This window comes from Schistocerca americana, chromosome 1 (assembly GCF_021461395.2).
Source record: "Schistocerca americana isolate TAMUIC-IGC-003095 chromosome 1, iqSchAmer2.1, whole genome shotgun sequence".
Taxonomy (NCBI): domain Eukaryota; kingdom Metazoa; phylum Arthropoda; class Insecta; order Orthoptera; family Acrididae; genus Schistocerca; species Schistocerca americana.
In genome coordinates, this window is record NC_060119.1 from 686,526,959 (window position 1) to 686,648,854 (window position 121,896).

The window sequence follows — 121,896 nt, forward strand, 5'->3', positions numbered from 1 at the left end:
AGAGCAAGCTTCCTGAAACTAAATCTGTTTCAGTAGAATACATTGTTTCATTAAAGAATACATATTAATTCCTCGCGTTTTATTTGGTTTATCGGCAGTGTTTTCGGTTTTATGTGGTAGATGATTTATCAACTTATTACCTGGAATGAGTACATGTTTGCTACTGTCACCTTCATATTCGTGAAAATTAGAAGATACAGGCGCATGATATTGAAAATCGCACTGGCGACTTAGCCAGAAGCGCACATTCTCCTGCTTTTACCTGAAACGCCCAGTGACTTCTTTTCTGTTTCCTGGATAACTATATGGATATGCAGTATCATTCCGAAGTCGATCCTAATATAATAAACGCTAAATGAATCGATTTCCATGAAATTCGGTGTGGAGATATCTTGAACCCTGAGGAAGAATATAAGCTATTTTAGAAAGTAAATAACAATAAAATTAATTGCACTGATTGACTGTTCCGTCGATTCTTGATAAATTAGTTTATGCATTATCAATGAAACACACACAACACTGGTGTAATATTCTACAATGATTGTTATTTGTTACACGAGTCGGTTTTTGGCTGTTTCGCCATCATCTGGTACAAAAATACCTGATGAATGGCGTAACAGCCGAAAACATGAAACACACACAACACTAATATAATATTCTACAATATTTATTATTTGTTACGCGAACCGCTTTTCAGCTCTTCCGCTGTCATAAAGTACAAAGGTACCTGTCGATGGCGTAACAGCCGAAAACCGGTTCGTGCAACAAATAATAAATATTGCAGAATATTACACCAGCTAGTTTTAGATATGATGGTTGTGGAACTTTACGACTGTTTTGAAGGTGACAGATGGTGGGAAAAAAAAAAAAACCTGTGAGTTGATAAATTTTCGCCAAAGCAGCAACTTAATTTTTCGTTGGAAGTTTGGATTTGACCCTTTCTTGGGGGGAGGGGGAATACCTACGTCTCTAATGATATCGATAATAACGGAACGTTAAATTTTAAATCTGTTTCCTTACTTTTTTTGCAGCTTATGTCCCTCAAACAATCCAAATCATTTTTTGCCGTATCATCATTTTAATTAAGTCTATGCCTGTGTGTGAGATTCAATTCCCCTTCTTCCATAGCAGTGCAGTTAGCGTATCCGATTGCTCTGCTGAGGACCCGTGTCCGACCTCAAGTGCTGCCCGAGACTTTTCCTAGATGTGAGGACTGGAACGGAGTGCGATTAGACTCGTGAGGACAGTTGAGGAGCTGCCTTAGTGAGAAGTAGCGGTTCCGAGATTCGACCAGCTGGGAGAGCTCTGTACTTATCTCATGCGCCTCCACACCATAGACAGATGACACGGCAGCCGATTAGCAATGCATCGTCTTCAGGGCTTGATCATGGCGTTAGTTAGTGCGGTATATGGAAATGCCGTGTGACTAGGGCCTGCCGTCGGGTAGACCGTTCGCCTGGTTCAAGTCTTTCGAATTGACGCCACTTCGGCGGCTTGCGTGTTAATGGGGATGAAAAGAGGATGATAAGGACAACACAACACCCAGTCCCTGAGCGGAGAAAATCTCCGACCCAGCTGGGAATCGATCCCGGGCCGTTAGGTATGACATTCCGTCGCGCTGACCAGTCAGCTACCAGGGGCGGACAGTTAGTGTGGTATTAAATGCTCTCTATTTTTTGAATGGTAGAGATACGTTACGTGATCTGCACGATAAATAGACACTGTCGCCGAGATACAGTCTCGAAGTCGGAACTGTTAACGGAAAATTCTGACAAACTGTGATCAAATCTATGTCATTATCCTTCTGTCCCTTATTATACAAGGATTCTACACAGAAAAAAGACTGAGTTTTGGCATCAGTCGTATTCTTCCTTCATTACTGCAGCCTTAAATGCCTGCGGAAGGTCGTCATTGAAAGTTCAGTTTTTTTTCCTTTTATCAATGTCGCAAGTTCTCTTGCTTTTAGTGAGCTCCGGCCAGTTAATGAAAAAGTAATTACGCCGAATCTCTCACCGTATCTAGCTGTCTTCATCTTATATTTCGTTTCTTTCGCTCTCCAGAAATTGCGCGTGAGCAGTCGAACTGCGTCAGCACGTTTGCTAACTTAAATCACGAGATAGACATACAAATATACCACACCGGTTTTTCGCACATTGGATAGCGGCAACGCTGCTTGCTGTAAGTAACATAGCCAGATTATACGCAACTGCCGAATCACTCTTAAAAGGCTCCCTGTCCTGTAATTATCGACTCTCCAGAGTCGCTGCCTTGCAGTAAATCCTCGCAGCGCGCCGCGTCCCTTTTGGCAAGGGACAAATCTGGCAGACGGCTACGGCGCTGCCGGTTATTAGCACCTGGATGTCGTATTAAGATTAGCGCGAAATATGTGTCCGCTGCTACATATGAAACTCATTTATATACAAGGCCGAGTGGCCAGTATCGGAGGCTCACTGTGGGAGGCGATTTACCAGGTGGCTCGCTTAGGTTAGGCCAGTACATGTATCCCGCCAACTCTGTATGACCGTTGGTCGGTCACCATAATCGCATTACTCGACTGCTAGCATCGTTTCTTCAGATATGTTAAGGCCGATCCCTTGAACGTCCGTTTCAGTTAGTGTCCAGTCTAAAATATTGTCAGTTCTTTGTTTATTTTTAAAATTAATCTGACTACCACCAATCCTTGAGTCCAATCGTGAGTTTAAAGTGCCCGTCTTCTCACAAAACCACATAGGGAAAAGCGACTAGAATGTTAAATATTCACTGTCGTAAGTAATAATCTTCGGGCACAAAACCTCACAGCAGAATTGAATTTTTATTCATCTAAACCCCGTACGGATATAGCGCATCTACCGCTTGAAAATATCATCAAAGCTTTCCTTGAACATATACGTCATGAGAGGGCGGGGTGGCGTTTTTATGAAGAAGTAAAAATTTATTTCTGTCGATCGGACGAGGGCTAGATCGCAACATTTTATTCAACGTGCTTCAAAAAGTTTCATCCGATTTCACACGACTAGACCTTGTATAAATGGAGATATGAGTTTGGAGTAAATTCTAACTTACGTATCGAATCTAAAAAATTATCTGGGCGCGAAGTGTGAGTTGTCAGTTCACGAGGTTCCCGAAAGGGTTCTCCCTCGGTGCAACTACACTGTCCAGTCACATTAATGTGTCTACCGGCAATGTTCGTCGTCAGCATACAATAACCATTCACAGACGGCCGATGACAACACCAGAAGTGCAGAGTACATAAAACGTGTGTATATAAAGCGTGTGGAGAGAGTCACGGAAGGCAGTGCAGTCGTTTTCATAAGGAGAAAACGGATCGATTTTTCTGACATCCAAAAGTTCAGACCATTGGCTTTCGGTACAAGGGTGGAAGCAATTCCAGAATGGCTAAGTTTATAAACAGTTCGTGTGCCGCAGTGATTAAAATACAACAAGCATTACAAATCCAAAACAGGCGCACGAGGCAACTCTGGGGCACCACGGATCATAGATGGCAGGAGTGAATGATGGCTGCTGAAATGTGTACGGTCGAACAGACTTGCAGCTGTTGAGCAAGTGACCGTCCAGATAAACCAAGGGGCTACCAAACAGTGTCCCCTCAACCACCGCTCAGCGAACGTTCGCAGCAGGCGCCTGTTTCACGCACCCATGACCGAGCGAGGTGGCGCAGTGGTAGCACACTGGACTCCCATTCGGAAGGACGACGGTTCAATCCCGCGTCGGGCCATCCTGATTTAGGTTTTCCGTGATTTCCCTAAATCGCTCCAGGCAAATGCTGGGATGGTTCCTTTGAAAGGGCACGGCCGACTTCCTTCCCCATCCTTCCCTAATCCGATGAGACCGATGACCTCGCTGTTTGGTCTCTTCCCCCAAACAATCCAATCCAATCCACGCACCCATGCTGACTGCTGTTCATCGGCGACGAAGGCCTGAATTTCCACGCCAATACCGCAGCTGGACAACCCCGGGCAGTCACACGTAGCCTTTTCAGATGAATGATGTTCCATGTTCCATCGTACCGAAAGCAAACTCCCTGAAACAGTTGTCGGAAGGGTCCATGGTGCGGGGGGGGGGGGGGGGGATTATGTTCAGAGGAATACTTTCTTGGCGTCCCCAGGCGTAACTTGTCATTCTGAAAGGCATAACGGATCAACACGAGTATGAATCTATCCTTGGGGGCCATGTCCACCTCTATATGCAGTTTACTTCTCCTCGGCACGATGGCATCTATCAGCAGGACAATTCATCGTGCGACAGCTCGCAGTTTACGTGTGTGGTTAGAAGAGCACCAAGAGGAGTTTACTACACTCGCGTGGTCACCAGACTCATCGGATTTAAACCCAATCGCCGGCCTCTGTGGCCGAGCGGTTCTAGGCGCTTCAGTCTGGAACCTCGCGATTACTACGGTCACAAGTTCGAATCTTGCCTCGGGCATGGATGTGTGTGATCTCCATAGGTTAGTTAGGTTTAAGTAGTTCTAAGTTCTAGGGGACTGGTGACCTCAGATGTTAAGTCCCGTAGTGCTCAGAGCCATTTGAACCATTTTAAACCTAATAAATAATCTGTGGGACCACCTCGATCGAGTTATTCGCGCCGTGGATCCTCATCCGAGAAACCTAGCGCAACTGACCACGAAACAGGGGCCGGCGTGGCTCCAAATCCCTGTCGCTACTTCCAGAACCTCACTGACCCTCTTCCTGAACGTCTCGCAACCGCCCGCGCTGCAAAAGGTGACTATTACGGATTTTGTCAGTAGGTCACATTAATGCGACTGGAGAATGCAGCTCGTTTGCCCCTTCATTGCCCAACGTGCGCCGAGTTGAGATGGCGATTACACAGCAACAAAAGGCGTGTTCCGTTTCAAAAGGAGAAATTCAGTTACAACCGTGTGGCACGGTTTTCGCCGAAAGCGGGGTACAGCACCTTTTACAGCTCAAAGCGGCTTCAAGAGAATGGCTGTTTACGTAAGGGTAAAACTACAGGTCGCCACCCCTTGAACTCGTTCAAGAAGTAGAGCGCATTCGACAGACTTCTGCACATAGTAAACAGAAGTCTACACGCCGTGTCGCCCTAGAGTTCAGTAGCTTCTAATCTCCTCGAATGTGGGAAACAGCCTCGAAACGATACGACGACATCCGCGCTGGCCGTTGCGCCACCGGGCGGATTCTATACGGGGCCGACACACCTCCCCGTCCGTAAACAACGCTGTAATAGGACGCATAGCTATCGGAGCGCATTTGGCAGAAAATTTCATCGCCTTCATTACTCTGCTTTGGAATAGGAAAAATTGCCCCTCAGTTGATATTGTCTTCCTTGGGTTAAGAGGGAGCCTTAAGTTGTGTTTTCGTATTGCACCAGTAACTAGCTACCACGTAAAGCGTTGACTGTCATATATCTTTCGATATAAGCTTTCAGTTTGTAGACGCAAACAGACGGATGACACTCACCAGCGCTCGTAACAAGTGTCGGATAATGTGTAACTGCTATTGACCCTGTAGCTTCGCGCACTCTCTCTCTCTCTCTCTCTCTCTCTCTCTCTCTCTCTCTCCGCTAAGCAGACGCATGTCATCGTTACCGGTGGGTTCTAATGCATGCCCGCGAAGAGGACACGAATTTTTTAATATACAATTCCCATCGTTCTTTCATATGCTGTTTTAATAGTAAAGCTCAGATGACGTATTTTTATGAAGGATAGGGAAACGTATCTGTGTGCGGCATCAATGCGCCCTTATGACCTCACGGCGTGCTTAGAAAGGAGTCCTTGCTCACGTGCCTCACCAAAAGACTGTCCAGATTACATCATATGAGAATCAGGCATCTCCCAACGCACGTCTAGTTCGTGCTCCTAATTTAATTTCTCGTTTCACAACTGTTATCTTACCGTTACCGGACACAATATCTTCTTAGAAGTTTCATTCCCTTATAACACTGAGAGAAGTTGTTTATCTTTGTCATATTATTGGCAGGGAGCATCACTGAGATCTTTAGTTTTAACTAGAAAGTTTATTTCAGTCGATGTTCATATAAATTGTTTAATGACTTTGCCGCAACCACTGGTCAAGAAGTATTTATGAGGTGTTGGCAATGACTAAGTTAGTCGAAACTGTGTAAGCCATTACACAATTAGTGTGAGCATTGGCTGAAATACACTTTTTAGTGCAGAGAGAAGTATGTCCCATCAAGTCCGGCTGATTTCTTTTGGAAGATTTACATGCACTTGCAAATGTGACAACACAATGCTCTATGGCCCGACCATATGTTTCCTCCCTTTTTTTTGTTATATTTTAAGAACAGGCAAGTTTCTCACATCGGCGTGTCATACTGATCATTTGACCAGAAGCTCTTGAGCCACTGTACAACGTATTAGCTTCTCCTCTTCGAATTACGTATCAGCATATCCTCTGCAAAGTACATAAAGGCCGACGAAAGGATCCCATTCATAGACCTGAAGCAATTAACACACCTGAACTAAGCATATTACGTTCAAAAAGGTTTCGGGCTTGCAGCCGGTCGTCGTAAACTCCATTGCACGATATTTCGGCTGGACAACTGCCAGCCATCTTCAGGCGAGCCGAAAGAGGACTCGTTCGGCTCACCTGAAGATGGCTGGCAGTTGTCCAGCCGAAATATCGTGCAATGAAGTTTACGACGACAGACTGCAAGCCCGAAATCTTTTTGAACAGTTGATTAACCAGGAAAATTTCAAATTTTACATTAAGCATGTTATAGCTGACATATGTCATACGACATTAATTATTTGAAATTTTTCAAAGCGTTTGGGAATAAGAATATAATTGACTGACAGTAAACATTTTGATCACAACAAAGAAACCCTAAACATTTCAGCTGTGGATACTTCCCAAATAATGGTCATACTACATCTCCGATATTTCTGCCGAACATCGAGGTGTTTCTAGCCATTAAACCAAGTTTTACTTTTTAATTTTTTATCCTTATTTTTGTTTTTGGTAAGCATTCTCAAATGTTATGTACTCTTCATTTCCATCAAAGCAGATCAACTTTCACATGTGACTTTCAGCTACCGATGTACTCAAACTGTACTGAAGTACGCTTGGATCGCTCTCTCTCATTTACCTACAGCAGTGAGAGTAAAGATGGAACAAGCGAGGTGGCGACGCGATGCACTTGCTTTCCAAGAGAAATTACAGCCGTCAGCCACGTGCGCCCTGTTTTCTCAGGAAGCTTGATTGTAGTCAGGTTGTTCTCGCTAAACATTGTGTGGCGCGGAGCATGCTTACGCCCAGGTGGTGAGCATTCCCAGGCGTTCTCAAGTACAAAACACAAATTTTTTAAGCTTTCCACACTTCCCAGCTCAATACTTATTTGTTATCACTAGAGCAGCCGATTGGCTCACAACGACAACTAGTTTATGGCAGAATGTTGTACTGGCACTTGCAGCAGTGCGTTAGGAAAAATACTTACACAGGGTAGAGCAGGGAGTTAAGATGGAGTAATTGAAAGCAAAGGCTGTGTACTACGCTTGTATGAAAAACTTAAGGGCGAAAGTATCTTTCGCATGACGTTTCACTGCCAAGTAACATAGCTCAACGAAACTTGGATGATGCATATAAAGAAACTGCTACAGTATGGTACGTGAGGTAACTGAGAGAAATACGCAGCGAGACAAACACAAATGACAATTTTATTCAAAGACAATAATTTCACTGAACTCAACGCGATTTATGATGCTCCAATGGGCAATACAACGCACGGGACATGGTTCTTAATAGAGTATATGATCAGTGATCACCATGGACGGCAATGCACGTTCTGCAAGGTGTTCCTATCCTGGCCAGAAGACTGGTGAGCGGTTTTGTGGTAGGGCGTTCCTTCCTCCAGCAGGGCGGTTGAAAACTGGTGGATGATCGTTGGTGCTCGGTTGGTTGATTGGGAGAGAAGACCAAACGGCGAGATCGTCATTCCCAGTGGAAAGGGAAGGAAGTCGGCCGTGCACTTTCAAAAGAATCATCCTCGAAATTGCCTAATGACCCCAACAAATCAACACGAAAAAATTGCCCTGGATGCCGACGACACCGCCTATTGGTGCACGGGACTCAGAACTGACGTCATACAAAAAAGCGGCAATATACCTGACCAAACCAGACACCTGGATGACAAAATGGAGAATACGACCCAACTTGTCAAAAACACAAATAGTACTATTCCAACACCCCAACCTGACAAAAAAACGACAGCAGAAACAGGAAGACATAATACTCCGACTATGGAACGAGCCCCTACAACTGACTGACACCGCGAGATATCTCCATTTACCTCGACAAACACCTGAACTACCAAACCCAACCACAATACCTACTCAACAAAATAAGGAAAAGACAGCTGATAATTCGACAAGTGCAAGGAAGACTGTGTGGCTGCTCCACCAGCACAGCCATACACACATACAAGACGTACATACGACCAATCTACGAATGCGCCGCTGCGCCACTGGGCAGTATATACCAAAGACTCACAACGAGACGCCCGAAAACTAAATACATTTACTCAGCGCGTACAGTAGCGCAAAATACATCGAACGAGTTCCCCGGCTTCGCACCCACGATGACGCAACTGACAAAAGGAGAAACTACCCCACCCCACCTAGACGAAAGACGGTAATACGGAAACGAACGACCTAGTGCACCACGACAGCCCCAGCCAGCATCCAAAATGCAACATACTTCATAACACTGAACACAGTAGCTCTAAGGCAATCTTAGATAAGTTCAGGACCCACTGTAGAAACCAGCTCCAAATACTGCTATAACAGGAAAGGAGCATATGTAAAGCTAGATATAAGGTAACAAGGAACATTGTAGCAACCAGTTCCAAGTATTGCGAAACAGGAAAGGAAACCTGTAACACTAGTTGTAAGATAAGCTGTAAGTTAGAAGATACCACCCACAACACCATTTACCAGCACAATCAAACTTAAGCAACACACTCTTACCCATTCTTATGAACCTAACGCCTTCCTCCTTTCCTTTGTATTATCCTGGAGTAATAGCAAAGGAAAAATAAATGTATATACTGTAAGAATCTCGAATTACGTTAACTTGTCACTTCCATTTATCTTTATGTCATTCTCAATTATCTTGTTATGTCATTTTCACTTATCTTGTTATTTTCATTTCTCTTGTTAATTCATTTATCTTGTTAAATTCGCTAAACTGTAACGTAAAACTAAGAATATTCAATATAAAGTAATAGCATGTAATTAAATATATGAAAAATAGGAAATAAATAAAATAAAAATTGTAACCACTGGCTGATAAAGGGGAAATAGATAAGCCCTAGAACAACCCGCCTTCTCCCCTCTGGAGAGGGAATGAAAAGTGCTAAAAAAAATGGTGCTTGTGGACGTGCTGAATGAAGAAAGGGCCGAATATACCCGTAAAAGACACGAACCTGGGGAAGGAGCACAGTGTCACAATACACTGAAGGCGAGTGTACCGTGGTAAAGGATTGCGAGATAAACATTATGCCGCCCCACACCATTACATATAGACAATGCCGAACGTACCTCGTATGGCGAAAAGCAGGAACACTTAATGAGCTCAGGAACATTATCGAACATAGTCATTTTTGTGGTCCAGGTGTTACGGTGCCGGCAGGCATAATGTTGCATATGCGAACTCACCTCAAAATCTTTGAACATGGTACGCTGACTAGTCAATATTATTGTGACACTGTACTCCTTCCACTTATGCGTCTTTTCAGGGATGCTTTTGACCGTAACTTCATTTTTACAGATGACAATGCGCGATCGCACGAACAGCGCATGTGTAGGTGTTCTCGGAACGAGAGGATATTTGGTGAATGGAGTGGCCTGCTCATTCTCCCAGCTTAAATCCTACCGAACACGCTTGTACCAAGGACCATCCAGCAGCTGTCAACCGCGATGGAACTCCCTATCGCAAGAACTCCTTAACAAGCATGTGGGCAGAATGGGAGCACACTGCAGGGATTGCATTGCAATCCGTAGCGATCACACGCCCAATTAAGAACTATGTCCCGCCCTCTGTAATTCCAAGGGACCAATATAAATTGCGCTGACTTCAGTGTCATTATTGTCTTTGAATAAAAATGTAATTTCTGTCCGTCTCATTGTGTGGTTTCTTTGTTATCATATCGACTATTATTATACATTGATCATGTGATATGCATATTGTGATGCTGCAGCTAGGTGTAAGAATGGCATGGAGGTTGTTTCCCCGGCCATCCCCTCTCCAGCTATGGATAAAAGTTCTCGTCTGTATACGCTCGCCGCCAGCTGTCGCGTTAAAATGTACGCAATACAAAGGAAATCCTGCTCGTCCCACATTAATCTGCACTGGCCCTTCTAATTTTATGTGATTTCTACAACAGGGCAGCACGGTAATAAAGAGGTTCGTGAAGATCAATAATGTTGACCATACTCCCATAAGTTGGTGACTGGTTGTGATTGTTGTGTTGATAGAGCGCCAGATGGCAGTGGCCGCAGGCATGCCCTTGTTCCTGGGAGTGAGGAGGGGGGGGCGGCGTCCTGGCAGCTATCGAGTGCCGACGCCGAGGAAGTGAGGAGTCTGGAACGCGCGGGACAGTGTGGGGCGGAAGGGCACGGCGCTGGCGGCGAGACGCTCGGTGAGAGGTGGGGGGGGGGAGGGGGAGGGGGAGAAGGGAGCTCTCTCGCTGCACCGATTTAGACGGCTGTGGCGGTGCCGGCTGCGGCTGGTGACGCTCCACGTGGACGGCCGACGCTTCCGCAGCCGCAGCCGTCCTCCTTACAAAACCCACGGCCGTTGCCCCCTCCTGCACCGCGGCGTTCTTCAGCCAACCGACTGAGGAACGGTGCGGCTTAAAGCCGAGCTCTGCACCAGGATGACACCACGCCCGTGTTCACTTGCATCTGCACTGCTGGCCATTGCACCTACAACGCCAGGGTGTACACAGATTTACCATCTCCGGCAGTAACAATGGCTCTAACCCGGCTGGGCGTCGAGTGAAACTGAACCTATATGACAGATACGGGTCCGTTATTATAGGCTGTATCACACCTGTGTCAGATATCGTCAATCACAGTGGCTGGCAAGTAGTGGCGTGACAGCTTCTCCCAGTACCAGGTATTTTCAGTATTTGAGAGATCTGGACAACGCGCTGGCCAGGGCAACGGGGTAACTCCCTCTCTACCGGGGCACGGGCAACATGCCATCTTGCATTATCTTATTCAAAAATAACGTGACAGACACCTCGAAAGTAGCGTTCAGCCACCGCCGCGACAAAAATGTAATGGTTGCTGTGCAAATCATCAAAGGTGATCATGCTGTGTTCCCAGTAGCATACTATATCATCACGCCAGACCCGTATGATTGTGACAAGTTCCCACGAATACGTCTGTCTTAAAGCTGTACGCAGCACTGGAGCTCGTTTAAAAAGATGACATGGTGCCTCTGCCGTGTCAATAGTTGTTGAGGGCACCACGGTCGACCCGCGACTCCGCTGTCGCGTGAAAGGAATCACAAAAATTGTCACCACGGCGACAGTCCGTTGTGTTCCAGGTGTCGTCGCACTGTGTGAATATCTGTCTCGCTATAAATAAGGTTATTGACTCATGATGGCTGTACGATTCTGCAAGGACGATGGAACAACACGCCTTTCCTCTCCGGCACGAGTCGCGTGGTGCTGTTCAGATCCTTCATGACGTCGAGTAAAGCCCTCCTGAACCTCTCGATTCCACATTCGCATGATTGTCATGTGATATCGCAGAGCTATATCCGACAGTCTTGTTAGGTTACAATCGAGTCACGATCGAATTCCAACACGAACTGATGGACGTCTGTTCTTCTTAAATGAGGCATATTCCAATCTTCTCTCAAACGGTGACTCCGCTACCCAGCTCAGTCCAGCACTAGATAAAGATAGTGAATATTCTAAAGTCAGGTCAAAATCTTCGATAATAGGAGAACGACCAATTAGGCCTTTCATTATTATTATTATTATTATTACAAGGTGTACAACTTTGCTTCCGCCGTTTGCCGATAGTTGGCGACAACGGTATGTTGCGGTCGAAAGAAACAGATTGCAGACGTCAGGCAGTTAGCTTGGACGTCGGTCAACATAACCTCATTCAAACATTAGTCGATTTGTGTCTGCATCATAAAGTTGTTCTTGATTGAAAATGTCAGTTTACGACCCTAATTCACGTCATTTTCGGGAGGTGTTACTGTTCTGTTTCAATATGAAGACAACAGCGGCTGAGTTTCATCGAATGCTCTCAAGTACGTAAGGTAAGGACGCTATTAGTGAAAGAACGTGTAGTGAGTGGTTTCAACGCTTCAAGAATGGTGATTTTAACGTCGTAGACCGGCATAGTGGTGGAAGAGAGAATGTTTTCGAAGATGCACAATTGGAGACATTGCTGAGTGAAGACGCGCGTCAAACTCAAGAAGAATTGGGACGACTAGTGGGAGTGACACAGCAAGCCATTTCAAATCGTCTCAAGGCTATGGGCATGATTCAGAAAAGAGGAACTTGGGTCCCGTGTGAGCTAAAACCAAGAGACGTTGAACGGCGTTTGTGTGTTTGTGAACAGATGCTTCAGAGGCAAAAACAGAAGGGACTTCTGCACGCATTGTGACCGGGGAAGAAAAATAAGTTCATCACGATAACCCTAAACGCAAAAAATCATGGGGATATCCCGGCCATGCTTCCACGTCGACGGCCAAACCGAATATTCACGGCCCCAAGATCATGCTCTGTATTTGGTGGCACCAGCTCGGCGTCGTGTACTATGAAGTAAAACAATTACAGGTACTCGTTATCGAACGCAATTAATGCGTTTGAGCAGAGCATTAAAAGACAAACGGCTGCAATACAGCGAGAGGCACGATAAAGTGATTTTGCAGCACGACAACGCTCGACCCCACGTTGCAAAAGAGGTCAAAACGTACTTGGAAACGTTGAAATGGGAAGTCCTACCCCACCCGTCGTATCCTCCAGATATTGCTCCCTTTGACTATCATCTGTTTAGATCAATGGTGCATGGCCTGGCTGATCAACACTTCCGATCTCATGAAGAAGTCACAAATTGGATCGATTCGTGGATCGCTTCAAAAGATGAACAATTTTTTCGACGCGCTGTTCGTACACTACCCAAAACATGGGAGAAAGTAGTGGCCAGCGATGGAAAATACTTTGAATGATACATGTGTAACCAATTTGTTTCATTACACCCTCAAATGTTGGGGAAAAACGACGGAAGCGAAGTTGTACACCTTGTACAACTGGAATAAAGAATAATTTCTGCATCGATGCTATCCTTCATAGTGACGATGTCACATTATTATTATTATTATTATTATTATTATTATTATTATTATTACCATCGCTACATGCTGTTTGCCCTTAAGGTAGAGTTGAACTAGAGTGTTCATGATTATTCAGTTTGTTCTTGTTTTCTTCTTCTTTATCTCTTCGCAGAATCTGTTCATTCTTTGACTGTCTTCCTGTTTCCGTTGCTCCGTCCATTTTTTCCCTGTTTTCTTTCTTTCTTTTACTTCAGGTTTCATGTTCATAATTTTTTCCTGCATTTCTCTCTTTCATTTATCATTTTCCTTCTGGTGTTTTACGTCTTCTTCTGTTACTTGAAATCAAATGGTTTTTTTATTTCTTAACTGTGCTGCTTATGACGACATCGTCTTTGTGAGACTGTTGTTAATTCTATGAATGTGTTCATAGAATGATAGTTGGCGTTCTCTGATCGTGTCTGTGAGTCTGTCTGTGTGTTCGTATAGTTCTTTGGTTAGTCTATTCAGTCATACACTATCACTGTGTGCTGCTTCAAAATATTTTTGACGTTCTTTTTTTTCCCCTCTGTGGTGCCTGATGCTCTAATTATGGTCTTTTCTGACGTTCGGGGTACAACTATACTGTCTGAGTTTGGCCTGTCTTCAAGTATTTCTGTTCTTGTCGTACGTCCATCTTAGTTTGTACACTTTCTAAAGTTTTTCTGCTCGTCCTATGTTGGACAACTTTGTTTGCTCTGCTATCTACACTGCTACACAAGGTGGTCAGAAAACAGCCTGAAAAGCTTGTAAGTGTGTCGCAGTGTACGTTGTCCTGAGAAATAATTGTTCAGAAAAAATTCGATACATGGTGCTGTTTCAGAGTTAATTAGCCGATCATGCTGTTGCGCGAGAAAATGCAACTGGTCTAAAAGATACAATTAGTGTTAGTCGTTCTCACAATTTAGATGACAACGCGTGACTGCTCAGCCTTTGGCTCTAGACCTATCCTTACTACTGTCCCATTCCCAATTTTTGTATCGATCTCTTGTTCTGTTTTAGAAAACTAAACGAAGCACACGGTTGGGGGCGCCGCCTCTAGCGGGTCACTTGAATTTGCGCGTGCTATGGCCTATTGGCTAATTACAGTGCTAATTAACTCGGAAACCGAGCAACGTGTCCAAGTTTTTTCTTAACAATTATTTGTCACAACAACGTACACTCTAATACCCTTACAGACTTACCAGACCGTTTATGACCACACTGTGTAAAGACAAGTCGTTTACATGCAGGATGGACCATTTTCATCCATAATGGGCAAAACTCGCCATAGGAATGATACACAGTAAAATGTTTTAGATAAAAATTGTAGGTAGCAAAGAGGCTCACGGATTTCTACTGATGGTCGTGACCTGGAACGTGATTTCAACGTGATTTGATGATTAAAGTGATATTTTGAATGGGAACATTAACATTTGATTTAAGATTTTGATCTGAAAAGAGAGGCAAATTTTGCGTATAAAATGATACATTATTCGAGGTCATGGCAAAGTTCACTGAGGGTCAAAAAAGCAAATACGTTTCCAGTTCTAGTAGGGATTAAATAGGAACAGGAGATACAGAAAATTGCAATGTAAGATACAAACTGAAAAGGGCATCCCGAGGAATGAGAGGCGAGGGGCCTTACTCAACGACTTGTAAATCAATGGTCCATATTTTCTGTATGTTGGTTCAATCATGCAAATGTCAAAATAGCAATTATACATAGTGATGTATTTATTTTTCCCAATAAACACGATGATTAAAACTTAAATCTCAAATGTCTCTTTCCAAATCCGATGTCACAGATAGGAGTTCCGATGAAATACAACTCAACCTTCGAATGACGTTCGATAACTTACATTAGTATCATGGTTATCGGTAATGATACGTGATCCCTTATTCCCTTTCCAGTTTGTATTTAAAATTGTATTTCGTTGTGTCCCTCCTCCACTCCGAGCTAGTCCCTACTAGAATTATAAACACATTTGTTTGACCCTCACTGAACCTTTCCATGGCCTTGAATAATGCATGATTTTACACATAAAATTTGCCGCTCTTCCAAAATCTTACATGTTAGGGTCCCCATTAAAAAAAAAAAAATCACTTAAACCCCCAAATCACCTTGAAAATAATGTTCAAAGTCACGGCCACTAGTGACCTTCTTTGCCACCTACAACTTTTACCTAAACCGTATCTCTCCTAGAGATTTCAGTTTGTTATTTTTACCTTTCCGTATTTTGTGTTCGTGGCTCATATGTTGTTTTTTCTTTCCATTATTATTATTATTATTATTATTATTAATGTTATTATTAACAAATGACGAATCTATACTAATATTCACACACTTAATGAAAACTGAAGAGCTTTGCAGACCGAATATTTATCGCTTTTGCTACTATTTCCCAAATTTCTCCTAGAGCGTCGTTGTAGGTTCTGCAAGGGTAATCCTTTACTTGAGCCTACACTCACAGCTGCTTCAAATAAGAAAACAAATCTTAATTAATATAACGATGAATTTGAGTGCCAGTGCTTAAAGAGAGCGATACGAGAGAATATCAGAGTTTGCATAACTGAGACTAAAAAAGTCAACTGAAAGACTGTTTATCAGCACAGTCCTATATCTGCGAAAGTCTTGTTGGACAAAAACAGCTACATCTTTTGTGAGAAACGCTCGTATTATCTAACAAAGGCGAGCGGGTAGTCGTCAAAATATAGTGTCGTAAATGGATTCTTTTACTCGGCTGGATAGTCATAAATTTGTCTTCATGTCTCATTTGCACCATTACCACAGGTCGAATATTCCTTCACTTGAACATAGGTTACTAAAACATTCGACGATGTGGAGTAACGAAGAACCCTGTGCCACTAACTTTAGTAATATCGTTATTATTTTATTTCAACATTATTTAATGGCAGACAATGATAACTGGAGTTCCACAGTGTGCCCTCCCACCGCTTGCATTTAAAATACTCACTAACACAGTTTGCTGTCGTTTCCTTATGTGAAAGATACTAATGAGGAAATATTACACTGCATGCGGCAGACAAACTCAAAAATATTAACATTTCAGTTATTGTTCTTTACGCTGCACAGTGTGTAATAAGTGGACATTTGAAGATTTTTACGTTCAAGCGCCTTCGGAACTAGTAATTAAGTAGATGCGGATTGGCTGATTGAGGTTGAAGGGACCAAACAGCAAGGTCATCAGCCCCTTGTTTCAAAGGTGGTCCATTCTGACGGATGTATATCTCAGAAGAGTCATAACGATAAAAGAAAAAAAGGTTAAAAAACGTAAGAGGGCAGTCGTGTTGTCAATGGTAAAAACAAAAGAAGGGAAGTCAGTAAATGGGCAACCCCAAGGCAGGAAATATCCCACTTCTGATGCAGTACGGGCAAGACCACCTGCTATTCAAAAGCGTTCAACAACTAGAGTGTAAAAGGGCGTATTGTAAAAGGAGACTAACCAAATCTAAAAGTCCGCAGCTCGTGGTCGTGCGGTAGCGTTCTCGCTTCCCGCGCCCGGGTTCCCGGGTTCGATTCCCGGCGGGGTCAGGGATTTTCTCTGCCTCGTGATGACTGGGTGTTGTGTGCTGTCCTTAGGTTAGTTAGGTTTAAGTAGTTCTAAGTTCTAGGGGACTGATGACCATAGATGTTAAGTCCCATAGTGCTCATAGCCATTTGAACCATTTGAACCAAATCTAAAAAGCGATAAAAACAGAGAAAAAGGGAGAGAAAAGAGGATCTTGGCCAGGAAGAGGAGTCAGCAATCTCCAGACACAGCTTACAGTGTGAGACACCCCAACCCTCACCGCCCTGCCCCTACTCCAGAGGGAGATTAAAAACTTTACAACTGAAAATAAAAACCACTTTCATGGAAGAAACTGAGAAACAGTGCAACCATCCGGTAATCGTCCGCCAATATTAAAGGTAAAGTGCAGGGAAGTCTGTACTTAGTACGCAGAGCCAAAAGAAGGGAGCATTCCACCAAAATGTGGGCTACTGACTGGAAGGCTCCACAACCACAAAGTGGGGGTGGCTCATTGTGCAAAAGAAAACCATGGGTCAGCCTGGTATGGCCGATGCGGAGACAACACAGGGTGGTCGAGTCCTTTCGGGAGAGGCGGAAGGAAGAACGCCACTGGACGGGTGTCACCTTAATCGCACGAAGTTTATTAGACAGAGAGGTAGCCTCCCAACAGTTGGCCCATGATTGTGCATAGTGGGATTTGATATGAAGCCGTAAATTCGCCACAGGAGGGGTTACAGGGAAGGGGGGGGGGGAGGGTATGTGACTGCTCCCCCAGCCAAACGATCAGCAAACTCATTACCTGGGATATCCACATCGCCAGGGACCCAAAGGAAGTCAACGGAACAAGCAGCACTGTGAAGATCAGCGAGATGGTCATGGATGGCAGAGACCAAGGGATGGCAGGAGAAACACCGGTCAAGAGCCTGAAGGCCACTCATTGAGTCCGTACATAACAAAACGGGGTTGAGTTGAGACTGTTCAGTAAAGGTAAGGGCCTGGGAAATTGCCATCAATTCCGCAGTAAACACCCCACATGCAGTTGGCAGGAGATAATATTCCATGCCAACAGAGGATGTGAAGGCATATCCTACACGATCAGCAGATTTAGAGCCATCGGTGTAAAAAAACATTACAGTAGATGCGGAGGTTCTTGTAGTACGAATGACGAAATGTCATCACTAATTTATCAGACTAACAAATTACAAGTTCCTGTTCTTAGATACGCTCTGATTTGTTGCTTGCATTACAAATTCGGTCTTTTCCCATTATTTTAGAAGGAAAGGAACGTGACCGCTGTTGTGACGGACTCTTTACAGAGAGCTTCTCTAACAAACAAGTATTCAGTAATTGATATATTCCATTGGTGCAACTCCAGGAGCAACTATGCTTGTAAATAAAACCATTGCATGTCTAGACGCACCCTTAGCAGAGACCTCAGAGACACAGTTTTATGTTATTTATAAAAGCTGGACTTGCCTATGTGTTATCCACGGTGGGCCTAAGAAGCCATTTATGCCCTGTTCTCTTCAACATCGCCGAGTTCCGCGTTAGCTCTCCGAATGATATCCCGTTACTCTAGGCACTTAACAGCTTTTTAACGATTGTTGCCACTCGTTAAGGCGTTGTGATTAGAATCTCTGGCGGCAGTCAGATACATGAACATAACAGCATGATGCTGTCTGAGGAATATGGAAACATTTAAACGCCGCCGCACTGAGGGTAAACAGAGAACTTACTCGGCACTCTGGAGTCGTACCAACAAACATTAACAGTCACAACACTGGACATCTTACTTCCATAACAGCAACAACTATCAGGCACAAGAAGGCCATGGACGATAAGCCGAATTAAACATTGAACAACACTACGCACAGAACAATACTTTGCTTTTGCGGCTTACTGATACTTGTGTTTTTTAAGTTTTAGTTTTTATGCAAAAAGGCAACTGAAAAAAAAACGAAAAACACAGAAGCAGACGTTACAACATTTTTTTTTATGATTACTTGCTATGGAAACTATAAAAATATGTCCAGACATAAACGACTGTTAAAGTGTGCACACAAGGATAATCCTACTCGTAATGCCACTTTACTCTTTATATATCACGAGGTAGGGTTTGACATCATTGATATGGACTATTTTCGTTTTTGCCTGTGCAGTTCCCCGAATAATTTCTAAAATTGCGTAATGCAATCGTTTTAGACATTTTTTCCACAAAAAATTTACGGGAATAACATCCCCTCCGCTTTACATGAACACAATTTGAAATCCGGCGATACTGTATGCAAATCAACGTTCATTGTTGATCGTTACTGACCATGAATGTTCCATCTGAAAATTTTCATAACAAATGGAGGAAACTATAAGAGTGAGCTCTACAATAATTACTTAATTGCCCACCATTTTCAGGAAGATAATAACATTTCGGCAGACCATATCAAAATAAATTTAACACGCGTTCCAGCTGAAGTATTTCGTAAAGTATATACTAGACCATTCCGCAGCGCCGATTCTCAAACAGAAGGAAACGAAGTGGACGACAAAAAGTGAAATGGCAAGAGCCTAACAGACAACGTTAAAGATGCTGTTTCCGCTCTCCTATGGCTCCTACGAAAAATAGCAAAAGTAAAGTTTCACATGTCTCACAATTTTCCTCTTGCTTTTCTATCAAGGCTCACAAGTTTTATAGCGGAAGACATTACCCGATTTTTTTCTCATTGCCTAACTTTAACTGCAACTGCAGGAAACACATTACGAAATGCTCGAGAGTAATAGCGGATGTCGTGAGAATGGTATTACCTCTGCCGCCCGACATCGTTTCATTATTTGTGGTGGTGAGAAACAGATGAAACTTAATGACAGCCCTAATACGCACCCATCAGACTGACGCCACACAGAACCTCTGGCTCGGAAGAAACGGCACACCGACATCACAAAATCTATTGAAGCGAATGCTGTGATGGCTCCTACCGCAAAGCCATGACCGATGCCCTTCATCATCCTTATCCCAGAGACCTCGATGCCGAACGAGTGTCGGATCCTACCCTTCGTTCCGGAACCTGAGTGTGATTTGGATACAGACTGTTATGTAGTGTTGAATTAACGGAAAGCTTGAGTTTCGGAGTCTCTGCATCAACCGTCTAGTGCTGACAGATCACGTCATGGGAAACAGCTTTTGTTAGACAAAGACTGTTTGCTGGCGTTCCCTGGCGATGCTAGGCGTCCTTTGGTTATGTCTCTGAGAGGCGGCACGGCCTAGTCAGTTTGCGGCTTGCGTATGCCTTGCGAGTTCCCTAAAATCCACTCTTCTGCTCTGTATGAAGGGAGGGTATATCCAGCAAGATTAAAGTTCCTGATTCGCTTCTAAGATTCCTTTCCACACTTTGACTCACTCAATCTTAAAGTGTCCTTGTTGAAAATCACTCATCAATTTACTGCAGCCACCTGGTTACACCCTGCTAGTTTTTGTGAAATCTTAGGGTCCCACGTCTTGTGGAGCGTCAGTGAATGTTTTGTTTTTAACAAAAGTTGTTTCTCATGCCACCCTTAAGAGTGGGGAAAAGTAACAGCTTCGAGAAAAAACCAGGGTTCATCTGTCCCAGATGATAGAACTCTGTGAGGCTCCATTGCTAAGGTGACAATGAAGACTGCAGTGAAGACAGAGAGAACTGATTTCGGTATGGCAGAATTAACAGAAGATATTATTCATTTAACAAAATCCACTTCGCGTCTGACTTGGAAATTTGTGGTAAGGTCTTATGGGACCAAACTGCAGAGGTCATCAGTCCCTAAGCCTGCACACTACTTTATCTAACTTACGCTATGGACAACACACACACACACACACACACACACACACACACACACACACACACACACACACAATCCCGAGGGAGGACTCGAACCTTCGACGAGGGGAGCCGCACGGACCGCGGCAAGGCGCCACTGACCGCGTAGCTACCCCGCTCGGCTTGTCTAACTTGGATAGAATAGCAATTTGACCGGTGTCTGTGCACCAAAGGTACGACTGGAACTTGATCTTCTAGAACTAACTACTCCACTCTTAACCATCGATTCGTTTTACGTAATCAACCCTCCAATTTCAAGTACAACAATGAAGAGTATTACTAATCACGAAATCACCATGGGAGGTAACAAATCCTCCGCTATCTGGAGCAACTAGTCTATCGGATTCTGGTGAGACTAAGCTCAGACTTTGTCCCAGATCAGAGGAAATTGGAGTCCTGTGGCCATTTCAAGCCCAGTAACAAAACTTTCGTTGGCGCAATCAACATTAACTCACTCCTAAGATCAGTAAAGCTGTACAAACTGAAACACTTAAAGAACAAAAATTTAATTTTTATTTTTAGCCATTGGCTGATGAAAGAACCTTTAATTTTGGAAATTAGACTGTTCAGAAGTTAAACAGATATAAATGTCGTTAAAATATTTTCCATCTGCGGGATTGTATTCGCAATTTCACAAGGCATTTTTAGTTTCGTTGTCAAGTAAAGCCTGTGAACAACAGATTAATGACGAATTCCGTGAAATACGCAAAAATGAACACAGTAATTAATGCAGATATGTCGTCCATCCTAGAAAATAAAACAAACGCAATAAATGTAATTAAATCATGCCCAGTGGTAGAATACAATCTCTAAAATTCTACAAAATCGTGTGAAAGTTCTAATGCACGGTTAAGAAAGGGAGGAAAATTCAGGAAAAGATTGATAGGTTCCCTGCACACAAAGGACCAGTCTAAACGGAAAGAGACTCAGAGAAGTGTGTATAAATTTCAATCTCAAAATTATGTCAAACCATTTTAAGAAAACACTCTCAAAGCAAAAAGCGTGGCAATTATCTAACAAGAATATAGTTAAAATCCAGAACGCCCATACTGCAATCTCATATCCACACCACTAGAAGATTTTTAATGTTCAAGTACGCTAAACAGCAAATGTTGACTCAGACCACTGCTTAACCTGTCTAAAACTAAATTTAAAGACCCGAAACTGCAGCAAAAGGATGTCAGTAATTTCACATAGTAAAATTCACTCACTGATACTAGCAAAGAAATCGAAAACGCAAGAACAACATTGGGAACAACTCAAACACAAGTTCATCAGAGCTGTGCAAAGCCAAATTCCTTCAAAAAGCCGGAAAAAACATATCTAGTGGAATGAAGATTGTGAACTAACAGTAAAACGGCGATAAAAGGCATTCAAAACATGCATAGTAACAAGTCAGAAAATGTTCATGCCAAATAGAAAAGTCTCTTGAAAATTAATTGTCCTGATGCCACAAAAAAGTTTTCATCAGAAATAGCCCTAAAAACCATTCCAGATTCAGAAGCAGCACATGAAAAGAAAACAGTTGGACAGATTAAAAATAACGAAGCATCTGGTGAAGATGGTATGGTAAAACTCCTGAAATCTGCTACCCCAAAGCCTTTGAAAGAATCATATTGATCACGCAAAACAGTTGAGACATTGAGAAAATTTCGGATGTCACCATACAAAATTCTGTCCATTGTCTTCTGGACAACAAATTGAATGCAAAATTGGTGAGTATCAAGCAGGCTTCAGGCCAAGTGGATCTTGTCCAAAACACATTCTAGTTCTAAAACTAATTCTCAGTGATCAAAAAATTTAGTTTGTGTAGTCGTAGATTTTAAAAGGGCTATGACTCAGTCTCTCTTCCAAATTCTGAACCACTGTAATTATTAGTCAAACACTAAATGGTAGATCTAAGGTAAAATTACGGAGAGAAAGGGAAAGATGGGTTGGTGCTTACCGTAAAAATGACACGTTAAGTTGCAGACAGGCGCAACTAAAAGACACTTACACATTAGCTTTCGGACAGAACCATCGTCAGAAAAAGAAACACACACACACATTCATTTACACAAGGAAGCACACCTCACGCACACATGACCGTCATCTCAGGCAGCTCTCCGAGCTCTTTCATAGACAACTTGGCAATTCTGTGTCAAGGTCTTCAAACAGCACAAAACCCAAAGGAAATCCTTAAGGGAACAGCAGAAAGAGTAGAGTTAAAACTATCGTTTGAACAAGCACTATACGTCTCATGCAACTACCTAGCACCAAAAAATTTTAAAAACCGAATATGGGTACATCGAGAGAGTTTCTCAAATATTTAGGCGAAAAGTTTCAGGAAACTGGTCTGGAAAAGATTGGCTACGAAGTTCACTGTCACTAAATGGAAACAGCTTTCGGTGTGTCCTACACCTATGATGAAAAAAAATTTCAAAATACACCAGACTGAGACACTGTAACACACAATCAACCCGAAGCGTTTTTAGGGAGGTTATTTTAAACAGAAAGAACGACACTGAAGAAATGTGAAAGAGAGACCAAAAAGTGATCAGGAGAATTTCAGCACAAATTATGTCGAAGAAGACTGAGAGGAAATGGACAACTATACTAACATGTATTCTGATGTGAAAAAACGTTGGCTAAAATTCTAAGGACTTATTAATAGCATGTAGCCAACTGGACAGATTGTGGAATTCTAAGAAACTTGCAATAATGCAAAAATTGAAACGATGGTATAGCCTGCTGTAATAAAAGAAATGTGAAGGAAGCGGGAGTAACATAACTTTATATACCACACAGAAAAATATACACGAAGAATAATCTCAGAGCAGCTCGGGCCGGCCGATGTGGCCGAGCGGTTCTAGGCGCTTCAGTCTGGAACCGCACGACCGCTATGGTGGCAGGTTCGAGTCCTGCCTCGAGCATGGATGGGTGTAATGTCCTTAGGTTAGTTAGGTTTAAGTAGTTCTAAGTTCTAGGGGACTGATGACCTCAGATGTTAAGTCCCATAGTGCTCAGAGCCATTTGAGCCAAGCTCTGCTGCATGGCGGCAGGAGTCAGCGCCGGCAAGGGACGTCTTGTTGCTGCTAGAGTACTGGTTATTCATCGTATTTTACTACATCTGTTAAAACACTTCGATAAAAACGATTATCGCACTAGACTAATTTGATGTGCTCCATCGAATGGACACGTAAAACAATTTGTTCAAATGGCAACACTATAGGAAACGGTTTCTGCGTGGTAACGTACAGGGTGCCATGGTAACACACCGTAGTCAAGAGGAAAAGTCAACGAAAGTGGCAGCAGTAATACCTTACACAATTTTAAAAACTTCCAAATATCATGCAGAACATTCGTAGTATACGAAGATGGAGAAACTGAATACTGTGGTAATTCCTTTGCCGATGGTGGTATCGGTGTGTTTGTAGCTTCCTCCCGCATCTTACCGCTGGCACTTTACGCTGGAAAGTCGGCAGAGGGCTTCCGCTCGTTGGCAAGGCGACTTCTTCCGTCTCACGCGGGGCGCACGCTAGACGCATACTGATGGCGTCCAAATGGCCCGTCGTCGCGCCCTTCTCTGGCCGAGTCGTGAGCAGAGGTTGGCGGTTGTCGTCGCTTTTGGGCGGGCATGCAGTCGAGACCAATATGCACAGTAGTTCCCGCTGCACCTCTCCTGCAGTACTACGCTGTGCTGTTCTCTCCACTCGGTCCCAGACACGCAATGGGCAAAACGGAAGGGTAGAAACCCTAACATGAACCAGTCTTGTACCTATTTCGGCCAGCGGAATCTACAGTCAGTTGTTGCTGAAATCTCTCAGAATCGCCCGCGACTGTCAAAACGACAAGAGTGCAGTAACTAAACTATGTACAACGTGGGGAACCATTTCTACCTTAAAGTGCGGCAGTCTGACTCGAGAAGAAAAAATAACGAATGTTAATTGGGGCGGTATCGTATTTGATATCGTGGCTCTGTTTCTTAGCAACCTCCAACCATAGTTACACGGTATCGATTCAGACCTAAAATACGCCATCATTAGGTACAAGTTTTCCGGACGAGTCATGAGGCTAAATAATATTCAGTAATTATTTTTTCTTAGAGAACGCCAAAATATATTTTCTTAATTTTTTTTTCTTTTAACGAAAATGTTTTTTAATTTGAGTCTTTCGGATTTTCTTTTGTATTCCCAAGCTGTTCTGCCATTTCTTTCTTCTAGGTGCTCGCTCATAATGTGCGTTCACTTCCCTCTTATAGCGAAGTAGTCTGAAGTATTCAGGGATGGCTGTTATTGCATAGCTGGTGATTTGTGAGATCCGTTTTTGTTTGGAATTGTGGCCGGGAGCGTAGTCTACGTGTGTTGCTAAACGTTCAATGTTTCGGATGAGCACACAGTGTATGTAAGAAATGTGACCGCTGCAACTTAAGTGTGAATTCCATAATTGCAAAACAAGCTTACTAGCGAGAAGGAGGGGATACGTCGCTGGTCTAAGTGAGAAGCGTGCATACGAGTCTCGTGGGGTGCTGGGACTGCCTCTAGTGGGGTCACAGCCTGAGTGCTACTCACCGACAGTGGCGCAAAGGCGCTAAGAGTTTGCGTAGTGAATTCCAGTAAACAAGTGCCTTTTACACAGATTACAACACGCTGTAGAGGAACTGAGAACAGGGAGCAAAAATTATAAACACTTCTTCAGCAATGTTACTTTAAAAACAGTTACCCTTGGAGGCGATTGGTTACTTCATTTTAGGAGTCATTTGAAATGTTTAACTCCGAAACTTAATGCAGTGTCAAAAATACAGTTTCTGCGTCACGTGATACAGAAACACAAACATTCGGGGTGGGAAACTAGTTAGATAAAGACACGCCATTGCACAGATCTGCACTCTTTTGAAAATTTAGATACCAGGCGGTTGTTCCATGTTTTAGACTCCCTGTTTATGAAATTATTTTTCAAAATGTGGCGTTTTCTCACATTATAACCGAAAGCACATGTATCAGGAAAGCGAGTAAAGACAACAGTTATTTCTAGAAGCTATTTAAACATTTGTCTATGATTTACGCTGCTCTGAAAAGAACTTCCAAGTGAACAGATGTGAATGTTTGAAACAACTGGTATCCTGGAACGACGATTAGAAATATTAAATGAAATGGTTCTTAAAGGCGCCTCTTCATAGTTTGAGTAAATACAAGTTAATGTCACAGTTTATCTCGTTAGCAGTGAACTCATTATCAGACGAAAAGTTAGTGCATTTCTAGAAACTTGTCCCTTCCCGAGACGCGTGGAAACAGAGGTCACACACAGTATGGGACGCTCGCCGCTCAGGCTGAGCTGAGATAGGAAGGATCCGGGAGACGTACTGCGCCTGCTCTCCCATCAGACCTCACCATGCCAGCCGGGGCGAGGCGGCGGCTAATGGAGCTGTCCGAGATAGCAGAGCAACGACTGCAGGCACGTAGACAGCCTCCGCGGCTGCCCGGGACCGGCCTCACGCACTAATTCAACCCGCAGTGTCTGGGACTCTAAGTCTTGCCCTACTCGATGATAACGAAGGGGCTACACCCAAAGGAATTACTGCAGTGGTCAAATCTCCCTGGAAATCTCGTCACCAGACCGAGTCGGCTTTATTTAGGCTCCGTCGCGATGGAAGAGGACGCGGCAAGGGTTAAAATTAATTTGTTACAGGAACGATTTAATTTGTGTAAGTAATGTTCAGTACTAAAAGTGGTACGGACTCCTGAAGAGGATACTAAGGAAGCATTTCTAATTTCGTCTGAAAGAACCACGACTTTTCTACAAGACAGCATTGCGTTTAACGCTCTACTTTTCTAATTTCCTTCGCCCTCACACTTCACTCTTACATCAAACCGGTCATCCTTGGCGAATTAAAACTACAAGATGCATAGTACGTGACCTGTACATATCTCCATTCAGTAAAGTTAGTTTTATAAACGGTGTATTAAATTTTTCCACCATTAAGTTCCTTTCGAATGTGATTAATGACATACTGAGATAAATGCACGGCCGCGGCGCAGAATGATGGAGATCTGTAGAACTTGTTTGCTCAAGGAAAGATGGAGACATAATAGGGTACAGTTATTTCATGAAATGCAAGAGAAAACAGTTTTCTATTATTTCCCTGAATTACTTATAGTGACTGCTGTGATAATTGCTCCAATTCCTTATTCTCGTCGAAGTGACCCGTATTTCTTCGCTCTTCCTTTGTCTGTACAGCACATGCAACAAGTCAGTATTTTTAAAAAGTGGGATAATTCGATAAACGTAAGGCAGTTTGACACCGAAAGGGCATGACTCCCTGTAAGAGTATATACCACTGCACTATTCTTCCTCAAACAGACAAATTCTCTTAAATCTTTTCCTGCACACGGTGAACAAACGCGTTGTGCAATATCCGTCACCTGCGGGCCACTACCATCAGTTAGCAAGAAACGAAGAGAGCCTGAAGATCGATGTCTGTTGTAGTAAGATTAACTAGCACAGCGTGTTACGCACACCTGGCTCAGAAGAATTCGAACGAGGAGAGTTAATGTATCATCGACGTGAAGAACACTGGAGATAATTCATTAGTTATGCTCGAAGAGGTCAAAGAAAAGCCACATAGTAATGGCATTCTTGTCTGTGGATTACCCATAGTTTGCCTTTAGTGGCTCTGTTGATCAACGGGACACAATACTCAGAACTGATTATAGGAATTTTAATCCGTCTCTCGCCCGTTTGACTTCACGATCGTAACTAATGCGCTATCGCGCACTGTAAAATACTCCCTCAACTGCACGGCGTAGAGCTATATTATCGAACTGGATATAAGGAGTACAAGAGACTGTTGCCCCTTAGCCTCTGAAGACTGAAGCCGTTTCTACATTTCATTTTGTGAACTGTACAGATGAAGGTTGAATGACAAATGAAAGCAATTAACTAGAAATCTGTTAGCTGGAAGTCCTTGTCCTAAATAGATTAATTCCACATAAACATGATATTAACAAAAGATTGTGGACGATTTGTGTGTCTACTGGCTAGGGACCTTCAAATGGGTTCAAATAGCTCTGAGCACTATGGGACTTAACATCTATGGTCATCAGTCCCCTAGAACTTAGAACTACTTAAACCTAACTAACCGAAGGACATCACACACATCCATGCCCGAGGCAGGATTCGAACCTGCGACCATAGCGGTCACGCGGTTCCAAACTGAAGCGCCTAGAACACGGCCACACCGGCCGGCCTAGGGACCTTCTATGTGAACTTGACATACATGACAAATGATTGTATTGTGTGTGTGTGTGTGTGTGTGTGTGTGTGTGTGTGTGTGTGTGTGTGAGAGAGAGAGAGAGAGAGAGAGAGAGAGTGAGTGAGTGAGTGTGAGTGTGTTATGTGGAGAAAGGAGATAGTCACTTTCGTTAGTGTTAAGTATATGCTGATTTTGTGCCGTTTTAGAGCTTATGGTTTGAAGGTTTTTTTTGGTCGTTAGTCTTCTGACTAGTTTGATGCGGTCGGCAACGAATTCATCTTTTGTATTAACCTCTTCCTTAGAGTGTAGAACTTGGGCCTTACGTCCTCTATTATTTGTTATATGTATTCAAAACAGTGTTTTCTCCTTCAATTTTTAGTCTCTACAGATCCCTCTAATACGATGGAAGTTATTTCCTGATGTCTTAGCATATGTCTTATCATCCTGTCCCTTCTCCTTGGCAGCGTTCTCCATAATATGTTCCTTTCTTCGCCTGTTCTGCGCAGAATGTCATTTTTTATCAGTCCACATAATTTGTGACATCCTTCTACAAAACTACATCTCAGACGGCTCATTTCTTTGTTTGCCAGTTTTCCCATTAACCAAGATGCACTACCATATAATGCTGTGTATCAAACGTACGTTCTCAGAAACTACCTCCTGAAATGATGGCCAAAACATTTTGATAGTAGACTGCTTTCGGCCGGGAACGCCATCTTTGCCTGTGCTATTGTTTTTTAATGTCCTCTTTCCTTCGTCCGTCTCTGTTATTCGTTTCCAAAGTTAGAACAATGTCTTCCTCTACCTTTTAGCCCCAAATTATGATATTAAATTTATCGCTGCTCCCATTTCCGATTCTTATTATTTTCGTCTTTCTTCCGTTAATTTAACCTATTCCGCTGTTCATTCTACATAACAGGTTCCTCAATTATTCTTTACTTTCCAGTGACATCACCGAATCACGTCATCGATATTCTTTCATCTTGAATTTTCATCCCACTCTAGAGCATTTGTTTTATTTCCATCATCGATTCTTAGATAAATAGATCGAACAGTAGGAGCGAAAGATTGCATCCTTGTCTTACACCCTTTTTAATCCGAGTTCTGCTTTGTTGGTTTTCTATTCTAATTGTTCACTCTTGGTTTCTTGTATATATTGTATATTATGCATCTTTCACTATAGCTTGTTTCTAGGTATCTTCAGAATTTCGAGCTTTTGGTACCGTTTTACACTGCCGAGCGCATTTTGAAGATCGAGTAATCCTACGACCTGAAGTCTTGTTTTCATTGTCAAGCGCAACGTCCAAACTGCTTCTCTAAATCCTTTACTTTCCCGAAAGCCAAACGGATGGCCATCTAACAGATCCTCAGTTTTCTTCTGAAACATTTATTGGCGACGCCCGCCTTCATATCTGAGCAGTCAGCGTAGCAGAACAATATTCGATGGGATGGACCCGGGTTCGGTTCCTGTCCGGCTCGGAGATTTTCGCTGCTCGGGGACTGGGTTTTGTGTTTTCTTTATTATCATTTAACTCTCATCGACGCGGAAGTCGCCGACATGGCGTCATCTAAAAGGACATGCACCAGACTATAGGCCCTAGCCAAACGCACATTTCATCGGTGATGCATTAAGTAAAGCTTCTAGATATACTGCCGGTAGGTTTATACAACGCTGACAGGTCAAACAAGCTTTATGTAGGACGCATGAAGTAGCCAGCCTATGGTCGTCACCTGTTCCTTAACAGAAGCACAGTACAGCGGTAGCTACACTACTGACCATTAAATTTGCTACACCACGAAGATGACGTGCTACAGACGCGAAATTTAACCGACAAGAAGAAGATGCTGTGACACGCAAACGATTAGCTTTTCAGAGCATTCACACAAGGTTTGCACCGGTGGCGACACCTACAACCTGCTGACATGAGGAAAGTTTCCAACCGATTTCGCATTCACAAACAGCAGTTGACCGCCGTTGCTGGTGAAACGTTGTTGTGATGCCTCGTGTAAGGAGGAGAAATGCTTACCATCACGTTTCCGACTTTGATAAAGGTCGGATTGTAGCCTATCGCGATTGCGGTTCGTCGTGTTGCGACATTGCTGCTCGCGTTGGTCGAATACAATGACTGTTAGCAGAAAATGGAATCGGTGAGTTCAGGAGGGTAATACAGAACGCCGTACTGGACCCCAACGGCCTCGTATCACTACAGGTACCTTATCCGCATGGCTGTAACGGATCGTGCAGTCATGCCTCGATCCCTGAGTCAACAGGTGGAGACGTTTGCATGACAACAACCATCTGCAGCAGCATGGACTATCAGCTGGGAGACCATGGGTGCGGTTACCCTTGACGCTGCATCACAGACAGGAGCGCCTGCGATGATGTACTCAACGACGAACCTGGGTGCGCGAATGGCGAAACGTCATTGTTTCGGATGAATCCAGGTTCTCTTTACAGTTTCGTGATGGTCGCATCCGTCTTTGGCGTCATCGCTGTGAACGCACATTGGAAGCGTGTATTCGTCATCATACTGGCGTATCACCCGGCGTGATGGTATCGGGTGCCATTGGTTACACGTCTCGGTCACCTCTTGTTCACATTGACGGCTCTTTGAACAGTGGACGTTAGATTTCAGATGTGTTATGACCCGTGGCTCTCCCCTTCATTCGATCCCTGCGAAACCCTACATTTCAGCAGGATAATGCACGACCGCATGATGCAGGGTCTGTACGGGCCTTTCTGGATACAGAAAATCTTCGACTGCTGTTCTGGCCAGCACATTCTCCAGATCTCTCACCAACTGAAAACGTCTGGTCAATGGTGGCCGACCAACTGGCTCGTCGCAATACGCCAGTCACTACTCTCGATGAACTGTGGTATCGTGTTGAAGCTGCATGGGCAGCTGTACCTGTACACGTCATCCAAGCGCTGTTTGGCTCAATGCCCAGGCCTATCAAGGATGTTACTACGGCCAGAGGTGGTTGTTCTGGGTACTGATTTCTCAGGATCTATGCACCCAAATTGCGTGAAAATGTAACTACATGTCAGTTCTAGTATAACATATTTGTCCAATGAATACCCGTTTATCATCTGCATTTCTTCTTGGTGTAGCAATTTTAATGGCCCGGCCGGCCGCGGTGGCCGTGCGGTTCTGGCGCTGCAGTCCGGAACCGTGGGACCGCTACGGTCGCAGGTTCGAATCCTGCCTCGGGCATGGGTGTGTGTGATGTCCTTAAGTTAGTTACGTTTAAGTAGTTCTAAGTTCTAGGGGACTTATGACCTAAGATGTTGAGTCCCATAGCGCTCAGAGCCATTTGAACCATTTTTTTTGTATTTTTTTTTTTTTAATGGCCAGTAGTGTATATTAGACCCACAGAGCTCCCGGATACTTACTTGTATGTTACGTGCGCCTCGCCTTTGGGAAGGTCGGGCTGAACTGATGTGCTGACTGGTTTGTGTTGCAGCAGTAGCGGCGAGCACAGGCCGGCCGGCGAGCGCCGGCGCGCCGCGATGGGCAAGTGGAGAGGGCGGTACGGGCGCGGCGCCGCGGGCGCCGGCGGCGGCGACGGCCTGGGGGGCGGCGTGGGCGGCCTCGACGTGCTGACGCCGCTGGACGCGTCCGCCGCGCTCAAGGGCGCCATCGGCCGCACCGCGGACCTCTGGCAGGACGAGCCCGCCGCGGGCAAGGGCGGCGCCAACGGCAGCGCGCCCGACCTGCCGCCCCCGCCACACAACGGCGCCGCCAACGGGCACGCCCTCAAGCCCGCCGCCGAGCCTCTGGTGAGTCCTTCCGGCTCCTACAATACCCAGACAGTAAGTTCCACTAGGACGTAGAAGGTAAGAAGAGAATGGTGCCTGGAAACACTGAAAAGTTCCTTTCGTCTGTCCATGGAGCTTCGGTAGCATCGCGCGAAGTGCCACTTGTGGATGCGGCCAGCATTCCCACTATTAAGCATGTGCAAATAACGCGATGTTCTGCTGCATGCATTTCCTCCCGAAGTTTATCTGTGGATCACGGTCAAACCTCTACACTTCCACGCTATTAAAACTAGTGTAAAATGAGTGTCGCCAGCTTCATTTTTGACCCACGAAACATAATCTAACTTTTCACTACTCTGAAGTCAATAATAAATTCCCTGTACCTACCTAACTACCCTCAAGAAAATTTCTAGATCCTACCTCTTGACTGGACTACTCTGAAGTGCCAAAGCAAGGTGATACCTCCTAATATGGTGTCGGGTTTTCTTTTGCCCAGCATAGTGCAGCAACTCGACATGGTCTCTGAAAGAAATTTTGAGTCATGCTTCTAACAACCCTACCACAACAAAAGCCAAAAATTAATTATGGTTGTAGTGTTGCTCACGCTGCTAAATATTGCATTTTCTGGCAACAACAAAGTTCTATTATGTGGCAGGTGTGATTAGAGCACAGTTAATAAAGTCATTTCTTGAAATAATGGATAAACTAGGCACTCATCTTTTCGTATTTCCCACTCTGGTCTCGTTGTGAACTCATGCCTCAATCGTCGAAAATCTAGGTAGTGATGATTCCAAGCTCGGATGCAAAGAGGCCTAGGTGTTATTCTGCAATATTCAAAAGTTTTATAGATGTGTTTCATAAACCATTCTTGAAGATTAAACTTTTCCAAGTTAGGACAACAGTGATGTAAAAAAAAGTAATCAGCACTCCGAATTTAAGTTACACTTCTTTTTTATTACTTTTGTTGCAATATCACGTAACTCGTTCCAAAACATCACTTCACAATATAAAACGTACTTGAAAATATCTTCCTCACTGTTAAAGTTCACATTTCATGAACTGACTACAATTCCGTCTTTTTAACATGACGACCATAGCTTGACTCTCTAATAACCGCTTACGCGCCCAAAAATCAGAGTTACAAGTACGTCAATGATCACAGTGACAAAAGAAAGAATACACATAAGAATAATATCATTAAAATATATACATATCGATGTATCGAAGTACCTTTACATTAATGAAATCAAATCTGAATGTTATCACAGAAATATGTTAACTATTTTACAGAAACACAGTAGAATATTGCTGGTATCGAGAGGTTGAGGTGAGGTGCCGTAATGGTTACGTAATTCAAGTACCATTACATGCTGTCCCTATAGCCGTTGATCATTGCGAACGTGTTCCTGGTGCAGGAATTTGTGCACGAACTGACCTCTCGATTATATCCCATAAATGTTCGATGGTATTCGTGTCGGGCGATGTGGATGGCTAGATCATTCGCTCGAACTTTCTGGAATGGTCTTCAAATCAATTGCGAATAATTGTGGCACTGTGTGACACGGTACATTGTCACCCATAAAACTTTCATCGTTGTTTGGGAACATATGATCACCAAGTAGTCGAACAGAACTATCTCCAGTCAATGATCGGTTCAGTTGGGTCAAAAAGCCCAGTCCATCTCATGTAAACACAGCCCACACCACTATGGAGCCACCACCAGCTTGCAAGGTGCCTTGTTGACAACTTGCCTCCATGTCTTCATGTGGCATGCGTCACATTCGAACGCTGCCATCAGCTCTTACCAACTGAAATCGGGACTCATCTGACCAGGACAACATTTTCCAGTCATCTACGGTCCCATCGATATAGTCGCGAGCCTAGGAGAGGCGCTACAGATGATGCCGTGCTGTTAGCAAAGGCACTCGCGTCGGTCTCTGCTGCCGTAGTCCATTAATACCAAACTTCGCCACACTGTCCTACCGAACACGTTCGTCGTATGTACAGCTCATATTGATTTCTGTGGTTACTTCACGCATTGTTGCTTGTCTGTTAGCAGTGACAACTCTACGCAAACACCACTGCTCTCGGTCGTTATGCGAAGGCCGTTGGCCCCTGCCTTGTCCGTGGTGAGAGGCAGTGCTCTTGACAATGTGGATCTCGGAATACTGAATTCCCTAACGACTTACGAAATGGTATGTCCCATGCGTCTAGCTTCAGCTGCCATTCCGCATTCTAAGGCTGTTAAATCAGGTCCGAATTCTTTTCACAAAATCACCTGAGTACAAATGACAGCTCCCCCTAGTAGTGATTCTCCAACAGAAAGAGGTTCCTACTCAATGGTCTGAAGATGACCACAGTAGTGGTCGAAACCGGTCACCTTGTTAAATAAATCGTGACCAAGACTGTTTTTAATAGTAATGATTTATAAGACATTGATCACTGCTGTTCCCGTAATGCATTCGAAAGTGGGGATGTTGTGCATGTATTATTGTTCTACCTCAACACTCAATAGAACACTGAGTTCGATTACGATCATGTAGTAGCCACATTACCCTTCGTACAACCAACGGCACGTCTTCCAGTAGGAATGCAGGGTCTCCCGCGGCAAGTACAGATGTGACGCATATCTGCACTTCCTGCGGGAGTAGCACCGGTTCCTATCAGATCATCGAAGTTTAGAGCTGTCGAGCTTGCCTAGCACTTAGAAGGGGGACCGTCATGGTCTGCCGAGAGCTTTTGGCAAGTAGGGTGTACTCAACCCTTGTGAGACAGGTTGAGGAGCTACTTGACTGAGAAGTAGCGGCTCCGGTCACGAAAACTAACAACGGCCGGGAGAGTTGTGTGCTGACCACACGCTCCTCCATATCCGTATCCAGCGACGCTTATCGGCTGAGGGTGACACGGCGGTCGATTGGTACCGTTGGGGCTTCCGAGATCTGTTCAAACAGAGTTTAGTTTCTTAGTTTAGTTTTATCTTTCAATTACAGTTATACGGGAAATGATAACTACTGTAAATGATACTACTAACAGTCACCATTGGCAGGTTTGTGTTATAATGTTTATTTTTACTTTCTATCTGTGTATTTTATTTTAAAAAATCTCATTTGGATTATTTAGTTATGTACATTCTACAGTAGGCCCATTAATACTAGTATATAGAATAATAATCGATTGTACTGGAACTAGTGCCAACGTTACTCCAAAACACTTCCTCCCTCATTATTACCATATCACATTTTCTTCCGGTGTTACAGGTTTGTCCATGGCAAATATTTTCATGTACAACATAAAAAGCTGCTAAAAGCTTTATTATGCTGGAAATAGTTCAGGTCATCATTTAGCAGATTTTAAACTTTGGACGTGAATACCCCATGTCCATTATTGTAAAATATGTTACATAACGTGTGAAATATAGCATAAAGAAGGTTTTATGAACGTATTACCTGCACGAGAAGGATACGCTCTAGTCAGAATAGATCTGCTTGTCACAAATTTTTAACCAGATTTTCATGGCGTTTATAAAGACAGGTTTGCTGCGGTACTCCACCTTTCCCTGTCTCGTTCTGTTTACTCTCTTCGTCTGTACTACTCTAAACGTTGTCTACTACAGTTTCTCACTTCTAGTACACCTTCTGTTGCAAGTTTATTACTTATCAATACCTTAGCAAATCCCATTAACATATATCTTACTTTGTTGAATGTTCTGCATAAACTTGTTTGGACAGAGTAGGATATCAGAAGACTGGCTCCCGAGTCATCTGTATTATAAGCCTGCTAAGTTTTCGAGAATCACTGCTGCTGGCCCACTTGCGCGACGATGACAAAATCGCTGCGAGGTAGTGGCACTCGATTGTTCGAATCTTGGGTTTGGCAAAAATTTTAATTTCCAAGAACATGAGCGCCAAGGGGAGTAAACGTGATGTACACTTGCTGTCCACTACAGTATGCACTAATTATTTGGGGCAAAATTAATATTCGTCTCCTGCGTCTTGTAAAACAGAAATAGAAGCGCGTCGAAGGAGATCCTTCTGGCGGCTGTGATACTCTCTGGGAAAAGCAGGCTACGTGCTGGCACTGAGCCCTGCCGCCTGCCTGCCTGTCAGTTTGTCAGTTCCTTACTCACGCGTAGCAACACGCAACCCACACTCTCGTTGCACTCAACCACGCTGCTCACTTGCACATATAATGCAGCGCACGCATTTCAAACACAAAAACCGAACAAATGTCTCCCATTGTAAAGTGGTGCATCAGTTCACGAGCACACGAAGGTGTTAATAAATTCTCCACACAGATGCCAAAACAATTCTTAAAAAACTACTCTATTTACAAGGTATTGTGAAATGAAGGACAAATCGATGAAGTCATCGTCGCATCGAGAAGCTAGTTCCACTTATTGTAGCGCCGACTCTGTTGCTGCACGCGCTTCGTCGTTCGACATGCACCACGGTGCCGTTGAGGTCGTTCGGCGCACGCCGCGGCTACTCTTTCTGCATAAAAGGGAAAAGCGAGCCTGGCAGCGGGTGCGCCTCCTGCTGGCGGCGTGACAGAACAGTAGCCGTGGGCACTTTCTGCACGCTGAGATCATGAGCCGTACAGCACACTCAGCCAGTGTGTGCAGCGGCGGCACGGAACGCCGTCCGCCTCACGAATCAGGAACGCGCCTCAAACGCGAATGCTTCGCTTAGCGTTCCCTGCTTGACAAACAGCTCGAGCATTACGTTGCTGTTCGCAACAGTACACACAAGAACACAGAAAAATCTGAAGACCTGAATGCCAGAAACGGACAATTTCCATTTTCGTGAAACTAGGTTTCTGCACTGATTCGTGTACACGGGTACTGTCTATCGTCCAATGCATGAATTTTCAACAAATGTTACGTACATTGCCTGATAAAAAAAAAGTGAGCACCCAGAAGACAAGGTCAGACCTGAAAGGAACTTTCCACATGAACACACCATCGGCGGGTATGTACACTACTGGCCGTTACAATTGCTACACCACGAAGATGACGTGCTACAGATGCGAAATTTAACCGACAGGAAGAAGATGCTGTGATATGCAAATGATTAGCTTTTCAGAGCATTCACACAAGGTTGGCGCCGGTGGCGACACCTACAGCGTGCTGACATGAGGAAAGTTTCCAGCCGATTTCTCATACACAAACAGCAGTTGACCGGCGTTGCCTGGTGAAACGTTGTTGCGATGCCTCGTGTAAGGAGGAGAAATGCGTACCATCACGTTTCCGACTTTGATAAAGGTCGGATTGTAGCCTATCGCGATTGCCGTTTATCGTGTCGCGACATTGCTGCTCGCGTTGATCGAATCCAATGACTGTTAGCAGAAAATCGGTGGGTTCAGGAGGGTAATACAGAACGCCGTACTGGACCCCAACGGCCTCGTATCACTACAGGTATCTTATCCGCATGGCTGTAACGGATCGTACAGCCACGTCTCGATCCCTGAGTCAACAGATGGAGACGTTCGCAAGGCAACAACCATCTGCACGAACAGTTCGACGACGTTTGCAGCAGTATGGACTATCAGCTCGGAGACCGTGGCTGCGGTTACCCTTGACGCTGCATCACAGGAGCGCCTGCGATGGTGTACTCAACGACGAACCCGGGTACACGAATGGCAAAACGTCATTTTCTCGGATGAATCCAGGTTCTGTTTACAGCATCGTGATGGTCGCATCCGTTTGGCGTCATCGCGGTGAACACATATTGGAAGCGTGTATTCGTCATCGCCATTCTGGCGTATAACACGGCGTGATGGTATGGGGTGCCATTGGTTACACGTCTCGGTCACCTCTTGTTCGCATTGACGGAACTTTGAACAGTGGACGTTACATTTCAGATGTATTACGATCCGTGGCTCTACCCTTAATCGATCCCTACGAAACCCTACATTTCAGCAGGATACCAGCACATTCTCCAGATCTCTCACCAATTGAAAACATCTGTTCAATGGTGGCCGAGCAATACGCCAGTCACTACTCTTGATGAACTATGGTACCGTATTGAAGCTGCACGGGCAGCTGTACCTGTACACGCCATCCAACCTCTGTTTGACTCAATGCCCAGGCGTATCAAGGCCGTTATTACGGCCAGAGGTGGTTGTTCTGGGTAGCGATTTCTGAGGATCTATGCACCCTGACTGCGTGAAAATGTAATCACATGTCAGTTCTAGTATAATATATTTGTCCAATTAATAACCGTTTATCATCTACATTTCTTCTTGGTGTAGCAATTTTAATGGCCAGTAGTGTAAATGCTGCTGCAATTTCTTGCGACAGGCGTAACGACCACCAGAGAGCGTATGGTGATTCTTTGCTTTCAGAGTGCTTTGCAATGACAATATGTGGAAACTGCAATCGCGATAAATATTTTTAATTACCATGTGCTGAATGACTTCATTCGATAATTCTGTAAGATCTTTGTGTCGTAACTTCGCTTTTAGTTATTATCTGATTCTTGCGCTCAAGTCTTCCACTGAAATCTGTAACTTGCCGATCAGTTTGGTTGTAGAAATAGAAACTGTTGACAAGCACAGAAGATGATATACCTCCGGTTTTTACCGAGACCGGCACGGATCCAGCGTATGGTAGAGTTTATGTTAGAATTTTAAATATTCGTGAAGGTATCTACACATTATATTTGAAGTATAAATTGTAGATTTCTATCCTTTTTTTCATTGATCAACCTTTTTTGTTTATTATACGACACGTAAAATATCAAATTTCTAAACATAATACCATATACACTTATATAACACCATTACGTGTTTAGCCGGCCGCGGTGGTCTAGCGGTTCTAGGCGCGCAGTCCGGAACCGCGCGACTGCTACGGTCACAGGTTCGAATCCTGCCTCGGGCATGGATGTGAGTGATGTCCTTAGGTTAGTTAGGTTTAAGTAGTTCTCACTTCTAGGGGACTGATGACCACAGATGTTAAGTCCCATAGTGCTCAGAGCCATTTGAACCATTACGTGTTTATAAAACATTCAGCAGGAAACCTGGGAACAGGTCAAGTAAACTGATAGCTTCAATAAATTAAATGAATACGGGAAATGTGAACACACTATAGAGTTCTGACATAACGCTTGATTCTTCAGTCTGGAACCGTGCGACCACTACGGTCGCAGGTTCGAATCCTGCCTCGGGCATGGATGTATGTGATGTCCTTAGGTTAGTTAGGTTTAATTAGTTCTAAGTTCTAGGGGACTGATGACCGCAGATGTTAAGTCCTATAGTGCTCAGAGTCATTTGAACCATAACGCTTGATTATGGAAGCAAGGCTCAAGAAAAACAAAGACATTTTGTTGACCTCAAAACCGTGAATTGGTGCAAGATGTTTGATATCCGCGTAAAAAAATGCAACTTCAACGCTTTTACTGAAGGATGGGTAAATAGAAAAAAAAAAGTGGGAACAATAAGACTAGAGGCAGATATGCAACCTCTCTCATCCTCTGTTTAGCGTATATATCGAAGAATCAATGTCCGCAGCTCGTGGTCGTGCGTTAGCGTTCTCGCTTCCCACGCGCGGGTTCCCGGGTTCGATTCCCGGCGGGGTCAGGAATTTTCTCTGCCTCGTGATGACTGGGTGTTGTGTGATGTCCTTAGGTTAGTTAGGTTTAAGTAGTTCTAAGTTCTAGGGAACAATAATGCAAAGAAACACTCCCACCCTACCCTTTCATTTCACTTACATAATAAATAAATAGACACGAACATAATTAAAACTACATATTACACATATGACAAACCACAGAAGAAGAGAATATTTTTCGATAAAGTGAAAGTTTAAACTAGTTAATAAGTTGGCAACACTACACACACTCACATACCCACCCACACACACACACACACACACACACACACACACACACACACACAATACAAAGTGATACGTCTAGTCAGTAGTCTCTAAACAAACACTCGTGATGATTTATTGTGTGGTATTTCACTTCATAAGATGTGTAAAGTTGCAAATCAGCGTGAGATTAGGCAAAAACCATCGGTGTCAAACGACGGATTACCTTAAAATGGGCGAAGAGACGACACACTTCCTGATCTAGGACAAAATCAGAAAAAGAAAACAGCACGAAAAAAATCACACCTCAGCGTATTTTTTAACGAACTGTTTTTAGATCTGGAAAACAAATTAAAATTGTAAACACAGCAGTCCATGACTATGTTTTATATCAGTAAAACGAAGGTGTATAGTGATATAAATACGGATTTTGTAGTAGCTGCGCAGGTGGATCTAAATACCTTTCATAATTGTAAAGCAGCAACTTCTGACACATTGGCCACACAAAGGAAGAATGAAAGAAACAGAAGTTTCAGGAGAAAAGAAATTTGGGAGAATGTACAACTGGATCACACCATTGAATAGAAGTGAATCATAGGTAGCTGGAAAACTAAAAAATAAGAGACTCTAAGTTTTATCCATCTGGTTTTACGGACGAATGCTGAAAATTAAGTGAACTGGTAAAATTAGGGGTTCTCTACAGAATCGGCTAAGAAAGAAAAGTGAATAGAACACAAACTAGGAGAAGAGATGGAATGATAGTACGTGTGCTAAGACATCGGAAAAAACACCGAAGCGCCAAAGAAACTGGTATACGCATACGTATTCAAATACAGAGATATGTAAGCAGTCAGAGTACGGCTTTACGGTCGGCAACGTCCATATAAGTCAACAAGTGTCTAGCGCAGTTGTTAGATCAGTTACTGCTGCTACAATTGCAGGTTATCAAGATTTAAGTGAGTTTGAACGTGCTGTTGTAGTCAACGTACGAGCGATGGAGCACATCTCCGAGGTAGCGATGAAATGGGGATTTTTCCCGTATGGCCATTTCACAAATGGACCGTGAATATTAGGAATCCGGTAAAACATCAAATCTCCGACATCGCTGCTGCCGGATAAGGATCCTACAAGAACGGGACCAACGACGCTTGAAGAGAATCGTTCAACGTGACACCAGTGCAACCCTTCCGCAAATTGCTGCAGATTTCAATGGTGGGCCGTCAACAAGTGTTAGTGTCCAAACCATTCAACGAAACATCATCGATATCGGCTTTCGGATCCGAAGGCTCGCTCGAGTACCCTTGATTACTGCAAGACACAAAGCTTTACGCCTCGCCTGGGCCCGTCAACATCGACATTGGACTGTTGATGACTGGAAAAACGTTACCTGGTCCGATGAGTCTCGTTTCAAATTGTATCGAGCGGATGGACGTGTACAGGTATGGAGACAACCTCATGAATCCATGAACCCTGCATGCCAGCAGGGGACTGTTCAAGCTGGTGGAGGCTCTTTAACGGTGTAGGGCGTGTGCAGTTAGAGTTATATGGGACACCTGGTACGTCTAGCTATGACTGACAGGTGACACGTACCTAAGCTTCCTCTCTCATCACCTGCATCCATTCATGTCCATTGTGCATTCCGACACGTCCAGAATTGCTACGGGAACGCTTCTCTGAGTTTAAACACTTCCGCTGGCCACGAAACTCCGCAGACACGAACATTATTGAGCATATCTGGAATGTCTTGCAACGTGCTGTTCAGAAGAGATTTACACCCCACCCCCCTCCACCCCCGTACTCTTAACGGATTTATGTACAGCCCTGCTGGATTCATGGTGTCAGTTCCCTCCAGCACTACTTCGGACATAAGTCGTGTCCATGCCACGTCGTGCTGCGGCACTTTTGCATGCTCGCGGGGCCCTATTAGATAATAGGCAGGTATACCAGTTTCTTTGGTTCTTCAATGTAATTTCCGTGGTACTGCAGATGAGAAACTGTAGTGAAGAAACTGATTCAGACGATTCCTGTATCAATTGCCGCTAATAGACTATGGCTTACTAACATGGACCTCACCTCGGTCAATGCAAACAATCTCCATACGAGGATACCTCCTACTATCTTCTTGCATACGACCGGAGTGGCATGGCTGTTTACTGGTTGTTGTTGTTATCCAGTCTTGAATTCTGATGTGATTTTCTGCTCTGTGGTTCGCCTGTCCACTGTTAATATCTGCTATAATCACCAGTCAATCCCTGTCAACGTTGCTGCTCGTGGGAGTTGGGTCTGACGTGACAGTTTCCCCCTGATCTATGTACTCATGGTGCACCATAGGCACCTGAAAATCTCAGTTGCTGCTCTACTTCAGGAAGGGAATGTGTGATACGATGGATAGCTTACCTTCGGCCGCAATCAGATGCAGTCTCTCCCTTACATAATAGCTACCTCTGTGTCGACTGCTCGTGGTGGTTGCTCCGGTAAGTGACGTATTTATCAAAAAACACAGAGCGATATTTAGGACCTATAGATCGCTAGGCTGAACCTGTGGTGCGGGCCGTAACTGAGGAAATTTTTAATAAACCCACAAAAGCAGCGTTCTGGAGTTGTTTTCCAATTAAAAACGTATAAGTAGCATTTTAGCTTTCTTATTTAACTGTATAACCGAACTAACATGTTTGTTGGGCAAATGTAAGAAAATAAAAGGAATCTAACGCCAAACAAATTTTACTAGATACATTCAATTCAAATGTCCGAAGGAACTTTGTATCGTAATTCGGAATAACACTGGCACTGCAGTAATGTATTTATCCGCCGACACCGAGCAAGGGACTTACAAGTACGGGAATGTTCAGAATGGATGTACGAATACAGGTTGTAGACACGTGGCTGACGACGTATGGAAGTTTTGGTCTGGCCCTAACTCGTGTTCGGCAGCCAAAAGGGAAGGTGACCGCTCGTGACACTCGGGAAATCCGAGTCCGAGTCCCTGTTCTGCAAAATTTTCAGTATTGTTATTCCATTATGCAGCTGATGGTAATCCATATTCGCAACTGCGAATACATTTCATGTATATCGTAGTGGATTGTGGAAATGCATCCGTATATGTTACGAACTGTAGGTAAAATAGCTTCTCTGTAGTCCGTTGTCCAGCAGTGAGGTGTCATTTTGGTGTGGTGTTGTCGATGTGCGGCTTCCACATCCTCCTTTCGGTTTGCAACCAGCTGTGATTAGGAAAGTAACGCCTAACATCGATCACATGTGTTCTTAAGGTGCGTCTTAAGATGGGTTTGGAATTCTCAAAATAGACGATGTAATAAAGAAAAGTATTAAAACCACGCTCACAGCCAAAGGCTATTTTATTTTTAATTACAATTGCCAGTGTTGTTTCCCGGGGGTAGAAGGCGATGGGTCCACCACAATCCCCCCCTGTTAGAGCAGCGGCGACGAATGGCTGTGCTCCATCTGCAGTCATGCCAACAGCCAGGTCACGGGCTTGTGCACAGACCTTACTTTACGTTTAATCCAAATACAATGCTTTCTCAAACAGTCAGGCTTGAAACGAAAGTTTCAAATAGTCATAATGACTAATATTTCTGCGCATGCACTTTATACAACGAAGCTACTTATATCATCTACATTTCACGAAGTCATTTGTTTCCAATTATTACCGAGTGAGGTGGCGCAGTGGTTAGCATACTGGACTCGCATTCAAGAGGATGATGGTTCAAACCCGCGTCCGGCCATCCTGGTTTAGATTTTCCGTGATTTCCCCAAATCGCTTCAGGAAAATGTCGGGATGGTTCCTCTGAAAGGGCACGGCCGATTTTCTTCGCTAATCCGATGGGACTGATTACCTCGCTGTTTCGTCGCCTCCCCCAAACCAACCAACCAACCACCCAATTATTGTTTCCTGTTATACCTTAGGAAGTACACGACCATTGCTGCAATTTTTCGTACATCTGAACCATTTCATGTGGCTATGCGCCAAAAGCATGAAGCTTGTCACAACGTCTGATACACGTGAAGAGTTTATTGCTGCAGTGGGACGGAGCACAGTAGCCTTCTGTGACTCTAGATCCTTAAAGCCCACCGGAAGTGTTGTTTCTAGCATCACCACAAGCAATCTTTTCTTCTTTGATCGAAGCCGGAGGTGGAGGACGCGTGGGACTGGGGAGCGTGGGTGTGCGACAGACAACGGTACAAGTGTTGTGGGTAGCAGTGTGATGGCCTTCATGCCGTTATACTGCGAGCTCTGCGGATCTGCACACGTAGCGCAGCCTTTGTTTCCGTCGAACGTTAATGCGGGCGACATCATATAGTAGACAGGCAGATACATTCTTTCGTTAGAGATTCACTTTATATCGCCTAGTCACCAAGCTTTAGGCACCATAGTTTGTGATGAATCGTTCTTGGCCTTTTTAAAGCAACCATCCCTTTATTTTCCTGAAGGAGCTCGGTGACACTCCGTAACAGCAAATTTTTTGTACCCGTACAAGGATTTGAATGCGGTTCCTTTCGAATATATGTCCAGCGCATAAACCGAGACGTCATCTCAACCCATGTAGGTTTCTCCTGCTGCTCCGTGGACAGGCATCGACCATCTCGTAGATTGTTTCAGTGCTTATTATTCCCACATATATTTTGAGGAAATGATGTAAAACATACTACGTTACATTGTTGTGTTACTTAGAAACGGATTAGACATGAGAAGGGCTGGTTAATAAATGAGATACAATTTCATTACTCATGGTCTTTCAGTTCAGTGTTCACACGCGTTGGCGCTATCTACCATGGCCTCTCAAAGAGCAGGAGCGAGAGGTTGTCACGCATATGCACTTCGTTGCAAGGCGTTCTTCGAAACAGTAGTACACCCTTCCGAGATAGATAGTATCGTACATCTACATACACAAACAAGGTGTCCGAGGAGGAAGGGTAAATATTCATGGCTATGACAGGCACTATCATTTGAAGCCTTAAACGACATATGGACGTGTGCCCTATTCCATATGGTTTCCGAGATGGAACCCATTTAATGTACGTTGTTATTCATTTCTTGTATTATTCAATACATCGTCAGGTTTACACACGTACAACAGTTAGTAAACATTACAATATGCGTTTTACAAAACATCAGTTGAAAAATACGTACTTTTAAGTGGATTCACCTCTAAGACTTATCTCACATTTCACATTGCAGTTGTTATTCTGTTCACAGCAAATATTCGAATGTCCTCATCTTCAACTTCAGCGAATTTTTTCACTCGTAGGAGAACATGAGTAGCTTGTCTAAGTGCCTCTGCTTATTCCCTAAAAAATGTACACTTCAGACTTCATCCAACCCCATAAACAACAATCTAATGGTTAAGGTCTGGTGATCTTGGCAGCTAGTTAATTGTACTACCACGGACAATCCAGCTGTTAGCGGAAGTGCGCGCCCAAAAACAAATGTACATTAAACGTATTCTGCCGCGGCGACCATTCGGAATAGGGCATATATCAATGTATATATTTTGCTTCAAATGAGCGTTCCTGCCTTAGCCCTGAATATTGACCATCCCTCCTGGGACATCCTGTGTATACCCCGCAAGTCCGTCTAAAGAGCGTTGCAATAGGTACTTCATACTAATATTAGCCCAGTTCTGTCCCTTACCATCGCCTATATAGCAAGACGATAATGAGTGTCTATAATTCCTCTAGCCACTCAGATCACTTTTATTTTATTCTCGTTGTTCCTATGTGAGAGACTCGAATGCCACTACTCTAAATTTGCACGACACTTTTACCAGACCACCATTACCTTCCTTTTCAAAATTCCCTATAAAGTTCCCTGATAATCACCGTTACATTAATTTTTTCGTGCCTGAGTCCATAGCTTCGATGTTATTTCCGAATGCGAAAGCCATTTTAAATGTCCTCCATAGTCTGTCAAATAGATTATACAAGATTGTCTTTGTTATGAAAAGGTTTTCAAATGCCGCTATCAGCCACAAAATTTTAGCCTAAGTGTACAGAGATATTAAAGTTTCTTTACATGACTAATGTGATCTCCTATGGAGGGAGAGAGATGGATAACCTAGTAAGAAGCAATGTCACTTCGTATACTAGTCTGCTGTTCACATGAAAATTTTTATAAAACGATCACTCACTTTCTTCTTGTGGCGTGGTAGCCTTAAAGTAAGATGCCGAGGTATTGTTATTTCTATGGCTCTTGCTTCTTCACCATTGTTCACAAACTTTACAAGGGCGACTTTAAAACACAATAACACAAGATAAATCAGCAATGCAGAAAACAAGGTGGCCGTCAAAACATGGCTAGTTTAGATTTGACCGTCGATATGTCGGCCCTGGTGTTGTCAGTAGCAATGTCTTCTTTATGGAGGTGTAATAAGGGGAGAAGGCGCTACAGCCGTAGGTTGTACGTTACTTTGAAGCTGGCGCCGCCAAATTAGTTTGTCCAAAACATTAACAGACAGTTGCTTCTTGTTCTTAATTTTTGTCGCATGCACGCTACAGTTGTTTTAAATAGTAAATTATACAGTGCTTTTGTGAGTAATGCAACATCAGGAAGGCATTTTCAGACGATCCAGTAATACGGCGCGTTTCCCTCGTAGTGTAACTTTCTTTTTGTTACATTTTTCGAATAACCACGAAGAGAAGTACTTTATATGAAAATGCTGCTTTCGTAATCCAGAATTCAGCTTAATACGGAATGAGGAAACTGATGCTCGGTCTATATCCTCTTCGCGAAAATCCTGAGAACATATTTTGCTATGTTTAGTTTGTTTTCACCCTTTCCTTAACACAACGTTTGCAAGAGAGATTTGCGAGTTTGACTGATAGGAAATTTAAAGTTAAATGACAGGAATAAAACTACTACAGTAAAAGTAGCCAGTGCAACTACCGTTCATGTATATAAAAGAAAATATCGCTTGAATGAAATGTGATTCCTGTACACTTTAGTCTATAAACAGAACGACTAGTGCCCCCATAAAGGATGAAAGATAGCATTTTTTTATCCAGCACTTTCACCAGAAGCTAATGTTTGGCCGTAGTAACATGGCGGTCGTCGATTTGAAGTTTGTGAAGTCATGACAACTCCCCTTGTTATATCTCCAAGGTCTTCTTCATGTCTTGCTATCGTATTACTGGTGTTGGTTGGCGTAATATATTACAAAATCAGTGACTATGACAATTTTATAATACAATGACATTATAAAAACTTATTTTAAGAATTACAAACATTTTTTTGGGATCTACACTCACATGTAACCTTAATGCCAAGTACTTACTCTTTTAAGAGTATTGAAATTCGTAAATAAGTGTGAATTTTTGAACTCTGTCATTTCATTTAGGACGTCGTTTTCGAGTTAGGGCCGTGGATGAACGTTTCCATTTCTTTCAAGATGGCCATTCTCCAGCTTTTCTCCAAAGTATCTGTTTACACTTATGTTAAATGTTTATCTTTTTTTAATGCCACTGTAGCCTGATGATGAGGTATCACCTCGAAACATGTCGCCAAATAAATAAATTAGTAGTCAACAAATCTTGTGACTGGTATCGGTATTTCGGAACCTTTTCATATTTTTGAAACAGTCACTGTCCATTAATGGTCAATATGGCTTCAAATTATGGCCCTTATTGCTTCACGTACTGCATTGGACTAAAGATTTTGTGTGTTAAAATTAATTTCATATTCCTCCGCAGTAGTTATCAATATATATTTATGTGTTATCACAGTTTTAGAACTTTTCAGCTAATTTTTTCTAAAAGTATGTTGAACGTTTCCTTTCTGTTGTGGGCCTTATCTTACACATCATTTAAAGAGATATGCTATTCAATTCATAGAGCGGAAACACTGTCTACATCGTTCTGTATTTCCTTATAATATCAGACACCAATAATCTCATGAATATAATGTGAGACACCAATAATCCCCTGTAGCATAGAATGTCACAAGCGAACATTCTGAGAGCGCTACCTGACCTTATCCGTTAAAATTGTTGATACAAATTGAGAACAACTGCGATTCTATTACGCCCAATGTTACATTCGCCGTCCAGTAAACGTACTGTTCAGAGCTTTCTTCGACTGTCTACGTCTAACGCTAATTACGTGTGACAGATATTACCGCTACTGATAAAGTTCTTTTATTTTATTATTTGCTCGGGAATTGCTCAAACCGTGATGTGCAAATTTTAGATGTCAGTCATTTCATTATAGTTACCCAGAAATTGTATACTGCTATTCGTCACCGTACGTACCATGGATTTCAGCTGAGTCATACTCCGTCGATCCGTGCCCAGGACGACGAAAACACCTTATGTAAGCTGACCAAATCTACTACGTTTTTGATTTCATGCCGATTTCGCAAGAAGCTAGTTGAGTAATACATGCGAAGCCGCGCAGTTTTGTACTATCCCACTTCCGACACAATACGACCACAGATGCTTGATTAGTATCTTGGCAGACTCTGAAATACGGCCCCGGACTCGGAATTTCGATCTATACGTGGTATGGTTCAGGCAAGGTCATTTTTCTCTTCTCAGTTTCTGAGTAGAGACAGATCAGAGAGCTTCTTTTATTTCCGTATACCTGCGTCACAGGATAGGTGCTCTTGCTTGTCTTATTTCAGCTGTCCACGAAGTTCTTTGCTTGGTTTTGCCATCTTCTCTCGTGCACCATATGGTACAGAGGGTTTATCTTTAGATATTAAATATTCTTCTCCAGTTTCTTAGGGGCGCCATCAGAAAGTAATACAGATGGGAACCCTCAAGAGGGGTATACATATTAAAAGACATCCACATCCTCCGCGGGAACTGTGCCCTTGGCAGGTCTCTTTATATTCCACGTAGCTTTGGGACCACAGATTACTGAGCCCAGCAGTTACTAAGCGAAGAAAATAATTCCAATAGTAAAGAGTTTGTTATGCATGCAGGTTAGCAATAATGATTAACCTTTATAGGGTCACATTCAACCGGACATATCGATTCCGCACGAGAGGGATTTTCCCGGGTTTTTCACGCCAACAAATTCGCCCCTTGGTCGCAGTAGTAACGACACACGACATAAATGCAGGCAATTGATCCCCATGAGTGAAGTGCGTCGCCCGTCAGTTCGTGGGACGTTTCTCCTGTTCTGCTAAGGCTGCCAGACATATCAATTCGTATCCATCTGCATACCACTTATTCAGAGTCTGACTTGTGTCCGGCCTTTAAATCTAGCAAATCTGACGCTCATTGTCAGCTGTCACTGAGTTTTTGGGCGATCAAACAACGAATCGCTGACCGAATCCGTCATAAGCCGGCCGTTTCTACCAGCGTGCTGAAAAGTAATGCCTCCGAATTTTTAATTCTGTTCCAATATCAATTGAGGTATTACATATCATGCATATCACTCGTTGACTTTCTCGTTTCGTTGACGCAAGTTGCAACACTCCTGCCATTAGAGGACTCCGAATCGTGGCGTGTAACATGGCACTGTGTAGCCTAACATAACTATGCCGGTGCGAGAGAAACAGCGAGCTGCAATCGAGTTTCTAACCGCAGAACAGTTTGTCCACACGTGGAGCATCCGCTCCTTGAGCATAGCAATGCCAGACCACATAGGAGCGCTGCGACATCTACAATAATCCGACGCCTTGAGTTCACTGTCATCGATCATCCTACATACAGTCCCGACTTGGTCCCATCCGGTTTTCATCTGTTTCTAAAGCATAAAGAACACCTTCGAGGACTTCATTTTGATAGTGATGAAGTGGTGCAAGCAGAGGTGAGGTTTTGGCTCCGTCAACAATGTGAAACAATCAACAGTGACGCTATCAACAAATTGGTATGTCGTTGGAGAAATGTGTTCGTCACTAGGGTGACTATGTTGAGAAATTAATATGTAGACGTGAAAAATAAACATGTAGAAGTTAGTAAAATTTGATTTGTTTAAAAAGCTTTAAGTTTTTTTCACAGAGAAAATTCGGAGGTATTAGTTTTCGGCACGTCCTCGTATTCTGCTCAAACTTGTAACCAACTAACATCTTTCGTTGGCAGTTTTAATCTAAAGGGTTAGGGCGCACATTTTTCTTGCCAAAGAAACGACCTTTGTGTAACGCTTTGTCGAGATTCGTCAACGGAAGGTTGGAGGTGTGTCCCGTCGCCTGCTGCGACTCACGGGAGGGGAGGGGTCATGGTATGGTTGCCCTCGGTGGGTGGTGCGGCCTGGCTCGTGCCCTTCCCACCTTTTGACTCTTCTTACTCTTTCACATCTGTCGTTGGTTTCCTGTCTCGTCGCAGTTCTCTTAGTATGTGACATTGCAAGACAATTCCACTGTCATCATTGTCAACTTGGCGCAAATCAGAGTTGTCCAAGCTAGGGGCAGTGTGACTCAGTCACACCATGCTTCCGCACAGAGAGACTATGCACCACAAAGAGCCGATCGGTTGGAATGTGGTACGATTATTCACGAGCCGTCAGTTTGTTTCTCCTGCCTCAAGAATGCCCTGTAAGTGTGCACGTTGGGAATGGCTGCGGGTTACAACTGCAAGTGGAGGGTCGAGTCCCCAACTGCTATGCACCTCTACGTCCTCAGAATCTCGAACATATGCAGCTAAATGATTTAGATGGAAGAATGCCCTTCCATTCCTGCCTTTGCGGGTTTCTCAGAAACATTCAGCGTGAGGGCAGTTGTGGAAGGCTGTTACAGTTCACCGTAACACAGTAGCGAGGCTTTGCCGACGGCTAATGCAAAGATAATAGATCGCCCACTTTTTTTACTGTAGTTGGCCGTAGATCGTTAATATCCTCTACAGCAACAGCGGAACGGCAGAAACGGACATTGAATAACAAGAGATCGTGATGGCCCTGGTGACACAAACAGCAAAAACAGAAAAAAACTGTGGTAATAATCAAAAGAAGACAGCAGATTCTAGCGGCGGATGGCTGACTGCTGGAATAAATGAGCCAGCCACTCTGTAACACACTGATGTCTACCTTGGTGTCTCCTGGAGGTGACAATTTTTTTTCTAGCGCGCTTTCATAGAGACTGGTGAATCAAATCATTATGACCACCTCCTTGCTAGAGTGGTGGTCCATCTCTGGAACACAGCACAGCAGCAATTCTGCTTGGTATGGATTCAATAAGTCCTAGGTAGATTTCCGGAGGTATGTGGCATCAGAAGTCTACACGCGTTCACGTAGTCCCGTAAATTACGGGCCGATATTTTGTGGAGGCGGAGATGGTACTCGATATCGTTCCAGATCTGTTCTTTTGGGTTCGGATCAGGCAAAGTTGGTGGGTGATACATAAACGAGAGTTCACTATTATGCTCCTCAAACCACAATAGCACGATTCTGGCCTTATGGCATAGATAGTTATCCTGCTGGAACATGCCATCCCCGTCGGGGAGTACATTAAGCATGAAGGCATGCAGCAGGTCCTCAATAATGTTCACATAGTCTACAGCTATTATGGTTCTTTCGATTAATATCACAGGTCCAGTGGAGCCGAGATGATACGATCCCATGGGACAAAATTGCCCCTACCACCGGTAGCGTCTGTGGTGCGGTGCATGTTTCGAGCAGTCATGCTCCTGGATAACGGCGTATCTAGACACGATCATCGATCAGCTGTAAGAACAAACATGATCAGGTGACAGGTTTCCATTGATCCACTGCCCAGTGTCCATGATCCCGCGTCCAATGCATTCGCAACTGACGATATGCATGCTCCCGTCTGTAGCACGATAACAGCTGACCAGCTTGCCGTTTCGGAAGTGTTAGTTTTCAGGCACTGGACCATAACAATCTGCGCTTTGTAAAAGCAGTTTGTCTTTGGATTTCAACAATTGCGGCCCGCATCGTCACTATTCGTCTCTGCTCCGCTTTTATACCTTCCTTGCCATATCGAGTGCATGCGAGGCCATCAGGCGACATTCAATCTTCAGTATTTGAAATGTAAACTTTTTAAATATTTTCTCATCTAACTAAATTCAAATTTCACGCAAGGCCTGTGTTTGTTAGTACCGCCATTTACTTTAGTTTTCATCCTGTTGAGCAGCATATCCTGTTAATTCCGCGATGTTGTGCTCAGTAGCACCTTCCTTACGGGCATGCTCGCCTTCCTGTAGAATGCACATTGTCTTTGTGTGGAGTGTTCCTCCTGGACGGGCTCTGCTCTCGTGCGCAGATGAGCGACGACGACGAGACGGCGCTGGCGGCGGGCGCGGGCGACGGAGCGGCCGAGACGGCGGGCGACGACCTGCGCTGCGGCATCGGGCCGTGCGCGCCGCGCTGGATGCAGATCTTCGCCTCCAAGCAGGCCTTCCTCGTCACCTTCTGCATCACGTGGGTGCTGCAGGGCATGTACTACACCTACTTCGTGAGCGTCATCACCACCATCGAGAAACTCTTCCAGATACAGTCCAAGACGACGGGCATCATCATGAGCGCGACCGAGATCGGACAGATCGGCTCGTCGCTGCTGCTCACCTACTACGGCGGCCAGGGCCACCGCCCTAAGTGGATCGCCTGGGGGATGGTGCTCTTTGCCGTCTCCTCCTTTACCTGCTCGCTGCCGCACTTCCTCTTCGGCGACAAGCTCATAGAGGCCAACGACAGGTGGGTGCGCGTTTGGTTTTTAGCTGTAGTGTATTTGCATCTATTATAACATGCAATCCACCTGACGGTTTGTCGTTTGTGGTGGTGGTGGGTACGTCTGAAGAACTACTTCAGATAAGACTTCGTTTTCATCGGTCTTCCGACTGATTTGATGAAGTCCTCCACGATTTCTCCTTCCGTGCCAACCTCTTTCCCTCACCGTAGCACTTTCATCCAGCGTCACCGAGCGTAGAGGGGCAGTGCTTAGCGGACTAGATTTGGATTCGGGAGGGGGGAGGGTTCAAACCCCATCCGGCGATATAGATTTAGGGCAATTACCCTAAATAGCTTAAGGCAATGTCGGGATGGTTCCTTTGAAAGGGCATGGCCGATTTCCTTAGCTGTCTTCATGTTAAGTAACTATCGACCTCCCTGTCGATGAGACGCTGAACTCTAATCTTCCTTTTGCATCTAACGTCCTCAATTATTTGTTTGTGTTACTATCTCTGTTTCCCCCAACAGTTTCATCTTCTATAGCTCGCGCAAATACATCTACATTTACATCTACATCCATACCCCGCAAGCCACCTGACGGCGCGTGGTGGAGAGTACCTTGAGTACCTCTATCGGTTCTCCCTTCTATTCCAGTCTCGTATTGTTCGTGGAAAGAAAGATTGTCGGAATGCCTCTGTGTGGGCTCTAATCTCTCTGATTTTATCCTCATGGTCCCTTCGCGAGATATACGTAGGAGGGAGCAATATACAGCTTGACTCCCAGGTGAAGGTATGTTCTCGAAATTTCAACAAAAGCCCGTGCCGAGATACTGAGCGTCTCTCTTGCAAAGTCTTCCACTGGACATTATCTATCATCTCCGTAACGCTTTCGCGATTACTAAATGATCCTGAAACGAAGCGCGCTGTTCACCGTTGGATCTTCTCTATCTCTTCTATCAACCCTATCTGGTATGGATGCCACACCGGTGGGCACTATTCAAGCAATGTTACCATGGAAGTTATTCCTCGATGTCGTAACACACAGCCGCACGGGGTAGCCGCTTGGTCTCAGGCATCTTGCCACGGTTTCCACCGCTACCCCCATCGGAGGTTCGAGTCCTCCCTCGGGCATGAGTGTGTGTATTGTCTTTAGCGTAAGTTAGTTTAAGTAGTGTGTAAGTCTAGGAACGGATGACCTCAGCAGTTTGGCCCCTTAGGGACTTGCCACAAATTTCCAAAATTTCATAACACACGTCCTTTAACCATGCCAGTCCCACATCTTCCTCTCCACACCGATTCTGTGCAGAACCTACTCATTTCTCATCTTTCCAGTCCACCTAATATTTAACATCCCTCTATAGCACCACATCTCAAACGCTTCGATTTCTTCTTTTCCGATCTCTACATAGTCCATGGTTCACTTCCGTACAATGCTGTGCTCCAAACGTAGGTTCTCAAATATTTCTTCCTCAAATTAAAGCCGATGTTTGATGTCAATTTCTTTTGGCGAGGGATGAACTCTCTGCATGCACTGGCACGTTTTTAATGTCTTCCTTGCTTTGTCCGTCATGTGTTATTTTGCTTACATAGTAGCAGAATTTCTTCACTTTATCTAATTTGTGATCCCCAGTTTGAATGGCAAGTTTGTTGCTAATTTCATTCCACCTACTCCACTTTACTTTTATCTTTCTTCTGTTTATTCTCAATCCATAGTGTTTCCTCGTTAGACTGTTCTTTCAGTTTAACAGGTCCTGCAATTGTTCCTCACTTTCTCTGAAGATAACAATGTCATAGGCGAATATTATCATTGGTATCCTTTCACTTCACATTTTAATCCCGTTCTTCAACCTTTCTTTTATTTCCGTGATTGTTTGTTCGATGTACACTATGGAACACGAAGGAAGAGAGACTACATTCCTGTTTTATATTCTTTCTGATCCGAAACTTCGTTCTTGACCTTCCATCCTTGTTTTTCCTTCTTGATTTTTGTACATTTTATATATTATATATATTTCACTATAGCTCATACATATTTTCCTGAGAATTTCGAACGTCTTCCATGCCTTTACGTTGTTGACAAATTCTATGAGCGTTTGAGCTCTAATTTCTCTGATTTTCTCGCAGTGCTCATTTGTAACTGCAAGAAGGGTAGAACCTTCCTCCGCATAATATTGTAGAGCCCAAACGTATTTCATCCGGTCCAGTTGCGTTTCGAATGTTCAGCGGTTTTCGTTGATTTTCTACTCTGCGATCGCCTACTTCAAAAATGGTTCAAATGGCTCTGAGCACTATGGGACTTAACTTCTGAGGTCATCAGTCCCCTAGAACTACTTAAACCTAACTAGCCTAAGAACATCACACATATCCATGCCCGAGGCAGGATTCGAACCTGCGACCGTAGTGGCCGCGCGGCTCCAGACTGTAGCGCCTAGAACCGCTCGACCACCCCGGCCGGCTCGTCTACTTCAATACATGCTATTCCGGCGTTGGTGCGATGATTGGAAGCAACCATATTATGATCTTCCACGGTTAAACAGCTTCGGAAGGTCCGAATTCAGTATTTCGACCATCTCTTTGCCGTTATCCGTATCTGTGACACTATGGTCAATAAGTGGTTCAGAAGATGATTTCAGTCCGTTTACTGTCTTTACGTACGACCAATACTTCCTACGATATCCAGTCAGATCATTTGAGAAGATATTACTTTTGATTTCTCTGAACGCTTTTCTAAGTGTATTCGTTACACTCATTTCTTCTTCTTCCAGCTTTTGTCTATTGACTTAGCTTTGACTTCGCTTAAATCTGTGACTAAGCTCTATTTGCTTTCGTAGCTACTTCCAGACGCGGCTATTGAGCCACAGCGGTTTTCCCCATCCCTTACAACTTTGCCCTTTACTTACTGGTCCAAGGCTGATTTAGCGAAACACTGTCTGTCCAGCAGTGTTTCTTATTAGATTAGAGAAGTACGTGAGATCTGGAACCCACATGATTTTTGAGCAAAACTTCAGCCCACTGCATTCTACAGTTGTCAGTTCAACTAAAGGCCTACGTATTGCAACTACGAACAACTTAAACTGGAAGGATCGCATAGAAAATGTTGCGAGAAAATGAACCAAAGACTGCATTTTACTGGCAGAACACTTAGAAGATGCAACAGGTGTACTAAAGACACTACCTACACGACGTATGTCCGACCTTTTCTGGAATACTGCTGTGTGGTATGGGATCCGTACCAAATAGGATAGACGGAGGACATCAAAAAAATTCAAAGAAGGGCAAATCGTTTTGTATTATCGCGAAATAGGGGAGAGAGAGTCACAAATATGATACGCGAGTTGGGATGGCAATCGTTAAAACAAAGGCATTTTTCGTTGAGACGAGATCTTACCACGAAATCTGAATCACCAACTTTCTCCTCTGAATGCAAAAACATTTGTTGACGCCCACCCTACACGTGGTGAAATGGTCATCGTAATAAAATAACAGAAAGCGGAGCTCGGACAGAAAGATTTAAGTTTTTGTTTTTCCTATGCACTGTTCGAGAAGGGAAAAATAAAGAAATAGTCTGAAACTGGTTCGATAAACCCTCTGCCAGGCACTTAAGCGTGAATTTCAGACTGGCATGTAGGTGTAAATTCATTTCCTTTTGTGTTAGTTTTCTTTCATACAGCAGAAGAACAGGTACACGCGGGTTATGAATAAAACATACTGACGAACGTTGCAGGTTTGTAGAGTCTTGAGAAACAAACTGAGGATAGGAATCCATGTCCACAAACATAATTCGACGGCACTACAGGGAATGGAAGTTAAAGAGGGAAACGCCTGTCGCTGGCCACCCCTTGGGCAACAATGTGAGTTTGTAATGCCGTTGGAACGCAGGGCGAACACATAGCAATGGACCTGACAGTACTCAGGCCGTCAGACAGCAGCTAACTATATCCACACCTGTCTTGACAACGCTGTAAAGAACGCTACGAGCAGTGAGGGCGGAGGCGTCAGTGTTGCAACTCTACGTTTGCTGCTGATGGGATGGCCTAACGGCAGACGTTCCCTCCCGTAACTTCAGCGCTCTGTGGCGTCGTAGAATTATGTTTACGGACACTGATTCCTATCCTCAGTTCGTTCCTCAAGATTCGCTCTACAACACTTCGACGACTGTCCGTATATTTTTGTTACATTCTGTATAAAGCATAACATGCACAGTTACAATGGAGAGACTTCGGCAAGAAGTTTACACCTGAGTAGCTGCAGCGACTTGAGTGTGAAGATGTGGCATCTACAGAGTCTTTAGAGTACTTTCACAGAGATCATTCTTGGATGTGAATGTAGGACACGTACGAATAATAAGATGAGAAAGAACAGAGATGAGATTTCTAAAGATGGTAGCGGCCTAGAGATTATTGGATAAGAAGAGAAATGAAGGTGTTGGGATACGATTAAACACAGTTGACTTAAATAAGAAATAGTGAAGTAATGTGAATAAATCGAAAGAGCTTACAACAAGATTGCAAGAAACCAGAATACCAAAGTCGATGCTGGACTATAAGCCAAAACGAGCAAGAACAAATATTTGTCCACGAAACAGAAGATGTTCAGAGTAAAATACCTAAGAGCAGAATACATCAGTGGCTTAATGCTTGTTGTTGTTGTTGGTGATGGTGGTGGTGGTGGTGGTGGTGGTGTCGGCGGCATTGTTTGATTAAATGTTCCACAGCCTGTTCATGTTCTTCATAGCCACAGGCGAATGAGCTGTCGAGTCCTCTTTTATTCTTGAGGGCTTCCTGCACGCACAGCCCTCAGTCTATTCCACACCAAATTCAACAGCCCCTGTTCATCTGGGTGGCGTCATTTTTGCTACGTGTTTAAATTATGTTTTGTATCCTAAAATACTGAACTAGATTTCTGGACTTATGCCATTTCCTAGAAAGGTCGTTTAGAAATTCATGGGTTGGGAGACCCAGCAGATGGTTAATGAGTTGATGCTGTGGCATTTATGTCACGTAATAGCACAGTGAAACTTATTGGCAGATTAAAACTGTGTGCCGGACCGAGACTCGAACTCGGGACCTTTGCCTTTCGTGGGTAAGTGCTCTACCATCTTCGCTACCCGAGCACCACTCACGCCCCGTCTTCACAGCTTTGCTTCTGCCAGTATCTCGTCTCCTACCTTCCAAACTTTATAGAAAGTATTCTTTCTTTCGGAAAAATATCCTTTCTTTCGGGAGTGCTAGCCGGCAGGTGTGACCGAGCGGTTCTAGGCGCTTCACTGTGGAACCGCGCGACCGCTACGGTCGCAGGTTCGAATCCTGCCTCGGGCATGGATGTGTGTGATGTCCTTAGGTTAGTTAGGTTTAGCTAGTTCTACGTTCCAGGGGACTGATGACCTCACATGTTAAGTCCCATAGTGCTCTGAGCCATTTGAGCCATTTCGGGAGTGCTAGTTGTGCAAGGTTGGCAGGAGAGTTTCTGTAAAGTTTGGAAGGTAGGGGACGAGATACTGGCAGATGTAAAGCTGTGAGGACGGGGCGTGAGGAGTCGTGCTTGGATAACTCAGATGGTAGAGCACTTGCCCGCGAAAGGCAAAATGTCCCGAGTTCGAGTCTCGGTCCGGCACACAGTTTTAATATGCCAGGAAGTTTCATATCAGCGCACACTCCGCTGCAGAGTGAAAATCTCATTCTAATAGCACAGTGGTTAGTGAAAAATTCAGCTGACAAGAACGGCCATATCCATATACAGGAGAGCTTCTGTGCGATTTTAACATAGGAGAAGCTGGCAGAGTTGAATCTCTTGAGGGCGTGTCGTGGGTTGTGCCTCGAGAGCTTGGACGGTAACATCATCTCCCACGAATTCTAAAGTTCCGTATAACGTTCCGAACCAGTACAAAGTTTTACTCTACCAGGAACTTAAAACTTAATATTTCTTAAATAAGTTTAACACTCCGTGTTCTGTTGAGTAGTGAAAGAAGCCTCAGTTCCTTCGTGCCGTCTTACGCGAGATATGTCAGTGCCTTCTGCACACCACATTAGACACTGACACCACGCCACGTCTTGTTACGAGGCCAGCGTTAGCGATAACCAATTCATTACCTACCCTATGACGCATCCGCTTGGCGGACTATTGCAGTTTCATCTTCATGCAAGGCGTCATCGAACTGCGGTACAGTAATAGAATCCAGTACGTTGTCCTCGATGGTGAGTGTTCATCGGAGGGTGAGGGTATCATCTGGAGTACCCCAGGGAAGTGTGGTAGGTCCGCTGTTGTTTTCTATCTACATAAATGATCTTTTGGATAGGGTGGATAGCAATGTGCGGCTGTTTGCTGATGATGCTGTGGTGTTCGGGAAGATGTCGCCGTTGAGTGACTGTAGGAGGATACAAGATGACTTGGACAGGATTTGTGATTGGTGTAAAGAATGGCGGCAGCAAACTCTAAATATAGATAAACGTAAATTAATGCAGATGAATAGGAAAAAGAATCCCGTAATGTTTGAATACTCCATTAGTAATGTAGCGCTTGACACAGTCACGTCGATTAAATATATGGGCGTAACATTGCAGAGCGATATGAAATGGGACAAGCATGTAATGGCAGTTGTGGGGAAGGCGGATAGTCGTCTTCGGTTCATTGGTAGAATTTTGGGAAGATGTGGTTCATCTGTAAAGGAGACCGCTTATAAAACACTAATACGACCTGTTCTTGAGTACTGCTCGAGCGTTTGGGATCCCTATCAGGTCGGATTGAGGGAGGACATAGAAGCAATTCAGAGTCAGGCTGCTAGATTTGTTACTGGTAGGTTTGATCATCACGCGAGTGTTACGGAAATGCTTCAGGAATCCGGGTGAGAGTCTCTAGAGGAAAGGAGGCATTGTTTTCGTGAATCGCTACTGAGGAAATTTAGAGAACCAGCATTTGAGGCTGACTGCAGTACAATTTTACTGCCGTCAACTTATATTTCGCGGAAAGACCACAAAGATAAGAGAGATTAGGGCTCGTACAGAGGCATATATTCAGTCACTTTTCCCTCGTTCTGTTTGGGAGTGGAACAGGGAGAGAAGATGCTAGGTGTGGTACGGGGTACGCTCCGCCACGCACCGTATGGTGGATTGCGGAGTATGTATGTAGGTGTAGTTGTAGGAAGGACATGTAGTCCACATAGCAATTCACTGGTCGTGAGTCTCAGGTTTAAAAACTGAAGCTATTTTTAATTCTTCGAGTAATTCGACACTTGTTCTGCACAACTGACAGGGCCCCGTGACACTTTTTCCACGAGGGAAAATTGTTTACCGGCACCTAGGATCGCTCCCGGATCCTCCGACACCCAATCATTCGCGTCGATCGCTCGTCGACAGTGGCATATTAGATGAGGATCGATTCGAGCTTGCGACGCTTCGGTTCCGCAGGCTGTTCGCGGGCGTGGCGTCGACGAGCGTGGGCGACTTCGGGCGCAACAGCAGCGCGTCGGGCGCGCCGGTCGAGGTGTTCACGCCCAACGTGTGCCGCGCGCCCGACGCGGACGCCAACACGACGCTGCCGTTCGGCTACGACGCCGGCGGCCACAACGCGTGGACGGCGCTGCTCGCCTCCTCGCCCGCCAACGTCACGGCGTGCGAGCCCGAGGAGCGCATCCAGTCCAAGCACACCACCATCGTGCTCGCCATCTTCTTCGTCAGCCTGCTCGGCGTCGGCATGGGGCAGACGGCCGTCTACACGCTCGGCATCCCCTACATCGACGACAACGTCGCCAGCAGAGAGTCGCCGCTCTATTTCGGTGAGTAGCCGGCGATTCTGTCCCTGACCACTGCTACCTGTGCTGTAGTTGTCCTCTAGGGACAGACGTTTCTGAATCTACATATTAACTCTATAGTTCTCCGTGAAGTGCATGTCAGAGGACACTGCCCACTGTACCACTTGTTTGGACTTCTTCCTGTCGCATGGTTGCTTAAACGTTTCTCTGCTTACTGTAATTGGTGTAACCTTGTTTTCATGATGCTTACGGGAGCGATGCGTAGTGGTAGTGGTATATTCTTAAATTCCTTGCTTAAAGCTGGTTTTTGAAATTTTGTGCGAATACTTTCATGAGGTTTCCTCTATCGTCAAGTGTCTACCAGTCTTTTTCAGCTTCTCCGTGGCGCAGTCCAGTGGGTCAAACAAATCTTCGAACATTCATTCTAACCTTCTTTTTATACGTTCAGTGTCCATGTTGGTCTCACGCACTTCTTTGTATGCAAATACAAGGTCTAGTAAACAGGTCACAGTGGTCTCCCAAACAATCTGCTGACTAACTGCTAGTCGGAAGTCTACAGGAAAATCTTTCCACCTCGCAATTCGTGGGCAGAAAAAGAATACTGCTGTTGTGGAAATTATATCATATAAGTCCCTATAACTCTCCACTGTGGCACTCCCGAAATTACATTTACATCCAACTATTTGGACCTATTGACATCTGAGTTAAAAACATACTCATCTTTCGTGTCTACTGCCCCATTTTCCTGATTCATTGTGGTTTCTTTACCGAATTTAAAAAGTAAACAGTCTATTATGATTCACAAAATGAGAAAGATAAAAATGATATTCTGGAATAACGAGAGTCATTTCGTACCTAATGCCCTGCACTTATTGTCTTGGAAACTACAACAGATACAGAAAGTACAACAACACCGTTAAACAGAGAACATATCATGTACAAACCGTCAGCTTTCCACATATCACCACCATTAGTTATCCCGTGCTCACAAAAAAAAAAAAAGTGAAGCAGCTGAGGCCACACACTGTCTTATAGCTCTGACGATAGCATCTGAGTCTCGAAAATGTCGATCACGTAGTCCATCTCGTAGGCCAAAAGAGGTGGAAATCTGAAGGTACTGAATCATAAGTGATCTGGTAGGACAGTCTAATCAAATTTGTCCTTGAGTTCCGCGGTTACAAATCCGTTGGGGAGCCTAGCGTTACCGTGTTGCAGTCCTTGACGTCGATGGGACGTTAAACACTGAAGTCCCCTAAACTCCTTCGTGTTGCAAGCGCTAGTTCTTCTTCTTCTCTGGTTCGAATCCTGCCTCGGACATGGATGTGGGTGATGTCATTACGTTAGTTAGGTTTAAGTCCCATAGTGCTCAGCGCCGTTTGAACCATTTGAATCTTCTTATCTGACCTGACTCTCGAAATTCGTGCTTTCAACCCATTCCGTGGTGGCTTCTAGTATTCTCAATTTACAGTTTCCTTTTACTTTAAGATATTCAGTAGAACCACATCCTGTCAATCCGAGAAGACCGCGCACGTAACTTTGCTTGGAGGTCGCGGTCTCGAACTACTTAGTTGGAGAATTCCCAGATCTCCACTCCATAGTCTATGCTTTTGATTCAGACTCGTAGTGGTGACACCACGTCTCATCTCTAGTGATGCTGGTGTTGAGAAAATTGGCGCCTTCAGCTGGTCCTCACATATTTCCATTCGCTGAATTTTTTGGTCTTTCGTAAGCATCTGCGGGCCTGTAATCATGTCACACGTAAATTGTATATTTCGCATGTTACATAACCACACATCTGCATTTATTACCACACACAGACATTTCTGCCGTGAGAGTAGTAAAGTGCTGCAAGCTGTAGCTAATATACTTATCTCTTCTGCCATGTACTTGTTTCCTTAGACATTAGTTTCTAATCTTACACCTTCTGTGGCTGCGTAAATTACTAAATGTTCATTTTATTGTTCCCGACATCCATACGGTAGTGCGTTTCTCCGTTGCCATGACCGCAGCTGTGACTATTGCTTGTCGCGCTGCTGGGACGCATTGTAACTTAACTGTGTGGTTTTCTCTTGGCAGCTATAACGATCGGCGTGCGCATCCTGGGCCCGGCGCTGGGGTTCATTCTGGGGTCGCTGTGCACGCGGCTGTACGCCAACCTGAGCGTCACGCCGCACATCAAGCCCACCGACCCGCGCTGGGTCGGCGCCTGGTGGCTCGGTGAGTGCAGCGCCACAGCGGCTGCGTCAGCTCCTCTGCTATTGTCCCGTCCGACCCGCCAACGCTACGCACGCGCTATCTAACAGTTCCAAAACCCCGCGGATTAAAACGTGTTTCTTCAGAGATTCATATCCCGAGTTGTATTTGTGATAGAAAGGTAGGGTCAAGTATTTTGGATAACTCTTGTGCAAAGAGACCATTTGTACACCCGACAGAAGGATCATCTTACTCTAACTATCCTACAGTACAGGGTCAACATCTGAATGTTACACATTTCCCCCATCTTAAGCAAATGGAGCAAATGGGTTGGTTCTTTTCGCATTAGATGTAGTCTACCACGCGCCTTAAGGGGCTTATGGAGGCACCATTTAGTTCGAGGGTGGTTCCTAAGAAACCTTCAAAAACATGGTTTCGGGTACCGAAACAGCGCCGCGGATTTCACGACGACTATTCAAAGCAAATGGCTGTAATTTTTACGATATATTCCTAAGATCCGATCTCGAACAACCTAGAAAATTTTCTTCGTATTTTTGTCCGTATTCGAGACACAGAGTTTCAATGCTACCCTACTTGTACACGTAAAATATGCCCGTACAATCTGGTGTGTTGCGGAAATGTAGTTTATAAAGTGACATAGCACGGAGAAATATGCTGTAAAGCGTCTCCGTTATCATCAGAAGGGTTGATGGCGGCCCATATTGTTGTTGTTGTTCTACTGAATGCCAAATTTTTGTGCACATAAAATCCAAATAGTTGGGCGTTATTTCAGTTTCACATAAGTAAACGATCAGAATTTTCCTGCCCTATACAGTTCTTTTCATATGACTTACTTGTCCCACTGTAGCAGACACAAGAAGGGAACCAGCGGAAAAGTGCTCCTATTGGAGTACAAAAAAGGCGAATATGCTCTTGACTATTAAAGGCACTCCGTCTTCAGGCTGCAAGTGGCCCATCGGGACCATCCGACCGCCGTGTTATCCTCACTGAGGATGCGGATAGGAGGAGCGTGTGGTCAGAACACCGCTCTCCCGGTCGTTATGATGGTTTTCTGTGACCGGAGCCGCTACTATTCGGTCGAGTAGCTCCTCAATTGGCATCGCGAGGCTGAGTGCAACCTGAAAAATAGCAACAGCGCATGGCTGCCCGGATGGTCACCCATCCAAGTGACGGCCACGCCCGACAGTGCTTAACTTCGGTGATCTGACGGGAACCGGTGGGTCCACTGCGGCAAGGCCGTTGCCACTTGTCTATTAAAAGCCTGACTGAAAAGTGGGGTACCAGCTGCCTCTTTCTGCCTTCCTCAGCATCTTTAAAAATGTTCCCAAAAATTTTTGCATGCGAACGTATCCGCGCTTTTTTATGCTGACAGAGGAGACAGCGGTAGTGGAAAAGATATGAAAAAGTGATAAATACTGGAAGTTAGTAGGCAGTGGTTGTGGTGTAGAAAGAGCGAAGAAGACAACTGCCGCGTGAGAGAAAGAGAGGAACACAGTGGCAATAGAACATAGTTGAGAGCGAAAGAACAGTGCTAGGAAAAGAATGAAGGAGACAGTGCCAGTGAGAAAGGAGTAAAGTAGAGGAGAAGTCGTAAATGGGTGAGAGGCAGTGATAATAAGAGAGTCTTCGATAGTAATACCGAGGAAGGGACAGTTAACGATAGTGAAAAGAGATAGCAGCGGTGGGAAGGAATGAACGAGACAGAAGCACTAAGAGAGAAAGAGGGAGGCAGTGACGGCGAGAGGAGACAGTATTAATAGAACAGTATTAATGAGACGGTAGCTGTGAGACATTAGATAGTGGCAGTTAGAGAGAGACATAGATATAATGACAATGCGTTGCGTTGAATGAGTGAGTGAGAACGGGGAAGTGGAAGTGGATGGGTATGAACGATTTACAGTGATGGACTAGTGGGTGTAAGCGAGTTAGTTAGGGGAGATTATGGGAGAGGTAAGCTGCATGTTAAAAAGAGCGCGAATATGTTCGTATGCCGAAATTTTTGGGAAAATTTTAAAGGTGCTGATGAAGGTAGAGTGAGACAGCTGGTACCCCACTTTTCAGCCAGAATCTTTTATGAAAATGGCGTACATTCATCTTTTTTGTGCTCCGACAGGAGCATTTTTTCGGTGGTTCATATTACGGTGATAATGTTGCTGAGGCCAAAATAATATTGATAGAGAAGTGGACGGCAGGAGAGATAGTGGGCATTCCCTGTAATGGGAATGCTTCTAATTTAATTCTTGAGTCTTTCCTGAAGACAGCATGTCCACATAACGAAAGACTTTCGCCGATGTGCCAGTGTCTTGCGTGGAATAAACGCGTGCCGGCCGGAGTAGCAGACCGGTTCTAGGCGCTACAGTCTGGAACTGAGATACCGCTACAGTCGCAGGTTCGAATCCTGCCTCGGACATGCATGTCTACATCTACATCTACATTTACACTCCGCAAACCACCCAACGGTGTGTGGCGGAGGGCACTTTACGTGCCACTGTCATTACCTCCCTTTCCTGTTCCAGTCGCGTATGGTTCGCGGGAAGAACGACTGCCGGAAACCCTCCGTGCGCGCTCGAATCTCTCTAATTTTACATTCGTGATCTCAGGAGGTATAAGTAGGGGGAAGCAATATATTCGATACTTCATCCAGAAACGCACCATCTCGAAACCTGGACAGCAAGCTACACCGCGATGCAGAGCGTCTCTCTTGCAGAGTCTGCCACTTGAGTTTGCTAAACATCTACGTAGCCCTATCACGCTTACCAAATAACCCTGTGACGAAAGGCGCCGCTCTTCTTTGGATCTTCTCTATCTCCTCCGTCAACCCGACCTGGTACGGATCCCACACTGATGAGCAATACTCAAGTATATGTCGAACGAGTGTTTTGTAAGCCACCTCCTTAGTTGATGGACTATATTTTCTAAGGACTCTCCCAATGAATCTCAACCTGGTATCCGCCTTACCAACAATTCTAAGGGACTGATGACCTCAGAAGTTGAGTCCCATAGTGCTCAGAGCCAATACATGCCTACCGGAAGTACCTCGCTAGAACCCATAAAACGCTTTGTAGACCGTTAAGCAATGTCAGGTGACTCCTGCCATGCTGCACAGAGTGCGTTACTGTCGCCTCCATGGTTTGAAAACGTCGCCGTCGCTCGTAGCCACGATGTCGTCACTTCTTATAAGATTTGACTAGAAGATGCACATACCTCAGCAAAACTGATGGCGATCTGGCCATCGGAGCCACATGATGGAGCGCGCAAGCTTAACAGTAGCTCATACACTGATCTTCCCATAGGCCTAGCTGTCAAGTGTCCAGTATGAACTCATCCGTTCAGAAAACATTTTCTGCAAACATTGCTACACGGCATTAATGTATTTAAACCAAAAAGCTGCTGTTATGTATATTTATTCGCGGACAACCAGTTCTGGTCAATCCGACAGCCTTCAAGTCCCGGACGAACGCTACATCAAGTTAAAGGATGTTTCGTTGGTGTTACATTGCATACACATGCATTTAAGCTACAAGATGGTCGAGTCCTTGCTGATGAAGCCTGTTCCAGTCTTCGATGGCGTCCCTCTTGACGTCGTCCAGTATGTGAGGATCGTTCCTGCGACAATGTACTGAAAGTTTCAGTTGGTTCAAAGTATTCTTAACACATTCGAGGCTGACCCCAGTCACTCGGGATGGGAAAGTTGGACTGCTGCCATTATCACATTTTTTTCGAAAATCAAAGCGTTTTAACTCTGAACAAAATAAATGTGTATCGTGTTCCATTTAAAATGATGAAACTTCGTTTATGTAACCTTAAAGATCTCATTATGAAACATTAAAATTAGCAGACAAATAAAACATTTCTACACAAAGATCTTGAACGTTATTTGCCTATTGAGTATGGTATGTTTTGTAACATTCAGGCGCACAAAGGGCTGCTTCACAAATTGGAAACCACCAGGATTTTTCTCTTCGGCACTTTTTTCCGTTTTGGGTCTTATTGACATCAGAACACGCTTTGCAGGCACGTGTTGGGTGCGTCTCTTTTTACGCTTTACTGAGTTGTTTTACGAATGCTTATTTATGCGATACAATCGCTTAACCACATGTTTTTCTTTTACGTATTACATCTACATGGATACTCTGCAAATCACATTTAAATGCCTGGCAGACGGTTCATCGAACCACCTTCACATTTCTCTATTATTCCAATCTCGTATAGCGTGCGGAAAGAATGAACACCTATATCTTTCTGAACGAGCTCTGATTTCCCTTATTTTATCTTGGTGATCGTTTCTCCCTATGTAGGTCGGTGTCAACAAAATATTTTCGCATTCGGAGGAGAAAGTTGGTGATTGTAATTTCGTGAGAAGATTCCGTCCAACGAAAAACACCTCTCTCTGTGTCACTCTCTCACATATTTCGCGATAATACAAAACGTGCTGCCTTTCTTTGAACTTTTTCGATGTATTCCGTCAGTCCTATGTGGAAAGGATCCCACATCGCGCAACAGTATTCTAAAAGAGGACGGACAAGCGTAGTGTAGGCAGTCTCCTTAGTAGGTCTGTTACATTTTCTAGTGTCCTGCCAATAAAACGCAGTCTTTGGTTAGCCTTCCTCACAACATTTTCTATGTATTCTTTCCAGTTTAAGTTGTTCGTAATTGTAATACCTAGGTATTTAGTTGAATTTACGGTTTTTAGATTAGACTGATTTATCGTGTAACCGAAGTTTATCGAGTTCCTTTTAGCACTTACCTAAGCATTCAACCAGACAAAAATCTGGATCAATATAAGAATCATCAAATTCCCCTTCTGAAATGGAATCACCCATTTCTTCTTCCGGGACATTGAAAACATAGGAATCATCGAAACTTCCAATGGTGTAAATCTGTAGCGCATGAGCAGTGCGCCAACAAAGATACCGGTAGAAGACGAGAGAAGTATGGGAGTCAACACAGAGCAGAAACAGACAAAGCTCTTTTGTGGAGTACAGGTTTTCAGCATTCGAAAACTACGTGCTATGACAATGCAGAGACCCCGCGTTGTTCAATCTAGATGGCATCTTATTGAGTGCAGAAGGCACAATGTTAGCTACGAACTTTTGCGCACACCACGTGCAAGACACGGGCGCTGTCCGTCTGAATAACTGACGCTGCGAGAGTACTACTCGGGTTTCTTCCGCAATGTGTTAATCGGGTTCATGCCAACAGAAGCCTCAGGCCATTCCTGTGCTACTAATTCCTGCTTTCTGGAAGATGAGCACTAGCTAGGTGCGATCTTGTCAAACACATCGCCGAAATGTTGACTGTCAGGATGAACAGTAAGTTGAAGGATGCTGCTCCGATACTACAGAGCCCTCAAAATGCCCTTGGTAGCGATGAGACGCAGACGACACATGTCAAAAACACAACGGACCCACCTCCCAGTTGAAACAGTACGATTGCATAGCTGAGATGTGCACTGGTATCTAGTCGTCTTCAGACTCTTCTGCGAAGATCAGCAGGCGTTAGACAAATCCTACACTAGTCTGTGAGCAGAAACCGATGCCATTAGTTCCAGGAGTTCACTGGCCTACCTTCTTTGCACCCATGCCAAACTGATTGTGAGAAGATGCCAATGTACTGTATGAGTCGACACATCCCTCTGTTGCCTCTCTACGTTGCATTCTCCTCGGGCTACCTACGAGCCATTATTTTTTTGGTGTAGCCGTGCTGTGGTATATTTTCAGCAATTTTCCATGAGCTATTGACTGTAGCTGTGGCATGCAGAAAGTGATTACATTTACTTCTAGTTACGCACAAGTTCATTGCGAAATACTGTGATGAATCGCAGTAGGCTTATACCAACAACGCCGTTCAGGCTGCCCTTCGGCGCAAGTTTTGTTTACAGCGGGTGTTCGAGGTAGTTTATGCGGTCAGCCGACTCGCGGAGGGATCGCTCCCGAGTCAGGGGCGGTAGGCGGTGGTTTGCGAGAGACCCGAGGCCGGGCAGGCTGTGCGCGTCGATTTGTTTTCCGGCACGTAGGCGCCATTACGGCGGTAATGATACGGCGGCGACGCGACGCCCGGCGCCGTAATTTGCGTGTGCGAGGCGGGCGTCGCGGCGACGTGACCGCCGCGTGGCTCCGCGGCCTCGCCTGCCTTATAGGGACCCGGCTGCGATTCCACGGCCACGCCGCTTTTTTCTGATACACAGACGGCGCACCACGTCTGGCACGTAGCCTTGGTTACCAGCAGGTGAGACGCCGCAAAAGCTGCGGGAGGGTGCCCAAGGGCGCCACGCTCCAGCCACCTCACTGTAACCATCGGGTACAGCATTCGTATGCAGGATAAGGCACAGTAGCTTACACGAGGACCTTGCGTTGTCATAGAGAATTTCGTTTGCATTTTTGTGGCGACGCCGGCCGGAGTGGCTGAGCGGTTAAAGGAGCTACAGTCTGGAACCGCACGACCGCTACGGTCGCAGGTTCGAATCCGGCCTCGGGCATGGATGTGTGTGATGTCCTTAGGTTAGTTAAGTTTAAGTAGTTCTAAGTTCTAGGGGACTGATGACCACAGCAGTTGAGTCCCATAGTGCTCAGAGCCATTTGAACCATTTTTTTGTGGCGACGAACACGCTGAACTCGTTACTTCAGTTTCCTGAGGGTAGCATAATACGCTTCACAGTTAATCGTTACACCATGAGGGAACAGAATAAACGCTTCATAGTCCCAGAAGACTGCCGCCATAACTTTATTGGCTTAGGGTGCGACCACTCCATGGACTGCCGTTTTCTTTCCAGTTCTAAGTGATGAATCCATGGTTTATCGCCTGTGACGACGTTCGACAAAAGCTGTCATTATCAGCCTCGTAACGCAGTGTCGGAAGTTCCATGCAGCTTTTCGCGGATGATGCTGTAGTATACAGAGAAGTTGCAGCATTAGAAAATTTCAGCGAAATGCAGGAAGATCTGCAGCGGTTAGGTACTTGGTGCAGGGAGTGGCAACTGACCCTTAACATAGACAAATGTAATGTATTGCGAATACATAGAAAGAAGGATTCTTTACTGTATGATTATATGATAGCGGAACAAACACTGGTAGCAGTTACTTCTGTAAAATATCTGGGAGTATGCGTGCGGAACGATTTGAAGTGGAATGATCATATAAAATTAATTGTTGGTAAGGCGGGTGCCAGGTTGAGATTCATTGGGAGAGTCCTTAGAAAATGTAGTCCATCAACAAAGGAGGTGGCTTACAAAACACTCGTTCGACCTATACTTGAGTCTTCCTCATCAGTGTGGGATCCGTACCAGGTCGGGTTGACAGAGGAGATAGAGAAGATCCAAAGAAGAGCGGCGCCTTTCGTCACAGGGTTATTTGGTAAGCGTGATAGCGTTACGGAGATGTTTAATAAACTCAAGTGGCAGACTCTGCAAGAGAGGCGCTCTGCATCGCGGTGTAGCTTGCTGTCCAGGTTTCGAGAGGGTGCGTTTCTGGATGAGGTATCGAATATATTGCTTCCCCCTACTTATACCTCCTGAGGAGTTCACGAATGTAAAATTAGAGAGATTCGAGCGCGCACGGAGGCTTTCCAGCAGTCGTTCTTCCCGCGAACCATGCGCGACTGGAACAGGAAAGGGAGGTAATGGCAGTGGCACGTAAAGTGCCCTCCGCCACACACCGCTGGGTGGCTTGTGGAGTATAAATGCAGATGTAGATGTAGAAGCAACCGTGGACAGATGGTCCTTTGGTGCTCTTTATGATCTTCTCTTCGGCGGTGAGGAACCATGCGGGACACACCTTTTACTACTCCATCTGGTGGACGAGTGTGTCAGCACTACTAACAGAGACGTCCCAGCTGATCTGCGACCTCGAATGAGAGTGTCTGCACGTTCCAACACTGCAGGATTCATAGCTGTGTGCGGCCGGCCGGCATGTGAGAAACTGAATGTGATCCGTCGATCACCTCGAATGAGTGTGTCTGCACGTTCCAACATTATAGATGGCACAACCATGTGTGGCAAGCCGGCACGCGAGAGATCGAACAGGTTTGCGCGATCTTGCGGACGCCTCACTCAACGACTCAACGTGCTTTTATCGCTGCCAGGTCTCCGTAGACGTTCCGCAAGCGCCTATGAATATCTGTGATGCTCTCGTTTTCCGCTACAGGATAGTCGGTGACAGCTCTCTGCTTGGAATGCACCTCCGTTACAAAAGCCATTTTGAAGGCTACTTACAGCGCTGCCATCTATCTCAACTTCATGAAACTATACGGGCTGAAGCTGCAATATGCCACTACGCCCCACAACAAATTCCGCATTTTCAATCGAAATTGACCTAGAAGAAAACAGTGTTGCATTACTTATTGAACGCCTCTCGTACACTATCACAAATTGGAGGTGAATGTAGATAATATCAAGAACGATTACCAGAGTGAACTAGATGGCTTGACCGATCCATTAATTGTTTCGGCCAGCGTGCAAACTGTAAATACTAACGTATGATGACACAGCGTGGGCAGCTGCCACAGCACCGCTCCACGGAAGGAAAGCACTCTTACTCCTGGCCGATGTGCCGCTGTTTGATTATGCAGTCACGTGGTACAATTGTATCGAGGTCCCACCGCTTGGGCGTATTGTTTTCCCGTGATGCAGCCATTGTTCTGTCCCAGTGCCTCTTACTATCCCTCGATCTCATTTGCTCCGACACAGTTTGTGCTTCGGCCGCTGACAGAACACGTTCGTCGAATACTCAAGTGTACGGATTCCTGCATACGAAACCTTGAAAAATGAAATTTTCCCGCCCATATCGAGTGGACACTAACGTCATTCGAGACGGAGAAGCAACATATACTGTAACTTAAAGAGATTCTGAAGTGTGATCGAGGCGCTGAAGCAGCAGTCCATCTGTTCACTGTTAAAGTCCGACTTAGCCTATGGCTGCCGTCGTTTACTTGATAACAGGATACTTGAATCCAACCATCTTGTAGAGATCATGGCAAGGCGGATCCAAGCATGTTCCAGTGCACTGGACGGAGCAACATAGTACTGAATGTTACCTAGCATCAGACTTTGATTTCACCGATGTACAAAGATGTCAAACTGCCTTCACTTTTGTTGTTGTTTTTTATAGTAAAGTAATTATCTCAGTTTCATAAGTCTTGTTCTTTCAATCGCAGATGCCCTTGCATATAAACTCACACATGTTCACAGATACAAAAAGATCCAAAAGTTTTTTGAACACTTTGTTACATAGGGTGCGATAGTGAAGTAGCTATTTAAAATATATGGGATAGTTTCTGTACGCATATCACTCACTCCAAACTGCCCTCCCGGCTAGCCGCGCGGTCTAACGCGCTGCTTTCCGAGTGGGAAGGCGTGCCGGTCTCCTTCCTCCGTACTCTTTATGTTTCATTGAAGCATTTCATTGGGTAGGTTGACAAGACCTATACTTTGACCTCTACATTATATGAGTTTAGCAAAATGCTGTAACTTAGTACATTTTGTACATATTTTTGATTTTCTTCTGTCCCCGCATGAAAAGAAATTTCCCTTTTATTTATATTGAAGTGTGCATAGTCGTCTTACAATTCTTATTCAAAAACATATCCTTGTTGGTTAGTAGGCTTCCGTGAGACAGAAACCATGCGTATTAGAGGACCGTAGGTCTTCGTGGAAAGCGTTCTTGACCGATTTGGTTACGAATCGTTCCTCTACTGAGTTTTTTCGGTAAGATAATTCGTCTTGTCACAGAATGCAAATTGCCCGCAAGTGACTGGAACAGCACAAGTAACACTTCAAAGTGCTACACTTCAATGGCCCTTGAATTCCTCAGATCCTGACCCACCGAAACATCTGAGAGACCACGCTCACTGTGTTAATTTCCAGCCAGGGACCCGTAATCTGTCGTGAGTAGTGCTGCACATAGCATGGCCCCAGATACCTGTGGAGACCTATCGTATATTGGCTGACACACTTCCAACTCGTGAATCTGCTGTACTTACTGCAAACGAATTCCTTTAGGATACAAGCAAGTGGTCTTAATAACGTTACTTGACGTTCGCGTAATCGGCGTGTGAACACGAATAAAACCTACATTTCATTATCACGTTTGTTGACCTAACGCTCTGTAACATGTAAATACTCTAGTGGTAGTGTTACCCAGAAGTATTCGTCTCTTGTCATACATCAAAATTTTGGACACAAAGTGACAACCTCCACCCATGATACTGAATAAACTCAAGGAAAGCGTAATGAAACCTTAACTATACAGTATACTAACTTTATTCGCGGTCACAGCCAAATCCTACATGTTACGATATTTTAGTCATCTTTCCGCTTCTGCCGACTTTTTCTTAAACCACCTGTCACTGCCACCGAGTTTCATCCTTGTCCAGGCACACAACACACCCAGCCATCCCCAGCTTTCAACTTTGAAAAAATAGCGTTTGCACTCTGGAAGCTACTAAAGTATCTAACGCTACTCCTATGCCATCTGTTGCTAGGCGATGCTACGACAAACGTAAATACGTAACTACACTAAGGTCACAAAAGTCATGGTACAACCACATGGGCCGGCCGGAGTGGCTGTGAGGTTCTAGGCGCTACAGTCTGGAACCGAGCGACCGATACGGTCGCAGGTTCGAATCCTGCCTCGGGCGTGGATGTGTGTGATATCCTTAGGTTAGTTAGGTTTAATTAGTTCTAAGTTCTAGGCGACTGATGACCTCAGAAGTTAAGTCGCATAGTGCTCAGAGCCATTTTTACAACCATATGCACATATACAGACGGCGGTAGAATCGCGTACGCTAGATATAAAGGGACAGATCATTGACGAAACTGTCATTTGTGCTCAGGTGATCATGTGGAAAGTTTTCCGACGGGATTATGGCTGCACGACGGGAGTTAACAGACTTTGAACTCGGAATGGTTGTTGGAGCTAGATGTATGGGACATTGCATTTCGGAAATCGTTAGGGAATTCACTATACTGAGATCCGCAGTGTGAAGTGTGTACCGAAAAAGCCAAATTTGAGGCAGTGCCTCTCACAACGGACAACGCAGTGGCTGACGCACTTCACTTAACGACTGAGAGCAGTGGTATTTGCAGAGAGTTGTTAGTGCTAACAGACAAGCAACACTGCGTGAAACAACTGCAGAAATAAATGTGGCGCGTACGACGAACTTATCCGTTAGAACAGTGGGGCGAAATTTGACATTAATGGGCTATGGCAGAAGACGACCGACGAGAATACCTTTGCTAGCAGCACGACATCGCCTGAAGCGCCTCTCCTGAGCTCGTGGCAATATCATTTGGACCCTAGACGATCAAAAATCAGTGACCTGGTCAGACGAGTCCCGATTTCAGTTGGTAAGAGCTGATGGTAGGATTAGACAGTGGCGCAGACTTCATCAAGCTGTGAATACAAGTGTTTAAAAAGACGCTGTGGAAACTGGTAGTGACTCCATAATGGCATGGGCTGTGTTTACGTGGAATGGACTGGGTCCTCTGGTCCGACTGAAATGATCATTGACTGAAAATGGTTATGTTCGGCTACTTGGATACCACTTACAGCCACTCATGAACTTCGTGTTATGGGTAACAGTGCGCACAGTTGTTCACGATTGTTTTGAAGAACATTCTGGACATTTCGAGGGAATGATTTGGCCACTCGGATCGCCAGACATGAATCTCATCGAACATTTATGGGACGTTAGCGAGAGGTCATTTCGTGCTCAAAATTCCGCATCGGCAACGCTGTCGCAATTATGGACGGCCATAGAGGCAGTATGGCTCAATATTTCTGCAGGAGACTTCAAACGATTTGTTGAGTTCATGCCACGCCGACACGAGGTCCGACACGATATTAGGAGACACCCCATGACTTTAGTCACCTCACTATATCATCCACACATTTACAGTGTATGTTGGAAAGACAGAAATAAGTGAATCATTTGTATTATTTGATGGTTGAGAGTAAGATACATGACGTTTACTGATAAACACCAGCTAAGAAAACTGCGGCGGCCGCTGTGGCCGTGCGGTTCTAGGCGCTTCAGTCCACAACCGCGCTGCTGCTACGGTCGCAGGTTCGAATCCTGCCTCGGGCATGGATGTGTGTGATGTCATTACGTTAGTTAGGTGTAAGTAGTTCTAAGTCTAGGGGACTGATGACCTCGGATGTTAAGTCCCATAGTGCTCAGAGCCATTTGAACCATAAGAAAACAGCCTCATTTTCATCCAGTCCTTCATTATTATTTACAGAGTTAGGTATACAATCCCTAAAATCTAAAGTTTTGTATTTTCTTAAATTTTACCGGTTACTCATGTGCGGGAATACCTTGCATAAACTTCCAAGCGCATTTTCAACTATTCCAAGGCCGAACATGCCTAACTGAAATGTTGTCGTATGTTCTCACAATCATCATACTAAAGCGTTGACGGTGAATTCTTCCAGATCTGAAAGCAATTGAAATTCACTATCCCTTGAAATGATGTTCTTGCCTGAAGCCGGCCGCGGTGGTCTCGCGGTTCTAGGCGCGCAGTCCGGAACCGTGCGACTGCTACGGTCGCAGGTTCGAATCCTGCCTCGGGCGTGGATGTGTGTGATGTCCTTAGGTTAGTTAGGTTTAAGTAGTTCTAAGTTCTAGGGGACTGATGACCACAGCTGTTAAGTCCCATAGTGCTCAGAGCCATTCATTCATTCTTGCCTGAAGTTGTCTTGTTCTGATAAAAAGATACATGGTGTCCGATGTAATGTACGATTAAAGTGCACAGACACTACTAGAATCAGACCCTTTTCATATAAAGAGCGACTTTTTAAGTTAAGTGACATTCTACAATAGAGTCAATCTAAAATCTCTGCTTGTATTCTATGTTTCAGGGTTGGTATTTGTATCTTCAATGCTGATGCTCGCTTCACAAGCGATGTTTGCGTTTCCTAAAAGACTGAGTTCCGGAAGGCCAACGCCCCGATCACTACGCAGGGGCAAGAAGAACCCTAGCCTAAGAGGTACGAGCTACCATCTTATTATATAAGACGTTACAGATTTACGGGAGTGTAACAATCGACTTCTTGCTTTTATTGAAATTTTTTGCTTACATTTAGAGGATGATTTTGTTAGCTAGATGAGGAGAAAATATTTGACTAAAAATTTGCAGCTGGGCCTTCATAGTACTACCGTTCTTATCAAAGGATAGAACTAGTGCAGAAGGGTCAGGTATTTATTGCTTTCTGAAAACCTGCCCTCTTGTGTGTCTAAAATAGGGCGTGCAATACATTCAAAACACTGAACGGTTTACAAAAATACTTCTTTTCTAAAATTCTTAGTTCTTATAAGCATTACTAAAGACAGTGACTGTATACAATATAACTGAACCATAAAAATCCTAGTTAATTAGGCATTATTTGAAATGATCTAAAACCACTATGGTACGATTCTGGCCTTGTGACATGGGTAGTTGTTCTGCTGGAATATGCCAACGCTGTCGGGGTAGACATCAAACACGAAGGGTTGCAGGTGGTCGCAATAATTTTCACGTAATCTGTTGTAATATCCTGGGATGCAGAACATTTGAAAAGAGAATGCAGAAATAATTTTCTGAATTTCAGTTGCCTGTGTCCAGTTACTTCCTCTGGACAATAATATTCATAGAGGCAAAAAATCGTTACGTCGGGAGCAATGGCAATACCTTTAAGAGCTATTACGTCTAGAATAAATCCTGGATGCCGTGGTAATGTCCATTTATTTCCAGGATTTTTATTCATGACAATTTTCAATCTTTGTTTTCTTTATTTAGAGACATAAACCTATCGAATGCCTGCACAGTGTAATATGAATGGTGCTTCTTGTGTATGCTAGACAAGTCCCTTTTTTATCTGTTGCGTATATAAAGCAATAACATGTTTTAATTAAAATGGCTGAAAGTTGTTCGTTTTGAGAAATATAAATAACCTCCGTGTCATTAAATAATCACATACGGTACTTACAATGACTGTGATGAAAGTTATCTTCTCGTAATGTCGTACAGAATGTTCAATCTCCACATGTAGCTTTCGTTTTTATTCAAGGTAAGTTGGCTTGAGACTGCAGCTACAGCTGCACATATTCACCCACTGTCGAAATGCAGACAACATAGGTTACAAAAGCATTTTTCTAAGTACATCCTGAATTCCTATAAAAGAGAGTTTTAACATAGTCAGCATACCAATACAAGAGAACACGACATGGACATAAAATAACGCAAGCTGAAAATCTACGCTGTTGTAAATATTCTGGAAAGCGACGATGAGTTGTTGGTTCGAAACTATTACACTCTATAGAAAGACAATAAAATTTGACTGGCTACTTCTTGTTTTCTACACATTTACAGGTATTTACACAACCAAAGACCAGTTTGTAGCCCAAAATACATAGTTTTACACAGTATAACCATTCCGCTCACCACATGCTTGCCACCTCCATTGAAATGAAATGAAAAGCGTCGAAATCGCTATCAACCATTCAACTATACCACTACAACTGATTAGTAAGAGATGTGAACATTGTTCATGGCGTAGTGTAATATTACGTAGTTTCGAGTATGGCGTGTGACATGGCTGCATGAAGTAGTGAACGCCCACTAGGTCAGACTTCAGCTTTGTATTCCCTGTTTAGAAACGTGATCAATTCCAGAATCTACCTCATGCTATGCCAAATCCTAACCCTCCCCCCTTTGTGATTTTACTCTCTTCACAGGACCTTATCTGTAGGTGACATATTAAACCCAGTAGCCGTCATTTTGTCAAAAACTCAACGAAATCGATGTTACTATACTCCACTTGGGTAACACGTTGCATCAGGTTGCCAGTGAGTCCCACGGCAGGTGACATGCCTATGTTTATTGTTGCTACCACAATTATTATTCGCGCTAATCTAATATTTACTGCATACTTGATTGTGTTGCACCTGCTTTGCAACTCATGTGGATGAAATACGAAGCGAAATCATATTCTGTCTTGAACGCCGAAACGAGCTAGTGGCAGAGAGACGGTCGTTACGGTTTGGTCGCAGTGAAGGTCGCGAGCCATGAGGCTGCTTCCCCACAGGAAGTACGTTGAGGCAGGCACCTGTTTCCGGTAACACATGCACAACTACAAAGCTCTCGTTACTATTTGTATTCCAACACTGCGAAAATTTAAGGTTTCTGTACGTACTTTTCTCACAAATTTTCAACTGAGCACTGCACGTACAGTTTGAAACGCACTATATTATTATTATTATTATTATTATTATTATTGGTGATGGCCTCCGGATATCATCCACTCAGCCAACTCCCATACACGATATTCTAAAAAATATAATAATTATTTTAGAAAATAACACATATCTAATAACGCAAAAACATACACATACGCACCTACAAAGTTGTAAATAAACTAAATATGAAGATTTTTAAAGTGTTTCTATGAGATAAAAAGGAACACTTCGCTAGTGACGTTCTGAGATGCTGTTCAAACTACCGTGTGAAGAATATCGTTTTAGAGATGTTGCTGAAAACAGCGTCCGTTTGCGTTAATGCAGAAAAGACATATATGTGGTAATGGCTGTATTGCTCACGACCATCTGATTGGGCTGTATCTCCTCCCTAACGCGTTCGGTGGAGGATTTACCGTATCTTATTAAATGAAATACTACTAAAAATGGTGGAGTGAGGCAAACCTCGTATCCGCACCTGTAGTGAAGTAATTGTTTTTCGCAGCCACAGAAGATTTTCTTCCACCCGAAAATGTTTGTTTCGACACATTACACTTCAGTCAACTTCACTGTGGAATTTAAGGTGGCTGCGTAATGGATACCCTCGAACCAATCCAGATCAGTAAAATTATTTTTTAACTTGTTTTAGGATTCCCAAATGAAATGTGGGGCTGCCCCATAGTGTTGTGGAGCTACCTAACTGCATTCCTTCTCGATATGAGTGAAAGATGACAGCAGCACTAGGTAGCATACGTTCTTAACGATTCTTGCTGCGAACGGAATTCTACACTGTCTATGCATCTCAGTTTACGTTAAACTTTTACACGAATCATCGAAAAATAAGTATTTTATTCGTTTCCTTTGAACAGCAAATGTTGCAGCCGTCCTGAATTTACTCATTTCAGTGAAATGTTAAGTTGCTTCCCGATAAGAACTTATCGTGGTCGTATATGTTCCCAAGTGCAACATTAGCGAATGTCAAACGGTTGGGACAATCTAAATCTGTATTCCGCATGCCAACTTGCGGTGTATGCAGGAAGGTACAATCAGTCGTTTTGATTCGATACCATATTATTTTGGCTGTAGAATGTATTTAATAACAATCTCCTTCACATAATACAGTGGCCAGCAGACACTGCAACGCGTAAAGATTTCTTTGGACGTCGAACGCCTGACTATCTTGACATTCGATTACAATGGTGTGATCTAGTGGCCGATTTATGAACCTATCTCCCTAAGAATTACAAAACCTGCATTTTTCATTTTGTGTCTCTTTTGTTTTACTGCATTGTTTCCGTCTAAACCTGAGTCGATCTGCAACAGCAGACTTAAATTAGGCTACACGTACACCTTTCGATGCAGTGAAACAGATTCCGTTATGCTGTTGAATATGAACTGAGCAAGGGCGTGCCGAGCGACGAGTAGGAGGGGCCAGCTGCTGAATAATCCCTTCACCCCCCCCCCTTTTCTGCCCTTAAAGAAGAACCAAACTCCCATCCTCCCGACAGATAGGCCGAAGCATCAGTTCCCTTGTCAGTCTGAAGAAACTGGAGCGTGTCATGAGTCAAATGTAACCAGTAGCAAATGTAATCAGAGGCATTTGTCGTGAAACCTCAAGACCGCGAAACTAACATGAGTTTCCTCCTCCTCCTCCTGCACCCCCCCGCCCCTCCCCGCCCCATTCCCCAAAGTTTGCCCTTGCGTACACTGTTCGTTGTGAATGAAATGATCGTGCATGATGGGTTAACAGTCTATGTCGAGCAGGAACACGTAGACGGACGTATGCATTTCGCAAACATTATTCTTATGATCGAGCCACCAGACACAGCGCTTCAAGGACCGATGCGAACCAACGGCGATATGCACTTTTTCATGAAACATTTTAATAGTAATGGGGGAGAGGAGGGGAGGGTACGAGGACGGGGAAGAAAGGAGAAAGCTCTGTGCGTAGACTTCAAAGGAAAAGGATCTGAGTTGCGCCAAATGACGCAAGTCCGTTTGCCTCATGCAGGGCAGCCATAGAATAAATCATCCTTACGTTTTGTGCAGCGCAAAGAAGAAAGAATATTGAAAATATATTAGATGATGATCAATTTGGCTTTAGAAGATGTGAAGGCGCGAGAGAGGTAGTTCTGACGTTCCGCTTGATGACTAAAGCAAGACTTGTGAAAAATGAAGGCACGTTCGAAGGATTTGTCGACCTAAAAAAATTTTTCGACAGTGTAAAATGACTGCAAAACCAGTAAAAGCTGATCCAAATTCTCGGTAAAATAGGAGTAAGTTATAGGGAAAGGGAAGTAACATACAGTAGGTACAAAAACGAAGAAAGACAAATAAGACAGGAAGACAAAGAACGAAGCGTTCTGAGTAAAATGAGTATAAGACAAAAATGCAGGCTCTCGCCGGTATTGTTCAATCTATACATCGAAAAAGCAATAACGGAAATAGAATTCAGAAATGAGATTAAAATTTACGGTGAGAGAACACTAGTTACAAGATTCGACTGTTGAATGGAATGAACAGTCTATTGGATACAGTATATGGACTGAGAGTAAACCGAAGAAAGATAAAAGTACTGAGGATTAGCAGAAATAAAATTAGCCGGTAAACTTAGCTTCAAAATTGGTGATAACGAAGTAGACTGAATAACGAAATTCTGCTATCTTGGAGATGACGAACGGAGCAAGGAGGATGTAAAAAGTAGATTCGCACAGCCAAAGCTTGCACTCGTTTGCCAAAAAAGGTCTACTAGTATCAAGCACCGGTCTTAATTAGAGGAAGAAATCTCTAAAAACGTGGGTTTGCTGCACAACATTTTATAGTAATGAATGTTGGGGTGTGGGAAAACCGGAAAATAAGAGAATCACTGCATTTGAGATGTGGCGTTATAAAAGTGGGAAATGAGAAGGTTCTCCTCAGAAACGTCAAGGAGAGGAATATGTGGAAAACAATGGTAAGAAGCAAGGACAGGATTATAGGTCGAGTTAAGGCATCAGGCAATAGCTTCCATGATACCTGAGGAAGCTGTAGAGGGTTAACACTGTAAGCGAAGACAAAGATTGCAATATATGCAATAAATAATTGAGGACGTTGGGGTGCAAGTGCTACTCTGAGATGAGGAGATTGACACAGGAGAAGAACAGGTGTAACTCGTGGCGGGCTGCATCAAACCACTTAGAACACTGACTTAAAAAGAGAGAGAGAGGGGTTTTTCTTATCTCTTGAGGTCCAGCAGAGAACTTCCGTGGTCAGCCTATTATCGTTCTACCCAACTCCATTTTATTTTCATTATAGGTATCATTTCGTCTTCCACTCCTGTAGATTGGCTGATTCGTGTACCTGTTTCCCTGTCTCTCCTAGTAGGTACCAGTATACATTTTCCCATTTCTTTCTGAAGAGCGCCCAAAGGTTTTAAGTGGTTTTCGCACTAAAGTACGTCTCCTGCCGTCAGTAAAAATCAGTGCTACGAGTTTATTGTAATATTTCCCTTTCAGACGTATCGTAATCTTTGTTTTCAAATCTTACTTACTTTATCAGAAGAACTCCCGACGACTCCCCCCGTTTTTTGCTGGCTATCCAGTCGCTTTCTCCAACTTTTCTACGTAGGACACCTCGTCAGCTGGTTCTGTCAGGTCATTATTAATTCGTACTACTCAGATGTAAATGGAAAGAGCCCATGAAACAGCAGTCCGATATTTATCAAATGCTTTGGAGATGTTCATCAGACCTATTAAAAGATTAACGTTTCATCCGATTCTGAACTGATGTCCACCATCAACATCAGTATGACGTGTGGTCCCTGAAATTAAATTGAGGAATTTCTTTCCATGCTTACATCATGAAGATCGCTGACTAGACGCTGGTATGAACATGTACCCGTCCCCACTGCATGCCACACATGCTGAATGGGTGACAATTCAGGAGGCAGAATAGGCCAGTCAGCGATCCGTACACACATCAAGGGATTTTCGGTGTGAATTACAGTGTCGTGTTTTATATTAACCCGCTGGAATATGCCATTTGGTTCAAATGGCTCTGAGCACTATGGGACTTAACTTCTGTGGTCATCAGTCCCCTAGAACTTAGAACTACTTAAACCTAACTAACCTAAGGACATCACACACATCCATGCCCGAGGCAAGATTCGAACCTGCGACCGTAGCGGTCACGCGGTTCCAGACTGAAGCGCCTTTAACCGCACGGCCACACCGGCCGGCATGCCATTTGGTACCACGGTCATGAACGGTATGACAACGGGATTTACAGTTCTTCCCGTATACTGAAGAGAAGTCAGGCTCCCTTCAACAACCAAATCAGTCCTGTTGTCCCGTCTAATAGCTTCCTACACCATGATTCCAGGAGTCGGTACAAGACAACTCGAAACCTCAACACAGTTTCCAATAATCTGTTCCCGACGATTCGTGGTGTCTCTGCCCGTATTTAATTTCTTGTAATCTGCCTGTTCGTCAGAGCCAGTGAAACACTCCTACGATCATATCGTATTTCCGTGACTCCGTTTCGCCTGCAGTCAGTGCTCTACAGCCTTCTGTCTGTGCGATCTGTCGGCGTGATGCTCCCATGTCCCTCATGCCAATGATTCGGTCTTTCTCAAAGCCCGACTGATGACTATGAGCTAAGCGTTCGAGTTACGATCTCCATCTGTAAAGTTCCAGTAATGTTAAGACACACCCAATAGCCATCGAGAACTTGCAATTCATCTGTAGCAATGGCTTTTTTTCTGTTCTGAAAATAAGCTCGCATAAGCATGAAATTTTCATCGACATATTCTACAAGCATGGACATACTGAAGAAGCAGTTTGATAGAGTTCCCTGAAAGTGTCTATGGTGTAGCACTTGCCACTTCCGTCAGCGAGTTTTGTGTTCCATGTGTTCGTTGTTTATCATTTTAATATTACTAAAACTGATTTTCAGGTCTACCTTTAAGCTTGCTATGTTAAGTTCTTCCATTCGTTGTTGCAGATTAGCTACACTAGAGACTAACATCACAATATCAACAGCAAAACTAAGGTGTTTCAGATATGTTCCATCAACACTAATTTGTTTTTCCATTTTTAGACTCTGAAAACTTCCTCTACGATGTATGTGGTTAGGTGATGTGGCATATCCAAGCTCGATTATTTCTTTCAAATCGTAATTCCTCACTATTTCGATTAAATCTAAAACAATCTAGTGCACTAGCGTATGTATTCCTCAACACACTGACGTAGGTCGAATATCTGTCGTCATATGTACCCAGAAAATCGAAACGCCGCTTCAAAAATTGTGGTTTATAATTTCACTATTCACATACAGTTAATGAGGTAGGAGACGAGTTACAATCACGAAATGGTATTAGCAGAAGAATTGGACGTTCACTGCTCTCGACTTCAGGACTCCAAATTATCCTTTCCGTGTCTTAACCGCCCCTCACCCCAATCCGACGCACATTTTCTATTCGTACAGAATCAAGATGTAATATCTAGTGTATAAAACTCATCATTCACACTTTGAAGTTGTTCACTTGTAATACGGTGTAGTTATAATTCCGAAAATACCATGCTAAGACTTTTTTTCAACCGTCTTAATTAATTCCACGTCAGTGTCTTCCAGAAACTACGTCTGCTTTCTTGCCCCACACTCGCCAAAATTGAAATTCTTTTCACTCTCTTTATGGGACTGATATATTATACTGAGCCTCAAGTATTAACTAGAGACAAAGATATTTCAATGACAGAGTTCAAAATGATTTTTTTCTTTTGTAAATATTATCGGTTTCGATGAAGATCACTTAATCTTCAGGCACATCAGTGTCAACAGAAATTTATCCATAGGTTCAATGACTCTAAAATTGCCATTTTGGTCAGTTTAGAGACGTGTCACGCCACAAGCACTGAATTTTTTAGGTGACTCTGCGATCAGCCACGTAATGCTGCAATTGGCTAAACGGGAGGTTTAGTGGAACCACGGAAAATTATTTCTAGAAGTGTATGAGTGTTCTGTAAGGAATAAATAATCTGTACTCCAAATTCCAGGGGGCGGCGGCAAGAGGGTCTTAAGGACATCTGTGGGCATAATACATTTTGTTATTAGGCCGTCATAAGAGCTAATGGTGGTTTACTGGTGATTACTTGTATCATACAAGAAGAAGCAATTGTCGTGTATTTGAATATTTTGTAAGTGAAGTTTTGTCATACATCCCCCCTCCCCCCCCCCCCCCCCCCCCCCCCCCGCCATCCTACCTCTATAGCCACTTTTAGTATCCCCATGAAACTCTTTCGCTTTTAATCTATACAGAAATGAGAGTCTGTGTTCTACAGTCCGATTTGAATTTCATTTACAGTTAAATGATTGTCTTTAGTTTACTGGACTGTTTTGAACATAGCTCAAATCCATAGCTGAAGCCTGACCGTCGTTGTAAGACAAACAAACAAACACACACACACACACACACACACACACACACACACACACATACACACACAACGCGTACGCTCGCGCGTTTAACAAATAATATTCACCCTTTGAAAAGAAACGTGTCCAGTGATTGCGAATAAACAAAACATTTTCGAATTAGGGGCCTGAACACGAAAAGTGCCCAGTGGTTGCGAATAAACAAAACATTTCCCAATTACGGGCCTGAACACGTAGCAGGTCTCGTGGACGCATCTGAAACATAACATAGGTTTAGCTATTAGTACCTCAAAGTCCAGTAACTTAAAATTTGAATAGCTTGAATGACTTCTCGTTAAGGAGAGTTTTCGCCCTATAGACAGAATACCCGCTGGACTGCGTAAACGGAGAGCAGCCACCAGTTAAAAGCAGACAGCGGGTCTAGACAGGCGCAACACCTGGCCCCGCCCTCGCAAGCAGTTTCCGGCTGCTGGTCGGCTCTGGCCCACATCTCGGCCAGGAAGCCTCCACCAAGGTCTTATAACGCCACTGACCTTGGCCTTGAGCGACGCATCACGTGACCGGTTCGTCGACGAGCGTCAGGCAGCGCCGCGCCGCATCGAAAAGTGAAATCTGAGCGAGCGTGTTTCGTCGGCTGCCGGTTTCCGCCCCTCCACATTTCTAAACTGATCTACAATTTTACTGTATCGCTGGATTCCGTACAACTTATTTGACACGTGCTGCAATAACTTTCTTCAGAAGAGTTGCTGACAGAAAAGGATAACTCAGCTTTCGTCAGTATTTTCAATAATAAAATCAAACACAAGTTATGGCTAGTTTATTAGACGTCACAAGGTTGCGAAACTAAGTTTCGAAACTGTGCTACCCATTGCGAAGCGCAGTGCGCAGAATCGCTGTCGAAACCAAAGAGTTTCGGCTAGTTCCAACTTCGGTGACACGAAACTAGTAGTTGCATGTGATTTGAGGCTTGATGTCGTGCCGTTAGCATGTCAGCAACGTTAAATATGAAGTGGGAAACTGAGCGAATTATTCGCTTCATGGACGTGTATTCTATGCGTAGGTGTTTGTGGAGTTTCAGTCATGTTGACTACAAAAATAAACAGCGATGTCTCACTGCACTTGATGCCGTCCTATGCGATCTGAACATTGGTGCATTAACAATGTCCGAACTGCAGACTAAAATTCATTCCATTAGCAACACATACACGAATAAAAAATAAAAAATACGAGCCAAGTAAAACATCTGGATGCCGAACAATCCACATTTCCAAGACAAAACTTCAGTGGTTAGATTTATGCAGATTCCTTTGCAAGGAAGATTGTGTACAGGACGAAAAGCTACACAAATCTGGTAAGTTGAATTCTTTATTAATATCAATTTATCTGTCCTCACAAGAACACATCACATTCACAAATTGTCTAGACATCACAAAATATTGGAACAAACTTCTAAATTGTTGAATTTGGGACAGTCAAATGAGAAAGTGACAGATGGAAAAAAGTAAGTAAACTGTATATTATTTCGAAAGTAATCCCCCTACCAACGTGTGGGCCCACCCACGCGTTGCCAAAATTGTTTTGACTACACTGCAGAAATTTCGCTGGAAGGCCCTTACACACCCTCCCATCTATGCGATTTCCATATTTTCTTAGCCCTGAAAAAGACATTCGTGACCGTCGATTTGCTTCGGACGAAGAGGTTCACTCTTGGGCACAGTCATGGTTCCATAGACAACCGCAAACATTTTTCCAGGTAGGTACTGACCATCTTGTCTCATAGTTGGGTTATATACTAACAGTTAAGGAGATTACGTTTGAAACAGTTTACTTATTTTCTCTCCATCTGTCTCGTTTTCATGACAATGTATTAAAGCATATTTGTCGCACTGTTAACTCCATTAAGAAGAAGGGTGAACTGTACTCGTGACATTCTCAGTTGTTTGAAATAACTTCTCGGATATCACACAATAATTTCTTTCAGCACGGTCGCTGAGCAACCCGAGCTGACGTCTTTTTTCACTGTCCAACCACAAATCCAGCCACCCATAAGAACATAGGCAATGAACGCATATATGCCAGGGAGACTTAAATCATACCTTTTAATAATAGAAGGAAAACAAAGCTGACTTGTGGCTAGCAGTAGGAAAAAACTAACCTATGTCACTACACGCTCACCTCGTTTCATGACGCTGTCTAACAACTGATTCATATGAGTACACAGAGACACACAGTGCACCAATACATTTGTGATATATTATGCAGGTGGTTTGGTTATAACAGATCTTTGACAGTGTTGGTTTCGATTATTGAAAGCACACCAGGCAAGTGGGAATGTTGTGTGGGTATTAGCGTTTCAGCTCCACGCTCAAGGGGGCAGTCATGTTGCCATGTGGGCGGCACCCACACCCATCAGAACTACAGGGCATCCACTTCACTGCTGTTTCCGATCCAGGCGTCGTCTTACATGAGTGAATAGTTGCGGACACGACTGTTGGTGACTAGAAACATGTTGCCTGGTCGGACGAGTCTCGTTTCAAATTGTATCGAGCAGATGGACGTGTACGGATATGGAGACAACCTCATGAATCCATGGACCTGCATGTCAGCAGAGGACTGTTCAAGTTGGTGGATGCTCTGTATTGGAGTTGGACGTCTATAGTTGGAGTGATATGGGGTCCTTGATACGTCTAGAGACAATTCTGGCAGGGGACACATACATAAGCGTCCTGTCTGATCATCTGCATCCATTCATGTCCATTGTGCAACTTCAGCAGGGCAAAGCGACACCCCACATGTCTGGAATTGCTACAGGGTTGCTCCAAGAACATTGTTCTGAGTTTAAACACTTCTGCTAGCCACCAAACTCCCCAGACATGAACATTATTGAGCATATCTGGGATGCCTTACAATGTACTGTTCAAAAGAGATCTCCACCCCCTCGTACTCTTTTGGATTTATGGACAGCACTACTTCAGACAATAGTGAAGTCCATGCCACGTCATATTGCAGCACTTCTGCGTACTCAAGGGGTCCTAGACAATATTAGTCAAGTGTACCAGTTTCTTTGGCTCTTCAGTGTATTTTGTTACATACCAACAGATGGGTTACTTTAAAGCTAAGGAGCGATTAGTTTAAAGCTATGCAGCCAACACAGAAATCATAAATATTAATGTGTGCAATGCACTTCCACAACTCAATAGCTATATTTTATACACTTTAATGTATGACTCAAAATGAGCCATAAATGAAGTTTATGCAAGGCGTTTTAACCTCTGCAGACTCTTAAGATACCAGGCTGTAAGATATGAAAGAATCAATTTTTTCACCGAACAGAGTTTCTTAAAATTGGATGAAAAATGTTTCACGGCAGCTGGCACATCAACTCGGCATTTCTCCCGTGCCTGTACTGAACGCTGCACAACAGGGCACCCTTTCATGTTGGATCACTTGAAATGTTCATGCAGTCCTATGGCACGCCACTTTCACATCAGATTGCTTAAATAAGACCAAGTGTCAGTCTATTGTGGACATGTGTTGTGTAGTGTATGAATGATAGATGATAGTCCAATATACTAACTAGGTACAGCGTGACATGCTCTTTACATGTGGCCAGGCAAATGGAGAAGGGCGCTCAACTATTCGGTACAAGTATCCTCACTGATCAGTAACCACACCATATACTCTTTTAAAATGTTTTCTCATTCGTGTGAGACAGACTTGTAAACAAGAATGGCTAAAGATGAAAGTTGGAAGTGCGCATACCTTGGAAGAACAGGTGTTGAACATTTCAGAATATGACCCTGGTACAAGCAGCAGGCACGTGGCCCCACCAACATGGGGTAAGCCAGAAAGCAGTGTCCATGACAACAGCCATTATCTGTATCACTTACAAAGCCTTATAACCTAAGGACTTGCCTCTATGGAAACGATTTTGTCATACAGGCCACAATGGTGTTGTGATTTTGGTCATCCACGCTATTCACAGATAAGGCTATCTTTACAAGAGGCGGTACTGCCACTTTCACAACACATGACTGTGGGCTACGGATAATCCCCATAGGTGGTGGCAGCAGACTGCTAGCACTGATTCAACTTCAATGTGTGGACAGGGATTATTGGAGATTGCCTCATGGGATCAGCCATCCTTCCACAGCACCTCATAGGCGAGGCACATCACAGGTGACCTTGTCTCCTCTACCAGAAGATGAGCCTTTTGTGGTAAGAAGGATAATGCAGCAACTACATGACGATGCTACAGCTCACTTCTGCTTTTCCATACAGAAGTATCTCGACAACATCTAAGCTGAGTGACAAAAACACACACACACACACACACACACACACACACACACACACACACACAAAAGAAAAAAAAACCCTGCCTTCTAGCTCTCTTTGAAAACCAAATCATATAGACAAATTTTGTACGAGGGAATGCTGAAAAGTAATGCCACCTAATTTTTTTATGTGACAACTCTTAAAGGTTTTTAAATAACACAAACTTTATTAAAATCCTAGTGCTTTAATATTCATGCCTACATATTTATTTCCCAACATAGTCACCCTGGTACTGAACACATTTCTCCTAACAGGAGACCAATTTGTTGATACTATCAGCGCAGAGAGTCTGACTTTGTTGACAGTGCCACAACCTCACCTCTACTTGCAATGCTTCATCACTATCAAAGTGGTCCTCGAAAGTGTTCTTTACACTTTGGAAACAGATGAAAATCGAGTGGTGCCAAGTCGTGACTGTATGGAGGATGATCAATTACAGTGAACCCAAAGTATCAGACTGTTACAAATGTTGCAGCACTCGTGTATGGTATGGCATTGTCATGCTGAGGAAGAGGGTGCTCTATACATGGACAAACTTTTCAAACTCATGCTTTCAGTTTTTTGAGGGTCTTGCAGTACCTTGCAGAGTTTATGTTGATGCCTTTAGGCTGGAATTCCAACACCTTGAATATCCCAGTACACTTTGAGTATAACTTTGCCTGTTGATAGCATGGTCTTGAACTTTTTTTGTGTTGGAGATTCTTTGTGGCAGAACTCCACTGATGCTTGTTTTTGGGATCAAAATTGTGAACCCAGCTTTCATCACCTGTTACAATGTTGTTAAGAAATCCATCACCCTCTTGTTCAAAATGCAAAGGAAATTGCTGACAGATGTCCAATCTCCTCTGTTTCATGATAGGAGTGAGCATTCAAGGCACCCAACATTTACAGTTTTCTGTACTGCAGTTCTGCAATGATGGCTTGTATAAGCTCTCGTGATACACAAATACCTGAGAGCTGCATTTGTGTTACCTGATGATTTTTTTCTGATGAGTTCATTAATCTGATTCCAATAAGTCTCATAGGCTGCTGTGCACAGTTGTCCACTCTTTGAAGTTAGCACTGCTGTTTCCTTCATTATGTGCACAAACAACCCAACATCACACATTACTGATATTTATACAATCACCACCATACACAGCTTTCATTCTTCTATGGATTTCAGTTGGAGGAACTTTTTGTGCTTTTAGAAGCTTGATTACAGCACGCTCTTCCTCATGCACAGACACAGTTATGTTACACCCCATCAAGTTAAACACTGCAATTTGGAGCCCTCAAGCAGCAGAGGTTCACAACTTGTGTCACAAAAGTGGAAAAGTTAACTGTGAAATATAAGTGATATGTAATACCTCAACCAATACTGAGAACAGAAAAATTTGGAGGTATTACTTTTCAACTTGTCCTCGTATAAAAGTTCATGTGGGAGCACTTTGTACACCCTTAGCCAGCCTAAAAGTATCTGGCACCTGATTCTGTGCAGTGTGTGAAAATTTTAGTTTGTAGATCTACAGACTCCACAATCTATGACTAATTTGCCACATTTTCCATCAAGCTGATAACATTATTAGCTAGCATTATGTCATATGGATTATCAGCTTCATATCTGAACTTGTTAAATGCTTCAAGATGACACCTTATCACTTCATATGGGTCACAGCTCTTCACCAAGTAATTGAAACTGTCTACATCCATACAATGCAACTTCAGGTCTTCAAAATGGGATTTTGCAAACTCAAAATGAAAATGGTACATGTGAAGCTTAACAGATCCAATAAACACATATCAACATGAACATGGTTCATAAAATGTATAAATATTTGTCATCTCCAGAGTGACAAATTCTTCATGGAAGATGATAGCTTATTTAAAATTTGACTTGGCAATCACTTTTTTTGCCTCCCTATGACCATCAAACAACTAATTTAATGTTATGATGTTTTCTAATATTCTCCATCTTTTCAAAAATCACATTAATCATTAACTTACAATAATCTTTCTCTGATACCAATGGTAAGGATGGTTTTTAACAGCGTTTAAATCTGTATACTCTTTCCACCAGAGGCTCTAACTGAAATGGATAATATAGGTAACTTTAATCAGTTCCTTACTCAAATGAGACATTGCCAGAGGTTTCAATAATGTATAATGTCTCTCTCTTCACCTACCAGAGTTGTTGGCAGCTTGGGGAGGGAACTATGTTGCAGAACTTCACCTTGACATAGCGATAAATCACTGTGCTTGTCATACAGCTTGTATTAGGATATGGAGTCTACCTACAACAGAATCATTCACCACAACTGAAAAATCTTTCTCTAAATTTCAAATGAGTTAGCCATGAACCATCAAAACCCACCAATTTGTGAAAATTGCTGCTAAGCAAGGTATATACAGGGTGTTTAAAAAATGACCGGTATATTTGAAACGGCCATAAAAACTAAACGAGCAGCGATAGAAATACACCGATTGTTGCAATATGCTTGGGACAACAGTACATTTTCAGGCGGACAAACTTTCGAAATTACAGTAGTTACAATCTTCAACAACAGATGGCGCTGCAAGTGATGTGAAAGATATAGAAGACAACGCAGTCTGTGGGTGCGCCATTCTGTACGTCGTCTTTCTGCTGTAAGCGTGTGCTGTTCACAACGTGCAAGTGTGCTGTGGACAACATGGTTTATTCCTTAGAACAGAGGAGTTTTCTGGTGTTGGAATTCCACCGCCTAGAACACAGTGTTGTTGCAACAAGACGAAGTTTTAAACGGAGGTTTAATGTAACCAAAGGACCGAAAAGCGATACAATAAAGGATCTGTTTGAAAAATTTCAACGGACTGGGAACGTGACGGATGAACATGCTGGAAAGGTAGGGCGACCGCGTACGGCAACCACAGTGGGCAACGCGTGGCTAGTGCAGCAGGTGATCCAACTGCGGCCTCGGGTTTCCGTTCGGCGTGTTGCAGCTGCGGTCCAAATGACGCCAACGTCCACGTATTGTCTCATGCGCCAGAGTTTACACCTCTATCCATACAAAATTCAAACGCGGCAACCCTTCAGCACCGCTACCATTGCTGCACGAGAGACATTCGCTAACGATATAGTGCACAGGATTGATGATGGCGATATGCATGGAGCAGCATTTGGTTTACTGACGAAGCTTATTTTTACCTGGACGGCTTCGTCAATAAACAGAACTGGCGCATATGGGGAACCGAAAAGCCCCATGTTGCAGTCCCATCGTCCCTGCATCCTCAAAAAGTACTGGTCTGGGCCGCCATTTCTTCCAAAGGAATCATTGGCCCATTTTTCAGATCCGAAACGATTACTGCATCACGCTATCTGGACATTCTTCGTGAATTTGTGGCGGTACAAACTGCCTTAGACGACACTGCGAACACCTCGTGGTTTATGCAAGATGGTGCCCGGCCACATCGCACGGCCGACGTCTTTAATTTCCTGAATGAATATTTCGATGCTCGTGTGATTGCTTTGGCCTATCCGAAACATACAGGATGCGGCGTGGATTGGCCTCCCTATTCGCCAGACATGAACCCCTGTGACTTCTTTCCGTGGGGACACTTGAAAGACCAGGTGTACCGCCAGAATCCAGAAACAATTGAAAAGCTGAAGCAGTACATCTCATCTGCATGTGAAGCCATTCCACCAGACACGTTGTCAAAGGTTTCGGGTAATTTCATTCAGAGACTACGCCATATTATTGCTACGCATGGTGGATATGTGGAAAATATCGTACTATAGAGTTTCCCAGACCGCAGCGCTATCTGTTGTTGACAATTGTAGCTACTGTAATTTCGAAAGTTTGTCTGCCTGAAAATGTACTGTTGTCCCAAGCATATTGCAACAAATGGTATATTGCTATCGCTGCTCGTTTAGTTTTTATTACCGTTTCAAATATACCGGTTATTTTTGAAACACCCTGTAAATTGTTAATATCCAAGTTATGCAAGGAAATTAAAATTTTGCAGCACATTGGTATTCCCACCCAACCAGCTAGTCAAGCAAGACTACAAGCATTGAAATCACATCAGAGGCAGCATGTGCTGGCAAATGGTGGAGCCAGTGTCATCGCGATCTGAGCTGCAAAAGTGTGACAGGGAATATGTCAGGCTGCTATATGGAGAGGAAGTGGCAATACTGGATAGGAGAGTGCCAAGGAAGTGCAATAAGCATGAAAACAGAAGCAATGCAGAACAGTCAGCATTGGGTATGGCAGGTTGTAACATGCACAATGTCAAATTGGGTGAAAGATAGCGTCATCTTGTCAGCTTCCAGGGAAAGACATCAGTGAGGAAATATAATTGAGACTTTCATTACAGCAATACAGTGCAGAACACAAAATGGCATATGCTTTCGTGGGCCACATTTGGTATTGGCAAGCAGTGGTAGTCGTCAACATTAGCCTAACTAGATCATAATGTGACAGTGTGCAGCAGAATAAGTGAAGTAGGTTTGTTGTTTCATGAAAGCATGATAAGGACGTAAAGTAGTATGATTGTACCAGGACTACTTCCAAGTGGTTTGCGCAATGAGGCTGTGTTGGTATAGAGTGTAATATTTTGATTGTGTAATTGTAAATATGGCAAGGCCACTGTTAGATGGCTGTGGACTAGCAATAAGTTATTGTGTCTTTTGCTTACCTAATTTTCTGTTATTGCATCTTTCACTTATCTGCATTTTATTGTAGTCGATGTAGTAGTTGTAGTTCTGTGTGGTTGTGTTTCTGTAGGAGCCAAGTTTTGATTGTATTAGATAGTAGATAATTACAGTGAACCAGCAGACTGTCCTGATTTATTTCAGTGTGCCCTTCTAAAGTTATTAATGGTCAGAAGCTGGTTCATTCTTTTGTTTGATACCCACTGGCAAAGTTAAGCAGGGGTGGAAACAAGTTGCCCTTTTATTCTGGAGCCCTCTTTTGCAGTCATTTGGGATGCAAACAAAATTATTGTATTTATATAATGAATGGAGATATTTTAGCATAAGTCCTGTTGTGTATTATTTTTGCTCATTGTGAGATAAGCTTATTGTATTTCTGTTGGGTTGGCATATTGTTTCAGTCTCTTGTGTCAGTAGATTCCTGAAATTATTATTCTTGAAATTGAATTGGAGTTCAGAGACTTGATATCCAAGTAATATATTGTTCAATAATGGAACTATCAATTATAAGCCCATGCTTGCACAACCCCAGCCAGGCTCATTCCACCTTAATCCTTCACCACAAAGTACAGGATGTAATGTAAATGGATGGATGTTTTGTCTAACAATACATACATTTGTGGGTTATTTTCTTTGGTGTGTCTATGAACACATTGCCAAAGTCCAGCATGAGCTCCACACTCCAAAAACAGCAAGTTGACATCAGTTAAAATCTGGATTTCAGCACATGTGGTTTTGAGCATTGCATCCCAAAATAGCCAAGATGTGGTGTAGTAGTTGGCAACATCTAGCATATGTGTTGCCAGGACTATACCCTGGAATTGTTCAGACACGTTTGCAAGGAGGTGTATGTCTGTGTCAGTGTAAAGCCTTGCATATTCCCCTAAGTTAGGGATATTAAATTCCTGCCAGAAACACACCGTAGGCTCATAATCTGGATCTTTTATGTCATCACCTGTAAGTTTCCTGGGGAATGCGTTTATATCAGTCAGTGTGGTTTTATACCAAACGATCCTTTTCTTTTCTTTCACAAGCTGCACATCCTGTTGACTAAACATGACAGGACTTGAACCGAGAACATTCTAGATTGATTGCACTACAGGACTCTCATGGAAATGACATAGATGGAGTCCCTAGGACAAGTCGTCATCTTGGATATGGAAGTGAGCTAGGAGTGGTGGTGTAAATCTGGCAAAGCTGCATGACATCATATGGGTGGGGGGGAGGGGGATGTAAATCTGGCTACAGTGCATCCCTTCTCTCCCTCATCCACCACAGCAACAAGCCTTCCATAATCAATGGTAGCAACAACGCATTCCTGTATTTCGTGTTATAGGCAATGTTTTGTAAAATGTATCCAATGGAAGTCAGTAGCTTGCTTGAATAAATGTTATAACTCACCTTTGAGTTACTGAGACACAGAAATAGAGTATGGTACTGTTTATTATGACAGAAGCTCAAAAGGATATAAATCTGCTTGGAAGAGCTGAGAGAAGGTACTAGAAGAAAAAGTTAAGATGGAAAAGCTGGTATAGGAAAGAATATAAGTCTTATCACTAGTCATGACAAGCAAAAGGGACAAGAGTACAACCTTCTGTAATTCATTATCTGCCTTCTGTTACATTTATTTTCTGCTTGGTAATAACGAACCTCACTTATCATGATCTGAGAATTATTAGCAGTATTATTATTATTATTATTATTATTATTATTATTATTACTATTATTATTCATTTTGCGATTTACTTCTGGATGTTACCATTACTCACATTTCAGAGTTCATTATTAGAAACTTTGCCCACCTTTATTTTTGTTTGAGCTTTCAGTTTTGATTTATTTGTGTAAGTTTATCATTGTACTATTATGTTTTAGTAAAGAAGTTTCATCACAATTCCATGAAAATTTTTTATTTCATAGTTTTGCTTCAAAAGTACCATAAATAACTTGGGCAAATATATGAACCATCACCACTGCATTATTTCATTTTGCATACAGACTTTCCAAAGGCTGTGAAGCGACTGCTGAAGAATGATATACTGATGTTCCGCACAGCAAGTAGTGTGCTGCATATTTTGCCAATTGCTGGTCTCTACACCTTTCTGCCAAAATATCTTGAGAGCCAGTTCAGGTTAGCAGCACATACTGCAAACATGATATCAGGTAGGAAAATGATTAAGGTCTCAACTATGAATACTATAGTAGAGTCAGAGAAAGAAGATCCCTGACAATTGCAAATGGGGGCATGGCTTTCTCGTGCACCTGTCTCAACCACAGCTCATTAGATAACTACTGTTTTCAAATGCAGTCATTTGTGCTTTGCAGTTGAAAGCCAGCAACGGTGCTGCTAGATGTTTGGAATCTTCTTTCAACAAATCTATAATAGTGTTGCACATTTGTTTACTTTACTAATTTCAGTTTGCTGTACAATATACTTAATACAACTTTGATTTTTTATGTGGTTTTCCAGTGTATTAGAATATTGTATACTTAACAGTGCAATATGTTTTAGGTCTTGGAGGAATCCTTGTGATGGGGCTTGGTATCATCATCAGCGGTGTTTTCATACTTCGCATAAAGCCCAATGCAAGGTTCGTTGCTGCTTGGATAGCATTCACAGCCATTGTTTATGCCATAGGTAGGTATTAAAACGAGTAATGAAACAAATATAGTAATAGCTTTTTCTCTGTTTTAAATGCACTGCTGAAATCAGACACATTAGATTTATCTAAACAGGTAATGCACACTCCAACACCAGACATCAGTAAAAGAGAAGCAGTAACTCTTCTACATATCACAGTACTTAAAAAAAAAATACTAAAATAGCTTCTAGCTGTGATGGGCTCTTTCTACTCTCTGCCAACAAACCAGTTGATGTACTGCCACTGTTCACACCATGAACAGCATTGAAGGTTCAGCATAGTGAACATCAATTTCTTACATTTGTCTATAATAATGATTACTTGGTATCCATATGACCACCACCTGGTGTCATAGAGGGGCCTCAAGCTAGGGTAGCCGGCCGCGGTGGTCTCGCGGTTCTAGGCGCGCAGTCCGGAACCGTGCGACTGCTACGGTCGCAGGTTCGAATCCTGCCTCGGGCATGGATGTGTGTGATGTCCTTAGGTTAGTTAGGTTTAAGTAGTTCTAAGTTCTAGGGGACTGATGACCACAGAAGTTGAGTCCCATAGTGCTCAGATCCATTTGAACCATTTGAACCAAGCTAGGGTAATGGAACACCAAAATCCGTAGTAATGAAAACAAGACCTTAAATACAGCTGAAAGACTCATATCTACTACATATACGTACAGTAACAGCTATCACCCCATGATCCATCAGAAGATGATTGTATGAAGTTTTTAACAAAGATTTGTGGACAGTTGCACAGACTCATATTCAGCGTGCTTGATAAATTACACTATCTGATCAAAAGTATCCAGACACCCGTATGTGATACAGAACTGGCCACCCACTGTCACAAGGGGCAGACCTGCCAATATAGAAGGAGACAGGAAGTATTGTGATGTCAGTAGAGACACACTAACAGCAGAATGAGTTGGTCAGGAGACTTCAGTGACTTTGAATGTGGACTAGTCATCAAATGTTACCTTAGCAATAAATCCCTTAGGGATGTTTCAACCCTTCTAAAGCTGTCTGCCTGCCGATGTGATTGTGAAATAGAAATTTGAAGGAACTGCCACAGCTAAATCAAGATTTCATGTTTTGACAGACAGGGAGTATCAAGCATTTGTGGGGGTGGGAGTTATTAAAAACCACATGAAATCAGTAGAAGGAATCACTTGTGAGTTTCAAAGTGCTACCGGCAGTTCACTTCACACAATTAATATGTGTCGGAAGTTAAAAAGAATGTGGTACAATGGTCCAGCAGCATACTTCTTTAGTCAGTGCCAAGCAACACTTAAGGTGGTGTAAATAGTGACACCACTGGACAGTTAATGACTGGAAAACCATGATTTGAAGAAATGAGTTGTGCTATACCCTGTAGTAATCCCATGAGATAGTTTGGGTTTGGCAAATGGCTGAAGAATGTTGCCTGAAATCATTTGTAGTGCCGACAGTAAAGTGTGGAGGAGGTGGTGTTACGCTATGGGATGGTTCTCGTAATTATGGTGGGTCCCATTATTGTGCTTAAGGAGATACTACAAGTGGAAGGATACAAACAAATTTTGCTACATTGTGTACTACATACAGTAATGGAACAGTTCAGATACGTTGACTGTATCTGTCAGCTTGACAATGCAATCTGTCATACAGCAGCATCTGTGATGCAGTAGTGTGTAGACAACACTACTCCTAAAATGAAATGGCATGCCCAAAGTCCCAATCTGAACCCAGTAGAACACTTTTGGAATGAGTTAGAATTGATTTTTCTCTAGAACTCAGCACCCAACATCAGTGTCTTCTCTAGTTTCAGCTCTTGAGGAAGAAAGGGTTGCCATTCTTCCACAGACATGACATCTTATTGAAATTATCCCCATCAGAGTTCACCCATCATAAAGGTGAGTCATGGATTAATGTTGACCAACAGGTGTCCTGATGTTTTTGCTCAGGTTTTTTGAGAGTGATTATTTTCCAGGTAAGAGTCTATACAGAGTCCACAAATACCAGTTGTGTGAAACTCAGTTCACTCTTTTGGTTCAAAAGATGCACATGGCAACCCAGGGAATGGCTCAAGTTGGTTACTTTTTCCTGATTTCCAGAAACTTTTTATAATAGTTCCACACTGCTATCTGGTACACAGATGAAGTTCTTATTAAATGTTAGGCCAGATATGTGATTTGCTTGGAGGCCTACTTATCGAACATAACTTGGTTCATTGTTTTCAAAGGGTATCTCTTAGATATGAGTCTAGTGTGAGGAAGTGTTGTAAAACCATTACTGGTAATAATGTACAGACATGATTTGTTAGATAATGTAAGTATCTGTCTAAGATTACTCTTGGAGTATGTATGTATATAAAAAGTGGTTGCATTAGAATAATGAAGTGATATTCTCACTAAAATAGAACTGCCTACAAAATAAGTTACCTGTCTATCTCATTCTTGAGTATCAGTGAAAGATGTGGAATCCTTAACAAGTTGGGTTGATTCAATAATTAAAAAAGATTAATATAGCTCCCCGTAGCAGCTATGGTTTGTTTTGGGAATGTAGAAACATCTGAGAAATGTTCAGCAGTATCCAGTGGCAGATGCAATAGAAAAGAATTGCTCAGCATATTCTTAGAGTCATGCAATATGATGCATTAACAATCTTTTACTTCCTCCCTTATACAACTCATGTAATTATTATGCCTGAAAAATTGGATAAATTTGAGCATACCCAGCAGTGTGTCAACAGTCTCATTTATACAACTCATGTAATTATTATGCCTGTAAAATTAGAGAAATTTGAACATATCCAGCAGAGTGTCACAGTTGCTCTTCCTAACATGATATACATCCTATATATCTTTGGCAATAAAATGTATAGTAGCTCTCATAGTATTGATTTCTATTTCAAGTATAAAAGCTACTTGACTGTTTCAGTAAAAAGCAAAGTCGTGTGACATGGTTGGCTGGGGGACACCAAGTGAAGGTTCAGCCACCTAATCTACATCTAGATCACTATTCTGCAATTCATATCCAAGTGCCCACTACTCCCACACTATTTCTCAACTGTTCCACTCTTGAACAGCAGTGGGAAAAATAACACCTAAATCTTATCACACAAGATGTGATGTGCCTTAATTTCCTACTATTATGGTTTCTCCCTATGTATACTACGTGACCAAAAGTATCTGGACACCTGGTGGAAAATGACTTAGAAGTTCATGGTGCCCCCCATCAGTAATGCTGGAATTCAGTATGGCGTTGGCCCACCTTTAGCCTCGATGACTGCTTCCACTCTCACAGGCATACATTCAGTCACCTGCTGGAAGGTTTCTTGGGGAATGGCAGCCCATTCTTCACAGAGTGCTGCACTGAGGAGAGGTATTGATGTCGGTTGGTGAGGCCTGACATGAAGTCAGCATTCCAAAACATCCCAAAGGTGTTCTATATGATTCAGGTCAGGACTCTGTGCAGGACAGTCCATTTCAGGGATGTTATTGTCATGTAACCACTCCGCCACAGATCGTGCATTATGAACAGATGCTGGATCATGTTGAAAGATGCAGTCACTATCCCCAAATTGCTCTTCAACAGTGGGAAACAAGAAGGTGCTTAAGACATCAACGTAGTCCTGTGCTGTGACAGTGTCATGCAAAACAACAAGGGTTGCAACCCCCTCCAGGAGAAACACGACCTCACCATAACACCACTATCTGCGAATTTTACTGTTGGCACCACACCCACTGGCAGATGATGTTCACCCAGCATTCACCATACCCATTCCCTGCCATCAGATTGCCACATTGTGATTCGTCACTCCAAACAACATGCTGGAATTCAGTATGGTGTTGGACCACCTTAGCCTGTCAAATCATCCAATATTAGCAGTCCTTACACCAAGCAAGGTGTTGTTTGGCATTTACTGGCATGATGTGTGGCTTATGAGCAGCCATTCAACCATGAAACCCTATTTTTCTGACCTCCTGCTGAACTATCATAGTACTTGCAGTGGATACTGATGCAGTTTGCAATTCCTGTGTGATGGCCTGTATAGATGTCAGCCTATTACACATTGTGACCCTCTACAACTGTTGGCAGTCTCTGTCAGTCAACAGATGAGGCTGGCCTGTATGCTTTTGTGCTGTATGTGTCCTTTCATGTTGCCACTGCACTATCACATCAGAAACAGTGGACCTAGGGATGTTTAGGAATGTGGAAATCTTGTGCACGGATGTATGACACAAGTGACACCCAATCACCTGACCACGTTCAAAGTCCATGAGTTCTGTGGAGCACCCAATTCTGCTCTCTCATGATGTCTAATGACTACTGAGGTCGCTGATATGGGGTACCTGACAGTAGGTGGCATCACAAGGCACCTAATATAAAAACATGTTTTTGGTGGTGTCCAGAAACTTTTGATCACATAGTGTAGGTGGGAGTGAATAACATATTTTTAAATTCAGAGGAGACAGATGATGTTTGCAATTATTTGAAAAGATATCAAAGCACCTTTCATGCCTGTAGCACTGCCTCCCCTATTTTGCAACAGTACAAAACGAGCAGCCCTTATTTTAACATTTTTGTTGTTCTCCGTCAATCCTGTCTGGTAGATCATACCACACAGAAACATTAGCAGGGGATAGAAAAGTGTAGCTGTCTTTGGTTTGCTTTCCTCAAAACATCTTCTGTGGGATGATTCTGCATTGGAAAGGTTTTCCCTAACTTTCTGCACACTGGTACCTTTCCTTCATGAAGTGTGAGAGCTAAATGGTCAATTAGCGATCATTAATAGATTTACCTGACAGAAACACAGTATCGATACAGATTTAGACTGTTCAAAAGGAGAGGAAATTCGCAAATGCGGTTAGTAATATATTGTCAGTATTACAAACATAGCAGCTCTTATTAGAGAAGCAAAGCTCAATCTCTGATGTTATATTTCTGTATAATTAATTAACTGTAAGATGGAGAAATGAATTTCTTATACTTATAATTATATACATGTTATCTATTTCTTTTTATTTCTGACAGGTATGGGGATATTAATGTTTATTGGCTGTCCAATGGATGATTTTGCTGGACTTGAAATAGGAAGGTAAGAAGGAAAATTTAATGGTATCCTAAGTGTTAACATTTATCTATGAATGTGCTACAACAGAAATTTTGATTTGTATTTCTCAGACTAATATTTAATTTGGTTTGGTTTTGTTTGTCAAAGAAACAGAGTAACATTGGTAAATATTTCTCTCTTTACCAACAACAGTAAAAATGCTGTATGATTGATCATACTAATGCATGGTTGATAGTAGTCAAAATGTTAATAGCAGATGTACTGTACTAGACCTGGTGGGGAGCAAATAAGCAACTTTATCTAACCAAACAAAGCAAGACTTCAGTTTAGAATACAGATGTACACTGAAGAGCCAAAGAAACTGGTACACGCTTCCTAATATCGTGTATGGCCCCTGTGAGCACACATAAGTGCCACAGCACAACACGGCATGTATTCTGCTAATGTCTGAAGTAGTTCTGGAGGGAACTATGAATCCTGCAGGGCTGTCAATAAATCTGTCAGTATATGAGGGGGTGGAGATCTCTTCTGAACAACATGTTGCAAGGCATTCCATATCTTCCCAGTAGTGTTTGAGTCTGGGGATTTTGGTGGTCAGTGGAAGTGTTTAAACTCAGAACAATGTTCCTGGAGCCACTATGTAGCATTTCTGGATGTGTGGGGTGTCGCATTGTCCTGCTGGAATTGCCCATGTCTGTCAGAATGCACAATAGACATGAATGGATGCAGGTGATCAGACAGGATTCTTACATATGTGTCACCCATCAGAGTCATATCTAGACATATCAGGGCTCTCATATCACTACAATCACTTCAACTGCACATGCCTCACACCATTACAGAGCCTCCACCAGCTTGAACAGTCCCCTGCCGACATGCAGAGTCCATGAGGTTGTCTCCATACCGGTTCATGTCCATCCGCTCTATACAACTTGTAACGAGACTCATCTGATCAGGCAACATATTTCCAGTCATCATCAGTCCCATGTCACTGATGGCAGACCCAGGCGAGGCATAAGGCATTGTGTCGTGTGGTCATCAAGGGCACACAAGTGGGCCTTTGGCTCTGATGGCCCATATCAATGATGTTTTGTTGAATGGTTCATGCGCTGACACTTGATGATGGCCCAGCATTGAAATCCGCAGCAATTTGCAGAAGGGTTGCACTTCTGTCATGTTGAATGATTCTCTTCAATTGTCATTGGTCCCACTCTTGAAGGATCTTTTTCCGGCTGCAGCTATTGAGAGATTTGATATATTAGCAAATTCCTGATATTCACGGTACTCTCATGAAATGGGCGTATGGCAAAATCCCCACTTCAAGGCTACCTCAGAGAGGTTGTGTCCCATCGCTCATGTGCCGTTCAAACTCACTTAAATCTTGATAGCCCCCCATTGTAGCAGCAGTAATCACTCTAACAACTGTGCCAGACACTTGTCTTACACAGGCATTGCCAACCGCAGTGCTGTATTCTGCCAGTTTACATATCCGTATTTGAAGGCCCATGTCTATACCATTTTCTTTGGCACTTCAGTGTAGGAGTGATATGCTTTAACAAGACAGGGGATAGAAATTAGTAGTGAGTTTATAGAGATCAACATATTCTAAAATTAAAACAGCTACAGTTTTGTGGAGACGGAAAAGAAATCAAATATACAGTGATCAAAATCATTGGAACTTTTGATCTTGTATGAGATGAAAAAAACATGTATGTCAATTGGATGATCACATTTTCACACTGTAAACAGTCTGCCGGTATGCACTTGCTTGTTACTTGAATAGTCAGAATGTATGTGTGAGGTGTAAAAGCACGATAGTTGAGAAATGTTTGTGTTACTTGCTGTTAGAAATTTTACAAACAGTGGAGACTTGAATTAAAGAAAAAAAAATTGTGGAAATGCTAATATTCGAAAATTTACACATCATTAACAATGTAATCAACAATGAGAAAGTACATTCTGATCCAAAAAACAATGCATCACAAAGGAGTTATGCAAAATTGTCATAAACTGCTATTCATTCACATATCAACGGAAAATACAAAATTGTATACTGATGGATGAATGTGTGACACTGCAGTGCAATTTCACTGCGTAGGTGGGAAGGATGATAAACAGGGGATATGTTGATACCAGGGCATAAACTATTCATGAATTTCATTCTGTGTAGTCAGTTGTCCAGTAACTATGCCTCGCAGGCAGGTGCATGAACAATGTGAGCAGATGTCAGCATTTGTGAGAGGGTGTGGAGCTGGGCTCAAAGAAGATGGTTAGAGTAAGTGGCTAATTGTTCGACATATGAATAGGTGCACTGCCACTACTCAATTATGTTGGCAGCAATGGGTGAACCACAGCTGAACACAGGTTCAAGAAGTAAGCAGTTGACCTAGAGAGACAACAGAATGAGGAGACCAAAGAGTCATCAGAGATGCACTTTGAGTGTTAGATTTATCATTACTATCAACCCGACATGGAAATGGTGCTTCAGTGACAAGGACCATTAATAGGTGGCTCACAGAATAGGGGCTGAGCTCACCTCGTGCTGACCATCGTTGACCTCTGTACACCAATGAGACCGTTGGCAGTGACGTTGAGCACATACAGCCTGAATCTTATTGACTGGAGTAGAATTGTCTCCAGTGATGAGTCCCACTTTGAACTGAGCCCCAATGACTGGCAAAGACATGTATGGAGATGCCCCAGACAGCAGTCGGATAACAACCTGACTGTCCCCTGCCACAACACGGCCTGACAACTGGAGCGATGGTCTGGGTGCCATTACATTTCATAGCATGACACTTCTTTGGTTATCATCTGCGGCACCCTTACAGCACAGTGGTATGTCGATGATATTCTACACCATGTTTTGCTGCCCTTCGTGGCAAGCCATACTGGGCTTATGTTTCAGCAAGATAAGCCCACCCACACAAAGTGAGAGTTTCTACTGCTTGTCTTCATGCTTGCCAAACCATACTTTGGCTAGTAAGGTCACACCCTCCAACCAGCTCAGGATTTTAATGATCTAATGCACCAATTGGACAGAATTTGGCATGATATTCCTAAGGAGGACATTCAATAATTCTATCAAGAAATGCTACGCCAAATAATTGATTCTGTAAGTGGAAGAGGTGGACCAACATATTATTGACTTGCTCATTTTATGAAGCTCTTTCTTTTGAATAAATCATCCACATTTAATCATTTATTTGTCTGTACATGTAAATCTCATCCACCACTTTCCTTTCCATCCAGTCACCCAGTTAATATAACACTGGAACTACCATTTGTCTACCATGAATATATATTTTTGTTCTTGGAGAGCACCAGTTTGTCTCAAGCACGTCACTGATAACAACAAAAAAGCAATATTTTTTACAGTTGCATTACTTTTTGGGACCACTGGCTGATACACGTGGTACTCACCTACAATAATTTATGTTGCTCCTTTTTTTTTTGGCACTCTGTCATACAGTCATCCTGATTATTTTACATTGCATCAGCATCTTTTATCCAAGTGCCTGGCCAAAAGTACATCTACTTCACATACATAATCAATAACAGAGTGGGTCATCCTATCGTCAAAAGATACAGATGTTTTTGCTATTCATACTTATAATATAAAAGTATAAAATTTAAGCACCTAATTTTAGTGGTTTAGAAGTTACCATAAAACAAATTGCAATAAAAGTTTTTATTTGGCCTGGATCAAGCAATGAGTCAACAATTGAGAAATTGCTGCACTCTTATTGTCAGTGAAGTACTCTTTCAAGAAGGATAATGTTTCAAGATGATGTTAAAACAAGAGTGAACTTGTTTTTAGCACCTCTATCCTTTAATTTGTGCCGATGTTTCCAATTCATAGCTCAAATTCTCATCTGGCCATCCACAATTAGTTTTTCTGTAGTTTTTATATATCAATAAAAGCAATTTACCGGATGATTCCTTTGAAAAGACCGCTACCAGTTTCCTCCCTTCCCCTTTTCCATTTTGAATGTGGGCTTCATCTCTAATGACTTCAATGTTGCGACTTTAAATGTCATCATCATGAATCGAGTCACATGTGAAATGTGAAAAATGAAAAATGAAAATGGTGGTAAGTACCACCAAATATCACAGGCCATCTCTTGTGAGGCATGCTAACAAAACTGAGAAAAAATCTTGGATTTTGTCATATTGTGGCTCAGCATCAGGGAAGATTGACCAACTCCTGAAGATACATAGCACTGAATCAGTCATCTTCCAGCAAAAATACCGCGAATGATGATATGCCTCACAATGTGTAGCATGTATAAGATAAGTTGTGACTGTGGCTACTGTTACACTGGGCAAACAATGTCCACTGCAGAACAAGGTGAGTTAAAACATGAGAGGTGTTTACACCTACACAATACCAATAAATCAACAGAACACAACTTTCTAAAGGGACACTGAATTACGTTTGACAACACCTCTGTCTTTACAAAGACAAATGATTTCTATGAAGCAACTGAAATTTAAGCCCCAGTAAACTATCTTTATAAAGACAGCAGCCTGTAAATTAGTACAGTGTGTAGCTCATTCAGGATGAAGCAGGCACATGTTAATACTGTCTTACTTTTGGGTATGGGCAGAGCGGCCTGTGACATTACAGCCAGCAGCCAAGCCATACAAGCACAATGTCTTCAGTGACACAGCCCTCAGTTACTACTTGTCAGTGGCTAAGGAGTCTCAGCAGAAACCTGCCAGAAATTAAACCACTTGGCAGGCTGGAAGCCAAGGGAAAATTTATTATCTTTCCTCCTTTGTAGGAGTTTAATCTTAGAGCAGTTATTGTTGGGTAGTACACACTGAATCAGATAATATTTCATCCAAGAAATACTTTACTATATCAACAAAACAATGTGTTCCAGAATGCTAAAAAAATTCTCACATCTAGAAGCAGCAGTCACATACAGTGGTGTTTCTTCAGTGAAGGTACCATTTATAAAAGATGATGGCAAACCATAAAAGTAGCAAAATAAGATAAGATATTGCAATCCAGAAACAGCCTTATCAAATATGTTACTATAGTTGCCAACAGTTACATTTTTATGTAATACTGCTCACATTCACAGCACTCTGCTCTTTCATGTTTTTTCTAATAATATTGGTGTTGTATGAACATAACCACAGGCAGCAATGTTTCTTTGTCTGTAGTTCCAGTTTACTTCCTGTTGCTGTCTCACAGTCAAGAGTTTCCTTATGACAGTATAAGACAAAAAAGAACATTTCTTCTTTCAGTTCACCATATTTGATACATCTGATCAAGATACCCATATAATCATAAGCAAATTTAAATTATAAGACTTACTCTTCAATGCCTCTGTTGTCTAGAGCAAGAGTGAAAAAATTCATGCTGTCTTAGGAGAAGATTAAATGCAAATTTTGTATGAAAATGCTCCAAAAAAATTCTACACCAGCATGAAGACATGCAAGCATCAGTGCCCCAGAATGAACTAATACATCTCTCAGGAATGTCAGCTTGTCTCACAGATTTTCAGAACACAATCTTGTGCTGGTTTACAATACAAAAAATTTCAATATCAACCACCTAAAAGTAATGAGTGCATTATTGAAATAACTGTATAGAATCATTCTGCTTTCAGGACACCAAGCTTTAAGCCAGTTTGTGAAACAAATTGCAAGTGTGATGAAAGTAAATTCAGCCCTATTTGTGGAAATGATGGTCGGACCTATTTCTCAGCATGCCATGCTGGTTGCCAGAATTACACCAAAGATCAAGAAGAAAACATAAATTCAGTACGTATTACTCCTTCAATCTTCTAAGTTCTACACAGACAATCATGAAAGAATTATGCACATAATTGAAATTATATGAATATTTGTTTTATTGCTTCTTTGGAGTACCTATTGGTGTGTGATATGTTTTTGAACTTTACTCATTACAAGAAATTCTAAAGTCCACATTTATAGTACTATGTAAACAGTCTCCCTAATTGCAATGACTGTAGTTGTGTATACTAATTATATATCACAAATGTATTAAATTGCCCATTCAGCAATAAAGGAATATATATGTGATTAGGAGAGAAGAACTGAATAGACTCATATAATTATAGTACAACAAAAAAATCGTTTACAAAACTGGAGGGCCCTCCACCACATATAAAATAAATAGCTGTGATACCAAATTTAAGCCCATTTGTAAAAGAAATACAGAAACTGAATAAAATTCACAAATTATAGTTAATGAACTTAGAACACAGTAAGTGGCCACTGCTTTCAAGTAGTAAAGAGAATTAACAACAGGAAGAAATGGAATCCAACACAATTTCCTGTACTATGCTGATCATCAGCATATCTTATACCATCAGAGCATGATCAGTTGTGAACGTAGTTCTACCATATATCATTTTTGTTGTAATCACTGTACAGCTCTATGAGCATAACCATCAACTAGGTGTCCAGTCACATGCACAGCCACCCTAAACTCTGCGCACTCAGAAGCCCTGTTGTGTAGCACTGTTGGTCAGGACAGCACAGTAGACTTGTACAGCTGCTTTACAATGAATTAATTTTTATCCTGTGCCAGTCCTCTTTTGTACCATAATAACTTTTCTGAAACATACAGGTGGGAATGTCAACATGTCGTGTGGTCCTGTCAACATCCTCCCCTTCCAGCCACAACCCCCATTAATTCATGTTCTACAGCTATTCAGTCTCATTTCCATGCCTCTGTACTGGCTACCAATGTTTTCACCTCATTTCTCATTCCCTTACATTTTGGTAGCTTTATACTTCTTGTGTCACACTACTTTATGTTCAGCTTTGCATCTTACTTTGTCATTCTTGGGCCTCACTTCTTTCCCTGAATCCTTTACCCTTCCATTTATTTTTATCTTTCCAGCACCCCACCTAAGATTACCAATCAAACTATTTGCGCTGTACTTTGTATATGTTTTCCCTGACACTAAGTTCAGTAGAGAAACAATCATCACAGTTTTCTATGATTAGATTAAAATTTACTTTGTATGGGAAGTAACTGATCATTTCATATCCTTTTCCAGGATTTTCTATTGTCATTAAAATGTTACACCACCTGATAAATAAAAGTTTTTATGTGACTGATGCCATTTTGAACAGAATGCTAAGACTGTGTCCCACTTGACAGAAAACATTGTTTGCCATTTACCAAATGTAACATTGCACTGATGGCAATTTTTTCGAGAGATTAAGATATCTTTTTGTCAATTACCTGTAGTGCACTGTGACACAGTTAGTCTCCATCTCTTAGAAAATGGTATATATTTAGCAAACAGTTTGCATTTCCCAGTACTTTTTAAACTGACAAAATTCTAAAAAATGAAAGCGATTGGCACAAAATTTAGTCGCAATGAATGTTTAGTGTATTCATACAAGTAAGGCATTTGAAAATATAAAGCTAAATTTTATTTCAACAGTATGGAAAGAATAGATTGCTACTAACCACATGAGGAGTTGTTGGGTTACAGAATCGAAAAAGAATGCTCGAAATATTCAGCATTCTGACTACGTCCTTCTTCAGATGTAGAAAACTCCAACACAATCATGCAAGCACAACTCACACACACACACACACACACACACACACACACACACACACACACACACACACACACAGTCATCATCACCTCTGGCCACTAAGGCCTGACTGCAGTTTATCTGGTGTGAGTGGCAGTCTAACTGGGGTTGGTAGTGGGGGTACAGAAGATGCATGGGGCTAAGATGGGAAGAGATAGTAGGGTAGGGGTGGAGCATGCAGGGACATAGTGGGGGTGGGATGAGCTGCTAGGTGCAGTGCCATGATTTTGGGGGGGGGGGGGGGCTCTGAGAGTGAAGTAGAGAAGGGTACATTGTCAGGATAGAAGGCATGTGTTAACTGGAAGATGGCCGAGTTGTGAGGGGAGTGCGGGGAGAGGAGGAAGCAAGCATTGGCCGGCGAGGGGAGAGGAGCCGTTGGGGGGGAGGGGGGGGGGGGGGAGGACAAGGCACGCTTACCAGTTGCAGTGCTGGCACTACAAATTGCGCGTCATGCTTACACGAAAGCAGACGAAAGGCTTGGAAGTAAAACTCGCTTTAAATGTTGTTCGTAAACGAAACTGAAATCGTCATGTACATTAAAATTAATCCCTAGTATGCGCTCACAAACCATTCATCTGATTGCAATGAAACGAGATTGCCAGTGCACAATATGTGGACGTTCTAACAACGCATTCCTCTTGTTTTCCACCTTACGCCATATGAATCCCATACAAAAGTACTTTTCTCAGCGAGACAATACTCCACTTCCAGCCTATTTTGTCGTGCAAAACTGGAAGCAGTGTTGGTAGGCTCGGCACAATCTTCCGCACTGAATAAAATTCCTTTATCGTGTCGCAAATGACACGCTGGTTGAAATCATCGATCATTACTTTGATTTCTCCACTTCTTTTCCTAAGTTCAAAGTGAGAGAAAGATTTATATGAAAATGCCTTCTGCACTGCATGTATTTTTTTGAATTTGGAAATGTACTGTAATATGAATGTGTTTCGAAATAACACAGTAACCAGTGGTGTTTCAATACAAAGCAATACGGTAGCAAGGAAAAATGTAATATAAAGTAATTCGGACGAAATAGGGGGCTCCTTCAAAGTGATCGTGAACAAAATATCTGAAATGGAAATTCACCTTTTCTTGCCAGGCGTTTGTGGTGATACGCCAAGATGATTCTTGGAAAACTGTTTGAATCTTCCAATGCTACGCATGCTTTGTCCTGTGTATGTAGCAGCTCTCACTGACGATTTGTAAATGGGGTGAAGCAATTTTTTCTGCTCCCTTTCCCTTTCGCTGCATTCAATCACATGCAATATAATTTTGTGAGCATCGCTATGTAATACTGGTTTCCTTCTAACCGTAGGCCTACCGGTAGGGGTTGTTGGCGACTCCCGAGATGGGCCAGTAACTGCCTCTTCACTCATTTTGATAATGTTTAGCACAACTGCACAATAAAAACACGCAGGACAGTACAGCGCAAAACAATAACGAAGCAGACGACAATGGCTACCTTGTACAACACAGTCAGCTATGTAATGTTGGCAGCAGTCGAAACTGCGTGCCTACTGAAGCCTCCCGAAGTTTACAGACTTCTACCGATTCAGGACTAGGGAGAGGTCTGCCATCTAAAAGTTCACACACTGTAATACCAAAGTGGCATCAGGGAAGGGGATAGGCAGGTGGAGAACAGAGACTAGCAAAGACTGAGGCCAAGGGGATTATAGCAATGAAGAATATGTTGCAAGGAGAGTTCCCACCTGTGCAGTTCAGACAAGCTAGTGTTGGTGGGAACTCTCACTGAAATGTGTCCTTCATGCTCAACAAACCCCTAGTCTCAACCTTTGCTGCTCCCTGTTCACCGCCTGCCTATATTCTTCCCTGCTCCACTCCAGATCTACACATTCCTTATATACCACCAACACATCTGCATAGGCCTTTACCCTTCTTTACTTCTCTCTTCTACCCCTTCCCCATCAGCCAGCGCAGCCTACCAAGGGCTGCACCTAGTAGCCCATCCTGTCCCCATCATTTTACAGCATGCTCCCATAGACAGCACTAGTGTATTTTCCCATCCCTGCCCTGCTATCCCACTCCCTTCCCACCCCATAAATTTTCCAGACACCCACTACCCATCGCAGCTACATTGCTGCTCACCTCAGAAAGGTCACAATTGGGCCTTAGCATCAGGAGATAACAGCGGTCACATATTGTGTGTGTGTGTGTGTGTGTGTGTGTGTGTGTGTGTGTGTGTGTGTGTGTGTGTGTGTTTGACTGAATGTGTTTTCTCTACATCTAAAGGACAACTTAATCCAAAAGCTGAATATTTCCAGCAGCCTATCTGCAACTAACACCACCTCTGTGTGGTAATTAGCAATCTACCCTTTCCATACTGTTGTTACAACATCTTGAATTTTCCATTGTTCAGTTTCATTGCATTGCTGACAGACTACATTATATCAGACAAAACTTTTAGGTATTTAAATGAGGTGGGCCAAATAACTTCCAAAAAGAAATAACTTTAAATGAGAAGAAATCGTAAATATGTCCTAGTGGGTTCACCTGTGAGGACATTTTTCTCTCTGGTTTATCTGACATAGTTCTTTTCCAATGATGCAAATATCACAAATGATCCCAACAATCAGGTGTCAGTTGAGAACTCTTGACTTAAAAATACGATTATTTTCTGAAAATGGCCTCCTCTCTGAAATTGTGAAACAACACCCTCGTTTCTTAACAGCAAGGAAGTGTAACATCATTGCATTGTCAGTATTTTCGGTAGTATGCATCTGCAGATAATTAAACTGTAGTACATTGGAATGACCGCTAGTCAGACACAAGTACAGTGCATGCAGTACCAGTGAGGTTGCTGTCCGCATGTAGAATGGAGAAGACTTGTCATCTATCTGAGTTTGACCAAGGGCAAATTGTGATGGTCCAGAGGCACAGCATGAGCATTTCAGAAATTGCACGACTTGTTGGGTGTTTGCCAGTGTTGTGGTGTATTCATCACATGAAGGCAAAACCATGGTGAAACCATGTCCAGACATCATGGGATTGGGCAGCAACCCCTCATTACAGATGTCAGATGTTGTAGGATGGGCAGGCTGGTAAAACAGGACAGGTAGTGAACTGTGGCAGAACTAACGTCAGACTTTAATGATGGCAGAGTACACATGTGTCTGAACACAGTGCACTGAAAACTCCTAAGGAATGGCTTCTGCAGTTGGCGACCCATGCGTGTGCATATGTTAACACCAAGACATTGGCAATTACTACTGAAATATGCACGTGACCATCAGCACTACATGTTAGTGCAGTGACAGAGCATTGCATGGTCTTCATCATGCTGATGGGTGGCCACACATCTGTCACCTTTCAGGGAAAGAGCTCCTTGACACCTGTACCGCGGGACACACACAAGCTGGCAGAAGCTTCATTATGCTCTGGGGATCATTCACGTGGGCATCCATGGGTCCAGTGCAACTTGTGAAAGGCACCATGATAGCCAAGGAGTATCGTATACTGGTCGTAGACCATGTACACCCCTTCATGACAATCATGTTTCCAGACAGCAGTGGCATTTTTCTAGATAATGTGCCTTGTCACCAGGGCAGGAGTGTGATTTGAGAAACACAGTAGCGAGTTCCAATTGATATGCCAACTCACCAGATATGAACCTAATTGAACACACCTGGGATGTGATTGAATGTGGCATCAGAGTTCATCAGCTCCCTTCCCAGAATTTATGATAATTAGGTGACTTGTGTGTGCAGATGTGGTGCCAACTCCCTCCAGCAACCTACCGAGGCCTCATTTCTTCCATGCCATAATGTGTTGCTGCTGTTAGTCATGTCCAAGCTGGACATACCAGCTATTAGGCAGGTAGTCATAATTTCTGGCTGATCTGTGTAAATGTATTTTAGTCTCTTTCAAAGATGCCTGTCCCATTGTTACAGTTGATAGTTATAAGCACAGCAAATCTTACTTTTGCACATTACCATCATATGGTGTGCTGCTCCTTTCAGTTGTCACTCTCCTGCCTGAAAGTTACTCTAGCCAGGATGGAGCTCAGTTTTACATTAATAAACAATTCACTTGAAGGGGTTACTGAAACTTACAATAATTCATTCCAGTTTTAATCCAGTAGTGAAGCCAGCACAAACATATGACAAAATCTTCCTCTGTTCTTGAAATATTTAATTTTATTGCCACAAAACATTGTGACAACTTATCTAGTAATAGAAAAAACTCTGTCATGTATCAACATAGCATGAAAAAGAATTAATTTTGGATAAATTCCTATAGAAGTATATGGTGTGTATCAGGCAGGGACATCTGTAGTCACATCTTTTGTCGAGTTGCAGAACTGTATACAGTTTTGTGTACTAAATCACTTCCCAACAGTAATTCTAACATCAGCATAATGAATGTGTAATTGACTGTACTTTTTGTACATAATATGTTTTACCTCATATAGGAGCTATGAAATGAGATTCCAACTAAAAATATGGACTCAATTTCAACTTTCTCATTATTGATTTTTTAATACTGTAGGATCTAACAAAATCTTTCTCTCTTTCAGTTTACAGATTGTATCTGTATGAAGCCAGAGGGAGACAACTACACATTAGCTGAACAAGATGCTTTATCCATGGCACACATTGGTTATTGTGATTTGAAGTGTGACAAATTTATAGTTTATATTTTGTTATTCTCAATTTTTGTATTCATACACTCTACCTCTGAAGTTGGTAGCATGTTACTTATCTTACGCTGTGTTGACCCAAGAGACAAAGCAATGGCCTTGGGCCTCATACAATTTGCCATTGGCCTATTTGGTAAGTACATTTCAGATAACAGACTAAGCATTTCTATTACATAATTGTACCTTATTATTCATAACATATTGCTTTCACAAAAACTTATTCAACTGCAAACTGAAATGTATATTTCCAATGAAATAATGGTTTAAATTGTGCAACATATATAAATATTCCATAAAAATTTGTGCCAATAACTCAAGGACACTTTACACAGTGATTACTGATCCTGGTGAACACCTAGTTCTGGCATTCATTTCTTAGCAAGATAATTAATACAAGCCAAGATAAAGGAAATAGTGTAGAAAAGCTATCAGAGAAAGGAAATAATCATATGAAACAACAGGTTGAGACTAAAGAGAACCACAACAGCACTCTGACTGTATGCTCTCATAGCCTTGAATTGGAATTGTTAATGATCCCCCTTTGTGATCACACTACGATGGAAAAAACAAGCGAAAATGAGGGAAGGCTTGAAGATATACACAACAGCTCAGAAAAATGGCACCAAAATTTTTCTGAACTCTGTTATATACCAAATGTCAGTCATTTCCAGGTAGATTGTATTCTTTCCTCATTTTTGTTTATTCTTTATTCTCTCTTGTACCTCGCACATTACTCTTTATTCATTCCTGTTAGCCAAGTCTTAGCTGCTGTACTTTTGTTGATGAGTAAGTTTCTGTGCCTCTCTCTGTATGAACTGTGTCTTCATTTTTGACATTTGTGTTTGATTGTTGACTCTACTGTTTATTCTTTGCTTCAGGTAATGTGCCGTGTCCTATAGTGTATGGAGCAGTCGTAGACTCTGCTTGCCTAGTTTGGGAAACAGCTTGTGGTGAAAATGGTGCATGTCGGTTGTATGATGCCAATATCTTCAGAATGTTTTATCATGGCAAGTATTTGTAACTCACTTATTTCATAGTTTTGCCACTGTTTTGTCCACATAATATGTTTAACTGTACATCATGTACTGACAAGTGTTGGCTGAAGACAGGTTAGTAAAGAGATTTATAGATTAATGGTTGACTTATCAGATATGTTTTTTGAAGATGGAAGCACTTATTTTTCCTACGCATTTACCTACAGATACATGCTTCATTAATATGTTTTCCTTTTTTAAGTTTCTTCTACATATGAAGACTCATACAAAGTTAACAGAAATGATCAATCTGTGAACAGCTGTAAACAATGTATTTGATTTTGTTGCTACATGCATTGTATTAGATTGTGAGATAGGGAAGTGAGTTGGATCAAATCAACTACAGTTAGTAACTGTTGATTTATCTGTTTGTAAGCACATGCCTCTTTTATCGTCAAAGTCCTGCTACAATTTTCATACATAAATCATACTCTTCATTCTTCATTTTCTTTTCAAGTGTGGTCATTGTTCACGTCTTCCCATTTCATTGCAATTTTACTAAATTAAGGATTAAACTATAATTGCAAAAAGGTGAACACAAAATGTTTAATAATAAATAATATGAGTGAAGACTGGGGATGTGGCTGATATGGCATACAGAAGAACATAAAATTATAAAATAATACAGTAAACTGCTTTTGTTGATGCGAAGGTGGACTGCTTGGTATAACTAGAAGTCATTGCAATATCGTGATCTGAAATATGTTGGTCTATTCAATCTTCTCTTCTAAGACATTTTGACAAGGGGGTTGAATTGAGGAGAATAGAGAGGGTGTGGGGAATTGTGAATATCTATGTTAACTCTGTAACAGTTTGAATTTGCAAGCTGGCTGGTGTGACTGAGTGGTTCTAGACGCTACAGTCTGGAACCGCGTGACCGCTACGGTCACAGGTTCGAATCCTGCCTCGGGCATGGATGTGTGTGATGTCCTTAGGTTAGTTAGGTTTAAGTAGTTCTAAGTTCTAGGGGACTTATGGCCTCAGCAGTTGAGTCCCATAGTGCTCAGAGCCATTTGAATTTGCAATCTATAATTTTGCACATTATGGCTTGTTTAATTTATTATGTACTATGCAAAATGTTCAGTGTTTCTTGGATTTTGATAGTGTGGACAAATGAAGAAAGTAACAACTCACTTCCTGAATTTGTTTAGTTTTACTTTTCTGAATTTATTTATTCTCAGTCAAATGAAATCATTTCTGGTAATTTACAGACTGCAACAGAGAGACTGCCCATCCTGGCAGATTCTTTGTTACCATGTCAGTATGTCAAAATGGTTGTAATATTCAGTTTTTCATACAGACAGCACTGAAACTGCATTGTGTCATACACGTTTCCACACTACTTTTACTGTTCAGATTTTTCCTCTTGTTGTAAAGGTAGTGTTCCAAATTTGCTAGAAGTCAGTGTGAAGGGAATGACTTATCAGAAACAACATACATATTAGATACAGATGGATTACAACCAAGTGGGTAGTTTAATTATGTTGTATTTTCAGCAATATTTTGTGTATAGAAAATATATAACTTTATCACCATCTCTGAAAATTTTACATCAATTTCAGATGCATTCTGAAATGTGCTCATAGGATAAACTATTAAGAGTTTTATGTTAGGAATATTTTATTGTTAGGCAATCAGACAGTCCCTGACCAATTATAAACAGTTGCTATGTCTGAGACATATTAGTACTTGTCAGATGACAAAAATGGTTCCAAAATCAAACTGCTCTTCAACTGAAGTTAATATTGGCAGAAATCAGACCAACTAATTGCATTTCACTAATCACATGCGGGAACCCTTAAATATAGTGATCACAGCAGGGGAGAATGTGTCATTGGTAAGTTGTGAGGGAGAAAAGCCCAAGGTTCTGATAAATTCAACCATAGATACTCAAGTTCTTAAATTAAATATGTAATGTGACTCCATATGAAAAGTGATTAGATTAGATTAATTTTCATTCCAATTGATTCATAGTCAGGAGGTCCTCCAGGATGTAGAACATGTCAGAAAAACAATACTACATGACAAATATTTACAACTGAAACAAATAAGCTAATGTACCTTCCAAAGGTCCCAGGTGGAAAGATTGTCATTTTAAAAAAAATTAACACTATATGAAAGAATCATTTTACAAACACTCATTTACTAAGATTGCATTAATGCACTGAATTTGAAATTTAATTTTTTTTATTTATAAGGTAATAAACATATAATAGAACTACTACAACACTTATTTACAATGAACACAGTGGTGCAGAAGTTACACACACACACACACACACACACACACACACACACACACACACACAAACACACACACAGTCACACATGCATAATTCACACACACATAGCCACTGTCATCTACAGACACTGAAACAACTGTCTCTGAGGTGAGCAGCAATCTTTGCTAGAGTTAGTACAGAAGAGGAGTGGGTTGTGGAGGGGAATGGATAGCAGGGTAGTGGTGGACAAAAATGCTAGTGCTGCCTATTGTAGTAGGAAGGTATGTGGTTGAGACACAACAGTCGACTGCTAGTTGCAGTGTTCAAAGGCTGTGATGAAGCAAAGGAGGGAGTGGGAGGGAAGTGGCAAAGAGGAGAGATGTAGAGAGATGGAAAGGACTATGCTGGTGTGCTAGAAGGTATGTGTAGGCTAGATTGGGATCAGGGATGGGAAGAGGTAGGTGGAGGGCAAGGCTCAGGGACTAGTGAAGGTTGAGATTTGGAGTGTTGCAGGAACAAATGATGTAACACAGGGAGAGTTTCTCAGTAGAACCAACTGATTTGTGTATAAACAAAGATGCTGTAACTTACCAAATGAAAGCGTTGGTATGTTATATTGGTATGTAGATAGGAGACAATAAAAAACACAAACACACACACACACACACACACACACACACACACACACACACACACACACATTTTGAGCTTTCACAACCCAAGGTTGCTTCATCAGGAAAGAGGGAAGGAGAGGGAAAGACAAAAGGATGTGGGTTTTAAGGGAGAGTGTAAAGAGTCATTCCAATCCTGGGAGTGGAAAGACTTACCTTAGGGGGAAAAAAGGACAGGTATACACCCACCCACCCACACACCCACCCACACACACACACACACACACACACACACACACACACACACACACACAATATAACTTCTGCACAATTTTAGTGCAGTAATGTGTTCATTGTAAATAAGTAGTATAGTAGTTGTATTACACATTTATTACCTTATAAATAAATTAAAAAAAAATTTTTTTTATTTAAAATTCAGTGCATTAGTATTTGTAAAATGATTCTTTCATATAGTGTTCGTTAAAAAATGACGATCATTCCACTTGGGAGCTCTGGAATGGTACATTAGCTTATTTGTTTGAGTTGTAAATATTTGTCATGTATTGTTGTTTTTCTGACATGTTCTACATCCTGGAGGACCTTCTCACTATGGATCAATTGGAATGAAAGTAAATCTAATCTAATCTAATCTAATCTAATCTAAGCACTACGTTACCATCCCCAACCCCTACCCTGCTATCCCTCCCCCTCCCCATCCCAGTCTCCTCCTGACCCCACCACCCAGTTTGCTTCTTCCATCATGCACTGCACTCCTGCTTGCAGTATGGCCTTGGCCTGTGTGGTCATGTGTGTGTGGGGGGGGGGGGGGGTCACTAACTGATAGTTGTATTGTCAATATCATGTTGTTCTTATTGTTGGTTCTATGTCTCATTTATACTCCTTTAACTCTAAAATTATGTGTAATATGTGTTTACCAAAATGTGCTAAATATATATAAATTCATCACATACAGTACATGTTAAAAGAACATGTGAAAGAACAACACATAATTCAATGTTTTAATTTTCTACATATTTTATAATATTAATTTTGTGTGTTTTAATTTTCAACATAATGTTAATTTTGTTTGTTTGATAGAAATTCTATCTCTGCTCTCTCTGTACACATTCACTCCATCATGGGATATCTTTTGACAATATTGCAAGGCATTGCAATGTTCATTCAGTCAACACTAGAAGGAATAACTATTTGCACTTGAATAACACTTGTACAGAAAGGCGTACGCTATTCAGCATGTTTCATTATCAATAGGCTTCCAGCAGAATTAAAAATAATAAAAAAAAAAAAAAGAGTGATAAATCCACACCACACAAATTCAATTTGAAAGGTTTCCATGTGGAACACTCCTATTCTGTACGGTAGTTTCCCACTGTAGTTGAGACCATTTCTCTGTTGTGTGTTATTTATACATTTACTCTTTTACAAGTTTTTTCTGTGTTTTATTTATTCTTTCATTTATAAATTTTCTAATCAGCTATTGGTAAACTATGTACTGGTTCATTCCATGTCCAAGTAGCTGTGGGTCACATGATTCCATGAAACCCGACAGATAAATAGAAGAATATATATATGAGCATCTGATGCTCCATGGTGTACTGCCACTCAGTGTCATAGAGTCTCACTTCTCTCTACCGAACAAATTAACCTTTATAAAATTAGAGCAGATGTTCTCCGACTCTTCTCCATGACCCATGACTAAGGTACAAGTACCAATGTGAATAATTCATGAATCTTATAACTATTTCCCTTACAATGGAGATATAAAATTTGAGATTGGTTAAAGCCAACACAAATTGGGTGTTTTTGCCCTGATCATGAGCAATAAGCTAGCTACATTTTTATGTATTACAAGTTTTACTTCATTACATTGGTTTATATGTATTTTAAATAAAAACCTTGTTCTTTTTAGTACAGTATGTTAGAGAATTTCGGCATTTATGCCAATTCGTACATTTAACTAAATGCATTAGAAGGATATTGTGTCAAGTTTCAACTACAGCTCTTAGTAATAATTCTCATTCACTGATGTTATTTTCTTCCAATTTTTGTTGCTTCCATATTTCTTGAAATTGTTGTAACTTTGGCCATTAATTTTCAGGAACAACTGGAGCAATTCTATTATGTGCCTTCTTCGTAGATGTCATTGTGTGGTACAAAGCGGGCTCTATAAATTTCGTTGAGGAACATGAGAGAGAGATGTCGAATCAAGAAGAAGAATTAAACCCGATGACAGGAAACCCCAGATCAGAAACAAGTGTCTGACAAATGCATTTGTGAGAGGATTGAGAAAGAACTTTCCAGAGTCTTCCCTCATCCCTCCATGCTCCATGATTGTTACTCAAGTGACTTCTTGCTTTAAAAACTGTGAAAAATGTTAACAGACTTGGGAAGTGGCTCTGCTAGCACTTCACCATTATATCGACTGATGACAATGGCAGGGATCTAACATTTGTTAGAACTTTTTTTCAATCTTTTAGTGACTAAAATTTATATTCAAATATTGTCATAAACTGTTAACTGATAATTTTATATTTAATTTGTGTACTGAATGTAGCAAAAGTGACTTATGTATATGTTTGATCATTGCCCCTTTGAGGCAATTTTTTATGAATGTTTTGGTACATTGCTTTTTGTAGCAATTTTAATTAGTTAATACAGATAAATATATATTTTATCTATCAAACATTGCCTATTGTGCAAATATAGTCAATGTTAGCATTTCCTTTGAAAATTTATTGAAATGGTAATCATTCCTATCTCATCAGATACTGATGGCTCAGATCACATACATTAAATTGCTACAATTTTGTAGAAATGAAGACTGCTACAAACATTTTGTAATTTTGAAATTAATCAATATTATGACCAAATAGTACAAAATAAACTGCATGATATTTTTTAAAAAAAGCTACTATGTTTGTGAAGAATTTGTAGGTTACCTGCGAGACCTACTACATATGTAGGAAAATTTCTATCCATTGGAAAAATGGAAGAAGTCTTTGACTGCAGTGACCATAAGAAACTGTGAAACATGAATCTCTACACATCTACCATTTTATGTTTACATTCAGACAGTGACACATTGATTCACTGTGTAGTGGTTATATATCCCATACACTTGGAGCAATGTGTGCAGTAGTCTGAAACTTATTAGTCACAATCCCAAATTGTTAATGGCCTAATATGAAATGTTACAGACAAGTGACTGAAAGAGACTCATTTTTCATAGTTTCCTGTATCAGAACCTTCACCAACAATGTTACAACCATAAATATATGTACTGTTTTACTGTTGGTTCAGCAGAACAACTCTAGTCATAAGAAGTTCTGAAGTCTTAACTATTTAGAGATAAACTGCTATTCAACATGGAAGTGGAATCTGGAACTATTATTTAAATGGCAACGCAATTTCATTTCGATGTGAAGAACATTCATTCCAGAATGCAGAATGTGTCTTCACTAAACCATTGTGTGTACAGGCTGAATGCAACCTGAGGCAGTAAAAATTGTGAGTGATTCATCGGTTGTATCAGACATAAACAACTGACATGATGTATGATTTACTTGTGGAAAGACTAACATATTGAAACGAACATTGGGAGATTTTGTTAATTATGTCATCAGTGTACGTTATGATTGCTGAAAATACCATATCCACCAGTTGTGGTAGGCTTATGAAATAGCAAGAAACATTGTAAGTTAGCAGTGAAGCTAATATTTTCAGATTTGTAGTTTTTTTCCTTCTGTAGCAAATATGCAAAATGACAAAGAAGAAGATAAGTAGACACAGAAGAAATAGTGAAGTAGGACACAGCATGGTAAGTCTCTGCAAATAAGAAAGATTTGATGAGGGGGGAGGGGGAGGGGGGGGGGGGGAGAGAGAGAGAGAGAGAGAGAGAGAGAGAGAGAGAGAGAGAGAGAGAGAGAGAAATTTTATTCATTCCTTCAACTGCACAAGGCTTTAAAGTAATCCTCATGTTTGCTGAGTTTGACAGTAGCAAGAATGCATTTTTTTCTCAGTATTTGATAAATAATCACACATGACGGAGTTATTGAAACAGTTTTCACCGTTTATGGGTAATTATTTCTTTTTCTTACCACAGCCAAATGAGAATAAAAGTTGCATCCGACAGTAAAAACAAATGGAAAAGACCTCATCAAATTTTGTTCACCTTAAATAACGTTACGTATTTGTTAAATAAAAGTTAGGCTGAGAATAGAAGAGCATAAAAAACCTTATCAGCACCACTTAAGGCATAGCAAGCAATGAGTGGTAGTCAGGGGTTGTAATGTACATTATTAAGGATTAACAACAGATATCCATATGTTGGGATGTCTTTGTACTTCATGTAAGTTAGTTGCAAGCTAAAGGTATGTTAAAAATCATTTTAATGAATTTAGCCCTACTCATTATTGTGTGTGTCCTTAACAGCAACTACTTTAATTTTTTATTTTTATTACATATTAAGAGATTTAAACAGAATATCTCTGAATTACTAAGACTTTGTAAATATCAAGGTTGTATTGGGCTACAGTTCTTTCGTACACTTACAGAGATCTATTATGTTTTTATTTCTTCTTGCCAAGCTTTTTGATGTTCTTGAAGCATGTTGGTTAGCTTTCTTGATGAAGATACTCAGTAGGATAGTTACTTTTATGAAAATAGTATGAATCAATGTTCAGTCTGAAACTTTGTTCCAACTCTAGTGATCTCATCATCAACAGGGTCTGAAACACAAAACTTTATCCTTTCCTGTTTGTGTGTAGAATTGCCTGTACAGAATAGACAGGTTATGATAGTCACAAACACAATATTTTTAAAACAGAGTCAAGGTACAGTTCTGATAGTTTATCATCAAGAAGAACAATAATTGCAACACACAGATTCAGAAGCAAAGAGAAATACGTGAACTATTAGAATTCCAGATTCCTTCATTCAAAGAAAGGGTAAAAATCAGAAACAAAATGTAACTGAAAAATGACAGATGGTAGAGCAACATTGCAAGCTCACGACTGAAACTGATACCAAGAGTTATGCATTTTACATATACCCTCTGGTATATGAGCTCTCAGGTTTTCATAGTATGAATGATTAATTGTGTGCTTACAGGTGTTTTTTGAAGTTGTTGCTTCTATATTATATTTCAATGACAGAACCATCTGTCTTCTTCAGATGCTCTGAGTTTTTCTGTTATCCGTACTCGCCGCCTGGACTCCAACGAGCCCATCGACAATTGTAGAGCTTGCACTGCTGTTTAATAGCCAAGTTAATTTCCTGATGCCTACTGCACCCCTTCATGATCTTTTGTTTTTCAGAGCTCACACTAATTTCCATGAAATGCAGATTTTCTCACCATTTTCCAGTTTTGGTGGATGTGATGGCCAGCCGGATCTTAAT

General features: G+C 42.6%; 1 protein-coding gene and 1 pseudogene across 1 annotated transcript; one reads left to right on the plus strand and one right to left on the minus strand.

Annotated features, from left to right (window-relative positions):
• The first annotated feature begins 31,582 nt into the window (after positions 1-31,582).
• On the plus strand, positions 31,583-119,366 carry LOC124609156 (solute carrier organic anion transporter family member 74D-like). The gene is made up of 12 exons (XM_047140048.1): positions 31,583-31,724; positions 51,686-52,116; positions 59,492-59,859; positions 61,912-62,052; positions 74,904-75,032; positions 94,670-94,834; positions 95,184-95,309; positions 100,316-100,379; positions 105,980-106,133; positions 112,489-112,744; positions 113,490-113,618; positions 118,598-119,366. The coding sequence occupies exons 2-12, from the start codon at positions 51,686-51,688 to the stop codon at positions 118,759-118,761; spliced, it is 2,127 nt and encodes a 708-aa protein (XP_046996004.1). The 5' UTR covers positions 31,583-31,724; the 3' UTR covers positions 118,762-119,366.
• On the minus strand, positions 63,176-63,293 carry LOC124558310 (annotated as a pseudogene).
• Positions 119,367-121,896: the final 2,530 nt, after the last annotated feature.

Bases quoted from the DNA above. Each gene is read 5' to 3' on its own strand.
- LOC124609156 (XM_047140048.1), top strand. From the start codon at position 51,686: ATGAGCGACGACGACGAGACGGCGCTGGCGGCGGGCGCGGGCGACGGA. The intron at 52,117-59,491 runs GTGGGTGCGCGT...TCGGTTCCGCAG, and splicing joins CTCATAGAGGCCAACGACAG to GCTGTTCGCGGGCGTGGCGT. The intron at 112,745-113,489 runs GTAAGTACATTT...TCTTTGCTTCAG, and splicing joins ATTTGCCATTGGCCTATTTG to GTAATGTGCCGTGTCCTATA.